The following is a 144,179-nucleotide window of genomic DNA, read 5'->3' as shown; positions in this document are numbered from 1 at the left end:
AAATGGTCAATCTCACTAAAGCAAAACATTGCCGCCACGGCATTTCCCTGAATAAAAATTCTGGTCACGTGACCATCCGTGATTTTAGACCAATGAAAACGCTTAATTTCCCCGGATTAAAGTTGTGTCTACACACACTAACACGCGAGAAGTATTTAGAAAAAGAGAGAAAAAACCAGGGGTCAAATTAAATTTTTCTCCCTCCTTGCGGCAAACGTAAAAGACTTTAAGAGGCCATTTATTTAAGAAAGGGGTGTTATATCATAAAATAAATTATATGTAAATACAAATTCTTTTGGTGTGGTGATGATACAGGTTATGGTGGTGTTGGTATCCTTCTTGAGGAAGCTCTTATCGAGAATGTTATATCAGTCGAACGTATAAACAGTAGAATCATGTATATCCGCATCATGATAGAGAAATCCATCATTCGTTTCTTCAGTGTCTATGCACCTCAAACAGGTCTTCCTGAACCTGAGAAAGACAAATTCTATAACGATCTCCTGGCTCAAACGGCTATAATTCCAGCTGAGGGATTTTTGATAATATGTGGTGATCTCAATGGTCACGTTGGCAAAGACACAGCTGGCTTTGACAATGTTCATGGCGGAAATGGTTTTGGTGATAGAAATGCTGACGGTGTTAGGCTGCTAGACTTCTGTTTGGCTGCTGATCTATCTGTCACAAACACTTTCTTTTCCAAACCAGACAGTAAATTAATCACCATTGATTACCATCTGTATCTCAAATCGATTTTATCCTTATCCCCCGTAACCATCTTAAATTAGTTTGTAATGTTACTGTTATAAATGGGAAAGAATGTACACCCCAGCACAAATTGATTATTGGTGAGGTTGATCCATAGAACCTTCCCGAGACGTAGACTTGTTTGGAAACTGAAAGATCCTGCTTTCTGCCTTTCGTGAATGTGTTGACCTTAAATTGCAAAATGTTGTCATTACAAATGATATTGATGAGTCTTGGAGAATATTGAAGTCCTCTATTCTTGAGTCATTTGATACCACCTGTGGTTGGTCTAAACCACAACAGAGGCGTAAAGAAACTTGGTGGTGGAATGAGACTGTAGATCGTGCTGTGAAAGAAAAGCACCGACTCTGGAAATGTTGGAAAAGAGGTGGTCAGAAAGAGCCCTACTTGGCTGCCAAACGTAGAGCGAAGTCTGAGGTTTTTATTGCTAAGAAAAATGCTTCTGATGAAAGATTTCGCAATCTTCATGACAAGGATAAACTGAATCATGTTTTCCAGCTTGCCAGAAAGTTAAAATCTGAAAATCAGGACATTGTTGGCGAGAAATGTATAAAAAATAAAGAAGGTAGTATTGTGTATGATGATATGTCGAAATTAGATGTTTGGAAGCAGCATTATTATGAGGGACTATTGAATTCTGAGTTTGATTGGGACGAATCTGTCCTCTCACATGCAGAGCCCCTCATAGGTCCCCCGTTAGAAATTACACAGGAAATGGTACTGTCAGCTATAAAGAAGATGAAGTCTGGTAAATCTGCGGGCCCTAGTGGCATTGTTCCGGAAATGCTCAAGATCTCCTATGAAAGTGTTGTTCCAAAACTAACATCGCTTATAAAATATGATCATTCGTGAAGGTAAAGTTCCGCTGCTGAATGGAATGAATCTTTCATCATCAGTTTATACAAAGGCAAAGGTGACTGACTCACTCACTTGAGTGTGGCAACTATCGGGGTCTTAAGTTGCTTGAAGTCTTACTTAAAGTTCTTGAGCGTATTCTTGAAACTCTTAATTATCAGAGAGCAAATCCCAATCGATGAGATGCAGTTTGGCTTCATGCCTGGTCGTGGTACGACTGATGCTATTTTTATTCTTCCCCAGCTACAAGAAAAATATCCAGGCAAAAGGAAAGATATTTTCTTCGCTTTTGTAGATCTGGAAAAGGCTTTAGATCGCATACCAAGGAAAATACTATTGTGGGCTATGCGTAGCCTTGGTGTCCCTGAATGGATTGTACAAACTCTCCAAGCGATGTATAATGGTCCAAGATCGTGTGTCAGGATCAAGGGTCAGTTTAGTGAAGAATTCAACGTAAATGTTGGTGTCCATCAAGGCTCAGTCCTAAGTCCCCTGTTGTTCATAATTGTCATGGAGGCTCTGTCCCGAGAATTTCGAACTAGCTGTCTGTGGGAATTACTGTACGCTGATGATCTTGTTATTATCGCAGAAACAAAGGATGAACTCTTGTTAAAGCTTGCTCATTTGTTATAAGGGTGTAGGAAGCAACTCTATTCTATGTAGCAGGTTTCAATGCTACATACACATACGCTGCTCCGGGATAAAAGGTCGCCTGAAGGAAGACTTAAATTATGTTTATCCAGCCTGTTTAAATCCTGTTGTTGTACCTCCACCTAGTATTTTTGCTATAGATGGTTCTAATCTTGAAGTTGTTCAGACTTTTTGTTATCTTGGTGATATGTTTGGTAACAATGGTGGCTGTTTTGATGCCATTACTTCGCGTATCAAATCAGCATGGAAGAAATTCAGGGAGTTACTTCCCATTTTAACAAATAAAAGTATTCCCATCAAGTGTCGTGGTCGTGTATTCTCATCGGCTGTGAGAGGTGTCATGTTGCATACGTGCTCAACTTTGGCTGTAACTGTGGATGATTATAACAGGCTTATTCGCAATGATAATGCTATGGTCAGGTGGATCTGTTCGACACGTTTGTCAGAAAGAATCTCTATGACTGCTCTTACCTTAGGGGTAGGCTTGGCGTTGATTCAATTGACATTTTGCTACGCCAAGGTAGGCTACGCTGGTTTGGCCATGTCCAACGTATGGATGAAGATTGTTGGCAAAAGAAAATCCTTTCCCATGTCGTGGAAGGTAAATATTTGGGCAGACCAAAAAAACGATAGATGGACAGTATAAAAGACGACCTCAAATCTGCTAATGCAACTGTCGACATGATTAATGATCGTGCAGCCTGGCGTTCAATCATTAGAGGAAGGCGTCCAACCCCAGATGCTGGGAACCACAGACGTTAAATCGTGCAGTAAGTTAGTAAGTAAGTAATTAAGAAACTTTTAGTTGGCAGACACTGACTTTAGGTTGGTTTGGAAATCGTTTTATTTTGAAATGTAATCTTCACTTTAGATGAATACTTTTATTTATTTGGATTCATGAAAGGTTCAAGGTTTGTTTTTTTCTTTCAAATTATTTTATTGATTTATTGAGCTGCAGTAGCTGATTGAAAAACAAAGATTTTTGATAGTTATCAGCGTGCGCTTGGCCGCCATTTTGAATTCCGATTTTTTTTCCCTGTACTCTGCAATTTAGAGGTTGTTCGTAATATGCGATTTGGCTTATGCGTAACACTTGTGTCTACGCTTAAATTTCAAGTTGTATTCCAAGCAGGTGCTTGAGATATGGTAGGCTACGTCATATCTTCCTTCGTTTCTCTTCGGGATATGAGTTCTGCTCTTGTTTTGAATATTGAAATTCTCTGGATAACTTGCATGTGCGCACTGAGGTTTTATTGAAACAATAGAGAGTTTCGAAACCTAAGCCAATCAGCTGTGTTTTAAAAAACATTCTTTTATTTGAAATCTCTATTGATAAACATCTTTTGTTAAAGTTGCCTATTATCTTTAAATATATTAATAAGCCATTCCCGGTGGGTGTTACTAGTGGCCGCCTATAGCAGTGCCTATAGACCAAGAGTAAGGCCTAAAAGCCTGGAGCTGTCTATTGTGTAGACTAGAGATATGGCTTTTGAAAAAACACTAACCTGATAAAACCCTTTCTACATGATACGGAAACAAAAAAATTTTAAAACGCATCCAGGGCTTTAATGCTTTGAAATTTCCTAACTAGGAAAGTTATTCTTCAGGGCGGTATATCTCAACACTCCGCCCATTAGATTTCATATTTTTTTGCACATAGATCAATTTTGACTTACTAAAACTAATGGTCATGGTTAGAACTTGTGATTATAAAGTGATTAGGAGAAAAGGTAACTTTTTTAAGCACTTAAGGGTTTCCTAATTAGGAAAGTTGGGAAAAAATAATAGTTAAAAACTTTCCTAATTAGGCAAAAACTCCTGACTGGCTAAAAACAGAATATCTTGCTGCCCTGTTTAAATTTGCTTTAATAAATCCAGTGAAATGTGTTGACCTTAAAACTGGACCTGATTTTTGGCTCTCAGGGATCCCGGCTCTAGAGTATCACGTCAGTGAATTTCAAGTTGATATTTTGAATGACGGTGGACGAAAAAAAACTCAAATGGGACTCAATGTGGGTGAAGTAAACAAAAAATTGAAGCGAATGGTGATGTAGAAAAGAGTTTAGCTTTCGAAAAAAAAAATATTCCAACATTATTGCGACTGGGCCGACTCGGGATTAATTAATGTTTTGAAGGTGAGTCGGTTGGGCGACGCGAACAGAACATATTATTGATTGTCGCCTTACAGGCTAGCTCTAGAGCTCTAAAACAGCATCTAATAACATGAAAACTAGAATATTATTCTTCAATGGGAATCAAAACTATAAAGTGTACTTACAAACATCAATATGTCAGATCTGCACAAACCCCTGTAACTATGGGAAGCATCCCATTGCTAAGATGTTGGCTTGAAATCGAAAGTGAAACCACTGAAAACGAAAGTTAAATCAATCTGCACTCAAAATCCTGTAATCTTGATATAGGAGTTTAAGCATAGACTGACCAGACAATCTCAACACCAGACAATCTCAACACGGACTTGAGTCCAGTGCATCCAGTGTGCACATTGTTTTTGAAACAAACTCTGTCCAGTGTCCAGAACAAGTTCAAAAAATTAACACCAGAAATAACACTGGACAAAAGGTTTCCGGTGTGGCTGAGGGATACTTTTTGACACCATGCAAACACACCGGACTGTCAGGTGCATTGGCAGAGTCGTACTTGCATCAGTAGAGGGAAACTTGCATAGTCATCAAATAACGAGTTACCCACTGACGGAATCGCAGGTAAATAAAACAACGTGGTTGGTTAATAAAAAAGCATGCAAGATCATGAATTTTAATGGCGAGGAAATTCAGATCTTTCTCAATGGCTGCTTGACATGTCAGCATGTCAAATTTTAATATTGATATTAAACATAATTATGCATGACATCACTTTTATGATTAGGAGATATACATTTTACAATCCCTAAATTTTGTAAATCATCATTTTAATATGACCAGACAGGTCATTAATTTGAGGGCTATGCATACTAACCTTCACTGATGCAAATTACCCGTTCTCACAGTACCATACCAATTCACACAGTATTTCAAAACTTCTGGGGGTATTTTGTCTTGACTGGGATACTTTTAGAAGCTTCCTTACGAAATTCATCTAGGATGGATTCTCTATCGTGGATATTAAGTTTGTTAAGAATTGGTTGTGGTTGGAAAATTTCATTAGGATCTGTTTCGATTTCTTCGCCTAGGAGATTATTTTAAAATGCACAAGCAATTTCTTCACCCAGACTGCCTTAGAGGCTCCTTTTATCATTCCTTGTTTAGAACTCCTTTGATTAGTTATTTTATTGATTAGCTGTCAACTTTCTTTCATTTTGTTCTGTGCGTTTGTGTAGCTCTCTTTCTTGAAGGGTTGAATAGATTTGTTGAAACTTATTTTTTCTTGCTTGAAGTATTTCATGGGATTCATTGTCATTTTTATTAACTTACTTTTCAAAGGCATCTTGAAAGTGTTTGTCTGCTTCAATCACTTCTGGGTCGTTGGCTAATCATTGATTTTTTGTTCCCTTGAACTTTGGGGATAAGTTTCTTAGCGGTTTAATCATTTTGCTTTGATAAAACAATTGTATTGTTGGTTTATGGTTTCTCCTTCGATTCATAGGGCATAAAATTTATTATGGATTGTGACGGAGTAGCGTTTTGTTTTTGTAATGACATCTAAGACAAAGCTTCACAACAACAAACATGGTGGTCGCTGCCACAGCTGCTGTAAAAGTTGGAGAGGAATTTTAGCATTTCTTGTCAACTTGTACCTTAAATCTCAATTTGGTTTCTTACAACTTCTTCAACATAATTTTTATCACCTACCCGTTGTTCTCTTAAGGTCTTCATGTTTGTTCTCACCAAGGTTGTGAACAAACGATTGTGTCATCGCTAGTAACTTTACAAATAAAATGGAACATTCTTGTAAAAAGAATAAAATGCCTTCCATAGTTTAGAAATGTTGTAGAACGTTCACAAAAGTTGCAAAATATTTCAAATCGCTTGTGATGACACAATTTACCCCTTTCATAAGAGTGTAGCATTATATTTTATTTCCAGTTTCTGTGACATAAATTGTTTATATAAAACTTTCATGGTTAAGCCTACTTTTTAGGTGTCCTCGATAAAACTACCAAGCCAACTAAGTCCCCAATGATATTTTTTTCATTTGACACTTTTTGGTTACTCATCAATTTTAATTAAAAAGCTTTTTCACATTGGATTGACACGGATGTGGAGCAAGATTGATCAGAAAGAGGAAAAGAAAAACATTTTTTGCTTATATCAGCAAATTGTAACCACTTATGTAAAAATAAAAGCTTTAATTTCTGACTTTCAGGTTTGCACAAGTGCTAATGCCTTAAAAAATTGTTTTCTTCTATACATAGTGAAAAACAACTGTCTTCGGAAAATGTCACCTAATCTAGACCAACCCCCATTCTTACAGTACCCTAGGCTTACGTCCGTCTTTCATAATTCGATCCCGCAGACTCCAAATCAGTGTATCAACAAGATTTCTCAAGGTGGTATGGGTTGTTGTCAGGCATTTTTTTCTACTGAAATGGGCTAAATGATTTAAGATTTTAACCAAGTCTGGTACTGCAATTTAAAAAAATTAAGAATAAATAAGATAATACTTTAATAGCTTAATAATGACAGTAAATTTTGCTCCACACTTTTGCAAAGAATTCTCAACATCAGTTTAAACTGGATAGAAGCTGAAAATTTTGGTCTGTCTGTCTGTCTGTCTGTCTGTCTGTCTGTCTGTCTGTCTGTCTGTCTGTCTGTCTGTCTGTCTGTCTGTCTGTGTCTGTCTGTCTGTCTGTCTGTCTGTCGTCTGTCTGTCTCTGTCTGTCTGTCTGTCTGTCTGTCTGTCTGTCTGTCTGTCTGTCTGTCTGTCTGTCTGTCTGTCTGTCTGTCTGTCTGTCTGTCTGTCTGTCTGTCTGTCTGTCTGTCTGTCTGTCTGTCTGTCTGTCTGTCTGTCTGTCTGTCTGTCTGTCTGTCTGTCTGTCTGTCTGTCTGTGGAAATTACAACAAAACGCCTGTAAATGCAGGAATTTGAGCAATTAGTTTTTTTAGCTTTAAGTTTTGGATCTGACAATAGATCTTGCAAGTATTCAAAGAAAAATTCGCATTTTAGACCAAAAAATTTCTTTAATAAAATCTTTTCACTCTGCTTTGGAATTTAATTTATAGAAGAAAACAACTATTTCATTTTATAGTACCCCGAGTCAAATTAACCCTAGCTAAGAACATGCTTAGCACACCAGTATGTCCTCCTATAGGGGTGCTACATTTATCATTTACTTTTAATTGAATCGTATTTTTTCTTCACTCTTATGATATTTCATTTTTCTTCTTTTAACTGTTAAAATGGAAAGATTAAAAAAGTGTATAAAAGATTCCACACCATAGGAAATAATTTATCCTTATAAAAACAAACACAACCTTTTTTATAAAAATGTATTATGAATGAATGATACATTTTCAAAGATATATATTATTCAAAAAGTTTTGTTTTCCCTTTTTATTTGATGATTTACTCTCAAAATATCTGCACTTTTTGGGGAATATTATTCCACGAAGACAATATCTGAAATATTTTTAACAAACATATGAATTAAGGCTAAAAAGTAAGCAATCCAGCATTTTTATTTGTTTATACTCTCTCAAACAGATTGCAAGATCTTCCATATTGGTGAACTTTTTTTTCTATAACTTTTTTTCCTTTTCCTTTTAGATATGAATCCCTGAGAAGGGGAGCTACAAAAAAACGAAAAATTTTAAAATGCTACTGGCGAATGCTAATTGCGAATAAAAAATGCGAAGCCGAATCACTTTGGTTTCCAACCCTTTTCAATCAAGATGGACAAAGATAGTAGCGTGTTCTATTATGACCATTGTTGTCCTTGTCAATCTGAATATCTTGTCATGGAGATCCAATAGTACTACAGCTGTTGAAATTGTTCAAAAAGTGAAATGTGAAAGTGCTACAAAGACGTTGGCGTTAGCCGAACTAGCTGCATATTATGAGAAGTTATTACTGGAGAAAGGGGTTAATACAAATACGATTAAAGACGCTATTGCTTCAAAATCTGGAAAAATATTTAATGTTTTCTACGACACAAAAGTAGGTGCAGACAAGAAAATGATAATTGAGACAATTCCGCCAGCACAAAATGTACCTCCTCCGTCACCCTCAACCACGCCAGATACTAGATTCAAAGGAGATACCAAAATAGTATTCAAGGAGCTGGGCTCTACCAATATTTTAAAAGGTGTCATGATGGATTGGTGGTTTGACTTTTGCATGGCGCGAGAATCTACGGAGGTTATCTGGCATCCACTGTTACCTAGAGTACCACAACTAAGCGCTATTACATTAACCTTGGCTGATAAAGATAGAACTGTTGGTTCAAACTTATACAGGCGAATGTCAGGTTATTTGTTTGTCAAAGAAAAACTGCTTCTTTTGATTTTAAAACTATTGTCGAGAGACGGTGCTGAAGTGTTAGTGTACGATACAGGGCTGACGTTATCCAAAATCAATGAAATTAATCCTAAAATGAGGTATGATTCGAAAAAAGAATTATTTCATTCAAAATTAACAAAAGCTACTATGGGATGCTCAGGATAAAGTGATTCCGTTATCTGCCATGTTCCAAATTGAAAGTCAAAATATTGAACTAAAGAAAGACCAAATTTACGCTCTTGAGATCATTCAAGGTGGTAAACATTTCACTAAATATAGTTTACAATGGAAACCATTTGGATCTACTTTTAATAGATACACAGCTATTGGTCAAGAAAATCTTTTTCATCAAGATGGGAAAATGGTACCAGGCCTTTTGAAACAAAAATATGATCCAAAACCTATATATTCACCTAATGATAGCGAGCTACGCAGATTATCTTTCTATAAATTACCAATGTTAGAAAGCAGACATTTGATCGACGAAGCTGGTCTATATTGCGAGGAACGCGAAAAGAGGTATATAAAAGTTGACCAATTATATCAAGGTTATAACGAATACACAGACAATGTTAAAAGTTATCCGCAAGAATATTTTAAGTTCGGTTTAGATAATCGATACACTTTATTGGATAAAGCAACGGCTCTTCAAATTGCAGATCGTACATTCAAGAAATTGTCAAGGGCACATCAAAGGTATGTGCTTTCAAAATCAGTTATTTTCTAATTTCTTCATTCACTCTCTTCTGAAGTATTTTGCCTTAAAACCTTTTATGTTTTTGTTCAATTTAGTATGAATGCAAGTCCCGGGGGGGGGGGGGTACTTATGCAAAATCGGTGCCGTCTACGTGCGAGCCATAAGGATCCCTTTTTCAAGGGGTACAAGAACCAATAAAAAGCAAATTGAGTCTCTGTAAGGGTGCAAAATTCACGAAAATCAAAATTTCCTCTCTCAAAAGCGTCGTGATTTTCCAAAATTTGGTCAAAAGTCGAGTGACAATCGACAAAAATTTTTAGAAAAGTCTCTCTAACTAAGGTTCCCAAAAACGCCAATTTTTCCTCTCTCGGGTCGATTTTCGAATTTTGGCTCGACATACCCGTCATCTCGCAAACCTTGGATACAAGTTAATACTCACTTGTTGATTTAAAACATCCAACTTTTTCCCGCCCTAATAATCTGTTGTATGTTTTGGACACAAAATAGGCCAATCACAGTCATTATTCAAAAAGTCATAGGAAAAAGACTTAAATCAAGGTTTAACAACATTTCTAATGTTTACTAGATCTAGAATAACCATGCAATATTCCATTTTTATAAACCCTTTTTTCCCTTTCCTTTAAATTTTAGCACCCTGGAACTTGTCAATGTTGTTTACGTAATGAGTAATTTTGGTCCACTTCACAATCAAACTATTACATCAGGTCCTAAGTACTTTTTCGTCGAACTAGACGTTCGAAATAAAAGCCATGGCTCGAAAGTATTCAGGGCGTCGCACTTTGTTGAACCGATCAATGAACCTACAAAAGATTTATGTTTTGTACGTGAATGGGCGCCAAAAGGTCATGGACAAGTTGAAATTAATTTAATGACAGCCATTAAGAATCAAAGGGCGTGGTTGAATTATTTGATCTTAATGTTGGAAGAGTTATTGACAGAAATCAAAGATACAAACGTAAGAATTAGATTCCTGTATTTTATTGTTTGTAACGAAATCACCCTGGAGATACGTACAAGCAACCTCCAAAATTACATAATTTCCAACATAGTAACATGACGTTCGATTTCAACAAAAATGATCCCTTTTAGAGGCCCTTCAACAGTTTGTGTGATGGCGTGAAAATTTGAGGTGCGATGCGTGATTTTGCTATTTTTGACTATTTTTTGCGTGATCAACAATTTTGGGCGATTTTAGTGACTAAAGTTTGCGTGATCACGTGATTAGATGGTTGGTGGGGGGGGGGGGCTTTCTTTAAAATCAGTAGAGATGTTTTAAAAAAAGATACTTCAATAATTGGTCATTTGAAGTAATAAAAAGGACGCGTTCTTTAGAAAAAATTAACAAAATTGTTTTATTATTGGTTAACGACCAACCAAATCAAACAAGAGCTTGTAAAAACTCCATCTCGTCCCTTTAAAATCGAATACTTCCTTCCTTAAAGAAGGAATTTGCAAACTTGGAATTTTTTTCCTTTTCAGGTTATTTTGAATTTGATTGATTACAACAGTACGGATGGTGATTATGAGCAGATCTTGAAAGCCAGCAAATTGAAATTTAAGTATATGAATCCAATACGGGATAGCAAATTGTCTACTAAATTTAGCAAAGTCAAAGCATTGAATTATGGGATCAAACATGTTCAAAATGAAAATAGCATTGTTTTTATACTGGATTTACATTTGCAGTTACCGTTGAATATCTTTGATCGAATCAGAAAGGTGAGTTTTAAATTCCTTCATTTTTAATATTGAGCCTGTGGCGGTTGCCTGTACACAGACCCAGTATCTACGGCTAATTTCGAAATTCATTGCCGTAGAAGGGTCTGTTGTCATTGTCCCTTCTCATTAGAGATTTTTCAAACCGACTGCTGCGATGGAGTATTGGTGAGAGAGGGGAGATGATGAGAGAAGTGTTGCTATTTATAAATCATGTTTTATTGCAGAGGTCTTCGTACGGGAATTTTTTTACCAAACAATCAATGCGCACAGAGTGTACTACGAAGCGATAAACGTGAGATACACTCTGGTACAGAGTAGTGGCTGGTAGCTCAGTCGGTAGAGCATTCGCTTTACAATCTAAGAGTTGTGGGTTCGATTCCAGGTAACCGTCAACTCAGTGAATGAGTAGCTTAGATTGGGCATTCTGATCTAGGTGTAAGTTATTGGGAGCTGAGAGTAGGTGTGGCGCTCCACCTCAGCATTCGAGCTCCCAGATCTACGACCGCTTCATTATCGTTTTGTTCATTCTATATTTTCTTTATATTACCAGTTGACCATTCAGAATCGTACAGCTTACAATCCAACCTTAATGAAGCTGGGATGTGGTGACCATGAGCAATATACACCAAAGATGAAATCAACCATTTGGTTAGATTATGGTACTGGCATGATGTCCATGTACAAAAGTGATTGGATGAAGGTTGGATGTAAGTAGAGTTCCACGCTTAATTATTTTGGCCAACAGTAAAGCTAAGGTTCAACTTATTGAATATATAAGTATATATTAAATTTTATAGGACGAAATAACTAGAAATATTTTTTTCCAGGAGCAAAATCATTTTTTTACGGGTCAAATATTTACGAGAAGGGGTTAGAGGATTTTCAGGTTGTAGCTGGAAGATTGTCAAAAATTAACAAATAACCATTTTATCTTCTACTCATTTGATTAGGTTTTAATTAGAATCTATTTAAGGTAAATAGGATATGAGATCCATCAAGATAAACCCTGCACGTTTTTTTATAAGAAGATAAGGCCTCGCTGGCCAAAATGTTAAGAACAAGTTAAGAACATTCAAAGGCTTTCTGAACTCAAAAACACCCTATTTCTTAGGATAATGGCCAAAAATATTCACATAATGGTCAAAATAGAACTAAATAGAACATTTTCAGGCTTAAAACTTAAAAAGTTAAGAACATCCGAAGGCTTCAAAAATTTTGGATGTTCTTATAAAAAAACGTGTAGTTTACTCATATTTTGATTCAAATCTGCATGCTGGATGATTGTCATAAACTAACAAATAACCATTTTATCTTATACTCATTTGATTAGGTTTTAATGAAAAGCTGTTTAAAGATAAATGGGGCGGAGAAGATTGGGAAGTAATGGATCGAATGGTTGGTAATGGGATACAGATCATTCATCAAAGGTTACCAAGGTTTTATCATATTCACCACGATCGAAAACACATGTGGAACAAAACCTGATAGGTGGTGATTTGAATAAAGTGAAAAGAATACATTCTATGTCTGTCTATGGCGCTGTATGCGGAACAATAGCTTGGTAATGTTTGATCAAAGACATACAGTAGGATCTATAATCCGTCGGAATTGGACTTGAACATATTTTGAATACCTTATCCTGCATTATCGGCCTTTTTTACGCCGGCCCTAATAACGCCACAGCCTAAAATTTTCCATCGAAAATCACTGATTTTTAAATATAATAAATATTTCACTGAAGTTTCAAATATGGAGTAAAACAATGGATAATTTTCGTCTTCGAATCATATCTAAAATCCTTTAAATTGAGAAATCATGATAAATGATTAACGCCGCTTTTAGGTTAAAATTGCAAAATCTTGGCCCTTTTTACGCCGGCCCTGATTACGCCACGAGCCCAAAAGTAACACCAATAAGAGCCGGTGTAAAAAGGGCCGATAAGGTAATATGAAAGTATAATGTTGAGTTATGGTTAATGTTGATGGCGTTAAGCTTGAAATCATGGATGGCTTATTGAACAACGATACTGTTAGAAATTTTTAAACCGAATTGAACAATGATACTGTTAGAAAGAGGAGGCGAAATGTTTAAAACAAAATTGATAATATATTATGATGGATGGATATAGTTTGTGAAAGACTGGTTGCATGCCTTTTAATTTGTAATTTCAGTGGTTTAGCGATTGCTCCATCTAGCGTTCGATCTTTTCGGAAAAGTGATGTTGACCATCAATGGATCGCCCGATACCTTATCGGGAAAAAAATGTCGGGGTTTTAATTAGTCGGGGAAAATTTCGTCAACCCCTCAAAATTATCGTCAAAATCTTTCCCTGATTAGGTATTTGGCAACTGGTTGCTCGTATACCGCTTGACTTCATGCCATCTCTATAAATTCCATCAGAAAAGGCGTTTTCTACCGAAATCTGTTTAACTCTGTGCCCTTTGAAAGGTTTTTAATCCCTATTTTATCTTAATTGATATTTTAGTATAAAATTCAATGCACCGAATTCTAAAATATATTCTTTGATTGGTATACTCTCTAAATCGATCTTCAAGAGACTAAAAATTGTTTTCGAATTACAGAGAGTAATTTAAACCACTTTTCAACTGAGGGAACCAATATTTTAGTTAGAATTACAGAAAGATTCGTAATTGAGAGAGTTGATTGAATATAGCAAAAATTTATTTGAATTTTTCTCATGTGTTCCGCTACCATTTTAAGACCCGGCTGGCTGAAACTTTGGTATATATTTGGTGAATACGTGGCTTACTGTTTTGTTAACTGTTTTTGTTTGGTTTATTTTTTAACTTTTTTAGTTTTAAGATTTTTAAATTCGAATTTTAGATTTACGCATTATAATAACACATTTTTAAACTATTATTTAAACTTTATTACATCAACATATAATTTAAAATCAACATAATACTCTAGGGGCTGAGTTAGGTCCCGTATGCGCATCGGCGTATAGTCATTTTTTCTTTTGATAATGAAAGTAAAGTCCTTGAAGAGTCAGAAAACGTGCGTGGCGTTATTTGGATCAGGCACAAATTTCCATAATGGCGGATTTTAGATTTTCAACCCTTTTTAGCCCTCTTGCTTGAAAATTTTTTTTGACTTTAAACATAGACATATTATATACCAATCGATCACAAATTTTATGCTGATTAAGAAAAAGGTCAGAATCATGGTCTGAAAATTTATTTATCTGGAGATATGAAGCACTTTCGATTTCGATTTTTTGAAATGACTACTTTTGGTTCCAGATTTGCGTGGCTGTAACATTTGATTGGCTTACTTAATTTACTTGAAATTTCGGAGGGTCATGCCTACCGTTCAAATAATAAAATCCAGGAAAAGTTTTTTTTCTACATGAATTTCGAAATCCATAATGGCGGATTCAAAATTTTCTTTCGTCGCATGGGCTCTTAGGCTCTACTAGCCTAAGAAAAAAAGCTTAAAACCCTGCATATTATATACCAATCGATCAGAAATTTTATGCTGATTAAGAAAAAGGTCAGAACCATGGTCTGAAAATTTCGTTATCAAGAGATACGAAGTACTTACGTTTTCTAAGTTTTGAAAATGAAAGTACTTCATAGCTCGAGATAGCAAAATTTTCAGACCATGGTTCTGACCTTTTTCTTAATCAGCATAGGCTAAAAAGGGTTGAAAATCTAAAATCCGTCATTATGGAAATTTGTGCCTGATCCAAATAACGCCACACACGTTTTCTGACTCTTCAAGGACTATACTTTCATGATCAAAAGAAACAATGACTATACGCCGATGTGCATACGAGACCTAACTCAGCCCCTAGAGTATAATTTAAATATAATATAATATATCTTTTTAGTATTTCTTAGTTTTAATTGCTTAGATTAGATAAACTATTTAACAGGTTCTTTTTCATAGTTTTAGATCCCTTCAAGAAAATTTGTTTAAGGTATGAATCATGAAAATCTTAGGCAACTCCACCTTTTTGTTATACTTGAAGCTGTTATAATTTATCGCTTTAAGGGACTCTTATAGAGAAAAAGGTTGCCATAGTTTTTGTCTGGAGGTAGTTTGTGGTGTTCTGGTGGTGAAAATCAAAATGAACAGGGGGGTTATCAAAAAAACAACATATCATCTGACTTCGTGTATAATTTTTCTTTGATTTGCCGATGGACGCCAGAAAACCCACAGATTTTTTGCCAGTGATGGTTCTGCATTTTCTAGTTTTGTTTTGTTTTGTTTTGTTTTTCGTTTGGTATTTTTTATAAGGCTCTCTTAAAAAGCCGATCAGTCCCTGTTGTATTTTCTCAAGGTAAAATAGAAAAATGTGGATGAAATTGCGAAGGGCTAAGGCTTAGATTTCGGTGAATGGTTTTACAGGGATACTCTCAAACCCAAAAAATTTATAGAACTCTGGAGTATCTATTGAAGCTTTTTATTCAGAAATTCTAATGATACTGGACCCCCTAACAGCGTGTGTACAGTTTTATTAGGAAGAGTTGATTGAAGATTTTTAAATTTCGACCTCTAGCTAATTTTATTATCAAATTCTCAAAAAGTACTTTTAGATTTTAGGTTGATTTTTAGCTAGAAAAATTTTATTTAGCTATATATCTTAAAAACCAAAGAAATTTTAAACGCATGTAGAGTATATAAAAAACAAAAGATAGTTTATAAATCTACTTCTTATTTTGAACTTATAAAATATCGAATTTATAGTATTAGAGCTCGAGCTAGAGGATTAAACTTATTTTGTATTACCGCTCAATTTCTATTGGTACATAAATTCTGACCTTTGCCTGTAGTTTGAGTGAAAGCAAATACATCATATTAATGAAATCCAAATACACCAAATTGTGTCACGGATTTGAGAATTCGTCCGTCACCAAAATGATAGCATACACTCATTTTTTATAAGAACCAGTAATTTATTTTTGAGGCTGGAATGTTCTAATTTTTTCTCTTTTTAGAATCTTGAATTCTTCTTAAATTCTTTGTTTTTTGGGGGAACATTGAGGCGTTTTAGGCTTTGTACCTTACCATCGCTTGCCTCGTTTCGATATTATTACCGTGGTGATTAATTCCCTGCGGATTTTATTAAAACTACTTTCTATTCATAAATAAATCATTTAATGTCTCAAGGAAAATAATCACCATGGTATGTTTGAATACGAGGCAAGTGATGTTCGTGACGTAATTTATGAAAAGGTCTAAATTTCTTGCCAAAAAACTCAGCAGCGTTCTTATTTTTCGGCATTTTTGAACTGCATTGTTCTTATTAGAAAAATAGTGTATAGTACCCTACAATATAAATTATAAATTATTTTATAAATCGTTTTGTTATGTTGGGAGGGCTTATTTTACATTTTAAAATTTGTTTTCTCTTAAATATTATATTGGAATTGAATTTATTTTCTATTATAATTATGCCAGTCTAATGTCAGCATAGTCTAGTCTAATGTTGACCTCAAAAAAGTTTGAGCAACTTTTTCTGACCCGTTACTTTGTTATTTTCACACACGATTCTAGGAAAATTGCCCCCGTGTGGGCCACATGACAATTGCCCCCCGGACCATTGCCCCCAGGACAATTGCTCTTTAATAAGAACAATGCGGTCGAAAAAGAAGAGGGGTTAATTTTCCTGGGGTGCAAATATCACGGGGGAGAATTGTCCTGTTACCTTTCACACTTATCCAGAGAAAAGTGCTCTGTCTCTCTTTTATTGCAAAAGATTTGTCTATCCTTGAAATATCTTTCCAACGAAAGTGTCTAACGTATACCTTAAGGGAGCTTATTTTGGCGGGAACTAATTTTGGCGGGAACTAATTTTGGCGGATTTGGCGAATTTAGGCAAAATTCGCCAAAATTAAATATTTTGCTCACTCGCCAAAATAAGTTCCCGCCAAAATTAATTTTTTTGTTTTCTTGCCAAAATAAACCCTGAAATTCATCAAAGTTGCTCAAAATGAGGCAAAATAGAACAGATTTACGCTGTCATTGGCCAAAATTAGTTCCCGCCAAAATAAGTTCCCTTAAGGTATTTAAATGTTTCTTTGACGAATTATGACTATGAAATCAATAATTTATTTGCTCACAATTCTATTTTCTTAGATATCAGTAAGTCAATGAAAAAAAAAAACAATATGCCAACACAGGTAAAACAGATGTCATTGCGCAGGCAAAGACAAAAGAAAAAACCTTTTCATAAAGTTTTGATGTACCGGCTGGATTCCGCTTTCAAGACCTTTGCAATCACCGAATATTATGGAATTATATGGAATTACGAGAATTATGACGGATTTCTCTGATGCAACATGGGAAGAATCTGGTCAGTGATTACCTAATGCATTGCGTACAATACCAATCAATTATATCATTGGAGGTATTATAAAACGTTTTATTACTTTCTTAGTTCTATCTACGAGACACAATTGAATACAGCTGACTCTCTCTGTAGACCCGGAGGGTAGTTTAAACCACTTTTTAGCTACTCTCGGGTACCTAATAGCCAGGGGGATTGGAATAAGCGGGGGGTTGGAAAAAATCTCAAAACTTAACAAGGGGGGGGGGGGCTGGAATAAAAATGTCCTGGGTGGAAAACTTTTGAACTTTCAAAAACATTTTCGCAAAAATTAATAAGCGATTCATAACAGAGATTCATTTTGAAAATGAAATCAGCTGGTATCTCCATACCTCCTTGTCTTTGAAGTGTCTTTGAAACAAAAAAAATTCGTTTATTTTTACTATTCGTACTATAATTAGAGGAAAATTTGACCTTTATCGTACTAAATTAGAGGAAAATCAGAAATTCGTGATCATGGACTCGTACTAATAATTAGAGTTAGATAAATTATTTCATTTTGCCAAAATAATTAATTGCAACGATACCCATGTTACTCATGCTAGTAGAATTCTCCAACAAAGAACACCTGTTAACAAAAAGTGCCGCATACGCAGACGACATCCCGGCTGCTGACAAGTTGAGGGGTCTCAAACGCTGGTGGGATAAGCTCTGTGAAATTGGTCCTAAATTTGGATACTATCCAAATGCCAGTAAAACCTGGATCATCACAAAAGATAACTTAATCCCATTAGTAAAGGAGATTTAGTAAGGGGCCAAGCCTGGGGTTCCGTGACATCTTTTCTACGACCTAACCATTTTAAGTCTATTCCAAACAACAGTATATTACAAGATATTTTTGAGAGGGAGGACGCAGATTAGGCCCGGGAAAACTTTTTATGACCAGAATAGTGACCCCATAGGTAAATCTGCAAGGGAAAATAAGGGGTAGAGAAATAGTTTATTTTCAAAAGTCAAAATAAACTAAAATGATAGAGCATGAAATTCTGAGCAAAAAATTGTATTACAACTCTCTGACTAAAACACACAAAGGAATACAGCCGCTTTAAGACCAACTAACTGTCAGCTCTACTGTGATTTGACGTCAAATCTTGTCTTGATCGTACTGACGTCAGAATGTTTTTGAACATTAATACTAGTTGATGCTGCTAACGCTTTTAATAACATTAACCGCAAAGCTCTACTTCACAACGTCCAGGTGATATGTCCAATATTCGCTCGCTATGTAAATAACTGCTATCGCTCTCCAGCTAGACTTTTCGTTATCGGTGGTGTCGAGCTTAAGTGAAATGAAGGAACCACTCAAGGAGATCCGATCGGTATGGCAGTGTACGCAATTGGAATAACACCTCTCTTGAATATAATGCTATCGATAATTGCAGATATCCCCGATAGAATGGCATCATTCGCGGACGATATAACTTCTGTTGGAAAGCTTCTCTCGTTAAAACGCTGGTGGTCACGAATTACAACCGTTGGTCCTTACTTTGGCTACTTTCCACAGCCGACTAAATCGTGGCTTATCGTTAAAGAGGAATACCTAGACGAGGCTGAAGAATTTTTCCGGGAAACGAACATCCAGGTCTCGAAAGACGGTGAAAGGCATCTTGGTGCAGTTATTGGTAGTATAAACTTCAACCACAATCAGCATACATGTGTTACACCAGCGGTTACCAGCATCGTTTTTCGTATTTTCTAAGAACAATTCCAGAAATGGGGGACAAGCTGGAGTTTTTACAAGCTGTTATCTGATTTGGTTGGTTGTTAAGATGTAACAAGAGCCACAAAGATGTGGTTAAATATTTCCTCCAATAGCTCAGAGCATTGTAGTCGCAGTCGAACCCCACAGATTATCCTAAAGCCCCAACTTAGTAACTTAGATTTATTAAAGCCTTTATATTAAGCAATATCCGATGCAAAACAAAATATAACCATATTCCTGCTAAAAATTGTCGTTATTTCATAGACATGTTCACAAATGATATAAGTCTAAAAACTTGTTAAAAAATTGCATGCAAATGATAACCATTTTAACACAAAAATAAATGTATTTTATTCAACTAATGTTGGTTTTTACCTTCATTAAAGGAATTATACGGTGTTATATACACCCGACTCGTCTGAAACTGATGTCAGCAAAATTTTAATAAAACAGTCCTTTCAAATTTGTAAATAAAAGGAAAAAAAATCTTGCTCCACATTTTTCTTTATTCATTATAAAAGATTCTATTTATTTCAATCTGCTGAATCAACATACATTATAACTATGTAAAAGTTCAATGGCTTTAAGGAAATAAAATCTTAGATTTACAAGTTGATATTATTCTAAGACTCATCTGAGTAAGAAAGTGCCAAAATATCTTGAGACTGTCTACTAAGGGACTAATATAGAAATATGGCAATATGAATTTGAGAGATATCGAAATATGTTGTACACATTAGTTTCATATGAAAAACTTGCTTGTCATCAATATTTTAAACCACCATATTATACCATTCACAAATAAAAAGTTACTTAAAAATGGATCTCCTTCTTTACAGATTTAGATTTCCAGTGCACAACATCTGTTACATTATTATTCATGTGATAATATACCAAATTGTCACATTTAGTTACAGTATTGCTAAATATTTACAACACTTTCCAGCAAACTTTTTTGTGAAATTTGTGTCTTGATAAACTAAACTCCATCCTGACGTTTGTATCATTGATCATTAAATCACATCTTGGAACAATAGAGTTCCTTGGTTCAATTATTGCAAGTTTTTATCTTTGTTCATATTCTCATTATGTGCAAACATTATAATTACATCATTGCCAGCAAGTTACATTTGATTGTCAGCTTTAGAGGTCGTCAAACTTTGTTGAATTTGTAATCCTGGCACCTGAATGTGAAAGGAAAGGAAAAAATTCAAAATTTCATAATGGGAAATAATCTCTTTACAGTAATCAATGCCAAAAGTGTGGGCATTCGCTGAAATCTCCAAAAAAAAAAAGACTTTAAAATGGTGAGACTCTGCTTGATGGTTTGAGCTATGTTTGCCATGCATATATACTGAGCCATTAAAGAAGTTTACGGGAACGTACAAAAAGGACCACAGGGTACGTACAATAAGGTACACTGGGAACATACAATAAGGTTCACGGGAAACATACAATAAGTTTCACAGGAAACATACAATAAGGTACACTGGGAACGTACAATAAGGTACACTGGGAACATACAATAAGGTAGACGGGAACATAAAATAAGGTTCACGGGGAACGTACAATAAGGTACAAGGGAAACGTACAATAAGGTGCAAGGGGAACGTACAATAAGGTACAAGGGGAACGTACAATAAGGTACAAGGGGAACGTACAAAAAGGTGCAAGGGGAACGTACAATAAGGTATATACGCGGGGAGCATACAATAAGGTACATGGGGTACGTACAATAATGTATACGGGGAACGGCACAACAATAAGATACACTGGAACGTACAATAAGGTACACGGGGAGCGTACAAAAAGGTACCCAGGAACACACAAAAAGGACCAACGGAGAGCGTACAAAAGGTACCCTGAAAGCATTCAAAAAGGACCATGGGTAGTGTACAAAAAGGACCACACAAAACGTATCAAAGGATCCCAGAGAGCACACAAAAGATACAAGGGGAGGGGAGCATACAAAAAGGTAAACAGGGAGTAAAAGCATCTATTATGATCTAGTTTTCTCTTTAGCATCTGGCATCAAGGCTAAAAATGGGGCACTGAGAAGAGTGCAAGCTTTTCCAAGTTTTGACCATTAATATCTAGACAATATATACATGATGGAAATCAGAAAAATATTTATGCTCACCTTCTTCTCAAGTCAAGATAGGAATGGATTGGATTTCCATGTGTTTCAGCTTCTTTCTCCACCCTTCTTCTTCTCCTTATGGGAAAAACAATAAATTCAGCACACACGAGAGAAACTCAGGCAGTCCTCTGAGCTTTACACACAATCATTTGTTTTATGAAAAGCTGGTAAAAACCCCTGCCATATTTTGATAGAAGGATACTATTTTTTTCCCCGCTAAATCTTCGCGACGATTTTTAGTCACGTGACTGAAGAGCCTAGTCATAATGTGCAGCACGAATAAAGAAAACATTAACATCGAAAATGGAGGAAATGGAGGAAAAAGGCCGTTTTAAGAAATATTCCCCTATAGTAGGGAAATATTTAATAAAAGAATCTTATTACTTTTTCTAAAGAACGCGTCATCTCTATCACTTTAAATGACCAATTAGTGAAGTATCTTGTAAAAACTCCAGCTCATCCCAGAAATAGAGAACTACTTAACACCCATCGAAACAATCGTCAGACACCAACTCATTCCAGCCATTACAGGGGGTAAAATTGTAAATGACTTAGAAAGAGACTTGTTATCATTACCACCTAGACCACCTTCAACCGCTTAAATAAGCGAATCATTAATCGAATTGCATAGTCGAAATTCGATTATTATTTTTGAGAAGATCCCTAATTTACTCAATTTATTGCCCTTATTGTACGTATATATGAAAGATATCAAATTACACATAAAAAAAAAATGTTTTTGAACTTCAAGCGGATGTATTTCAGGACCAAACCAGGACCATGACACCAAGGAAATCAAATGATCTTAGAACACTAAGGAAAGGAATGGATCCCACTCAACTAAAACTAAAGGAGGTGGCATGTGAAAAAGGAGCATCCAGTTGGCTCACACTCCTCCCTCTTACTGATGAAGGCTATGGCCTCAACAAAGAGCTCTTCTGGGATCTGATCAGGATTCGCTATGGCTACCAACTAAAAAGACTTCTGTCAACTTGCTCAGGTACATCATCGCACTGATGCTCAAAACGGTGTCTAAAGATGTCTTCACTGAACCACCATTGCAACCTTTGACGAAGTGAGCGCAATTGCTGGAGATGAAGCCCGCCTTGATGTTTGTGCTAGAGGCTTCTAGCAAACTGGTCAAATTGCATTCTTTGACATAAGGGTGTTTAACCCATTAGCAAAACGACATGTTAGCCAGGACCTTAGGAAATGTTTTGAGGCGAATGAACGTGAAAAGAAGAGAGCTTACAATCGACGGGTGCTTGAAATTGAACATGGTTCTTTTACCCCACTAGTTTTCTCGGCAACCGGTGGCATGGGGAGAGAATGCACCAAGTTTATTACACGCTTGGCGGATATGATGGCTAACAAACAGGGGAAGCCCTACGGAGAAGTTGTTACATGGATGAAGAGAAAGATTATGATCGGACTCTGCAGAGCAATAGGCGTCTGTCTTAGAGGAAGTAGAACTGTTTTTGGTCAACGAGACCTGAATATTAATGAGGACATTTCAATCAGCCTTTCTAATACGAGCATTGAAACATGATTTATCATCTATATCTTATTTTAGCTAGTAATTTTTTTTATCCTTTCTATTCCTTAGGCGAGACAAATTTAATTTGTTGTTCTACGGGCCCGACCGACCCTATTTTTGTTGATATTGAAAAAATAATAATATTGAATTTCCACTGCAGTTAATCTTGCACACTGGTTTTTCGAAAGATTAACAACAGTTGATAAGCTGAAAATTTCTACCACATATTTTCGCAAGCATAAAATTACAAATCCCAAGCACTTCAAATGAAAATCGCAAGCATAAAATTACAAATCCCAAGCACTTCAAATGAAAATATGAATTTCATCAAAATAAGGGTTTAAACTTTTGAACAACTGAAGAAAATGTTTTGACACTTTGCCGACCCTCAATTTCAAAAAAATATTTTTATTTTGTCGACCGACCGACCCATATTTTCCCGATAATCTGCCCGTAGAACAACAAATTAATTTGGTCTCGCCTTACAAAAGGTTTTATTTTTGTAGCATTCGCTTTAATTTTTTTTTTTTTTGAAAAAAAGAAAAATATATTTATTTTATAGACATTAGATCAATGTATATATTTGTTTTTAACTGTACATATTATCATAGTTCATTTTGCCAGTCAACAGGGGTTCTGGAAAATATATTCTCTCTACTAAATAAAAAAACTAAATTTCTTTTTTGTTTTGAAATTCTATCGATTTAAGGATTTTTGTGGTTGATTTTTCAGACTTTTTAGTCTAGAGTGGTAAAGAGATATTTTAAGTCTGTCACAAAATAATATGCAACTGAGACAAAAGAGCTGTATTTTTAGATAGGATTCAAATAAGATACACGCTTTTTTATAAAAAATAGTGTTTTCCAATTCATCATGAATTTTTTTTTGGGAATCAGCTAAGAACATTCTTACGGGCATTCGTGCAGTGGCGTTGTGGGAAAATTGTCCTGGAGGGGCCAAGGTCAATTTTTTTTAAATGGCGCCCCCCAATTTTCCAAAGTGGCACACCACTCACCAGTTTCAAAACGTTTACTAATTAATTTGCCTAGGCATAATGAGGAAGGGAATATTTAGTGGATGAGAGTAGATATACCTTTGATGAATGGGAAATGGGAAAACAGGCCCCACCATGGTTGGGGCCGACTAGAAAATTTTTAAAAATTGACTGCCAAGATACCCTAAAATCACTAAATAAAAATAGACAAATTTGACAATTGCTAGAGTGAAAAGAAACTTAAAGAAACAATGTGTAATACGAGCGAAGCGAGCGAAAAAATTGATGTTTTATAATTTCAATATTGTTGTCAGCAAATTGGTCTTGGGGTGCAGTTAGATTTTCATTTGATAATGCTATATTGTATGCAAGACGCGAGAAAAACTTGTAAATTAGCTAGATTGCAAAGAAGTTATCAAGTAAGTTTATTTTTATTGCGAGCGAAGCGAGCGAAAAAATTGCAAGCATTTTAATAGTTATTTGTCGTTCTTTTTAGATTGTCTGGAAACGTTAGATGTACAGTCTCGTATGCACACCTTTTTGTAGGCTTCTGCTCATCCTCTAGCGAAAAAAGTTTCTTATAGAAAGTATAGGTCTACGAATCAGACTAACCTTTTTGCCAATTTGGAATTGCTTAGAAATTTCATAAAACCTGTAGTAGAATTCTTTTTTATAAGAACCTTGAATCGCTGAACACAAAGAGCCAAAGTAGTAAAAATTAGAAATTTGATGTTTATTGCCAAAACATAAGCACAGCTGAAGCTTAACAAATGTTTTTTCTGGTTCCTATTAAAACAATTTTAGACAAGATTGACTGGATGTAACATGATATCAGATTGTAATTGTTTTCTGCCTGGCACCAAGCTGAAACTCTAAAGGGATGGGTGAAAACATAGCAATCTGACGAATATGCAATCTCAAAGGATCGCGCTCGCGCTAAAAGGACTGGGAATGACAACAAAGTTAGGTGATTACATTTGAAAATAGGGCACTATATCAGGAACATTTTGTTTTTTACTTTCCGGTGTACAGCAAGATTATTGTTGTAGAATTTTCCGCGGGTGGACTATTTTCCTCAGATGTTTAATTTTCAAGCGCCTTCAGAGGTTTACCGTGCGCGTAAGAAAATTATGAACAGCTGCTTTCAGGATATCTGGATGTTGATCAATGTTTGACAAGCATTTAAATTGCTTTCATTCTTAGACTTTGGACTTATCTGAATCGGTTAAGTAAACTAATTTGTAATCTTAAGGACATGATGAGGCTATTAAGAAATTTGAGAGCCCTAAGTAAACAAATCATAAAGTATAGCCCTCTTTTTGCCCATTCATCAATCTTTGACACATTTCGACACATTTTTATTGACTTTGAAAGCCAACATAGAGCAAATTTGTAAGGATTTTAACGTCCTGGTTGGTGCACTTAATGACTTTGTTGACTGATGCAGGTTTATTATGAAATTAGTGTGGTTGGTTCCTTAATCTAAGGCAAGTTTTGATTTCAACAAATATAATGATTAAATAATGTTTCAAAATTCTGTGATAATTCAATGATATTTTCTTCTACTATAAATTATTCACCCTTTATCCCCAACTGTTTAAGGTCCCCGTATGACGGCGAAAGGGCCAACTACCTGGTTTTCGAAATTGAGGAATGTTTTTGGCTGGCTATACTCAAATAACATTTCCGTCATAGTGTTCGATTAATAAATTGTTTGTCGCTAATAAAGAGCAGGAGGTAAAATCACCGATCAAAAGTTTGACATATTAAATGTCTCCTTCATTTTCTATGTGTAAAATTCTAGGTATATAAGTTTTTGCTTCTTTTCCAGGAAGGAATTTGACTGTCAAGCGTGAGAAACAGTGAGAAATTCTGCCATTGTAAACATAATGTCGTGATAAGAAAGAAGCCTTTTTGTTCAACATGCTTATTCTTGAGAGTTTTAAAGTTTGCTTAAAGGTTTTGTTATTAAAAAGAGTGCTTAAGTTTGCTTACTTTTTCACATTGATTTGACACGGAATGAAGCAAGATTGGTCAGAAAGAGAAAAAATGAATAGTTTTTGCTTATAACTGCATAATATAACAATAGGCAGACACTGTCCTGATATGAAATATGTGTCTGATATGAAACGGGGGCACTTATGTAAAAGTAAAACCTTTAACTTGTATCAAAAAGGGGAATATATAGAATGAGAACGGATAATCATAAGCAAGTTAAAACTGTTTCTGAGGTGTTGACACTTATTGGAATTCTTTCTCCGTCTGGATCGTTTTTCAAATTGTTTTTAGAGTAGAATTATAAGAGTAGAGACTGCTTTGTCACACAAAAAATATTTTTATGGAAGGGGTATAGCTTGATAAAAGATAGCGCGGTGGAAAGGCCAGAAGGGGATCGCTAAGCAAAGATTTTGGTTCATGGGTTATTTGACACACGTCTGTCTCACAGCTCCTGTAGAACTTTTTCCCACTGCAGGTACAAAATAAGGTTACACGCTCCTGGCTTTTAGACCTTATTCTTATCCCGGAAAGTAGATGTTATACGCTCGAAACGAAGGAAGATGCCGTAAATTTTCTAGAATTTAACGCGTGGCAATAGATAATTATTTTGGACGCTACGTGTGAAAAAATTGAGAAGAATTATTTACGAAATTTGGGCGTGCCAAATACGCGTTAATAATTAAAGGAACATTAGATTGGACGCGCTAAATTGGAGGTAAAAATCTTTATTAGAGTCAGGGTTGTACAATATATATTACATAGCTTCAATTTCCTTCATTCTTTCTTGGCAACCCCTTGGTGTAAATATAATGTTATAAGCTTGACCACGCGTAATATTAGAATAAAACTAACTAGGCAAAATTTCGGCTCTACGTTAAGAATTAGTAAGATTAATTACGATTTTTCGCTATAAACAGGGTACGCGTCAAATTAGAAAATTTACGGTAAGACGTAGCCTTGATAAAGAATAAGAATTTCTTTCCTATTTCCAATGGGGATGGAGCTCCAAGTTAAGAATATTCAGTACGAATGGTTTTGAAGTGCAATTCTTTACGTTCAAATTTAATTGGAAATAAGATGAAAAGATTTAAGTTGTAGGGTATCTTTCCCAACGGAACGAAATTTCTGGCAAATTTTCCATTAGGACAGGGTCCTACCAGGTCTATAAGATAAGGGGTGTTAGACCGCTTTCAATTCTTCATTTGCTAGCAGCGGTGAGGAATTATCCCTGGTCTGGTCATCTTCACATAATATTTTCGCTTTTACAGCTTTTTTGGAAATTTCCTTCATATCTTATATTCCTGTATTTTGTAGTATCATGACAAATATTTATTACGAAACCCTCTATTATGTAAATGTTAGCTATTCTAAATATGTATGCATGTGTCATACATGACATAGCATACTTTTGTGGAGTCGAACGTAAGCAAAAACATGATATAGACGTGTCTGTTATTCTATAAGAACGTTTTAATCTTTTTAGAAACCAATAGAATGTTTTTATACAATATTTTGCATAGGCGTAGCGAGAAATTTATGGATGAGAGCGGTTTTTGCGACACTGTAATTATTGTCTTTGTTTTATCAAAAGATAATGAATATGTCATAAACGTCTGCACTCCCTCATAAATCTCGCTACGCCTATGTAATTTGTATTTTTTTTTTGAGGACTTGCAGCATAAAGTTCTTATAATACCTTGCACTTATATACAGTAGGTAAGGTAAAGTATTGGTTGGTATTGTTCGCGACGAGTAACGGGTTTTCCGTAGCCTTCGTATACGCCGTGGTACTTTCTTAAAGACTAAACATGGTAGAATCGTCTTTTAAAAATCACCTTGGCTTCTTAAACAATTTTTTCTTCAGCCTTATTTAGTGCAACGCAAGTCAGCTCTCAGTACTTAACCTAGCTGTTAAATTAATGTCATAAACAAAAACATGATAGGCACGTGTTTTCCATTCATTGAGGACCAAAAGTTTCAATTTGTTTTTATCTTCTTAAGTTGCTTATATCTTCTTCAGCAAGAGAGGGCTTGACGCGGAGGAAGCATTTTACACAATGTTGAAGTTGAGATTAGAATTATTTGATCCTTAAAGTTTCACGCAACTTTTTGTTACGATCTTCAGTCAATAATTCTATATTAAAAATTCGTTTAATTTATTTTTATACTAGCCATAATTTTCATTAAAGTGCCACCGCAGAAGAACGATCAAATAAGTTGTTGAATTTGGAAAGAAATGTTACTGATAGCCGTTACTTTTGTTAGAATGGCATCTCATCTGAAGCAAAATTTAGTCTACAAATATTAGCAAGTTGTGTCCATCTCATAGATATCTTCTTATAGAGATAAGATAAAGTTATTTATCTGTTTTTTTTTGTCATCTCTTTTATTACCAAAATAATAGAATATAATGGCTTGTTTATATCATACTAAACGCTACTGTACTAAACTGCCTTTTTAATGCAATAGTCACACGACAAGTTTTTGACAGGATACAAATTTCTAATTTGCGTTGCTCAGAGCGGTTAATAACTACTTGTGGTTTAAATAGGGAATTTCCCAACAAAAAAGGAATTTCCCTTAATTCGACTCCCTGAGGTAATAAAAAAAAACATATAGAGCTTTGAAAATGGGTAATCAGATCAAAACAAATCCGGAAAAGTGTTTTTAATGATGATAAAACAATAGAAATACAGTCAAGCTAAGAATGTTACCGGTACACCATTTAACCGGAACTAAAATACTGAAAAACGCGCGCAAAATTATGAGATGTTTGCCCAACTTCCTTATGCGTGGAAGCTATGAATGCCATCCTCGGAAGCTTTAGGCTTCCTGCGGTGGCAAAAATCACTATAGGAATTTCAGAGGGCTCTCTTGGAAGTACATCTGCAATTTTTTGTACATTGTGAGGCAGATTCAAAACATGACCTTTATAAGCTCTCTGACCTCCCCTTGGGCGGGTGTATACTTGCATTACAGGAAAGGCTCTAGCTATAAGCATTTCTTCAATTTGTGTTAGACCTTTGAGTGATTCTGGGACAGGACTTGGTTTCATATTATTATCAGCACTGAATTTTTTTGGAGTCCCTTTATCTCTCTTGCAGCGAGTACAATTAAAATTACAAACTGACTTTAACGTGCTTTTGATAGGCCAAGTTTCAAAACATGTTTGACATTGAACCATAATAAACTTCATTGACTGCTGAAATTTTTTCATATTTTCACTACATATATTGTAGTTGACTTTCTTTTCTTCAGACTGTGAATTTAATTTTTGCTTGTTTAAATTGTACATTTCTTTTCGTTGTTTTGGATTGTATCTTTCTTTTCGCTCTTTTGGATTGTATCGTTCTTTTCGCTTATTAGAATCATACACTAGCTTTCGCTTTTCAGGGTTGTAATGAGCTATTCGCTTTTCATGGTCATAATTGCTTTTATTTTCACAGAATGCGAGTCGTAAAATTTTTTATTTTCTTCCTTTCGTTTCAAAATTTTAACCTTTTGGTTGATTTTCTCAAATAAATCATCAAATTTACTTTTTTTGTTGCTTGTACTGCAAAGACCTTCATAGTTTATTGGATTTCTCTTTCGATTAGGATATGTTTTTTTTGATCTCATTTTCTTCATTATTGATAGACAATTCTGTGTTAAGAGGGTTAGTAGTATCTATAACAAAGTCAATTTTTTCAGAATCAGATTTTCTATAAAAGGCAAAAAACCAACCTCCTTTGTTTTCAGAAAACATTTCATTAATGTTTTGAAAACAAATTTTTTCAGGATTTAAATCATCAATGTAAATCCATTTATTCTCAATAAATATACCACATGCAAAATGGGCACCACAATTCCTTACAATGGCATGTAATGTGTAGCTATTTTCTTTTACTATAATCTCCTCAAAAAATCTACAATTGTTTATACATACTGTTGTACAGAGTTCTATAAGAAGAAAAATAGGCAAATTGACAACTTGAATCTGTGCTGGTATGTTGACAGAGCAAGAATCACAATTAATTTCTGAGCTTGGATTAAGAGAATTTGATACACAGTTTGGCCACAAACTTGCATCAACTAAAATCTCTGGATATAAAAAATGCGAAAGAAGACTGACAATGCTACCCGTTTCTCTTTGTTCCTTCTCACTACCACAACTATTACAAGTACCCTGAATTACAAAACTTGTTTCAAAAACATGTCTCTCTTCTTCTGATAATTCTTTGAAAATATTACTTCCAAAAATCTCTTGAAACTCTGCGTCGCTATTTCTTCTCACAAAGGTACCACAATTTTCAATAATCTTAGACCATACCGGTTCCCTAATTTCATCCAGCAGTCGAAAAGCATTACTTTTCATATCGTAATCTTCAAGTGAAATTTCCATTGATCCACTTAATTGAAGCAGCTTAAAAAAATCACTTGATTTTTCATATGATACTTTAGCTTTCATTTCTGGAAGAAGCAAGCGGTAACATATTTCAAGAAAGCAATCAACAGCGCAAGAATAGGTACGACTGCCAGTTGTCCTGCTTGAATTTCGGAAATGTGCAACATTCAATGCAGTGTCTAGATTAATCGCAAAGTCTTCCTCTGCCATACTGTGAAAAATCTTCAAATTATTTTAGGAGCAAAAAGCAAAAAATGTAATTACAGTTGACACTGTCTAATTTGACGTTCTACTATTTGATAAGCCCGTTTTGGATAAAAATTTGAAGTCACTTTAAAGGTTTTGAAAAACCACTCTCTTATTTGATTTCTAGTAACAAAAAAAATGCCAGATATTTTGAAATTCAAATGTTCGATTTTGTTGCGTTCAAATTAGAAACTCAAAATTTGACTCCTCAAATATTGCAAATATCAAAGATTTCTTCCAAAAAACTTATATAAATTTTCAGCAAGATCTTCGGTTATTGTACTGATTCGACGTTCAAAAACCAATCGCAATAATCAACCTTCGCTTCGCCTTCTTCTTCCCGTGTTACTCTATAATTCAATATTTACTTTAGGGATTTGGGAGACTTTCTCAATATTCAATATGCTGTGGTATTCGATGAGAATCCCTTGAAATTTGAATTAGAGAGTGTCAACTACTGTATATATAGATTTTTGCAAAATGCAAACTTTCCTTTATGGAATTTCCCTTTTATAGGGCGCCTTGTTTTATACTTTAGTTCAGTTTCAAAAATTCTTTTAATTGTCAGCTGTGTGCTGTTCTGTATCAATAGTGTTAGAACGATGATGGAAAAAACTATATAAATAACTGTCAGACTGTTGTTTCTGTCAGTCTGTGTTCTGTTTCGCTGGAAAATATAAATCAATCTCAATGTCTAAAAAGGATTCAAATTGTTTAGTTTTCCTTTCAGCAAACTCACACTGGATTGTTGGGTTTATAGAAAAGTAGTGCGATTGGACTACTGGACTGTGCTAATAACTGGAATAAAACAGATTTAAAGAAACAGGGAGAAATTCAAGATGTCTGCCACCATCACATCAGGTCCACCAACTTTCCTTTTTTATCGCTGACATTACCTTATACCTAAAGCCAGAGCCATCGGCTGATCGTTTGAAACATAGTCAATAGAAGAAATACCAGATAATTCAATTGACATTGTTTGAAAGCTCCGACACGATAGGAAGAAACAAACGTCCGCCGCGCAAGCTAAAAAAGAGCTATCCTGTAAAACACGGCTTATCGCTCTTCATTCCGGGAAATCAAATAACCGTTAATTGATAATGTTCCGCTAAGCGGAACTAAAATACTGAAACGCGCGCGCAAAATTATGAGATGTTTTCCCAACTTTCCCTCACGAGTGAAGCTATGAATGCCATCCTCGGAAGCTTTAGGCTTCCTGCGGTGGCAAAAATTTGAAGAAGTCAGGTTACATTACAAGGAATGACTTTCGTTGGATGAAGTAAAGTACATACATTGATTAGCCTATTTCACTGGAAATTACATGAAATTCTTTGACGTAATTGCAGTAATCAATTTTTATGGTTGAACACTCTTTTACGAATTGAGATTATAAGTTTTACAAAAGCAAAAGAGTTCTTGAATTCCCAAGTCAATTGAATGATGACAGAAAATCAATTGTTTCAACGTCTTTCTGGAAGGGAAATCTGCATAGATTTGTGCATTTTCCCATTGAGTATCTAGGGCTAGAGTAGAATCTCTAACTTTTCACAGGCAAGAAAAACTGAAGCCACTTATTTCCCATCCAAAACGCGCCTACAACACGACGTAATCGTGACGATGGATTTGTTTCTAGCGGATCCTTTGTTTTTGAGGACTGCATTTTTGAAACCTAGCGATATTTTTTGATTTCAATCACAGTGTTTGTGTAAAGACCACGCGCGGACGTTCTGGATGGGAAATAAGTGGCTTCATTTCCCATTCAGGGGATTCGAGTCTAGCCCTTCGGGCTTGGAAGTTAATGCATTTCCTCTTAAATCGAATAGAAATTAGCATATGTAAGAGATGTACGAATCGGAAGAAATAGGCTAATTAGGACCATTCAGGTGACAAACGTGTCGAATACCTTTTTGACAGGGATACGCAAATAAGGCTTGACAGTTCTTATCATGTGAATCTTTGTATAATAATGCTTTGATGTTGATGGCCAAAATGCTAAGAACAAGTTAAGAACATTTTTGAAGAAAATAAGAACATTTCAAGAACATTCTTAGGTTTCAAACCCAAAGTTAAGAACATCCGAAGGCTTAAAAATTTTTGGTTGTTCTTATTAAAAAAAACTTGTAACCAATTGAGGATAATGTTCTCACCATTTTTTGCCCATTTTCTTAAGAAACCGGCTGTTTTAAAGTCGGCAAAGCCTTAAAATGTTCTTAACTTGTTCTCAACATTTCGGCCATCGAAGCCTTATGTTCTTATATAGTTTGTTGTTATAAAAAAAAACGTATAGACATTATAAATGGTATCTGATTTGCTTTATTTAAGACCCCCGAACCCTATAGTAGATAGAATAGATAAACATTTAATATGTTAATATTGTTCAGTCATTTATTTTGTAACAGTTACACGCTTTTTTTTAAAAAGAATACACTTTATAAGAATGCCCATGATGAAAATGGCTAAAAAATTAAGAATATGCTAAGAATATCACTATCATGGAATTTTGAGACGTATGTACTAAATGTTAAATCTAGTCTGAATTAGGATCCAAACCAATGAAGGGCTAGAAGTCAATCTCCTTGGTAGGATTTGAAGCCAACAAATCTTACCAAAGTTGTGCGGCCTTGAGCGGCTCGCCTGGTTTTTACACAAATGACAGATTGAAACTAAAATTTACCGCTAAATTTAGAAACAAATATCAATCGTAAACAAAGGAATTGCTAGATTCAATCTGTCGTCAAAAATGCGGCGCATTTCACTGTAAGAATATTTTAGGATGATTTTCCCAAAAAAGTTAAAATTATCGATGATGAAATGAATTTACACTATTCTTATAAAAAGAACAAAAACATGACATTTATGGTTGAAAATTATCATGTTGATATATTGAATTATCTATTGCATTACATGTTTATTTATAAGAACAAAATATTTAAGAATATTAAGCAAAACAGTTTTAAAACATTTTAAGAATTTTTTCCTGATTTTGGGTGGAAACTGAAAGTAGGCAACCTGAGGCAACTAAGAATAGCGAGATAATGTTCAAATGATAGTGTTAAAATAAGATTATTTTAGGAATATTTTTACGCTGCAAAACTAAAAAAGCTGAAAACATTTTAAAAAAACATTCAACATTTTCGCCTCCTTTTATAAGAAACATAATTGTATGGGATGGCAAATCCTGTTACCTTTATTGCAATATGAATATTATGTTGCCATAGTTACTTATTTAAGATCTTATTAAATTTTTTGTCATTTCTTGTCATATTTTTTCTCCCACTCATTTGTAATTGCTACAAATTGCTGACTGAGCATGTTTCACAATAAGGTATGAACACGATTCAAGCGAACCGCAGCAAATACTTTTCTCAACTGTATAAGTATTGGTAAATTTTATTTTTAATACCATATGTGAATGACTATGGATATTCTAACTTTTTAGTGAATTTTCTCGATGTCGCAGTATATTATATTTTGAATCTTTGGCAATCTAAGTCAGTTGATTTTGACTAAATCGAACTTTGAGTGTAGCTGTATGTTTTCTGATTAAAAAGGAACAGGTCAAAACAAGGACGAAAAATTGAATCAGCTATTGGGGAAAGAATTACTTTTTCTTTAAGATTAATTGGTTTTTTGTACAACATCATATTTCAGGGTGTGACCACTTTAGACGTAAAGGTGTAGGGTTTACGGTACACATTTTTTTATAAGAACATCCAAAATTTTTGAAGTCTTAGCTTTAGGGTGTTCTTGACTTTTTGACCTTTAAATCTAAAAATGTTCTTACAATGTTCCTAATTTCACCATTTTGTGAGCATTTTTGTTCATTTTCTTAAGAAATTGGGAAATTGGCCATTAGACTCTAAAATAGCCTTAAAATGTTCTCAACTTGTTTTTAACATTTAGACCATCGAAACCTTATGTTCTTATATAGTTTGTTCTTATAAAGAAAAAACGTGTACTTATTGACAAATTCAGTGCTGCGGCTATGAGATTTATATCAATTACAGTATTTGAATGAAATTGCTTTCTTGGTAATAGATAAAACACGCAATTAAAAATGAGAAAAACATAATTACCCCTTCAATAACCCTGCTATTTTGTCAGAACTTTTGTTTCATGTCTTATATTATTATTTTTGATTTGTTTTGTAGCAACATAACATTTTGTTCATGGTTTTGAAGTTGAGGAAGTAGGATCGATTTTGTTTTTGATACAAAAGAAGATGTGGGTTTTATTTCGATTTACACGCTTTTTTTTAAATAAGAATGGTGTAAATCCATTTCATCATGGATAATTTTAACTTTTTTGGGAAAATCACCCTAAATATTCTTAACATCATTCTTAGGTGAAGATCCTAATTCAGACTAGATTTAACATTTAGTATATACGTCTCAAGCATAAAATTGCATTTTTGTGAAAGGAGTGAGCCTTACTTGGAGGCAATTTATGGAGGTAATTGGCAATTTATATAATTGAAAATGCTGTAAAAATAGCATCCTTCGCTTCAGTAGCCAAATTCCATGATGGTGATATTCTTAGCATTATTCTTAATTTTTTGGCCATTTTCATCATGGACATTCTTATAAAGTCTATTCTTATAAAAGAAGCGTGTATTTAATACCGGTCAGTTACATCAAAATGCCTCGAAAATGTCAATATGAAAATTGCGTAATCAGAGAACGTATGTCTCGCTCATTATAAAAAGGCCGAGACAAACTTTCAATAATTGGATTGTAACATCGAGTTAAGTCTCTTTTGTTAAGTCACCAGGGGGTAAATAAAACAGACCTTGATACATTTATCGTTCGTTTCAACTTGACCATTTGTTTAAAACTCAGCCTCCTAAATATTTGGGGTAGGTAAAATATGTACAAAGAAATTCATACTTTTCCAACCCGGCCAATCTTTAAAAAAGAAGCGAACAATAAAATGTAATTACCCTTTACAAATAAACCTCTTCGGTGGCGAGCGTAGTCTACTCTGACGTAATTGTAAAATTTATGTGATGGGAGTTTGACATAGTAATGTAATGTTGTTTGGGGAATTATGAAGTTCTCTGGAATTTCGATTGCATTTATTCAGGTTGATTTTTTATGACTTCTAATGGTACTTTTTCTAACGAGTTTGATTACTCTGTTCTCACACTTATGTCTTTTTTTTTTCACGTCCTTTTCCGTGATTACTTTTATTTATATTTTTAAAGAGTGGGGGGCGTACGAGGGTTGCCAACACCGAAATACCGACAGATTTTTCTTAAATCACCGTAATACCGACAAAATTTTCCTAAAACACCGACACCGACGTCTTTTAGAGCAAACCTAAGATTTTTATTCTTAGTACGAATGCAAAATCTCATGAGCGTAGTAGTGCACTAGTTCAGTTTTTCTTGGAGAAAACTATCGCCGATTCAAGGGTTTTAAATCTTTAAAGCTCAGTTTTTCAACGACTAGTGGATAAACAAATCCAGAATTTTTAGGGAACACTTTGAAGGGTTTAAAGTGCTATTTTTACTTTAGTGCTTACTTTAGTTGACTTTGAAGAAAAACATTTAAAAAGTTTTTAAAAGATCTTTGCAAAAAACGAGGGAACAAAAGAGATATCTGAATGTATAAAGTAATGGAGGAGAAGGCGCAACCATGGTTTGCGCAAACGGAGAAAATTTTCCCATTTTTGTCCTCTTGTTTAGCTAAATGAGATCTTTTTTAACGTTATTAGAAGTAAATCTACCTTAGCCGAAAGCACCGTTAGAAAAGGGCGCCGCAAAAGAGCTCTTTTTCAGTAGCGACCTGGCTTAATTTTCTCGATGGTGCAAACTATGAAATAGGCGCCCCTGGTATTTTTTGTCCTTATTTGCGCCCTCCATCATTAAGTGACATAAACTGTAAGAGCAGTGAATGGTTGAAAGTAGCGCCCGGAATCTTTGAGTTAAGAAACTTGGAATTTTTATTTATACGAAGATGGTGGTAATGATAACTTGATATTTATTTCCTTGTAATTTGAAATGTAAAAATCTTCTGGACAAGGAGGCGCAACCATGGTTTGCGCCGACAGAAAATTTTTCAACTTTCAATCTGTCTAAAAACGCCCCATATTAAACCGATTTAGCACCAAAAATAAAAGGCGATTTGTTCTACACAACATTTTTGTTTTCTAAAATTTTCTCAGAAAAATTACCTGATAATCTTTGAGCTTTTACGCCGCTGGTCTTAGTTTTTTCTCCATCAATGGCTAAAAAGAGGCAGGAGTAGGGGGCACGGAAACAAGAAACGGGTTCTTTGAAATTTTGGCGCCGCAGGCAAAAACTTTGGTGTGAGAAAGGTCAAACCAGCTTAAAGCCACATTGACGCTTTTTAGCGAGGTCTGAATTGCTGTTTTAAAAAATGCTGACATTTTATACATATAGCACTTTTTTAAACCAATCATCAAAAGAAAAGAACGCGCGCAACGTCATTTCATTGTTCAATTAAACAATAGAATGTTCTCTTTCTAAAATTACATTTCAACGAAAGTTTGCAATGTTTTGACTTTTAAGAGATGAATAAGAATTGAAATAAAGTGTCTGTGTTTTTAATGCAGTAGCGTGAATAATGTTATGCTTTTGCAGAATAAGCAAAGAGCCTCATGTGTGTATAGAGTGGCTCTAAAAGAGCTCCTAAAAAGGAGAAAGTTAGTCAGCATAAGACCACAAAAACCACAGCGAGCATCAACAAGTTTCGATCTTTTTGGTAATCTCTCATTTGGTGATTTATTCACGGCATGACATTATAACGGAGAACCCCTCCCAATCCCAAGAAATGGGTTTTCTAATCATTCACGGGTGGAAACCCCTGAAGCCTTAGCATGTTTCTCATTACATTGTCTTTGAAACGCTTTAACCATAGACAGGGTCGCAAACCGATTGAAACAAAGCAACGCGGGTAAAAGAAGGCACAAGCATGGTTTGCGCCGACAGAAAAATATTTCAGGAAATCTCTTTTGGCTAAAAACGCTCTCTTTAGTCTTTTTATTCACAAAACTAGTCATTTTACTGCGCCATCCAGATAAATAGTTCGTTTGATTTAGGCTGAAACTAAATTGGTATTGAAAGCCTACAAAGAGAGCTCTGCAAGGGGAGGACCACAGGAAGTATTTTATATTGAAAGGCAAATGAGATATTTTTCGAGGGCCGACCATGGTTTGGCCCGAGGAGGCAAAATTTGAAATTTAAGGTGCCAGAAATGCTGAAAAACGCATCTAAATCATAAGTTAATGGATTATTCCGTAAAATGAAAGAATTTAACGATTGTTGATTTTTGACGAGTGCTGCATTCGAGACCTCGAGAAATTCTGCAAACTTGGCTTTCTTTACCTGTTGCCCACTACTATGATTTTTTTTTTAAAGTGCACATTTCCCGTAAAGAAGTGGTTAAGAAACAGCATTATGCACTCAATTTTAAAAAGAGGATGAGACAGGGTAGCTACCAAAAATAGCTATATTATAGCTACAATTCTACTCATCGTCATAGCTACAATTCTTGTATAGATAAGATATTCAATAGCTGAAATGCAGATTCAAAAACTTATGAGATCCTTTGAAATATGCAGATTCACCGCCAGTATTTCTCGAATCACCGAAATACCGACCCAAAAAATCAATTTTACCGTCACCGCAAGGCATGTCCAACACCGAAATACCGACACTTTTTACTTAAAACACCGAAACACCTACACAAAAAAGGGTCAATACCGACACACCGACAAACCCGTACGCCCCCCCCCCCTAAAGACAGGTAAGAAGGCACATTGATGTAACTGCCGGTAGCGGTAGGTGTAAAGTTAGGATACCAGTACTTTGATATTTATTATATGATCTACACGTTTTTTTTATAAGAACGTCAAAAATTTTCGAAGCCTTCGGATGTTCTTAGTTTTTTTAGATTTGATGCCTAAAAATGTTCTTAAAATGTTCTTATTTTCAGCATTTTTTGAGCATTTTGATGTACATAATTTCTTAAGAAATTGCATGTTTTTAAGTCTCCAAAGCCTTAGTATGTTCTTAGAATGTTTTGGGCCTCGAAGCCTTATGTTCTTATATAGTTTGTTCTTATAAAAAAAAAACGTGTAACAGATCAACATCTTGTATATCGCTGATGATTGTACACATGAAACTTTAAGTACTACAACAAGAAAACCTAAGTGGTAAGTGGCGTAAAGGCCCAGCAGTGTTGGCACTGTCAGCATATTTTTCCGCTGCAGAATCGCCATACAACAGGCTTATTTTTTCAATGTATAGAGCAATAAAGATTTAATTATTTTAAACTTTTTTCTACTAATTAAGAAAGAAAGATTTGACCATATAAGTTGGAGGTATTAATTAGATGTGTTTTTTTCCTACGCATGCGCACAATAGAAAGTCAGGTAGTTCGATTTTAGCCTGAAATCGTCGATTGATAATTGCGCGCATATGCCCCGACAAAGTCTAATCTTTTCGACCAGTTGTGTTTTAAAGGCCCATTGCGCTGTGCGCTGGACCAAAAAAAGAAGTTTTGAATTTTTGTTATGAATGAATGATGGATATAGGACGGTTTTGAATGTTGCGTGGATTACTAAGAAAGTGTGACAGAATAATCAAATTTGATAGCCAGTCTTTATAATAAGAAAGAATCATAGAGAGGGTCTCCATGCTATTTCCCCATGATTAACAAGGAAAATGTGACAGAATAATCAAATTTGATAGCCTGGACCATGCTATGCATTTCGCCGTCAGTCTGATAAGAAAGAATCATAGAGAGGGTCTCCAGGCTATATTTTTTCTCAGACAAAGATAAAGGGGAACTTTTGACGGAATATTTTCTCGCGTGACATAATAATCCTTTGTTTACATAATCAAATGGTTTAAAAACACAAATTGTTATTTTTTGTTTCATTCATTATCAAGAAAATACGGCTTTCACTATAACCGATGAATAATGATTTATTTATTAACAATATCCGATTGAAAAAATAAACTTTTCTCATGTTTAATTACGGAAATCTTCGATTTCTTATTTGAAATTCTGAGTGTCCTCTCACATATTATCTGATTTGTTTGTCTATGTGTTTTAAATGTTTGTCAGGGTTTTAAATAATTGATTTCGATCTGTAAGCGCTTGAAGTTTGTCAATAATTAAATTAAGGCTTGATTTTTATTTAGGTTTTAGTTTTTCTACACATTTAAAGGTTTTGTTTTTAAATAAGAGTGATATCGTTTGCTTACTCGTCAATTTTAATTTCCAAGCTTTTTCGCACTGGATTGACACGGATGTGGAGCAAGATTGGTCAAGAAGAGGAAAAGAAAAACATTTTTTGCGCTTACATCAGCATAACATAACAATAGGAAGACACTGTCCCGATATGAAATATGTTCTGATATGAAACGGGAACACTTATGTAAACACAAAACCTTTAAGAACGCATTGTTCATTTTTAAAAGACCACACGTAATTTTTGCAATGGATTTTTGTTTCATTGTTTTTTTTCTGAGAGGGGATATCCCACGGTAACTAATGAAGAGGGCTCGTCATTTGCTAGCTACACGTTTTTTATACGAACAAACTATATAAGAACATAAGGCTTCGACGGCCAAAATATTAAGAACAAGTTAAGAACATTTTAAGGCTTTGTTGACTATAAAACACTCGATTTCTTAGAAAAATGGACAAAAATGCCCCTAAAATGGTGAAAATGAAAATTTTGAAAACATTTTTTAATTATTTAAAATATCGTCCCTCTTTAAGGAGAATTTAATTCTTTGATGGGGGATAAATAACATTATAGTGTTAAAAAGCAAAGTCAAAATATCTTTCTACTTTATTTCTCGCACAAGAGAAAAAAACCTTTGATAAAATGAATTATTTATCGCAACTGAAGGCTGTACAGAGAATTTTAAGCGAAGGTACTTTTTGTGTTTAACAATTTTTTTTGGTGAATCAATGTCATTTTTTCCAAAGATTTGAGCCTAGTAGAGTAGGTGGTAAACGGTTGGTAGAATATCAACGAAATTGTTAAAATATCGCGTAACTAATAACTTTATTCTCGCATATGTAGATTTCGTAATGTTTAGGTTTATATCGATGGAAGGATAAACAAAAAAGAGGGTATAGCTCCTCCCTACCCAAGGTTTAAGAGAAAAAAGATAGAGAAAATAATGGAGTTTTTTTCTGAAGTCAATCATTTCTTTCTAAATCAGTTTCGTGTACACGTTTTTTTTTATAAGAATCAAACCTAGGCTTCGGCCCAAAATTAAGAACATTCTAAGAACATACTAAGGCTTTTAGATTAAAACATGCAATTTCTTAAGAAATTCCATAAAATGCTCAAAAATGCTGAAAATAAGACATTTTAAAATTTTAGGCTTCAATTCCAAAAAACTAAGCACATCCGAAGGCTTCGAAAATTTTTGACGTTCTTATAAAAAAAAAAACGTGTATAGTATTTTCTCTGTAAACTCCCGAAAGATAAAGAGAGGAATAGTACAGTGAAACGAATTCAGATTTTTCCTTCTTCGTTTTTACATAACATTAGGAAAATCTTTTTTTATTATTCTTTCGGAATCTCAATTATCATGTTTTGTCTGAAAATTTGCAACTGGACCACGCTAGATTGCTATACTGAAATGTGATCATTGCGTCGTGTCTTCATTCTATTTTATTAGGGTAAATTTGATATAATGGGAAGGATTTTCGGGGTAAGATGTGGTTTTAATAACATTAAATAAAGAGGCAGTTTAGGAAGGCAATGAAAGTATTTATATTTCCAATACAATGTATAGCAATTTCCGATGTATATTACATATTATGTTTCCGATACACTTTTTGGACCTACCCCGGTGGAGGTCCTATAAATTAACTTGTGTTTGTCCGTCCGTTCGTCGTCTGTTCGTTCGTCTGTACCACTTTCTCAAATTGAATCATAGGAATTTTTGATTTTGACGTACAAAGGTGCAAAAGGTGATGGCCAAAGTGACGGAGCCCGTTTCGATTGGCTAAATTTAGGCTGCAAACATCCCCTCTGAATTTTGATATAGGGGATGCGAACAGACTCAAAAAACCGTTCCGAACTTAGCAAAAAATCTGCTAACCAAAAAAAGAGTTGAATGATAGAGAACTTTGATTGACAGTTTGTCGTTCTTTTTGTATCTTGAGAGTTTTGTTTGCAATTCATTAATTTCCGATAAACAAAAAGAAAAGAGGAGAAAGAGAGATTTCTAGCCATTGTTCTTTTTAATTGAATCTTATTTGATTTCTATTTACGTCATAATAACTCAACATACAAATCGAGTTTTTTGAAAAACAAGTCGCCAAAATTTGCAAAATACATAGCTATTCGGTATTTTCTCGGGAAGCGATTAGAGCTGATTCGCATCCCCTATCAAAACTAATTGGGGATGCATGCAGCTAGCTAAATTTCAGCTAAAAAAAACGGGTTTTTTGGACTTTGTGAAAAATTGATCATAAATTTTTTCTAATTTTTTGCATGACAGTAGGGTACCATTATAGGTAAAAGATGGCTCAAGTAAATTTTTGCAAAAAAATTTTGTTGGGTCAAAAACCCGGGGGGGGCAGCTGGGCAAAAGGACCGACGGGTTGTGGGGTCCTAAGGGTACCTTTCCAATATGTTTAAATCACTGTAAGGGTCGGAAAAACTAGAGATGCACTGTAAGGGTAGAATTAGAAAATTCTTGAAAAATCTATCTTTTGACCAAAATGGTAGAATTTTGACCAATTTTTGCACGAAAGGGATCGAAAATTGGGGGAATGCACTCTAAGGTTATGATTTTCACTGATTTTGCTGCACTGTAGGGTCTTTTAAGCCAATTTTTGGCCCGCACATAACCGTCAGGTCCCCACCCAGTGCCCCCCCGGGTCAAAAAAAAACGCATGTTTATCTATAAGAATCACTATTAATAAGCATACATCAATGTTATTAGTCAAATTACTCTTTTTTTATGAGATGGATGTTTATTTTTGCTCACGAGGGCTTACTTTTGAAGAATATGTGTGTTAAGACATGAAATTTTGGTTGCTTGGCGTGCTTGTATAGAAAAATTGGCCAAATTCGATATTTTTTTATAAGCACATTATCAATTACTTATTAGCTTTTCTCGAGATTGGCTTTTCATTCTTTTCATTCTTGATTTTTTGCACAAAGATGCATAAACTTAACCGTCGAATTGACGCAGGGGTAGCCAGGATTTTTCAAGGGGTGTTGCCCAATTTCAATTTTCAAAATGGGCGGTTAGAGGGCGGTTTAATTTCATTAGGGCGGTGTTAAAATATAACGCCCAAATACTTCCTCCAAACAAACCGGGGGACGTTATGGGCTGCAGATCCCAACCTGTGAACCCCAACACAGGCCACGTTGCACGTGGGTTAACGGCAACTCACCATTAGACGAGTTTACCATTTGTTGCATGGTGGCAGACCACAATTGGATGAAAAATACAAGAGGTGAGTGTCTCGTTTCGTAATAATAGCTTGGTTTCTTAAAAGAATGATATTGCCCATTGGGAAATTCCTTTTGTCCTAGGGAAAATTCCCGGATAAATAAACTCTCCACTACAGTTTATGCGCTCCTTTTGTAAAATATAAATGAAATTCTATTGTAAAGTGCCATGGAGAGTGAAGGAAAAATTTTTCATTTTTTCAAAAGTTATGTTATGTTCGTTATATAGAAAAGTCAACAAGAAGAATTCGTTTCTTGAGTGTAATTTTGTGATTTGACTAAAGTATTTTTGTATGATTTTACAAAGCCTCATAAAAATAACTTCAACAAAATAAATAAAAATTACTTTAGACTAGCAGGCTAAAATACCGTATACAAAACAATGTAATCAATCCCCCCCAAAAAAAAAAACATTTTCTTGAGTCTTGGTCTCGTATAGCTGTCACTGAAAATAAGCACCGACAATTTTATGTTTTTCGAAAACGAAAAATGTCATTGTCTGTAAAGTCTCAAATTCATAAAACAACAAGAAACCACAACCAGTCAAAAACCAATAACTGTCTATCATCTATCCATTACAGTATAATACAATATCATGTCATGCAATCCAATCAGAATACAGAACTACAGCATAGTATCTGTACAAGTACTCTCTCTTATATATTGCCACATACGATAGTCAATGTTCAATCACAAATCTTTACTTTATTATTTGCCATTCTGGAAACAAGCAACTTTTGCTGTCTTTACGACGAATAGCATTCTTTTTTCTTCATCAGTACAATTCTTCCCAAAAACAAGAGAAGCACTATCAGGTCTTGAAAACTTTTTCTGATACAGTATTCCAAATATATCTCTCGGCTCTCTCATGGTAATAGTCTCACATCATAATATAATCGAAGAAAGATCTTGCATTCAATGAGTCCCCTCATCTGCAGCCTTTAGTCTATGCTGCAGCCTACCTCCTCTTCTACTCGTTTTCTGATAAAATAATTATAATTTACGGTCACCGACGAGACCTCTTTTGTTCTGCTAATAATTTAACAAAGAGGATAACAATAAATATTAAAGTCGGTAGCCGTGTCATTGTTTTTGTGCAGACGATGAAGGCCAAAGTGAAGAAAAATTTCTTATTTTACGGTCCCGGAGCTGTCTTCATTTCTACCGAGCTCTACTAAGCTAAGGAATCGCAATACTGAATTTTGATTCGGTGCCGTAAATTTATTAAAATCTAAATATCTCCGCCAATTTAAAACATCGCCGCCAATTGAAAACCGCCCATTGAAGGCGACGTGATTTTCTAAAAAAGCCGCACGCCGCGCGTGTCCGTACGAGCGCTAGTCGACGCGCGTCGTCCTCTTACCAGCGCTTTTTATTTTCCTTTTATTTCTTGTCTTTCAAAAACTTTAGTTTGTCAAAAAAGGGTGTCGCTGAGTCTTCAGGAGCGACACCCTAGTGACGCCACTGTGACGGAGCCCGATTTTCGAAAAAAAATGTTTTTGGGCAAATTTGGGCCAAAAAATGGCTAAAATAAAAAACGGTTTTTTTTGGACTTTGAGAAATATTGGATCATTGTTTTTTTCTGATTTTTTGCATGAAAGTAGGTAAAAGATGGCTCAAGCAGATTTTTGTAAAAAAAACAAATTTTTCAGCTCAAAAAACGCATATTTATCTATAAGAATCACTATTAATAAGCATACATCAATGTTCTTAGTCAAATTACTCAATTTTTTGATGATATAGGTGTTTTTTTGCTCACGAAGTCTTGAAAATGAAAGAATATTTCCAGATCGTGAAATTTTGGTTTCTGAACGTTTTTTTATAAGAAACAAACGACTAATTTTAATAGATCGTCACTATTTGTGTTTTGAATTATTTTTTAACGGTCATGCTCACGTAGATATCAATTATAAATGTGTTAAATGCATAACCAGGTAGGTCCATAAAAGTATCACTTGTTTGTTTTGTAAGAACAATGAGGCTCAAAGTCTCCAAAAAATAAGAACAATTTAAGAGTAATGCTGAGTCTGAAATTACTTAATTTCAAGGAATTTAGGGTCAAAGTAGTAAAAATTAGGTATAACGCCTAAAATACCTCAATAACACCCTATAAATAAGAACAGGATGAGAACAATTTGAAGCTCAAATTTCCAACAAAAAAAAACGAACAGTCGAGCCTCAGCAAAAGTTTAATGGTTCTTATAAAATAAGTGTAGATAATGTTGGTTACATTAATTAATTTTTTGAAAATAATTGAATAATTACCAAATTTAGGTCAAGAAATATACATTTAATACAAATAACGTGATATCGACATCATGATGAAGATAAATACACGTTTTTTTTATAAGGAACTCAAGGCTGAAAATGGTCCAAAATATAAGGAATTGTTAAGAAACTGCTCAGGCTGAGAATAAGAAAACCAGTTTTAAGGAATCCAATTTTTGCGAATCCAAACTTAGCAGCTATGTAAATAAGGAACTCGATATGGAACTTTGAGGCTGAAATTCTCTGTAAAACAGAGCAAAGTTAAGGTTCCTTATATAAAAAAAAAACGTGTAAATACACGTTTTTTTAATTGGAACATCTAAAATTTATGAAGCCTTCGGATGTTTTTAACTTTTTGAGTTCAAGCCTTAAAATGTTCTTAACATGTTCTTAATTTTAGCCATTTTTAAGAAATCGGTTGTTTTCGAGTCTGGAAAGCCTTAAAATGTTCTTAACTTGTTCTTAATATTTTTGCCATTGAAGCCCTATGTTTAGTCTAAGATAGACACTTCCATTAATGGCAGGCGTTGTACACGCTTTTTTCATACGAACAAGTTAGTATGAGGTGGGCTGTTCCGATTTCTCGTGGTTTTCAGGCTTAAATACTCTAAACTTTTCGTAATACGCTTACTTTAATTACTTATTGACTTAACACGTTCACTGCCAAGCCTTTTTAGAAATCGAAATTTCAGCCTCTTGAAATTTTATTGAAAGTTTGACTTTCAGAGGCTCCTGCGGCCTGAGTTTTGTAAGAGTTTCTGTACCAAAAGTTATGGTTTGAAGTACTATCGGTATTTTGGCTCCTCCATTCTGAAGCACTCAAAGGCAGTAGCGTAAACAGGAGGAGGGGCAAAAAAATTCTGTAGGAGGGCAGATTTTTATGACACTCTAATTATCTTTTTACATTATGAATAGATAATTGCAGTGTCAAAAAAATCTGCTCTCCCACACAAATTTTGTACCCCTCCTGTCTACGCTACTGCAAAGGCACGTATAAGAGATAAGATTTCTAGAATATAATCCGTTTGTTAAAAAGGGGTGGCGGCGACGAAACTGATTGTGTAAGGTGTTTAAGATAATGTTTGATTCAATGAAGTAAAAGCCCGAAGCGCTAGAAGCGAATCTCCTAGGTAGGATTTGAAGCCACTTAATTGTACCTAAGCTGCGCGGCTCTGAGTGGCCCGTGTGGCTTTTCTACAAATTCCAGATTGAAACTAACATTTTCCACTAAATTTCAAATAATATACCACTTGAAAACAAAGAAACCGCTAAATTAAATCCGTCGTCAAATAGAAGCATTCAGAAGTCGTTATTGATAATCATAAAGTAATGGAGCATGATTTGAGACAAAAAAAACAGAAAATATCAAATTGAACTGCACAAAAACAAAAAGTTTCTGGATGTAGTTTGAAGAAGATTCTCTCAACCAATCAAAGGGCGTAGTCATAGTTGTAATTATGCGATAACTGAGGCTAATTATCGAAAAATTTACCAATTTAGTTGTTCTTTTATATCGAGTACCATGATACAAATTGCTATCTACATATGGCTCGTGTGTTAAATACCATGTATGGCTCTGTTATCAGTTTGCTGTGAAGAAAAAGATTTTATTAGAACAATGTTTTTGAGCCTAAAACCATAAGAACAATTCAAGAATAAATTTTAGTCTGGAATGTTTGACTGAATTTCAAGTAAATATCAATTGTTACATTATGAAAAAGAACACAGAATAAGAATAAATTGTGGCTCAAAGTACTGAGAATATAAGAACATATGTGCCTCAAAAAACTTTACCTGTTCACATGAAAAATAGTGTGTTGTTCTTTGTTATTCATTGCATAATTAGTGTAATTTTCAATGTATAGATAATTTATTATTTAGCCATTGTCTTGGAAATTCTGCAAATTTGATTAACAGGACCTTGTGATGAAAGATTACAGTATGGGCTAATGTTAGGGATGCTTTCCTATCGTGGGTTTTTCTAAAATTGAAGCGTGGTTTTGTACTGATAACGTTGCATTGAAACAGAGAATGCATTTTTGACATTTTCATTCAACACACGTTTTTTTATAAGAACATCCACAATTTTTGAAGACTTTGTTTGGATGTTCTTAACTTTTTGAGTTTTAAGCCTAAAAACGTTCTTAACATTTCACCATTTTGTGGGTATTTTTGTGCGAAATTGGGTGTTTTAGAGCAAAGCCTTAAAATATTCTTAACTTGTTCTTAATCCCGGGGGGGGGCACTGGGTTTGCGGACTGACGGTATGTGCGGGCCAAAAATTGGCTTTTAAAATTGCACCCTTACAGTGCAGCAAAAATCAGTGAAAATCATACCCTTAGAGTGCATTTTCCCCCAAATTTTCGATCCCTTTCGTGCAAAAAATGGTCAAAATTCTAGCATTTTTGGACAAAATATCTAGATTTTTCAAGAATTTTCTGAAATTTCTACCCTTACAGTGCATCTCTAGTTTTTCTGACCCTTACAGTGCATTTGAGGTGCCTTGAAAAAGACACCCTTAGTGCCCGCACATACCCGTCGGTCCTTTTGCCCAGCTGCCCCCCCCCCCCCCGGGGTTCTTAATATGTTGGCCATCGAAGCCTTATGTTCTTAAAAAGTTTGTTCCTATAAAAACGTGTATCTGTTAATTACTTCTAGATATTAGTCATAGAGGAGTTCAAAATAGTGATGACTTAACCTTGTTTCAATTTCCTACTTCTACGACACCCTTCGAAAATTCCTTTCGGTATGTGGCCCCCAAAATGTCGATCAAATCTAAAATTTCTCTCAAATCTATCATGCAAAACTTTAACATCTCTACTTTATTTCCCGGGAAACAAGGGAAAACACTGAAGTACATATGACAAAACAATGCGAAACCAAAAAATTAGTTCGGCTTGACCCCATGTCCTTCACTAGTAGGGCTAATGTCTGGTAAAAGCAAGGGAAAACACTGGAGTATATGTGAAAACAGGGAGACTAGACAAAAATTACTCATCCTAACCCCATGGCTGATGTAATTTGTTTTGTAATACATAGTAGTATACTATACACCATGTTACAACCTATTACCCTATAATGTTTTGCGGAAATACCATCGGATTCAAACCTGACGTGTATTGAAAAGGCCGACGATTTCGCTTGCCAATACATTGCGAGCTTGCCGTTATATGCAATTTTTATCTAATTTTGGTGTTGTACAATATTTCCTTCAGATGCAAATATTTTATATTGAATCTGTCTCAAACCATCGAAAACATCCTCATTTTTAAGTATAGGCATCATTCTTTCATCAATTCTGATTTAAATCTGCTTGTCGGAATCCTTATGTTATTAACGACCTACGTTTTAGGGGCCATATACTGTATTTACACGAAAATACCCTTAAGGTTCCGAGAACAGTCAGTACTTTATATAAGCTTTATAATACAGAAACTGCTAACAATTTACACTGATTTGCTGACTAATTTGAAATCCTATCAACTTTAAAGAGATTCTTTTTTTGTATATAAAGACCTTTTGAACAGTTTTAATTTTTATCATTGCATTGTCATTTTGTGTTTCATGAGTAATTTTGCAAACAACTGAATGTCCACCTAGATATGTTTTATTAAGTTTACTCACCGATGCATTCTTAGTTACTAATTGACAATCTAATTAAATCTTAATGATGTTAGCATACTTACACTTAATAGCTTAATGTGCCTACATAATGACTTATCGTTTAATGAATTTAAGTAAAGACACAAAACTGAATTTTATTTAAAAGCTTTCTTCTTATTTGACAGGGAGTTGATATAAGAGGAAGCATTGGTGCCACGATGAGGACGAGATATTTCTTATCAAATTCAGTGACACTCTGGAAAATGGCGAAAGTTGTTTTAGGTTTTATATTGGTTATTATCGTACTCATAAACTTGAATATTTCGTTAGTCTCAAGGACGTATACACATAAGAGTTTGACCAGTATTGAAGTAACTTCGAATGAAGGTGCAGCCGCCGGCGGTGGAGGCGTTGGCGGTGGCCGTCAATCTAATCATGAACGAAAATTAGTTTTAGCTGAGTTAGCTGAATATTATGAGAAACTTTTACAGCAGAAAGGAGTTGATACGAATGCAATTAAACAAGCAATGCAACAAAACTCAGGAAAAGTATTTAACGTATTTAACGACCCACCAAAAGCCAAATTAACGAACACTGCAACTGATAAACCTTTGATTAAGGAAAGTCAACCAAAATCTGAGGTACCGAACAAAGCAAAAACAACATTCGCTAGTTATCTCCAAAAACGTATATCAACATTACCGGGCGATAACAAAATACGTTATGATGAATTAGGCGAGAAGAACGTTTACAAAGGTTTAATTGTTGATTGGTGGTTCGACATGTGCGTTATCCGAGAATCTTCGGACCCCATTTGGCACCCATTGTACCCAAGGGTACCCCAACATACCAGTATTTCCTTAAGGTTGATGGACCAAGATCGAATCCTGGATGGAAGCTCAAGGCGGGTATATGGTTACTTATTTGTGAAGGACGATCAAGCATACGATTTTAAGTTATCTTCACGCGATGGAGCTGAAGCACTTTTATATGATACAGGGGTTTCTATGAAAAAGATTCAACTTTTAAATAATGATATCAAGTATGATAAGTCCAAAGAAATGATGCATTTGAAGTTAACCAAAGATGTTATGGACGAACAGGATAAGAAAATTCAGTTGTCCGAAATGTTTCAACTCCAAGAGAAGAATGTCAATTTGAAAGGTGATCGCGTGTATATGATTGAAGTATTTCAAGGTGGAAAATATTTCACCAAATATTCTTTAAAATGGCGCAAATCTGGTGATGACTCAGTTGGCTTTACGACTCTTGATGATAAAAATCTTTTCTTTAAAGATGGCATGAAGGGTCGGTTAACACCGTCTTTGCTTAAACAGAAATATAACCCACCGAATTTACAACCGATGAGTGACGGTGAGAGTCGTCGGTTGTCGTTTTACAAATATTCGGTACTCGAGAGTAACGAGAAAGCCCGAAAAGCAGGCATGACTTGTGACGAGGTACAAAAGGATTATAAAATCATAACACATTTGTATGAAGGCTATCGACGCTACACGTATAATATCTTGAGTTACCCTGATGAATATTTCAAATATGGTTTGGTTCCCAGATGGACTTCCCTTAGCAAAGAAGAAGCTATAGCATCAGCCAATCAGCTCTTCAAGAAGCTCAACAAACTTCATAATGGGTAAGTGAGACATGATACAAGTTTTTTATGAGAAAATCCAGAATTTTTGAAGCCTTCGGATGCTCTTAACTTTTTGAGTTTTAAGCCGAAAAATGTTCTTAACATGTTCTTATAAAAAACGTGTATTCATGACGTAATGTATATACAATTGAGTCTCCATAACTCGAACAAGCATGGGGAAGCAAATTTGTTCGAGTTATAATAACTCGAACAAATTTTAAGGAAATTTGGAGTAATGGAGTAAGGTTTATAAGGCATTGTTAACTGAAGGAATAAGAAAACATTTTCGAGTTAAGGAGACATTCGAGTTATAGAGGTTCGAGTTAACCCTTTAACTGCCGTTCGTATTTTTTAAGGTTAGACCTATTTGCCACGCGTAAAAAAGAAGGTTCGACCTATTTGCCAGATGTCGGCATATGCCGACATGGGCATAAGGTAGCGATTTTGACTTCATTTTCTGAATAATATATGAAGTATCAGCCAAGGACGGGTTACGACATAAGTTGGCGCCCCAAAATGGCATACCAAAATGGCACCCAAAATGGTATACCAAATGGCACACCAAATGGCATAGCGAATTACAGGGCGTTTATTATCGGCTAGTTCGAAATAGTCAAATATTTATAGATTATAATCCTTTTGGTGCTATTTTCATCAATTCTTGCTATCATACCCAAGATGGTGCAAGGGATATAATGGGATATGATAAAGCGATTGTGCAATAGCTATTTTCTGTCAGGGGACTCTGTTTAGAGGTGAGATTAAAATATTTCTATTTAAAACACGTGTACTTTATATATATTAAAAGGATAACTAATATTACATGTGTAATATTACACCTATATCGGTGTAATATATAATACAAGCATTATACTGTAGGTCCTTGTTATACACGGCACAGAATGCGAAAGCACGTGGATATATTTTGACCTTTAAAAAGGTTCTAGATCAATGAAATACCTTAATATATAAATATGATATTTTTGACAATAACAAGTGTTTTTCAAACATTTTCTTTCGTATTTTACAGTAATTAGAGTTGACCTGTGTTATGACCGTTTTGATCTAGCTGCTAATAAACGCCCTGTAATTCGCTATGCCATTCGGTGTGCCATTTGGTATACCATTTGGGGTGCCATTTTGGTATGCCATTTTGGGGCGCCAACTTATGTCGTAACCCGCCAAGGACTATAATTTTGAGTTGAACATTGTTGAATAGTTATTTTTGAACATAGAAAAGCTTTTAACTATTATCTTTTTTTCATTTCAAACCATCTAATACAAAATCTTTGTAGAAGTGTTAAATTTTGCGGCAAAGAAATGGAAAGTGCCCATGTCGGCATATACAAAATAGCCTGGAAGTTTGCTACTACTTTTATTGTTTGAATCCCAGATTATTGGCAAACGCCCGGTCTTTTTTGTTCATCAAGATAAAACATTACATCATTACATAAATTATTATTATGAATATTTTCGATGACTTAAAAGGTTGCTAGACAAGGAACCTGTGAAATTCTTACTGAACTTGAAGTATGCTTGTTTCATTGGAAAGTTTGCCTACAAATGATTTAAGAAAATATGATCGTTCTGGATTTCTGATCCAATTTTCATCATTATTTTTCAAATTCAAATATTTCACAGTTTGATTTGATTATATTTTTAAGATTCAGATTTCTTTTTCTCCCAAACTATCAAGTCTTGAAATTTTCTTGTAATCTGAACATCCAAAGAGAAGGCATTTTTCTATTGCTCAAAACAACACATAATTTAGGTTTTGAATTCTATTTTTGTTGCAGCGATCTGGAGTTGGTCAGTCTAGCCCATGTTCAGCGTAACGCAGGACCACAGGCTCAACGTTTCCATGAAAACGATAAAACACATTACTTTATCGAATTAGATGTTCGAAAGAAATCCGATTCATCAAAAAAGATTTACAGAGCGTCTCATTTTATGCAACCGACTGACGAGGGTGATTTATGTTTTATGAAGGAATGGAATACAGGAAAAAAGGATGTCGAAGTGAACTTGTTGACACCGATCAAGAATCAGAAATCATGGTTGAATTATATGATTCTTATGTTGGAAGAAATCATGGAACAAACTAAAGAAACTAATGTGAGTTTTTTATTTTCTGTCTGGACCTACTTTTGCTGCTTCGTTCAGTGAATATTTTTTAACTCGTTTAACTCGAGAAATTTTCATCTTTTTTTCGGACCAGTAGCTTGAAGACTTTTCTCAATAGGTTTCTTAGTTTTACAATTTGAAGTTCTTTTCCAGGAGAATTAGCAAAGTTTTGGAGCCCGAAGAAAATACTCAATAGCCTTTTCTCTTTTTTTTTAATGGCCTTTACCGGTTCTTGGAAAAAACTTGTCTGTTGCAGGATCATAAGTTTGACGTTTTTCCATCATTCCACCCCTCCTATTTTATTACAGGTCATTTTGAACTTGATCGACTACAACAGTACAGATGGAAATTACGAACAAATCTTGAAATCAAGTAAACTAAAATACAAATACTTGAACCCTGTCCGCGATACCGATAAATTGGACAAAGAACCTGTGAAATTCAACAAAGTCAAAGCATTGAATTATGGGATAAAACATGTGGAAAATGAAAATAGCATTATTTTTATTTTGGATTTACATTTGCAGTTACCGTTGAATATCTTTGATCGAATAAAGAAGGTATTTTTTCTTTACTTTTTTTGGCCCTTGTCTTCACCACACAGTCTCGATTTCAAATACGGCGTTGAAGCTCAAGATATTCTGATGATTCCGACTTTTTAATTAATCTTTCCTTTCGTCTTGTTTTTTCATTTGTAGACAGAGAATAAGTCTCCATTCATTGTACCCCCTCTATGTTCTTAACACTACTCAACAGGCTCTTCCAGAGGGATCTAACTCCAGTAAGAAGGGGTCCTGGTGGGTCTGTGAGAGGAGGTGTATTTTTCCCACCAGAAAGAAAAGTCACCAGGGTGCTGAGACAGGGGTGTTTTAACGTTTATCAGTTCAAGGATTACTTCTGATGGACAACTTTATTTGTTATCGTTTAGAGATAACGAATTTGGTCAACCTCGCTCCCTGCGTATTATCAGATAATATTTTCTGGCGTCTATTAGCCCTAGTTCAGACGGCCCATTCTTTGCCTGTCTATTCTAATTGTGAATTAAAGTGGACAGAAAGTTGGCTGTCTAAAGTCAAAGCATTGTCCATTTTTGACGTCAATGCAAATGACTTATATTTTCCAAGTAAAGATTTTTTCTGCCAACTTTTTGCCCACTTGTTTCATATCACAATTAAAATTGACAAAAAGTCGACCGTCTAAACTAGACCTTAGTAACGCAAATAAAGCCTTGAATACACAGTGACGAGGTTGAAATTTGGTTTGATTTCTCTTTCATTCTCTACCTATTCTTCTTACAGATGACAGTACAGGGACGAACATCATACAATCCAACGTTACTGAAACTTGCTTGTGGTGAACATGAAGAATACACAAAGCTGGAGAAAAGTGAATGGTTAGATTATGGAACGGGTATGATGGCGATGTATAAAAATGACTGGGAAGAAATTGGATGTAAGTTTTAAGATTTTTCCACAGCAAAACATTCTCAAATTTGAAACCAATATCACTCTTTTGTGCTACCTTTAAGGTGCTAATTTTAGCGATTCTAGCATTTTTTTGCCAAAATTAAAAAATTGCGTCAATACCAAATTAATTTTTCACCAATTTTTTTTAAGAATTTTTACTGTTTGCCAAAATTAGTTGTTGTGAAAATTATTTCCCTTAAAATACTATCCACTTACACTATTTAGACCCCCTGGAAATTCTTCTTGGATTACCCCCTGGAAATGTTCGTCCACCCCTCCCCTTGTATGGTCATAAAATGGAATGGCCCAGTTATAAAGGAGAAGGTGTAAACATTCCCTACTTAGCTAAGTTAAGTAATTATATGTTACGTATTCTTTGTCTTAGGTTACAACGAGAAATTATTCGGTACAAAATGGGGCGGAGAAGATTGGGAAGTAATGGACCGTATGGTTGCCAAGGGTTACTATATTGTACACCAACGGTTGCCAAGGTTTTACCATTTGCATCACGGGAGAGCTGGAATGTGGATTTGAATCTTAATGCATGATGGTTCTGATTCCCGGGGAGCAGGAAGAAGAGAGTTTATGCCTTCTTGGTAATTTTGCTGTGTAAGAAGGACTGCTACTTTCAACTGTTGCCAAGCGACGATATATTCTCTTCAACTCGAATACCATGATTATACATACAGTTGGGTTTTGTGTATAAAATTGCTTTTAAATGGCAGACCGATTAACGTATTGAAAACGCTAATAAAAACTGTAAAAACATTGACGTTGTATCAATAACCGGAATGACTTTCTAATGATGGCTCTACAAGTTCCTAAAGCTAAATGCCTTTTTCGGCTACAGTCAACTATTTGTTGTATGGTTTCAACAAAGATTACTAAATTAATTAAATATTTTCGATAACTGAACATCTTAAGAAATTGAATTATGGCTACTACTGGTTGGTTCCAGAAAGGAATTTTCGTAATCACGCTGTTAATATAGAATTTCATTGTGTTGTTTTGAAAGATAAAACGGTACACCCTATGCCAAAGGCCCGGTGGGTCCCTAAATTTGGCTGAAATTTCGTCTCCGGTGGAAAAATAGCATCATACAACTTTGGGCACACTGGAAAATTGACATTGTTTCTATTCCCATTTGAATTTCAATGGTAGATATTGCAATCCATCTCTTGATATTTTAACCTGGGTCTGGGAATAATGGAGATAGAGATTCTATCTCCATTGGGTTTTTGATAGAAATTTCCATCTCCACTGTGGGAAGAAGTTTCAGCGGGGCTGTGAGACGGGGGTTCATTGATATTTTTTATTTGTTTACCTTTTTGATGGTCAATTTTTTTTATTAAGATTTTTTTATTTTTTTATTTTTCAATACCATACTAGTATATTCTATTTTAACTTTCATTTCTGAAGATGAAATTGAATAAGGATTTTTCACATTTAACCCTTGATTTTGGCTTTCATAAAAAAAATCTGTTTTCCAATGTTTAATTTTGAAACGGGGGAGGGAGGTCAAAGTTTGGTCAAATTTCTTTTTCACACTTTTTTGAATTTAAATCTTGAACTGAAGGAAATTTCAGTGAGATTCGAGTGCAAGGGGTCTATTCTATGCAGTCACTGGAAATTTAAGATCATCATGTTTATAACATAAACAGAAACAGATAAATTTGTGATTTTTTTACCATTCTATGTTTGTACTGACGATGGCGTAGGCGAAAAGCTTTTACTTTAAAATAAATTTTAATTTTTTAATAAAACGAATGACGAATAGATTTAACAGATAAAAATCAAATCGTAACTCTTATAGAGTACAAAAATCTTAGATATTTTCTAGATTATCTCGCAAAAATAAATTTGCACGCAGGTCAGCTATTATGTTATAATTTCCATATGGTCAAAAAAGGGGCCAGCAAATTTTTTTGATAAAATCTTAAAAGGATATTTATTCAATTCTGAGCTGATAAAAATCGGAAGCCAAGAATACTATCAAAAATACAGAAAAAAAGAATCTAAGATAAATAATTCAATGTTCTTTTGTGTTCAAATGAACTCGCACAATATTATTGGTCAGTCAGTATTTTATTCGACCCTTTGCCCCCAAAAAAAGGTGCTAATAATACTAATATCTCAAAATTTCCCCAAATATCCTCCATTTTGTTTGTTTTTTGCGAATAACGGGAAATATTTCATGATAAGGTTGTTTTATATGAAATAGACAAATAGGGCAAAAAGATAATAGTGATTATTGCTCAGGTCCCCCTACATTTATTTTCATTTACATCAAAATATTAGTACTATTATTTCTATTTATTTATATTTTGCCTCAGACTTAGAGAAAGGAGGAGATTCACAAAGCTGTGTTTCTAGCACAAGGTGTATTATCTTTCAACCATAATATAATGGGTTTTTGATGGTACGAAATCGTTTTTATTTTGAATGCTCTTCTAGTAGACGCCTTTGCATGAAAAGTTCTCATCTCTATCAATGATCAAGGACCACCAGTAGAATAGGAATAGTTCGTGTTTGTGTTGAGGTAAGTTACTTTAGCAGGATTAAATTTCGCGAGATTAAATTTCGCGAGCTAAAAAAATCGCGAAATTTTCTGCATTTAATTTCGCGAGTCAGAGTTTTGAAAAATTTCGCGTGGATTTAATTTCGCAAATAAGCCAGAAAACAGCTGAAAAATAGCCATTTTTGCTATAAATGGAGACTTGGAACTAGTTTCTCCGTCGAAAATACGATTTTAAAAGTTTTGTGGTGGACTTAATTTCGCGAGTCAGGAATCTCACGCGTTTTCGCGAGTTTTAATTGTGCGAAAATGGCAAAAATCTTTAACTTTTTTAAGCAAAAAAAAAAATGAAGCCTTGAGGCTTGCGTTGGAATGATATAGATTGAATTTAGAGCTTTTTGTTTGTTTTTACTCGGTATAGTTTTAGAAATCTCGAGACAGATTTTACTTTTAATCTGGTGTTTGTGTGGAAACGATTCTCAATGGTTCCAACTAAAGAATACACACCCCTGTGTATCAGACGGAGTGAAGATTTCATTATCTTTTGATGAACTGTCTCATCCACAGAATAGCTCATTTATCACAATACACGTTTTCTTTTTTATAAGGAACGCGTTTATAAGTAGCCTGTACCAGACGACCACGGCTTTTTCCTCGACATCAACAGAGTGATCAAAAAATCGCGTGTTGGGATAGAGATAGGCTAGTTTATAAGGAACTCGAGGCTGAAAATGGTCCGAAAAATAAGGAGTTGTTAAGGAACTGCTCAGGCTGAGAATAAGTGGTTTTGAAAATAATGTACCTTATTGGGACTAATTTGACCAAATTTTGATCTTTCAAGGGGCAAAAAGTTCAAAATTTCCTATGTAGTAAGGAACTCGATAAGGAACTTTGAGGCTGAAATTCTCTGTAAAAATAATGAACTCCAGGCTCAGAGCAAAGTTAAGGTTCCTTATAAAAAAAAAAAACGTGTAGGTTTTTCACGCTCATCGGTTCAAAGACTTCTGACTTGCTAACTATGCTATAGTATAACATAAGATACACATTGATGTATTTTTTGTTTTAGAGTCGTGGATCATCATGCACACCATATCAATGCAACGTCGTAAAATCGTTCTTCTTTGTATTTGTATTGTTGTCATGGCGTTGCTAGCAGCAGCAACAGGTGGTAACCAATGGATACTAACGCATGGACACCATATTGGGTTATGGAATGAATGCACAAGATATGATGGATTTTGTTATATACCGCATCGCTACAGATCAATCGATGCCTTAAAGGTCATTAAGGCTCTCATGATCTTAGCTTGCTTATCGGCAATAGCTGCTTTTCTCTTTAATGTTTATATCGTATGCGTCGGAGAAAATGCCGCTAAATATATATCTATTTGTTTATTAGCATCCGCCATTTTTACAATGATTGCTTTAATTATTTTTATGACGAATGGGAGTAAATTTCTACGATTCACAAACAATAATCCCTATAGTTATGGTTGGTGCTTTGTATTAGGGTGGTTGGCGGTTGGATTCTCGATTTTGGGCGCCATTGGCGGGCTAAAGATTGGTGTAACGTACCAGATGCATAAAGCAGTGATGGTTTGACTTCGAGATGACTGTTTTCTTTGGGTGAAGGCTTCAAGCTTTCCATTTAATCCTTATTATGGGACAGGACATCGGAGAATATGCTAACACTTTGAACTTTTTGTCAATTTCTACATCTGCGTCTTCGTTCCTAGTGAAAATATCCTATAAATTCAGCCAACATGAGGAACTTCACACTGACTTTTCATCTCCATTTGAAATTTGATGGAAAAAATTCATACTACTTAACTGTATTTTTTTTGAGCTGGGAACAATTTCTATCCCTATCGGAACTTCGTTAGAAATCCTCATCCCTCTCTGTAGGAAAATTTACATCAGGGCTGTGAAACAGGGGCGCATTTCATTAAACATAAAGAGCATGAAATTCTTCATAGCGGATCTGACGACAAACTAGTCGGCAATGAACAATTCATCATAAAATTTATGAGATGTAATTTATAGTAGCTATTTATTTGAAAGAAATATTTTTTTATTTTTTTTCTGGATCCTTATTACCAGGGCTTTAATTTTTTCATTGAAGTTACGTCTTTACATTTGATTTTAAAAGCCTTCGATAACCATCTCCTTGTACTGTACGCGTAATTCAATATCCTTATTGAGAAACTTGCATCAAAATATACTTCATTTTCCCAGAAAATCTATTCCTTAAGAAATACACAATGAAATACATGATGATAATTTTTAAGAAATACGTAATGAATATATAGTTCATTTTCCCTAAGAAATACACAATACATTGGAAAACGAGCTTTTAAATGGAATTAACGGTAAAAATTAGCCTGGATATCCAAGCTCAAAATTTTAGAAAAAACAAAAATTACCTCAACATACAAAGTTCTAAAATTATAGAGCTTTGTCTCCCTAGAGAAAGAAAGTGCAAACCCATGTTTCCTAGTCAGCCCAGGGCAGCAAAACAGAAATTAATAAAAAGCAGTCTTACAAGATCTAAAACTATTCAAAACATCCAAAGATTACACCAAAGTCCATGAACAAGTTTGCATGCATTATCGTGACCAACCATGTTTTCTTGGAAAATGAACTTGCCTCTGTTTTCTTCTTTTTCATGTTTTCATGTAACAGAAAGCCCTATCTTCACTAGCAACTGGAGGACTATCCTATTTTTGCTTTAGAATTGCTCCGCGCTGTGTAGATTGGCCCTTACGGCTTTAACGAAGTGAGCGCAAGCAAGCGGACTGCATTCTCTTAAAGAGAATGCAAATCACTCTAGGGAGACCAGGCTGTAAACCAGAACATAAAAATATCAAAAACTAGACTGTAAAATAGTTTACAGCCTGGATATCCAGGCTAGGTAAAAATAAGCTGCAATCTATTGTAACACGCTAGCTTCTAAATTATATCAAAAGAGTACAAAGTCTATGCTTTATTTCACACAAAAAGTTATACAGGGTGTATTGAGTCGAAACACGACTATGAGTAGAAAGTTATATGTGTGTGTTCACAAAATTGTATTTTAAGCTTTCCCTCTTTTTTCTTTGTCATTACGATTAATTTATACGTTGTAACTACCTTTTGTAATAAGCCTGTGTGATGGAGAACGTTCTTATATTTTAGCGATAACACACACAAACTTTTCTACTCAATCGCATGTTCAAACTCGATACTTTAATTAGGGACACCCTGTACCAGTCCCTATACAGAATGGGCAAAAAAATGTTTCTATACTTGCAAAGCAATTAGTGCCATAGAAATTCTGAAACTCTGTGATAACTTTCTCTTTGTCTTTTTACGACATTTCAGCATGTTCCTGAAGACATTCTATCAACTGTTTTAAATGTTATTTAGAAGAAAATGGGCGCGTTCACAATGGAAAGTTTGCCTAATTAAATCTATCAAAGTTAAACAAAGAGATTTATGATGGATGAATACACTGGTTTATTACAGTTCTTTTTAGCTTCACGAGATCTATTATAACACGGTAATTGATTTTGCTTCTCATTGGTTGATTTTTTATTGAGAGTTTCGATTTCACCTGTGATTGGTTGATATTGGTATCCATACATCACTTGAAATCCGCAAACATATTTGTTCTAATGGTTTTACTCATTAACTGCATTCATCTTACACATCAACAACACCATTTGCACTATTTCTAATTTTTTCCTCAGTTCATTCGTTTTTGAAATCGTAAAACTTTTTGTTCACTGCACACATACTTTGTTTATGCTTCTTTAATAAAATCTTTTGTTTTAAGGGAAGCCTCTACCCTACCCTTAAGACAATAGAGCTTACGACTCTTAATTAAGGAAGATCGATTAAAAATTACAATACTACGCGTTCGACTCTTTGTTAAATGCACGTTCTGTATTGTAGTCAACAAAAGGTTCTCCTAACTACATTTTTATTAAGGAAGGTCTGTAGTGTGAACACGACCAATGACGTTTTCTTTTATCAAGTAAAGTATCTGAAGGATTTTATAGATACAGTAATGAATAAAATGTCTCAAACAAAACAATGCGAAAAACTAACGACAGACGAATTTTTGTGGAATGCGTTGGAATGTATCTCATATGAGAAAAATGTCTACTGGGAGCACTTATGACAAGGTTTCCAGCGCAACCAACAAAAAAGAAATAGAATTTCTGTGACACTAATTGCTCTGCAAGAGGCCCCCCCAGTGGTTTGCGTGATGGCGTGATTGGGACTATTTTCTTGCGTGATGGCGTGATCAGAGATTTTTTTTGGCGTGATGGCGTGATCAAGATTTTGGCGTGATGCGTGATTTGGGCTATTTTTCGCTATTTTTTGCGTGATGACAAATTTAAGCGATTTTCGTGATGCGTGATGGAGAAAATTTTTTTGCGTGATGGCGTGATTAGGGGTGCCGCTGGGGGGGGGGGGCTCCTGCAAGTAGCACAATTTTTTGTCTGACCATATTTTTCTTGCCCACCAGTCATCCTTAATATGGTCTTGAAGTATAGTTACACATTTTCAACTTCGAGGCTAAATCTTGTCTTCCAGAGTCTATTAAAAATAAAGTGAAGCTTTCCTCTGTTATGTTTACTAATGTTTTGGAAGCTAATATCAACGGGAAAATTGCGTTCATTGCAAGAACGAAACAATATAATTTCCATTTAACAGTCCACAACTTAATAATGGCGAAATTCGATTTCTTGATGACCCAAAATACAGCCAGGGTAGACGAAATTGTTTCCACACAAATTGTAAAAATGATTCGATACATCAAATCTCGAATAACTGGTCCCTGAGTGTATTCCTTTTCGATTTTTGGATTCAAAGGTATCGAATGTTGAACAGCATATAACGTATATGTGAAACATGTGATCATAACTCCCCATAACTCATATACCAAATTCAAAATCAAAATATCTGCTGACTCACGCATTTCTCTTGGGTTTCGTTTTACTCTATATACTCGAAAACAAAACTTTCTGCATACAAATGATAAAGCTGATCGTTGGTAAAGAACTGATATTTTATCGATGAAACCAACCACAGAATGAGCCAATCCGAGAGCAATAAAAGCCCACGTTGATTGGACACTGGCTTGTAAGATCCGATATAAAGTCACTGTTAATGCATGCAGCCCTGCTGAAAGAATATACAACCGTCCTGGGTGTAGTATATGCTTTATGTGTTGAAGACAAACACGACATAAAATTCGTGCACCGTATCCGACAATCGGTATAAAGAATGCCATCGCCAGGCGAATGTAGATTGACGCTTTGATGAATGTCGGCAAGATGACGTAGAAATGGACCAGATAAAAAACGAAAGCTATGATAATTTGGTTGTTGACGTTCAGCGTCACGATGAGACGTCTCCAAAAACCAGTTGTTATTCTTTCTATAACAACAATTTTTACGAATAAAAGCAATTATTTATTTGGTAACCAGAATTGCACTGTTACCCAGGGAAAGGCTATACTTGGTTTACAAAGCGTCAGGTGTGTACGAGCCAAAAATCTAAAATTGAACCTTTGCAAGAGAGAAATGTTTGATATCTTTTAGACCCTTTGAGAGATTTTACACAAATTTTGATTAATTTTCAATAACTTTTGGTCAGAATGCTTGAGATTGTAACACTTTGAAAGGGAATTTTTCGATTTAGTATTTTAGAGCCCTTTGAGAGACTAACCTATGATTTTGCACTTCTTTGAGAGACTTTTGAGGTATGAAAAAGGGTGCCCTTATGGATAACACATACCCGTCACCTGTTTTTCCTAAGTGCCTGCACCCCCCAGACTGTTAGCGTGATTTCTTAACTCTAAATGTTCTCGGTTTCGTTTGAGATATAGGTGCTAACCGACATCCGGGGGGGTCAAGTTTGCAAGATGACGGGTAAATTCGAGCAAAAGTTTTAAAACCGACCCCTAGAGGAGACTGAATTTTGAAAATTTCCTCCATTTTAGAGAGACTTATTTCCCCCAAATTTCAGTCAAAAATTTTCATTTTAGTGCGAAATTTCAAGAATTTATGACCCTTTGAAGGAGCCGATTCTTTTTATTTTTGCAATTTTGGAACCCTTACAGAGACTCAATTTGCTTTTAAATGTTTTTTGTTTCCTTCGACCCTTATGACTCATACATACCCAGCATCTTTGCCCAAGTACCCTCCCGGGCGATATCCCTGTACTTCTGAAAAAAATAGTAAAAAAAGGTAAAACTTCTACATCAAGGTAAACTGACAAGAACTGACCGATTTCCACCAATGCTGTTACTGTGTTTTTGACAAATCGGTACTTTTTAGTCTTTTAGTGAAAGTGGCGAATATGGGTAGATACTTTAATCGGATTAATTTTCGCGAGATTAAATTTCGCGATTTCGCGAATTTTTTCCATTTTCGCAAAATTAAAACTCGCGAACACGCGTGAGATTCCTGATTCGCGAAATTAAATCCACCACAAAACTTTTAAAATTGTATTTTTGGCGGAGAAACTAGTTCCAAGTCTCCATTTATGGCAAAAAATGGCTATTTTCAGTCAGAAATATTTCAAAACTCTGACTCGCGAAATTAAATCCAGAAAATTTCGCGATTTTTTTAGCTCGCGAAATTTAATCTCGCGAAATTTAATCCAGTTAAAGTTAGACTGGAGTCGTTTATAATGCATGTAATACTAATAATAAACACAAAAAATGATACGGGATTTAGTTTGTATAAACGACTGGAAGAATCCGGTGTTCCAGCCTTATAGATACCGGGGCTAGCTACGCAGAAACTTGCGTAGCGAGAAAACAATTTATCAAGCAACAACAAGCTCTCAAAATAAAATCAACTCAAATGAAAAACTTTTAACACACAAATCCACACACATTTTAATTTCAAGAATTTTTTTTGAGCGGGAAAAAATTTTAATTGCGATATTGACACTTTTTTGTGTTTGGAGTTAGTGCACAAAGGTTTCTAGACGACTAAAATTTACTTTTTTGGTTTATTTCTAATATGTCTGAATTAGTCGTCTAGCTTGCTAGACTAAGTTAAAGTATGAAGGCTTTAGAATGCAAACATTACCTTTTAAGACAACGCTTGTTGTATATATGCTCATTACGATGAAAATCAAGAACTGCGGCGCTCCTAGAAGTGACGATTTCCCATACAAATCTGTGGCAACAGTTGATAGTCTCCATATAGTGCATACACAACCAGCCAATAAGTTTGCCAGTATCAAGACTTGTCTTTGAATTTTCGACACTTCAAAAACGAGCAAAAGGTTTATGACATACCAAAATAGATAGATTTGATCAGAAGCAGCTTTACTGTACAAGTGTGCAATTTTGATGTTATGTGGTAAATTTATCCATTTCGTAGAGTCACAAAGGTTACTGAAATTCAGGTCGAAATAGACGCATAATATTGATAGCAGACCAACACCAAATGCACCAAAAAAGTTCAATAAAAAAACTGTTTTCATACATTTCCATTTAAAATGAGGATCTGTCGCTACATTTGGGTCGTTTTCGAACTCCTTATAAACAATATCTTCGGGATCATGGTTTATGAAACTTTCTAAATCTGCGTTCGTTACACTGGTAACTAAATTTTCTTCACTTTCTTGTAAGTTTTCCGCCATTCTCAGTAACAAAAATATCCAAGCCACACTATGATACGACAGAGTGAAAGATGACTAAGCTAGTACATTTATACTAAAAGGCAATAATCATTTCTGTTATACTATCATAATGTTTTTTTTCTAAACAGAAAGACAAAGCACAGTTTGTTTGGATATTTTGTTTTCAACGAATTCAGAGAATTTAATAATAAATCTAAATTAATTACATCATGACAAAAGCAAAGGGGGGACTAAAATGTCAAATGAATGACAACTCTTTCATTATAAAGAGAAATGTTTTGAATTTTTGAATCAGTAGCGGAATTCTTATCTTGACAGACTTGAGGAAAACAAGCTTCCACATCTTTTAATTCCATTACAACATAACAATTTTCAACCAGCTCTACACGTTTTCTTTATAAGAACATCCAAAAATTTTTTTAAGCGTTCGGATGTTCTTAACATGTTCTTAATTTCACTATTTTGTGAGTATTTTGGTCCATTTTCCTCAGAAATTCGGTGTTTTAGAGTCCGCAAAGCCTTAAAAATAATGTTTAACTTATAAAAAACGTGTACATTAACGATAGTTCTATCAGCCATAAATATACGATATCGGCTTAACATGAAAACTCAGATTTGATCCCTGAGAATTCCCCACAATGCTTTGCACGGAAAATATTTCACCGCTAACTTTTTTCCGCGCAAAGCATTGTAGGTAATTCTCGGGGATCAAATCTGAGTTTTCATGTTAAGCCGATATCGTCTATTGCATTTAGTCAGGGACTTTTCAAAAGATGTCTGTTCAGGTGTGGTCCTTTAAGAAAGGGTTGTCAATTTTTTATGGGTTGGGTTTTAGTCGAAGGAAATAAGGTGACCAATTCAAATTTTGGATATCTTTCGATGTATGTACAGTATAAGTATCATATAAACAAAATCGAAGATAAAATATAAGAAAGTCAATAGCATTAAAGCAGTTATAGAAAGATTAGAAGATCTAAGAATTGAGGATTTCTAATATACCCCTGTGTCACAGACCCGAGGGGCCGTAGTCCCGCTGGAAAGTTTCGTTAGAATTTCGTCCCCGTTGGGAAAAATACCCTACAATTTTAGCTCAACTGGGAAATTGGCTTTGATTTTATCCTCCTCATTCCAACTTCAATGTAAAAAATTGTTCTCCAAAACACCATCTCCACTTGATTTTTTAGGCTTGGAGCAATTTCTATAACATACCCATTTGATTTCAATAAAATGTTTTATCGCTGCTGTGGGACAAAGTTCCACCGGGGCGAGACAGGGGTGTTATTATTAAGTAAAAAGTATGAACAAATAAGCTAAACGGTTTTATAGGCTACGGTGACCAAAATCTTAAACATTTATCAATCAACGTAAAAAGGATTGGGTACGACACACTATACAGTAGTATCCGATTGCACGTTTTGTAGAACTTCGATTTTAGTATCATCTTTAGGACTTTCAATGTTTTGTCGTTCGTTTTGATCAGTCTTTTCAATTGTCTCTTTCTTTCCAGAAATGTCGTTAAGATTTTCCCCATTATCGGTTTTAGCTTCGGCTTCCGGTGTTTTCGAGGAATCAGGATCCGTGTTTTTATGCACTGGTTGAGCAGAGGGCTCATTGGTTTCCGAAGGTTTGTTATTTTTTACCCCCTGACTTTCAGGTTTTTGATTTTGTACAGTTTCCAAAGGTTTTAAGGAAACGTTCTCCTCCGGTTTTGGTTTTGTTACAGAGGCATTTTCATAGTTATTTAACGGCTTGTCGATGTTTTGTTTGTCTGACTTAGAATCTTGTTTTTCCTGTAAAGGCTCGTCAATTAATAAATCTTTTTCATTTGAATTAGGAGTCTCCGCTATAATGTCATTGTCCTCATCTATTTTCGATTTCTCATTTTGTATGTCTTCGCTTTTAGCTCGATCTTTTATGATTTCTTGGGAGGGATCATGATCATTCTTTTGTGAGTGATTAGGTTCTTCCTCTGGCTCAGGAACCTCACGGATGGACATCAAACATCCATTCTCATCTTCAAAATTGATCTGAGGTATTTGTTCTTCCGGCGTTTTAGCTTTCTTTTCCTTCGACGGTAGATTAGTGTTCTCGTCACTTTCAAGATTGATAAATAATGTATCACCTTTAGAGCTAGGTTTATTGTCTGCGCTATCGACTCCTTCCTCAGCCACAATAAGGTTTATTGTTTCGGTATTTTCAGTTGTCGCGCGGCCATTTGATTTCACTGCAGCATACTTGATAGCTTCTGACTCTAGAAGATGAAAGAAAAAGTGTAAAAATATGTAGATTATTCAAAATTCAAAAGCCTGTATTTTTTTAGATCAATTATTTTTCGAAGAAGGGCTGGGTTCAAGATAACAGTCAAAAGCCTGATTCCCTTTTTTCGCCTCGAACAATATTATTTTTTGCTAACGTATAGATTTTTAACACGAATCCCTAGTGATAATAAGACAAGAAGGCATGAGGAAATAATGATAATTCGCGATAGGATAGGAACCTGGTATATAGTGATTGTAATGAAACGTATTTTAGTTTCACTCATTGCAATTACGCAATCTCAACAATGGCTAGAAAATTTGAACATTGAAAACAGCATGATCAAAACCCACACGAATGAACTTACTTTTCGTGACAAGGATACAGTGTGATATGATGCAGAAGATGAGAACGACCGTCACTACACTGCCAACGCCCGCTAGAACGCTATACCATGCGTCAGGGGCGCTTGGTGGATCATCTTGTCCGCATGGTTCTCGACCTGTGTAACAAGTGAAAGTGATTTTTGAGAGGCTTAGTTTAAGGCCGGTCTCCACTTGCGCGCGCTGCGATTGCACTTTTTCGATAAAAGCTTCCACGCTATCTGACGTAACGGTTGAAAAAAGTTGAAATATATTCAAATTTGTTTTTTCGAGCTCGCGCTACATTTTTATGACATACAGGAGAAACTTTTGGTATGTATGTAGTTTTGCTAATCCTCCCACTTTTCCCATCACAAAGTCAAAGTCTTTGGTCTAAAAAAGTTGTAAAAACCATAAAAGTTGTAAAATATCTTACTATTTTTCCCACCTCAAAAGAGGTTCCTTGAAAGTTGTGAAGATGTGAAAAATAGGACTTTTCCAAACTTTCCCTGCCAACAACAGCAATCATTTGAATTTGCAAAGTTTTGGTATTTTGGTGGGAAAATTGGATCTATGATGTCATAATCATTCCAGACTCGGCTGAAAACTATGCGTATCATCCTCCAAAAGCAATTCAATAAAGAACTTTAACTTTCGATTTCATAAAAGAATAAATTATAGCGATTATTACGATTTTCCAAGGTCACTTCTACTTGAAAAAAATTATGCAAATATTTTCTATTTCGTGCTTTCGTGTTGCAACCATGGAAAATCCCCCATTTTTACAAACATTTACAAAGTTTTGGTTAGGAAAGTTGTAAAAGTGTGAAAGATTGTAAAAGTGGTAAGTTTTTTTTCCCAAAACTTTCTCCTGATAATCTCTTTTCCAAGCAAAAACGATTGAAGCCAAAATGTGCGATTGCAGCGCGCGCAAGTGGAGACCGGCCTTTAAAGATTCATTATATTCATGGCGTAGTGTTTAACACGGAAGCACTAAAAATAGCCCGCGGCGTTTGTTGCTAGTTTATTGTTTAAATTGAAAATGAGTGGCAAACACACGGTCTTTTTTGATCTTTAAAGGGACCAAAAGTTTTCTTCAAATTAGAGAAAGATTCAAATTACAGAGAATGATTTAGACCACTTTCAGCTGAGTAGATCACAATATGTTTGCATTGTAGAAAGATTCGAATAATAGAGGTTCGAATTAGAGAGAGAGTTGTAGAAAACACTTACTGTATTTGATAAACTTGTACCATTTGCTATAAAGACCGTCATCAAAAACACCACGAATTTTGCCTTCCACTACTCGGTCATAATTCCAAACCCATCCTATTGGTTTATCTGAGCATTGCTCGAAATATGATTGGTCCGTCGGTAAATTTAAAATGGCGGATCCATTGAGTGGTGATATGATTTGTAAGGATTGGTAAGTACAGTTGGAGACGGAATGTTCCCATTTCAAAGAAAAACATGTGATGTTTGTTGTTAAATTGAGATTGTATATTTCAAAATCATCTAAAATAGAGATAAAAAATATTGTATTCAAGCCTAAAGAGAAAAATTAAAACGTATATTTTGAACGAGACTGAAGCAAAACCTGAGGTACTAGAGTTGGAGAATGTCGGGTATGTACGAACCAGATCTCCGAAAGACCGATCCTTAGAGTGACTAAAAATTTGCGAAAAAGCGAAACCACTTTCGAAATTATCCACAACCCTTAGAGAGACTTACTTCTTTTTTTTCAGTCCGGACTCAAACCTAGCAAGTACTTATGCATAGGTAAAACCCCCGCCGAACCAATCGTACTTTAATATAGTTTCAATTTGGTTTCAATTGATTCTATTGTTGATTCCGTTCGATTGATAATACAAGAGTAAGAGATAAATAACTTACTTGGAAAGTCAATGATTTTGACCATTTCGGATCGATGAATTGTAGCATTAATTTTTATTTTCCTTCCACAAGGATAAGGTGCCGTATAATCTGTTGTGTACACGTGTCGGTCGTCAAGGTTACTAGTGTAAACAAACTGTTTTTGTTCGGTAGGGCTAATTTGAGTGATTTGAACATTCGGTTGCAGATCCGTTTGAATTTCAGCAATGAATTTGTTGTCGTCCGTGAATTGGTATGAGAGTAGCGCAGGAGGCACTGGAATCAAGCAATATACCCTTTTTTATGAACTACCATTTTTTTGGCGAAATTTAAGAACAGAATCAAGGTTTAAGATGTTTTCCAAATGACATAAAATCTTTTATGCTTTATTCTTAGAAAATCGTCTTAAATCATTAGGTTAAGGCCAAAATCTAGCCTACTTTAAATTCCAAAAAAACAATCGCCGGAATTTATTCAAACAAGAAATAAGTGTAGAGTAAATAAAATCGATAACACTTACAGTAACCAATCAGGCGATAGTCTATACCAAATATACTTCCTCCGATTGAGATCTTGGCATCCAGATATTCGCCTGGTTGAACATCACGAAGAGAGATTTCAAACGTTGAATTATCAGCTGTTGAACTTGTAAAAAGTCGTTCTGTGATGTTCGGTCTCGTTGAAGACGTATCGAATTGTCCCGAACTTTGATTACGACGATATTCGATTTTATTCAAAAGTGGTTCCGATTGGTTCAATCTGTAGTTGAATTCGACCATATCGAAAGGTTGATCGTGTATCCATGATAATATTGCGGTGTTTCCCGATGGGATATAGTTTAAGCCGTTTGTAAGCCTTATTGAACTCGCTCTTGATATTCCAACTTAGGAAAATAAGAATTATGGTCTTAGGACTTAGGGACCCTTCATATGGAGACTGGGCCGGCTACGTGAGGTGGGATAGATTTTCGAACGTCATGTGATCTAATTGTAGCCATTTGATTCGTCAGAAGCTGCGACGCAACGTTCGAAAATCCATCCCACTTTACCTAGCCGGGCCAGCCCGCCACCATATTAACAGCGCGCTATGGATCAGAGATTTTCATAAATTACGTCACAAGCAACGCTGTTATGTTATCAATTCCCGGAGTTCATATTGTAAGAAGTTTTCTCTATTTACAAGGTAACATTTGAAGGCTCAATGAATTCAATTTTCTTAGTAATGGATCCAAGACAAGGCAGTCACTGCACTTAAGATAATTTTCATGAAAAAGCCTATAATTTTAGAGTATGCTTCCATGGGTCCATCATTAAAGAACTCTGAAAATCCGATAGGACCTACCAAAAACACTCAAAGATGGTACAGTATTCACGGATCAACGATAGAATAAAATGTCAGCCGTTCTTTTAAACGAAGTTAAATTAATAGTAAAATATCAAATAAATTTATTTCCCGTGAGTATTATAGTTACAGGAGACTGGTATGTAAGGCTCTGTTAACTGAAAGGGCCAGAAATCCCGCTCAAGTTATAAAGGGTCGAGATATTGAGGCTCCACTGTAAATAAACTGGTCAGCTGGCACACGACGTTGCTACAACGTTTATCTAACGTTCACAACGTCCATATATCGTTAGATGAACGTTAAAACAACGTTGTGTGCCAGCTGGGTGGCTAGTACATGAGCTAGTAATGGATAAATCAGATGGGAAATTCCTTACCGGATATTGAGAAGCAAACAAATAACTTCAGAAAAACCATTTTCCAAGGTATTTGACCCATTCTCCTAAAACAACAACAAGTCTCCGATATCAAAGTTCTTCAATTTGATTTCCAAAAGCAAATTGTGTTACTGCACAGTGTCCTATCGGTTAGCTCGCTGTCAGTTTTTTTTTCCAATGGGTCAATCTTTTCATTTGTCATCTATAGTTTGTCTTTCCGCGCATGCGTCAACTAAATTTAAAAGGTCTCTGTCAGAATAAGATTAAAACAATGGAGGAAAAAAGGAACATGAAAAAGAATTTCTCAACAAGCTAATATAATGAGATATAACTTTGTAAGAACATCAGGACTTTCTTTATTACAGAAGTTTATAAGTCAAATTTTGGAATTAATAAAACATTTGACTCAGAATTCTTATAACTAAGAAAAAAGTCAATAATTTTTCTTTTGACAAAGGAAAATTGAAAACTAGATAAAGTAAGCGCGCGTAGGAGAAAAGAATTTCAAAACAAGATTTTGTTTTTTTGTAAAAAGAAGATGAAATAAAACGTCATTTTCGTGACTTTTTTTTCCTTTTTCTATTTTCCATCAAAATTATTCTGTTTAAGTTGGTTTTAGGGTCTACAGTAGGATAAATCCCTAAAAAGAAAATTAAAGCCAGTTTCTATGCCCTTATTTTTCTGTTTTCTTTAGAAAGATAAGCTATTTTTATTAATCTCGGTTGTTTTGACTATTCATTTTGAAAAGTCATTTATTTTAAAGGTCAATTCTTGAATATGTCACGACTAGGCTGCACATATCCCCTCTGACCTAAAATTTGATATAAGGGATGCTAATCGTGTATAAAATTCCCGTCCGAAAGTTACCCCAAATTTGAGGTAATTTGTTTCAATTTTCTTAAAAAGGTTTAAAATCAAATGATTGTTTTAACCTCTATCCATTCAAATTTCAAATACAAATTAATGAAATTTAAATATTTCTCAAAAAAAACTTACTAATCAAGTCAATCAAATTTCAAAAACTCAACCCAGCTGGCACACAACGTTGTTTCAACGTTCATCTAACGTTATATGGACGTTGTGAACGTTAGAAAAACGTCGAAACAACGTTGTGTGCCAGCTGGGAAAAACCCATCTTTGTGATTTTGAGTTTCATTAGAACTCTCGGACGGGAATTTTATACACGAAGAGCATCCACTATATCAAAACATATGGTATGGAGGTATGGGTACAGCCTAGTCACGCACTAGTGTTCTTTCATTGACGAAAACGCCCCCTATATCAATTTCCGCAGCTAACTTTGATCCGCGAACAGGTCATTATTGTCATTATTCCAAGTCGGAAAATAATCATCGCAACTCATATTTAACGTGTACTTAAATGGTAAACTGTAATTAAGTACCAGAGGTAGTCATACAAATTGACCGACGGGTGTGTGCGTCAGTTAAGGGTACGTTTTTCAAAATATCAGAAATGCACTGTAAGGGTGAAAATTTCAGCAAGTCTATGAAAAATTGCAAATTTTAGTAAGTAAACCTACCCCCCGGAGGAGGACACCCCCAAAAATCTAACACTATCTAAAACCTACAATTTTTCAAATAAGAACCAGTAAAGTTATATTTAAGATAAAATTTGAGGTATTTAAGGCTATCAACTTTATTTCTACACCTTTGACTATTCACAGGAATAGTGTGAGGTTTTTGTGACCCGGTGGATGTTCGTGTAAAGTTTTTCTTATAAAAAATTGTAGTTGGTGATCAGGTCACACGATCGAGCTGCGAGTTCCGTAATTAGAAAGGTGAGAGGCAAAAAAGGACAGAAGTTAATTAAGGTCATGCATGAAATAAATTTATTGGAGTTTATCATTTCGAAGACTTCTACATAAAAAAATGAGCAAAGACTTCTATGTCAATAACCCTTTGAGAGAAAACAACTTGAACAATCTTTTAATAAACATAGAAAGGTTGAGGTCCGATTAAAATTTAATTTAAAGTTTAAAAATCTATAATTCATTGTTAAACAACATCGATTTTCGCTTTTGGATTTTTTTTTTGAGAAGTCAAGATTTTGCTTAGTAATCCTAATATCCCTCTGTGAGCTGATAATTTATTTAAGACATTAGTCTTTAAAACCTCATCCTGTGGAGATTTTATTGGAGCTACATTAAATTAAAGTTTTCTTGCAAAAATGGTTTGTTTTGTCTTTTAAAGATTTAAAATACACAGAAATCTTTCCCCTTGAAAATACAAAACATTTTTGCTAAGAGATACACAGAAAATACACAGTAGTATTTCTTAAAATAAAAATGCACATATTATTTTTAAAAACACATAAGACAGTCATTTTTTCCTTTAAAAATACACATAGGAACGCCTACAGATAATTACGTTTCTCATATAATATTTTCAAAACTCTTTGCTTCAAAAAATACAACAAAATTCAATTGATACCGAAGCTAGCAATGCTATAGTGTTCCCATTCAAACTTCAAACTACGACATAGATCATTCAAAATTAAGTAATTAATTAGGGGTCAATGCACTCTAAAGTAAATATTACAATACAAACAATTTGTTTTGATAAGAATTAAGCACCGTTAAAAACCCAAATGATATATAATATTTTCTTTCGAAAGTGAACAAAGTTGTTTTTTCTATTTGCACAAGCATCGATTTACACAGTTCACTTAATGCCATGAGATTTTTTTTTGAACCATTCATTTTTTAGAAGAGTTAATATATTTGATTAAAATTCTTTATATCAGAAAAATTGAAGATAAGATCTGACCACAGCATTGTACAAGTAAATTTCATGTAACTTATTGGTTTGTGCAAGATTAAAAAAAACAGATTCTCCGTATAGAAAATGTCCATAATGATTAATTTCGAGACCCCTTTCCTTTTTCAACATAAAAAATTTTCCCGGAGGGGAGGGTGTGGTTAAGGGCAAAACACTGATGACGGGGACATTCCGCTGGAGTTTGAAAAGCGGACCCAGTCTGATACAAATTTTCAAAAGAAATTCACATTTTCATGCTGAAAAGTGGCAAAAATGAGTTGACAAAATTTTTTTATTATTCCCACCCTATCAGATACAGATCTTGAAACTTAGTAATTTTGGGACCCTATATCAGATATCTTCAAAATCTAAAAAAGGGACCCTGACCAGCGAAATGTCATCGTACTCAATTTTGCCTATGTGATCCCCCCCCGGGAAACCTTTTAACCCGCCTTTTCAATAATCAATGGTTACTTTTCCATCGCAGCATGTCAAAATATCGAAAAGAATGAAAATATTTTCCAAGAAGGAATACAGCCAATGTAAAAGAAATTTGATTAGCAAAATCATTCTATCCCAACAATCTTAGAAGACAGACCCATCAAAACAAACGATTTAGAAGTACTACTTATATGGACTCTAGAATCTTCAGACCGCCCACCAATCAATGAGACAATTTGGCTTTTGAGTGGAAGGTATTTTTGTCGTTATTATTGGTTATTTACACACGATCATTGGTATAAGTTCTGTTAAAGCGTGTTTGATGTTTGTTTTCGCCGGGAGGGGGCTACTACCACTGGAATTTATACCTTTATATGAAGCCCGCGAGGACTATAACTCAATTCCGGCCAATCAAAATTTTATATCAGAGTTTATCACAGGTAGTAGACTTTAATAGCAGAATTACTTAATATTGTTGCTACCTGAATGTGACAGAAAATTTATTCCCAGTAGATGGCGGATATAAGTTAGTCCGATGTTTTAAGATTGTATACACAAATATTATGAAGATTTACCAGAAAATAGTGAAAATTGGGAAGGAAAAATTTCCTGAAGTTTCATTTAGGATACTGGTTTAGTCAACAGCATTAAATTTTCCTAAAAAAATGTGAGAAAAGAGCCTTTCTAAACAATTTTTGTAAAGATTTCTGTATATATATATAAACGATAATCTTTATACGAATTTAATTTTTATTGATGATATAGGGTGTTTGGAACAAGATTTTTTCTTGGCGGAACTTTCGCAAGCGGATAACCGAAATTCTTTCCGCTAAGACAAATTTGATTGATTAGTTGAAAGTTGATTCTCCCCATCTTCCTGGGGGGGATGATCCCCTGGTTTATATTTCCAAGAAAACCATATATGTGATACTCACGATGTCTTGAATGTAATTGGCGCAGTTCACAAACTTCCCAAACTTGAATATAAATCTCACATTAAAAAAAAGACTCCACTCCAGCGTAAAGAAAAAATTGGCCTTCTTTCAAAGGACGAATGACATTAGAGAAACTTCAAAATGTAACCAAGTTAGATAATCCAAAAATCAATAAAAGGAGCGTGAATGTCTCCTGTTTTTGTTTGAGAAACAAACTAACTAACACAAACATGCATGATCCGAATCTTTAAAAGTTCTCTGTTTTAGTTTACAATCTCTACAGCCTACAATGACTGATTTTATGGTAATCAAAGGGTTAAAGGTTGGAAAATTTACACGTTTTTTTGTAAGAACATCCAAACTTTTTCAAGCCTTTGAGTGTTCTAAACATTTTGAGTTTTAAAGCCTAAAAATGTTCTTAGCATGTTCTTATTTTCACTATTTTGCGAGTATTCTTGTCCATTTTCCTAAGAAAATAGGTGTTTTAGGGTCCATAAAGCCTTAAAATGTTCTTAACTTGTTCTTGATATTTTGACCATCGAAGTCTTATGTCCTTATATAGTTTGTTCTTATAAAAAACGTGTAGCAAATACCTAAAGCGAAAAGAGGTATTAAATTCCTTTTCTAGATCCATTTTCAACACAGAGAACCATCTCCTACAATCTTGGTCGAAATATATTGAGATATTTAGTTTTTTAGTTTTTCAGAATTTTGAGTTCGGGCGAGAATTGTGTGATCTTAGTACACGTTTTTTTTTTATAAGAACGTCAAAAATTTTCGAAACCTTCGGATGTTCTTAGTTTTTTGGATTTGAAGCCTAAAAATGTTCTTATTTTCAGCGTTTTTTGAGCATTTTGATGTAATTTCTTAAGAAAATGCATGTTTTTAAGTCTCCAAAGCCTTAGAATGTTCTTAGAATGTTCTTAAATTTTTGGGCCTCGAAGCCTTATGCTCTTATATAGTTTGTTCTTATAAAAAAAAAAACGTGTACTTCAACTTTATTTCATTGAATATTTCGATTTTGGGGTTTAATTAGCTATATTTCCAGCCTTATTGGAACAATATTTAGCTTTTAAATCCTGATATTCTAAGGTCGTAAGTGTTAAGTCTCATGTTAAAACAGCTCTACTTTACAACCGTACTTTAACGCGCTCAAAAAAATCATCATTGCGGTGTTCAAAATTTCGTAGGGAAATCCTACACACACACTTTTGGTGGAAATCCCCTTTGTCTCAAACATTGGGCTTTTCCAGAAAAAAACCGTATACCCCCTGTTGAGGAGGTCTATCATTTTGTGGCTGGAAATGCTGCAACCCCCTGGAATTCCAGGCAATTTCAGGTTTAAAACCCTCTGGAATTCTGAATTTTAGTAGGATTTAAAAGGCTACCCCTATGGAATTCCAGTTATTTTTGACAGATTTTTTTATCTGTAAGAAACTTTCACCCGAATCAAATCAAGCATCGTTTTCGTTTTTTTTTATGATATACAAAACAGGCACACCACCTCTTGTACGGTAGAGTAGGTGGACCAGTTGGCGGTCTAAATGTAAACTTTAAAGAAACATCCTTGCTTCTTTTTTAAACCCTTATTTCATCATCTGTGAAAATATTGCATTTAAGTGACTTGTCAAACTTGAAACATACACATTTTTGTAGAGGTTTGAAAAAACGTCAATTTTACGTTAAAAGAGATTTTCTGAAAAAAAATGTAAAGACAAAGCTATTCGACTGCAGAAATTTCGAACCTAATTTCACAAAACACAACATCCAAATAACATCCAAATAACATCCAAGAGCCCTTTTGAATGAACATTACAACAAGTAAAAATATATCAACAAATAAATTCATCTGCGGTTGCCTGGAGCCTAGAGCCAATAGAACCAGTCCTACAAACCTTTCACGATAACAGTGTTAAGAACGTCTTAAAACCATCATATCCAGATATAATCGCCATACTTCCTCGCACTAAATACCAACTGTGAAGTTAAGTCTTTTTATCACCGCAATATTTTAACTTTTAAGGAATAGAGGTATTTGTCAATCATCACTGAAAGGTATTGCAAATCCTGTCAAGGATCTCTTGAAAAACGAGACTGAATGATCATCTCGTCGTATTAAGAAGCACTCACGCGATAAAAAATAAACATTTTCAATGTCTACTACATAACAGTTGACACTCTCTAATTCGATTTCTGTAGGGAATTGGATTTCATCGAATAAGGGAGCGTATCAAATGGTAGAATGTCGTTTATGAGAGTTTCTTGTTGACGGTGACTTTCAATATCATCGAATAATGCAGTGTATCGAATAGTAGAACGTCGAATTAGAGAGCCTTAACTGTATTCAAATATACAAGAGTGAGACTCCGTCCACAAAAAATGTGATACAGAATCACATTCTCTATTTTTCGAATCTTTCTGTTATTCGAACATTATTCGTACTCTTTGTTATTTATATTATTCTCTAATTCGAAGAAGAATCCTGGTCCCTTGGTCATCGAATTAGAGAGAGTCAACTGCGTGAAAAAACCAACCAATAACTTTTGAGGCAAAAGGTTAAGATCGCTGCGCGCATTCGTAAAAATCGATTTTGTTAGAAGGGATGGGAATCGCTTCTACTTAGCAAATTATTGCATTTTCCGCATTCCTTCTATCTAGTTACTGATAACTAGTCAGAGGGATGCTGGCAGCCTAAGGCAAAGTGGGCAAACTCACAAATATCTTGCATATTACTTAACAGTACGTAACAGTCACTATTTACACCGAAACATATCCTTACTCAATCTGTGGAAATATTCCTAAAAAGGTATCGAAGTATCTATAAAAAGAGTTCATTCAAAAAGTACAAATTAAATCACAAATTAGTCAGCTCTGGGAGTATGAAATTGTATTACCTTAGATTTTATCATGGACACACTCTTGTCAATGCATCCTTACGAAAGTAAAATATTTTCAAAATTTATATGATACCACACATGAAAAGGCAACAAGCACTGCAACGTCAAACACCGTCTATCAAGCAACCTAGTTCGAGTTAAGAAATGAGTTAAGTTAATTTCTTACACAAAGTTTCATGCCATACAGGATGGCAATTTTCAGTGAAATAATCAAGTGACCAACAAATTCAAACCACCGTTTGAATCGTATTGTAGCTATGGAAACAAAAAAACTCTGATCAAAGATTTTGCTTGGCCAGGATTGAGGAACTGCTTCTAGGGTATATAAAGTTCAGTGGTTATACCCCGTGTTATACCTCCTGTTAGATCAACTTTTATTCACTTTTATTATATACACGTAACACTTGTGAAGAATACGCTGTATTTACGCATATTATCAGAGGTTAGCATTTTGTCATTTTATAGCTTCGAGGGTGTATATAACGCGATACCGCGATAAGGTATGGGCATCAAAGTAATACATAAAAAGAAAAGATAACTGACATGAAATAAATATCAAATATATTTTGTTAACATGATCTTAATAAATGATATTCCTGATTGAATCTTTGATATGAGAACACCCAACATATTTTTGAATTTTGAAACGCCCTGCTGCCTTTCCTAGGGCTCAGTAAAACTTATGATCTTATTACAATTACTAGCACATGAGTTAACGAGTTACAACATTTCATGGAGGCTGGGTTCGAATATTCGAATTCAGTTTGGTCGAATGACGTCAAATATATGTATCTGTGAGTGTATTTGTGATTTCGGACATTTGACGTCATTCAACCCTGGTAAACTCGAACCAAGTCACCTTTAATGTTGATTGTAGCTCAAGGTTTGAATATCAATCAAATACGTCACCCTGCTGGTCAGAAAACGCAAGCAAAAAGGTCTCATTTTATTTTGGACACGTGATCGATATTGATCAGTTGCTTAGCTGCGTAACGTCGCATTTCAACGACTTCCCAAATCTTAGTGACAACTCTTTGATTTAGAATTTGATCATGTGATTAAATCATCGATGGATGGGTAAAAAATACCAGTCACAAAATCCAAAACAACCTGACTTCCAGATACAATAAATGTACTAAACATGTCAGTTGGGACACAAAACGTCACAACAACGTCCATAAAGCAACGTCTATATAACGTTAGAATTGCGCTAAAAGAATGTTTGTGTCAGGTTGGGTTATAAAGTTTTCAGACCGCGCTCATACGCTACGGTTCCGTTTCGCTCCGAATAGAAATAAAGCCATTGTATTGGTTAAGTTCAATTTTTACGTCACTTTCAACCAATAGAATGTCTTCATTAAGATTGGGAGCAAAACGGAATCGTTACCTGCTCGAACATTGTTTCAGAAAATAAAAGTTTCCAAGAGAAGACCTCCAGAAAGACTATGGTCAAAAAGTTGACATCTCCCGGTTGTGAAATAAGTTGAAACAAGAAAGCCTCTTCAACCAGAAGTAACATTCATACTACATTCAAATGACAGCCAGACTTTGTCCTATTTGATTCGGAAAAGAGGATGAAAAAGCCAACAGATCAACCACAAAGTTTCACGTCTCGTACTTTTTTACGAATTTTTTTTAAAAAGGTCTTTTACATAATCTTGCCACAAACGGGAAAGAAATTCGTAACCTTTAAAAGAATTTTCATCTTTTTGTTTAAAACGTTTTTTTGAAATTTGAAGACTGAAAGCTTAGTTACCCCCCTAGTTACAAGGAAATTATTCATTTTTTTGTAGACTGTATTTCTAATGTACAGTTTTAAGAAATTGTTTCTAAAATAACATAAAGTTATCACTTTTTAAAATCTAGTTAATTTTCCTTTTTTTTCGTTTTCTTGAAAAATGATAAGAAAGCCATAACTTCAGAGAATAAAAAAAGGATGATTTCGTACGTGAATAGACCCTATCGGAATTTTTGATTTTTCTAAAAAGGCGATGCATTGTGGGATTGTTTCGAGTGTATTACAATAGAATTCCCTTGAGGAATTCCTAAGAGATTTCTATTGTAATACACTCGAAACAATCCCACAATGCATCGATTTTTTAGAAAAATCAAAAACTCCGATAAGGTCTATTAGAGGATTTTCATTTCAAAAGAGATTTTTCGTTCCTTCAAACTCAAAATAACACACTTTCTCCTTTGGGGCAAGATTGTAAAAGACGGGGCCGATTCATATACCTTTTTTACCTCCCACCAGTCCCAGTTACAGTCATTTGAATACAAAATCCGTCCCCCAACGGGTTTCTTCCTTGGGAAATTTAGCCACATTTTTGCAATAAATGACAGTAATTGGCATCTGGACATTTAAACATTATCTTTATAGGAAAAAGATATCATCAAAACCAAGACTTCGTTGAAAAGATAATTTAGGTTGGATTGAAGTCTAAGATGATTTTATAAAAGTTTAGAAATAAAAATAATTAGTGAAAACATGAAAACTTTTTCTACTCTACCAAAAATCGTTGATTTCAAATACTAAATCAGATTTTTCTAATCATAGCCGACGAAAAAAGGTCCAAATCGTCGATCCCAAGCACATTATTGCCCGTTTGAATCTCTTAGTAGGAAGTGCTATTACTTTTGATCTAACGACAGGAAAATCTGAATGTAAACTTGAATTACGATGTTCAAAAACTCAAAAAAGTGCAAAATGAAAGTTTTTGGCCAAAGTAGAAAAACTCTTATAGTGGGGTCGTTTAGCATAATTTATGGGAAACAATATGATCTAGCTGAAACTTTCTCCAGACCTTCTCTATAGGATGGTTATGCCTCAGGAAAAATTCCCCTAAAATCCACCTGGTGGAACATCCCTTTTTTGGGACATTTCTTTTTTCCCCAGGCAAAACCCAAAGGGTGAAATTTTTTGAAAATTTCAAACTCATTTTCAGACATTATCAAGTATACCATTCGAAAGCTCTCGAAAAACTATATAGAAGACTTTTAAACGGGTATAGCCGATTTCATTACCTAACTCAAGATAATTCACGCAAAAGATGCTATTTATGGTCAATTTTGACCAAAGTGTGGCGAAAAGTTGAACTTGCGCATGAAATATCTCGAGTTAGGTAAGGAAATCAGCTATAAACGTTTAAAAGTCTTCTATATAGTTTTTCGAGAGCTTTCGAATGGTATACATGATATTGTCTGGAAATAAGTTTGAAATTTTCAAAAAATTTCGCCCTTAGGATTTTGCCTGGGGAAAATAGAAATGTCCCAAAAAAGGGATGTTTCACCAGTGGGATTTTAGGGGAATTTTTCCTGAGGTATAAGCATCCTATAGAGAAGGTCTGGAGAAAGTTTCAGCTACTGTAGATCTTATTTTTTTCCTACAAACAGCCTGTATTTTTGTAACACGACCACACATTACTGGCTTCTCTTTTACAGAGGATATATAATCCCCGTCTATGCGATGGTTTTTGTGATACTGTCACTTATTTTTAGATTCATGGCGTAGAACCAATAACGAGTAAGGCCAGCGTGCATCTCATCCACAGTGTATTATTATCGGTGACTGTGCAGATCATCATTGCCTAGCAGAGTCACCGAAAGGTTTCTTGAGTTTCTGTCTAGCTAATTCCCTCACAAGACATGGGTGTGCCCTGGAGACAGGGCAGGAGGTCCGTACTAAAATCTCAGACATAAATGAATACCTAAAGGGTATTCTTGCATACCATCACCCCATTTCCCGAGAAGTGGTATTTTAGTACACAAGTACTAAAACTTTTGGGAATAATTTGACACAGAGACGACCCATATTTATAGCGAGGGGCAATTTCTTATGACCCGTAACAACAATTTGCGAAGTGGAATTTTTTTGGAATTAAAAAAGTCTCCACTCAAAAAAGCCATATGCTTATCCTTTGGTATGGAAAATTCCACACCAGAATTTGTTGTCACCGCTCCTAAAAGGAGACCCTATCCTATTTGTTCACACCCGAGGAATAAACAATGATTCGTGCGCTTTAGTGTTGGCGCAAACAGAGGATAAAAGTTAAAAAATGAGCTTTTTTCTATCTCGTACCCATCCAAACAAACAAATGTTTTTATTATTATCAAGCAAGTGTTGTACAAAATAGTAAGTTTACAACCGCAGTCGAGGGCGATCCGAAGGCTCCATTTTCTCTAGCTGTCTACCCACAGGTAGGGGAGGGCGCCACTCTTTCTCCCTGCATTGCTCCACTTACTCTTGGTCCGTCTCCTTAGTTGACCGAGCATCAAGCATAGAGGCATTAAATACTATTTTGGGAATCTTTGGTATGACCCGGCTGGGGGTCGAACCTGCAAACTTGCGCACCGTAGCCGGATGCCCTACCTTCATACTACAGTCACTTTGTAGTCGCTTCCAGCTACAGTGCGCAACCTTGCGGGTCAACCTCGACTGCGGTCGCAAATTTACTTGGTTAACAAAATATATATCAATTGACGATTGATCAAAGTATATAATCGATTCGACCAATCGTATCGATCAACTTCGACTGACTTCGAGCGAGTGATTCACCAAACTAATTCTTCACGCCCTAGTTTATATGACCTAAATACATCGAACTAATACTGGAGAAGATTTTTTCCTCTGAAATTGAAGAAGCAGCGAGTGTATAAAAATGTGTCATTTTACATTTTCTTTAAAACTCGTTTAAAAATGTTGGGAATAAAATAGTAAATATGATCTCCTTTACATTTAAAGAGCTGTTATGTTTTCATGTTTTTATTTTAATCATGTTTCCTTTAGCTGTAATCTGTTCAATTTTGACGAAAATATCTTATAATCTTTCAAACAGTGTTAAATTTTCAACAGTACAGAAATTTTTGGTCCGTACAATCTGCTACCTTATCAGATTCCAACTAAAAAATTAACTCCTCAATCAATCAATACTTATCATCACACAGGTCAAACGAAAACTCCATGGAGGAGGTATTCAGTCAGTTCTCTAACCCTTTCAATAGCAACCCACTCATAGAATGGATATAAAGCTACTAGTAGTAGTAGGGGGCCAATCTTTATGGATCCGTAACATCTTTCGTGGGAGGCAACCGCATGAGATAGGTTTGAGAGGGGCCCCGCGAATTAGGCCTGGCAAAAGATTTTAAGGCCAAAAAAGTGACGATGTAAGCAAAACTTCTAACCCCAAAAATGAAAATTAACAAAAAGTAAAAAAAACGAAAGCAACAAAATGTCTCACTGCGCTGTTGGAACCCTGTATCTCTTCTTGCCTATAAGCTGCTTCACACCTACCCCCCCCTGGGCCACTTATTGCTTTTTGATAGACTGGATGGCGTTAACAATTGGTCTGGTATAATTATATTGTGGCAGGCTAAATTTTTGGTTTTACAAGCAAATACATACCACTAGATCCAGTCTCTTTTTGAATAAAAGTAGATGGAAAACTATGACCTATGGACGTATTTTTATGTTTTTATTATAGTTTTATAGACTTTAGTGGGATTTTAGAATATATTTTATTGATTTGGTGATTTGGTGTAATCTTTTTTAAATAACAGTGAAAACTTCTAAGATTGTGCAGTACCCTCTTCTAGTCTACTTCACTAGACTCAGCGTCATCAAAATCATCAGAAAGCAAAGAAAAATACCCTGAAAGAGCACCTCATTGTTCCAGTGGATTTCTCAAAATAACCGAATGAGTTTTGAGTATTTAACCGAGGCTTGGGAAAGAAAATTGGGAAAGTTTAAATCACATAAACAAACAAACTAAAAAAACCCGTTCTATACCTTTTCATACCTTAAATTATGCTTTTATAAGAATACAAAAATTCAAAAAGTGGCTCGGAAATGCCTAGATCAAGAGATTGACAAGGCTGAAAATTGCTTGAAAGATGCTTTTATTTAATTTTATGGAAATTCTAAAAATTCATAAAATCCCAGAAAAAAAAACACAGCCAAAATCAGTAAATGTGGGTTCAGGTAACGCTTAGCATATGCTTAAATTTTTGTCATAGCTAAGTCTAGATATACTTATAAGTGCAAATGTAACAACACTAAGTATTTTGACCGTAATGGTTAGTCATCATGATTTTAAGGGTAATTAATATTTTAAGAGTTTAAGAGTAACTTAAGGGGGTTTGTATTTTTTGCTTTGTTGGGTATTTTTTTAGCGTACAGGGCTTTCAACAAAGTTGATCTGAGAAGGACATCGAGACGAGAAGATCAACTCTCTCAGCGATGTCGTTTCAACTCTTATTTGTTGAAATTGCAAACTCGTACAAAATCAAATATTTAAGCGGCAACGACACACTCTGAAAAACCGTTGTAGTCCTTGGTGACCATAAGAGTTTATAAATGAGCACATTTTCTTCTTCTTTTCCTTTTGAAACGTTTAACAAGAATTTCGAAATATCAGAATCATTGAAATTAGAGTTTGGAACAAATTGTGGTAGAAAATCTTAGGAGTTTTATGGTTAAAATTATAATATTTTGAACTGTATGTACGTAATAGTTTATTTCATGTTGACGAAAAGGTAGCTAAGAAGGCTAATAAATAAGTCAACGCTACTTTACAATCTAATAAAAAGCTAATGTTTTGTTGGCAGCTCATCGTTTTTGTTTGTTTCTATCAAGCGAAGGTTATCTGTTCTGGGACTTCTTTTCACACACGTCAAATTAAATCACCATCACATTCGGAGTTCCATTACTGAACTTTTTCGCACATCTCTTTGATTTTTCGTCTTTCATTGATGGTGAAATCATTGCTGATGCTTAGATGATATCCAAGCCACTTCAACTTTTTTAGGTTGCTCATGATTCTTTCTTTTTCTTCTTCACTTTATAAAGTCACCTTACGGCCCATTTTCATGTTCGAACCCAATACGATGCTGGTGTGTTGGTTTGATGTCGCGGATGCCAATATCTTTGAGCAGATCCTCAATCTCCTTCTTGTCCTCTTCTTTATCTTCTTCTTTCGTTTCTTCAATTTGTTCAGGGAGTCGAAATTTAACCGATTAAGTGAAAGTTAACCGATCTGTCGAGATCTGTTTTATTGAAATAATTGTGTTTTTGGTTCTGGGATTATCACCCTTTCACGCAACAACGCATCCAGCCTGCACGCATCCAGCCTGCACGCATCCCCTCTCTCGGACGGGAATTTTATACACAATATAGCATCACCTACATCAACACATATCAGAGAGGATGCGTCCAGCCTAGATGCATCATTTGCAAATTTATTTACAGGTGCAGGCAGGCAAGGCAGAAAAACAAGAAGAAGAAGGCTTAAATTTTCAAATTACACTATGGAACGACAAAACAGTTCCATACCCCTAATAAATAGTTGCTGTAGGCTTCAATTTTATGAAATGTTTCTGTGCATTGTTTCCCATGTAATGGCCTTTAATTGGGACATAAAAAGGGTTTTTTCGATGGTATAGTTATGATATGTTTGTTTCAGAATAAACTGTTTCAGGCTACCAAAAAGGATTGGGTCTGATTTTGATTTAGAATAAAGAATAATGGATAGAAAGATTGGGAGTAAAAAGGCAAAAGACTGGCACCTGCTGAGCTACGGAAAAATAGTCTTCTACTCTCACATAAAAATCTATTCTTGAAGAAGAAAATAAAGAGGAAGAATATACTAAAATAGGATTTTGAAAAAAAAATAACGAAGAGAGAATTCCTGAACAAAAAATTAAGCTGGATAATATTGAGTGATGGTGTGAGTGTGTTTAGAAGTGTTTTCTAGTTTTGGGATGAACTTGAAAATTCGTTTTTGTGTTACGTATTTACTTAGCCTTGACTATGCCTTGATTGAAGTGTTTTGAAATCATGACTGATACAGGCTGCATCCATATCAAAAGAAAGAGTGGTCGTGTCCCAGGATTATGTTGAGTTTAACCAGGTTTAACTCCGTTGGAAAATGTCATAAGTAGTATATTTGGTTGGAAAACAATAGACGATATCGGTTTTAGATAAATGCATTGCATTCGGGTTTCTAGGGACTCTCAAAGGAATTATAATCTATTATAATTCCTTTGAGAGTCCCTAGAAACCAGAATGCATTGCATTTATCTAAATCCGATATCGTCTATTATAAAAGATTCATAACGCACTTACAGTTGCCTCTCTATGATTCGATCTCAAACCGACCAAGACTTTCCATCGAGTTATAGAAATATTCGAATTATAGATGGTATTTTACACTACTTTCGAGCTGTTGTGGAACAAATGTTTTCGTTCGAATTAAAGAGAGATTCGAATTATAGAGGTTCAATTAATAAAGTGAGTTGACTGTATTATCCCAGCTGGCACACAACGTTGTTTCGACGTTTTTCTAACGTTCACAACGTCCATATAACGTTAGAAAAACGTTGAAACAACGTTGTGTGTCAGCTGGGATATATCATTCTTCGTTTAACATTTTACGGCGATTAAGTTTAAACAGTTATTATGTGAATTGAAAAAAGAATATTTCGGTAATAGAAAAATCCTGAAGTATAAAATTTTCTTACCTGAATATACCATTCATTATTTGACGCAAACTGTACGATGTTCATCAGCATAATGAGTGCCATAGCTTGAAAATGGAGTGTCTTTTTTCAATATCAAGGAGATGCGCGTAGGCATTTTGCGTGGGATGTGCCTCTAAAGAGTAAACGTGTCTTTATCAGGTCTCCCATCTTTGACTTTTTCCATAAATAAGAAAACATGATAATATTTTCAAGAAAGGAGAAAAATATATTTTTAAAAATAGAGAAGTGGAAGTGTGGCAGAATAAATGCCATAAAATATACATTAAGACAAATATTTCTCAACAAACCTATTTGTAGTTAGGGCAAAAGGGTGCGGCTATTTTCTGGAAAAGAAACTCATTTCGCCCACGTAGACAGTATTATTTAAGAACTTTCATGTTTTTTTACTCCAAAACAACAATATAAAGAAGGTCTAGAAGAATAACTTTTTATTTTGCTGAAATATTTTTTTTTTTTATTCCAATGAGGGGATACTTAGATCATTGAATCTTCTATTTAGGGTTAAAACCACTTATTTCTTCCATAAGTTGCACGCCCACGTGGCTACCATACAAATGCTGGATTAGAAGTAACATTTACAATCACAATTTGATTAATGTAAAACGCGAAAGCAAAGAAAGTGCTAGATTTAATCCGCCATCCAAAATACGTATCAAATTTTCAGGCTTCGCTTTGGAGTAGTTGGGAGAGGTCTACATTCCATTTAAGAAAACTCAATGTGCCAGGTCTGATTAATCTGCACCATTCTTCGTAAAAAGAGACATAGCACAGGACATTTCCAAAAGAAAAACTAAAATCGTCTGTCGGCAGTCAAGGTCGGAGACGGTAAGCAGTTTTGATACTTTTAAAAGTCTCTGTAAAGCTTACAAAAACAAGAAAAAGTAGTAAGTAGTTTTACCCCTTAGTTTCTTAAGGGTAAAATTTTTACAGTTTCTAAGACATAAAAAATATCGTACCTTTAAATACGTTTTTCAATAACTTCTCAATTTTTTCTTATTCCATATTCTCCAAATCTATAGCCATCATTCCATTCAGAGAAACAAGCATCCATTCAAGCATCCTTCTCCATTATTCGACGAAATGTCATTTTGATATTTATTTTTACCATTTTTCATCAATTCTAATTTTCCTGAAAAAATGAAAAAGAATGTGGCATTATTACTCTCACGTTCCAAATAAACGTCTCCCCCGGTTTTTAATTTTCGGAAATTTTTGGGACCACTCCGCCCCCCGTTTATTTATTTTAGAAAATATTTTTTTGATATCCGAAGCTGAATTGCTCTGAATAGCCTGGCTTAATCTATAATACCTTATTTTGGTTTTTTTAGAGGTACGACTTCCAACTCCCCCGGCAGTTAGGTCCTCCCGTTTATTAAATTTTGAAAAAAAAACATCAACCCCCTTTTATTCGGACTCACTCAACTATTCGGGAGCAGGCCATTAAAACTCAAATTGCAGAAACGTATAATTCGAACGAAATTTCAAGTGAAGGGAAAGGGAACATTATATACTCCAAAAACTACAAATCTGAGTAAAACTTGATGGCCTAAAATCTACAATCCTTCAAGAAATATTTGAGACAAATGGGAAATTCCCCGGGAAGTTTTGAAACCACAATCGATTTGTAAGTGCTCTAAAGTAGGTTTGAAGGGTAGAGTTTTAACTCTGAGTTTTAACACTAGACTTAAGACTTACGACCTTAGGATCTGAGGATTCAAAAGTTCAAAAATGGTCCAGTAAGGCTCCGAATATAGCCTTGAAGTCTGCCTACCCGTCTCAAATTGAAATATTCGATTAAATTAAAGAGATAGCCCAAAATCGGCTTTTTCGCCCGAACTTTAAATCTCGAAAAACGTCAAAATAACCCGAATTCTCAATATATTTCTTGAAAGATTGTAGGGAGCTTTTAGAGAAAGACACTCGACACCATCTAAATCCGACAAAACAAAAAAAACAAAACAAACAAAACAAAACAAACAGAATCAAATAAATCAAACAATAAAAAACAAAAGATTTGACCTCTATACAGAAAATGAGTCAAATTAATTTTAAAAAATCGAAAACTAATTGAGAGCCGTTTCAAGTTTTTTTCGTCTGTTGAGAGAAAAAGTCAACATGTCGGACAAAGAAGAACTTGTTATAAAGACTTCATCTTCTGATAATAATTCTTCATTTCATGGTAATTGTTTAGATAAAGAATGCCCAATAAAGAACAATATACAGAGATGCAAAAAGATCAATTTAACTCCTGACCAGGAGAAGAAGCAGTGGTTATTAAGACTTTCTGGTAGAGAGAATACCAAAGACAAAAACAGTGCAGTGAATGGAAATACAAGTACAAAACCAAGCAGAATTGATACCGATGAGACGCATTTAATAGACTCAAATCTTGAGATTATTGACAATCCATCATTTCTTAAAGAATCGCCAGGAGATACTCAAAGGACGACCACAACTGGAGAACTTTCCAATCGACTGGTTGGTGAACGGAAATCAAAACCAAGCAAAGGCAGCCTAGAGTTTACTGACACTAGTAATACAATACAGAGTCCATCAAAGAAAAACTTGAGCCAAAGACTGAAAGCAATGAGAGAAAGCTTAAATCTAAGTTTTGAAAATGGTGGCTCATCGACGAACCAACGAAATCGGAGTATACTAAATTCGTCAACTTTTTCGTCTACAAATACATCATTTTCAACGAGTTTTGATTCCAGTCTTTACATCGACCAATCGACGAACAGTGCAAGCTCTCCTGATTCTATCTTCGAACAATTTTATAAAACGTTTCGTGATGACGTCATCCGAAAGGAATTAAAATTGCTGAGTCAGCACCACCAAGATGGTGTGTATGTTATGCCGTCTATGAATTCTTTACAAGTATGGTTCGGTGTGATTTTTATACGGCATGGCCCATACGAAAACGGGATATTTCACTTCACAGTCTTCTTTAAAGATGATTTCCCCGAATCAATCCCGATAATCCGATTCCGGAGTCGGGTATTTCATCCACAAATTGAAATACGGAAAGGTACATTCAATGTGAGGCTAGAAACGGACGCACATAAAAATCGTATCCATGTGTGGGAGTTATTGAAACATTTACGAAGCTCCTTTTACCAGCTGGATGTAAACGATTGTATGAATAAACATGCAGCAGATATGTTTAGAACTAACCGAACCGGATTCGTGACAGAATGTCGGAATTGCGTTCAAAGATCCATTGATTCTTACCACCGTCAAGGCGCCGAAGAAGAATTTAGCAACATTATAGAAAATCCATTAAAAAGTCGTTTGGTAGAGGATGATTTTTTCAAAGGATTTATCAAATTCTTGGTAGCAAATGCACGGAACAACCAATATGGTAGCTCGCTAACGAATGCTATTGGTTGGGCTAAGAACCAATTAGGACGTGTTTTAAATAATTTAAATACATCATATAGCATGATGGGTAATGATGAATAAACATTTGACGTGACTGTTTGGAAATAAACCGGAGTATTTTTTGCAGGGTAACTCTATGACTGAACCATGCTATGAGATCATAGACATTGTACATGATCGGATCAGCAGTTATGAAAAAAGCTAGTTAGGTATGAAAGGCACTCAAGGATTTTTTCGTTATCTCCCCGCATTTAACCTTAATACACGTTTTTTTATGAGAACATAAGCCTTGGGATGTTCTTAACTTTTTGAGTTTTAAGCCTAAAAATATTCTTAGCATGTTCTTATTTTAACTATTTTTTGAGTATTATTGTCCATTTTCCTATGCAATTCGATGTTCTAAAGTCCGCAAAGTCCTTAAAATGTTCTTAACTTGTTCTTACCATTTTTGCCATCGAAGCCTTATGTTCTTATATACCGTAGTTTGTTCTTATATTTGATCTAAAGTTAAAAGCAGGATAGAAACAGCTTGAAGCTCAAAGTGTCAAAAAATAAGAGCAACCACAGAAAAAACTTTCCTGGTTATTCTACTCCAGATAAAAAGTCAACAAAATGAGGGTGGGTCATAATTAAGTGCTATTGACCTGATTTTTCTATAAATCCCTAGGAAAAGAAATGAAGGTTTTTGGCCAATTTTGGCACTTCGTAGTATAAAGGTTATAAGGGGGGGGTCATGATAAAGTGATATGGGGGTGGCTTGTTTCCAAAAATTGCAAAGTTAAAAATTACACTAAAATAAATTAGCTTAATTCCCACAATAATGGAGTATGTGAGGTTCGAACTGAAATATAAAATCATATTCTATGTGAGAAACGCTAAAAGCTGAAATTGTCATCTTTAACAACAATGGTAAAAAATAATTTCGTTTTTACCTTTATCTTTTTTAACCATATCATCTGCAGCCAGCATGATCAAATTGATTGATTGATTGATTGATTGATTGATTGATTGATTGATTGATTGATTGATTGATTGATTGATTGATTGATTGATTGATTGATTTATTGATTGCATTTTAATGTTTCATTCAACATTTTCTCATTTTCATTTTCTAAAAAAAAATTGCCAAAGAAATAAAAGTAAATCTTAAGGCGAGGCGAATTTAATTTATTAATTTACGGACCAAGGTACCCAAAAAAGAGGGCCGGTCGGTCGGTGAAAAAATAAAAATAAAAGTAGAATTTCATCTATAATTAATCTCCTAAAAAGGCAGCAAAAACTACTACATCTTGACAAAAATGCGAAAAAGAAAATGAACAGAAACAGAAAGCTCGAATTTATTCATTCTAGCGCTTCCTATTTTTCAATCAGCGAATGCACTTGCCAATCTGAAGTACAGTTTCAATCATCAGTCAAAAGTTGAAAAGGGTAAATTTAGTAAACAGATTCATTACATGGCATAGATGCAATGACTAAAGAAGGTTACTTTAGGAAAATTTTAAATACAAAAAAGATAAGGCGTTCTTAATTCAATAACTCGTCAAGATCGACAATTTTCTTATCGGTCATTTTAAAAGGTTTTATTTTTACATAAGTGTCCCCGTCTCATATCAGACACATGTTTCATATATCAGTTTTATTGTGCTGATATAAGCAAAAAGTGTTTTTCTTTTCCTCTTTCTGACCAATCTTGCTCCACATCCGTGTCAATCTAATGTGAAAAAGCTTGTGAATTAAAATTGGTGAGTAAGCAAACTATATCACTCTCATTTAAAAACAAAACCTTTAAAGGAAGACCTCGAAAAGACACTACGATTCTATGTCATTAATAAAACAAAAGTATAAATTTCGTTTACAAAACTATGTGTGATGAAAATATGCATTATAAAATGTTTGAGAGGGCGTTGAACAATTTACCATCCACCTGGGACATCTCGTTCTTTGATCTCCGCCCATGAATGCTTCAAAGCGCCCGCCGCCATTGAGATTTGCTCACCATCAACCAGCTGCTCAATACTGGTCATATCTTCTTGGGAAATTTCAAAATCATATAAATCGCAGTTTTCCTGTATTCTGGACGCATTTGCTGACTTTGGTATTGTGATGAAGCGCTTTTGCAAAGCCCAGCGTAGAAATATTTGAGCTTCTGTTTTCTTCAGTTTTGCAGAGAGCTCCCCGAAGACTGGATATTTCCCGAACAAACGAGCACGAGCTAAAGGGCAGTAACCCATTACTGCAATATTTTGTGATCTGCAATAATCGACAGTTTCATTCTGTGGAAAGATAGAGAAACCAGTTAATTTTGTGATAACAAACTATGTAAGAACATAAGGCACTGATGGCCAAATTATCAAGAATTATAAGAACATTATACTAGGCCGTGGCCAGTGGATGGTTAAATGTTCAAAAATAAAGAAAAAATTCAAAATGTCTGTGACCAAGCTTTGGCAATTGATTTTGGTCAATTTGAGGGTGCTGAACCCAAATTTGAATGTTACCAAGCGTGAAAACCCGCAGTTTTTGCGTAAATTGCGACTTTTTGCGTCTCCAGGCAAAATTGCAAGGCTTTAATTATCATGATTTTTGGGGGGTCTTAAAATTAAAACAAGACCTATACAACGTGATAGAGCTCTTCAGACCGAGCAAAAAAATGTATTACATCAAAGTCTCAACTCTCTAGATCAAAAGTTATGGGCGTTTTTGTGGTCAAAAACTGATGGAAAACAGGGAATTTCCCCAACAATCTGCATAATTTATGCAAAATTAAACATCTTTTTTGACCTTTTTTGCCTGGAAAAGCTTGGTAACATTCAAATTTGGATTCAGCACCCTCAAATTGACCAAAATCAATTTTAAAAGCTTGGTCACGGACATTTTGAAAAAAAGTGAAACGTTTTGGTGGCACTGGCCATGGCCTATACGGCTTTTTTAAGCATTTAAAACACTCAATTTTTTAGGAAATGGCACAAAATACCCACAAAATAGTGAAAATAAGGATACTTCAACAAAATTTTTTTAGGGCTTCAAACTAAAAAAAATCAAGAACATCCGAAGACTTTAAAATGAGACATTTGTTAAAAAACATATATATATTATTAAAGGATTCTCATCCAGGTTTATTCTGGTTTATTATATATGGAAACATAAAACACGTTTCAAAAATTTTGAAGCCTTTGGATGTTCTTAACTTTTTGAGTTTTAAGCCTGAAAATGTTTTTAAATTCGTTCTTAATTTCGCCATTTTGTGAGTATTTTTGTATGTTGTAGCGCCCATGATGCCTTAAAATGTTCTTAATTTGCTCTTAACATTTTGACCATCGAAGCCTTATGTTCTTATATAGTTTTTTCTTATAAAAAAACGTGAACAACAGGACAGTAGATTTTAATATCTTATTCTCGTAAATATCGCAAAACATTTAAAAAGAAAACATTATACGAAAACACACATAAGAAAGCTAAATAGTTAACAAATAATGATGAAAACTGAGTAATAAAATAACCTGTCTATTTGTGGGATGAATTTCGAATTGATTGACAGCAGGTTTCTCAAGTCCAGCATCCAAGAGTGCTTGAATATGTTCTCCATTGAAATTGGAAACTCCAATACTTTTTGCTTTTCCCTCTTTCTTTATTTCCATCATAGCTTTCCATGTTTCCAAGACTTTTCCAGACATCGGAGTATGAATCAAAAACAAGTCAACATATTCCAAACCCAGTTTATCAAGACTTTCTTTCAAGCTTTGTTTGACTCCTTCAGCTCCATGCTGATGCGGATCCAACTTTGTGACAAGAAAAAAATCATTTCTGGAAAGTCCAGAATCTTTAATCGCCTTGCCAACCGATTGCTCATTTTTATAACAGTGTGCGGTATCGATTAATTTGTAACCTTTATTCAAGGCTGTTAGGACAGCATTGTAGGTTGGTTCTTCATCCATGGCCCAACATCCTAAGCCAAAAAGTGGCATAGTGTTTCCATCGTGTAGTGCTATTCGTTCAGTGAGTGAGGCCATGTTTCTTATTAACTTTCTGTTTTCTACCCTGTAAAAATGAAATTAAACTTAGCAAAATCAATTGAATTTAAAGAAATCTGATTTGATCGTAATTGTACATTAATCTTGTACATTTCAGCATAAACGAAGACAAACGAAGCATACTTTAAGCAAGATTTAATAGTCACAAGAAATAATTAATCGACTGACACTGACACTACGTGATGAGATTTCAATCAAAAAGGAAACTAGAGCTTTAAAACCCAGATAATCGCAAGCTTAACGTTAAATTGTCAAAACATTTTTCTCTCTCACTTTTCTGTATTTGAACGATTTAAAGGGCGTGTATGTATAACCTAAATGTGCTATCGATAAAAAATGTCTGAAAAATAATCCGTCTACAAAAGAGAATACAATGATTTGAAAATATTTCCTCTTTATAAAAAATCTACAACATTTTTGAAGGTTGTGAATTATAACTGCACATTCTCGCATCTTCCAGGGCTACACTCGCATCATCCAGAGCCACATTTACATTTCCCATTGGCCAGGCTTATCATTACCTTTGATTTCATTCCAAGTATGCTTCATAGCTTCACAAGCTACCGAAATTTGCATGTCAGTTTTCAGATTCTCAAATCTGGACATCTCTTCATCAGAAAGAACAAAATCATATAATTGACAATTCTCACGGATATGTACAGCGCTTGTTGACTTTGGGATTGTGATATAACGTTTTTGAAGGGCCCACCGTAAGCAAACCTGAGAAACAGTTTTGTTAACTTTGTTAGATATCTCTTCGGCTAATGGACATGTTCCAGGTTTAAGGATTTGTCCACGTGCTAAGGGACAGTAACCCATGACGGTAATATCATTGTCACGGCAATATTTGACAACTTCATCCTGTAAGAAAAGAACCAGAACCGGATATAGCCCTTGTCTGTACACAGACCCATTAGTGAGGTTAATTATACCGACATAATCGCGACGACGGACGAAAAATGTAACAGGCTAGTGAAAATACGAAAATTGATTGGTTGAAACTCACTAGCCTGTTATATTTCGTCATGATTATATCGATTTACTTAACCTCACTAGTATCTACGGCCAATTTCAAAATTCATTGCCGTAGAGGGTCTGTTGTCATTGTCTTTTCTCTTTTGAAATTTTTCAAACCGACCCTTGCAATGGGATGTTGGTGAGAGAGGGGAGACGACGAGATAGAGGAGTGTTGTTATTTATAAATCATACTTCATCGCAGAGGTTTCCGTACGGGAATCTTTTTAGCAAACAGACAATGCGCACAGAGTGTACTTCCAAGCGATAAACGTGAGATACATTCTGGTACAGAGTAATAGCCCAAGCCCATAGCAACTGATGACGGCATTATAGCGAAAAGCTTTTTTTACATTTTCAAAAAATGCCGTTCTCTTTTTTCATTGAAAGAAGCGATTGGATCGATTTTAGAATACAGATCTTACATTTTGAAGAAGTTTGGAAGACATCTTTTATTCGTGTACATCTTTAGGGGAAAAAAGTACCGGGTTCGCTACAAAAAAGCTTGTCTCTGTTTAAACTTAATTTTTTTGAACTATTTGAACAGTAAACTTTTGATGGCTCAATTTTCAAACTTTTTTCATTAAAACATACCCTCCTATGCATAGGATGAATTTCGAATTGATTAACAGCAGGTTTCTCAAGTCCCGCATCTAAGAGTGCTTGAATATGTTCTCCATTGAAATTGGAAACTCCAATACTTTTTGCTTTTCCCTCTTTCTTTAGTTCCATCATAGCTTTCCATGAATCCAAGACTTTTCCAGGCATCGGAGTATGAATCAAAAATAAGTCAACATAATCCAAGCCCAGTTTATCAAGACTTTCTTTCAAGCTTTCTTTAGCTGTCTCATAACCGTGTTTATGAAGATCCAGTTTAGTCACAACAAATAGGTCTTCACGTTTGATGGAACTAGCTTTTAAAGCTCTGCCGACAGACTCTTCATTTCCATACAAAGCAGCTGTGTCAATAAGTCGATAGCCTTCCTTAAGAGCAGCAGTAACAGAATTGTAAGCAACGTCACCTTCGTTGTCTAGGTCCCAACATCCAAAACCAAACAGAGGCATTGAATTTCCGTCACACAAATCAACTTTTTCTCCAATCGAAGCCATTTTAATCACTGAAATTTTTTCCCTGCTATTATTTGTTTTTTTTTCCTAAAAAGATAAAAATTGATATCATAACAGGAAAATTTGCATCAAACCTCATAGGGAACATGCACCAAAAAAGATACAAATTTACAAATTTCATTCATCGTTAATTTGACACACCAGTAAACAAGGTATCCATCTATCAAGAAATTCCTAATCAGGCTCTTCCAGAAAATGTCCGTACATGGGGGGGGGGGGGGTGAAGGATATAGTGTCCGGGTGGTAGTGAAAAATCTACAAAATTTGCCTTGACTGGGGAGTACACTTGCTCTGTTTGAGGGTAATTTTGCACTGTTTGAGGGTAATTTTGATTACCCATGGGGTTAACTAATGCTTGTCCGGGGGGTTAGACCTGTTGTCCAGGGGGCATCCTCCACCCCCCATTATCAATTTTTTTTTCTGGAAAAGCCTACTCCCACTCTGACCCAGCATGTTCTAGCGTTGATAATGTGGTATATAAATAATGCTAAAAACCTAATAAGATTGGTCGTAAGTAAAAGTGTACTGAAAAATCATGATATTGCAACGTTGCTTATAAAGTTTAATATTTTGTCGGATCTTACTATACTAATAAATATAACCTCTATCAAAAAGAAAATCATTCACAAATCCATGCTACAATAATGAGGCTCACTAGGGAATAAAAAACGTAGATCCCTACTAGATGACAGTTTGCTCCAAAGTCACTCCGTTAAATTCGTTTCTAGCAGGGTTTTTAACTTTTCTTTATAATCAAGGGGACTGTTAATCAAAAACCTAAATTATTCCCTCAAGTTAAAAATGCAAAAATTCTACATTAACCTGAATCCTTCTCTGGTTTCTAAATAAAAAACTCTCTTCCTTGGATAACGAATTTAAGGGAGTTAACCCATTGTAATTTGAAACAGAGATTCTATGAATTCAAACGCTATCAAAGCCTATCAAATAAAAATGCAAAATAATATAATTTAAAAAATCATGCAAATTTCCCGATCAAGGAAAAAATAATAAAACAAATTGTAAAATCAAAATCACAGCCGTAAATAATACTTACACACTTATAAATGCATCCTTTTTAATATAATAATTTTAATAAAAAACAATGAAAAATTGCTCTTATTTGTACTGTTTTTTAAAGAATTAATCAACATGTTATAGTCTCTTTTTCAATTTTTTTAAAAGATTTTTTACAAAAAAAATCTAAAAAAATACTTATTTTTGTCTTCGAAACAAGCTATTTTATTACTATGCCTAATAAAATCACCAAAAAACAATTCAAAGTGAAAATTATGAAAATATTTGAAAAGGTGTTTTAAAAGCAATTAAAAATTGAAGAAAAACCTTTGGTGAATCAAAATTATAGAATTACTTTTTTTAAGTATGAAAAATGCCAAAAAATACCGAAAAGATTTCCTAATTCTATAAAAATATTCTTACTGTAGAACAGCCACCCCGATGAAATAACAAGCTTTTATTTGACAAATAAATCACGAAAGGGTAACATTTTATGACGACTGAAGACCAGAATCTTACCATTAACTTTTCTTCCCTTTTACAATCATTTTCTCAATGATGTTCAACACTAGTCACATCATTCTTCCAGCTAGAAAAAGAAGTCACATTACATTACTTAGTCAATGCGAGTGATGAAAATTATTTTCACAATCAATAATCACATCATTAAATGGTCGGTGGAATAATTCATATCAAAACTAGTTAAACAAGCTGGATGCTGCTGATTGGACCTACTTGATAATGAAAGTTAGCCAAATGAGAGAACATTAGACATTAATGGAAAAGATCCTGAAAAACGAACGAACGAACGAACGAACGAACGAACGAACGAACGAACGAACGAACGAACGAACGAACGAACGAACGAACGAACGAACGAACGAACGAACGAACGAACGAACGAACGAACGAACGAACGAACGAACGAACGAACGAACGAACGAACGAACGAACGAACGAACGAACGAACGAACGAACGAACGAACGAACGAACGAACGAACGAACGAACGAACGAACGAACGAACGAACGAACGAACGAACGAACGAACGAACGAACGAACGAACGACGGTTATTTATAGGACCTCCAGGTAGATCCAAAAATCAAATCTTTGAATCTACAACGACATCTACATCACCAACCATCACAAACCGTGCAAGTTAAAAAAGTTTGTAAAAAGTCTTTCCTTTTGTGTCATTGGTAAATACACCATTACTAAGTAAAAAACTTTGAACAATAATGATGTATAAAAATATTACTTTCTCATTTTTCAGTATCACTAAGCCCATCAAGATTATTATAGGTTTCAATGCTTCCATTTGGAATATCACTTTGATCCTCATCGTCACTACTGATGTGTCCATCATAAGATGTCCCCTCTCCACCCATAGGTGACCGCGGTGGTGAAATAGCTTCTCGGATTCTTCTGCTGGTTACTGATAGCCTGTTCTTCCCTCGTTCCCATAAACCAGTCTGTAAAAAAAGAAACAAAATCTTATAATTAGTGAAAGAAAATCAACAGTTCTACGACCTATCTAAATAAAAAAAATTCCTAATTTTTGTTGATATATGTATCTGGGGCTCCATTATTTGTTACCTAGGGGATTCATAACCACACAGTATAGTTTGGTACTACTACAAATATGAAATATTATTTTCAAGAAGCGACCAATAAAGCAAAAAAGCCCTCAATCAAAGATTGAAATAAGAACAAAGAAATTTTCATACCATCATACTATCAGGTCCAAACATTTCAATGAAACCCATGATAGCTTCTCTTGATTTATCTTCCCAATTTGTGATCAACTCTTGAGAACGATCTTTGATTTTCTTATATTTCTCCTTGACAACGATTTCTTTTTCCTAAGGTTATAAATAAAATTAAAAAAAGAAAGTTTTTTTTCTATAAAAGTACAGAACTTTAAAGTTTCGTGCTGCTACACTTGTTCAAAATGTACAAGAAAAAAGAGATTTGTTATGTACTGTCATGTACTTTTAATAAGGTTAAATAGAGCAGATAAGTTGTTTAAAAAAGAAATTTGGATACTTTAGTGATGGAAAATATTTATTCTTCCTTAAGCAGTAAATATCAAGCACTTTGTCAGATTATCATTAACCGTTTCTCTAAAGTACAAACACAGCCTACAATGGTAGGTTCTATAATATATGTTGGGGAGCTTTGGTAGAGCTAGAAAAGTATAATACCTTAATAAATCCAACATTCAAATCTTGTCTTGAATAGCCACGTTGAAGATTTCTTTGAACATACATATCGTAATCACGTACAATTCTTGTGATGATATCTGACGTTGAAATACCAGGTGTCCTCTCAGTAGCTGCAAATTGACCAGCTTCTTTAACAAATTTGTAGATGTCTTCTTGACCAGCAGAATTATATGGCAAATCATCATGTGCCACAAAGTCAATCTAAAAAATTTCCATAAGTTATTCAATAAGGATGATACATAGAAATTTCTAATAACAAATTTATAACTGGTGACCGCAGGGGCACATCTGAAAATATTGTGGTCTGTAAAAAAAGTGCGAATTAAAATTTGTTAGTTATCATTTCAAGGGTATTTCATGCCTGTTCCTGCCACAAAATTTCGACTGACAGGCAAATCAGACCTTGTGTTTATCTAAGAACTCTTGTGTAATAGTCCATGGTGCATCAGTAATGAGTTCGTCCACATATCTACAGTGACGGATCATCTCATAACGTTCCTCATCTGTCATCACTGTGAAACCTTTCAATTTGTGAGTCATTTGGTCACTGCAGGCTAAAAAAATAAGAACCAAGAGGGATATAGTGTCAGGTTTCACAATTATTTCAAGAAACTTACAGTAATTGCCAAATTGCTCCAAGAAAAACTCACATAAAAACATTGAATAAAATGCTTTCAAAGCCTCTTGGTTGATAATATGGAAAGCTTTTGATCGTATGTTCGAAATTTCAAAGTAAAGGAAATAAAAGTCTACATACACCCTACAACAAGATAAGTATTTGGAAAAAGACTTTTGGCTTGACGTAATGAATTCGCGTGACCAGCATGAAACATGTCATATATTCCATCAGCATAAACACGAACAGGCACTAAAAAATAAAAGGTTTCAGCGAGAAATTTTAAGCAGCTGAAAATAAATTATCATGAAGAACCGACTTTCTATATTGAGATAAGATTGGATTGACAAAAGGTACTTTATTCAAAAAGAAAATTTTGTGAATTTGTCTTCCCCATCTGCCAAATAGAATTTCCACCAATCCTAATTTTACCAGACATACTGATGCCTACGCAATCCCCTTAAAGCTCTTTTGGTTATCTAGCCATTGAAATTCTTTCCTTTTATGAGGCACTCATATTAAGAGTTTAGCAATATGCAGGTTGACATCATAGTTAATTCCTGCAAATTAAATCTTTAAGAAGATTTTACCATCAGTTCCAAGCTTTGCTTCTTCTAATGTGATTGTCTTTTCTCGTGTTGGCCAAAAATCAGCTGTAGGATTACTTGGATCATGAAGAATTGCCATATCCGATGCAGACAATTTAAAATCTTTCTATAAACAGAGGTAGAAATCAGAAAACACCTTCAGGGATCGAATTAGCGTATCACATTTCGCAATTCACTATGTGTTTTTTGATAATTTACAAGCTAAACATTGAAAATTTGTCCATTTCAAGATGCAAGAACCACGCTTACTGAAGAAGTGTGATGTGCTTCCGACCCCTTATTTTGACGCGGAATTCCCAAGTTTATATTATATATATAAATTAATTATCTTTAATTCGAAAATTTATGAATCAGCAGAATTATCAACCTAGAATTCTCTAAAGGAGTCCTAGTCAAGAAAAACTGTTATATGATTTGTTTGCAGACTGACATTGTTTACTGTCATACATCAAATCAATTCACAATTGGGATCTAGATATTCAAGAAACGCATTATTAATATTAGGGTTAGGTTTTATAGTGGTTGGAGTTTTCTAAATAAAATGTGGGTTTGAGTTTTTAGAGGCAATGCAAAATAAACAAGCAACATGCTGAATGGACCTACCTAATGATTAACATTAGATGAAAATAAGAAAAAAGTGACAATAATTGTACAAAAATTCAGAATGGAAAAATAAAGCTTGTGTGTTGAATAATGTAAAATGGTAAAAAGGAATTTCCCCAAATACGAAAATCACTTGAACCATTCAGGCCCAAAAAACCTTTTAAGCTTTTTTTTGCCCAAATTTGCCCAAAATAATTTTCCTTAAAAATCTGGCTTCGTCACATTTTGGGCATTGCCATTTTGCATCATTGTGCAAAAAATCAGAAAAAAATTATAAGTCAACATTGAGAAAAGCTATATTTTCTTATTTGGTTAAAGGGAATTTCCCCAAAATACGAAAATCCGTCTTTTAAGGCGAATAAGAATTTCCCGGGAAAAACCACTTCAGTCATTCTTTAGAGAATCTTGCCATCCATCTTTGTACAAAAAATCAGAAAAAAGTAATAACAGGATTTTGCACAAAGTCCAAAAAACCCTATTTTAGGCAGTTTTTGGTCCAAATTTGCCCAAATATATTTTTTTTCGAAAATCTGGCTCCGTCACATTTTAGGCATTACCATTTTGCATCATTGTGCAAAAAATCAGAAAAAAATAATGAGTCAACTTTGAGAAAAGCTATATTTTCTTATTTGGTTAAAGGGAATTTCCCCAAAATACGAAAATCCGTTTTTTAAGGCGAAAAAGGATTTTCCGGGAAAAACCACTTCAGCCATTCTTTAGAGAATCTTGCCCTCCATCATTGTACAAAAAATCAGAAAAAAGTAATGACAGGATTTTGTACAAAGTCCAAAAAACCCTATATTTAGGCAGTTTTTGGCCCAAATTTGCCCAAATATATTTTTTTTCGAAAATCGGGCTCCGACACATTTTAGGCATTGCCATTTTGCATCATTATGCAAAAAATCAGAAAAAAATAATGAGTCAACATTGTTAAAAGCTATATTTTCTTATTTGGTTAAAGGGAATTTCCCCAAAATACGAAAATCCGTTTTTTAAGGCGAAAAAGGATTTTCCGGGAAAAACCACTTCAGCCATTCTTTAGAGAATCTTGCCCTCCATCATTGTACAAAAAATCAGAAAAAAGTAATGACAGGATTTTGTACAAAGTCCAAAAAACCCTATATTTAGGCAGTTTTTGGCCCAAATTTGCCCAAATATATTTTTTTTCGAAAATCGGGCTCCGACACATTTTAGGCATTGCCATTTTGCATAATTGTGCAAAAAATCAGAAAAAAATAATGAGTCAACATTGTTAAAAGCTATATTTTCTTATTTGGTTAAAGGGAATTTCCCCAAAATACGAAAATCCGTTTTTTAAGGCGAAAAAGGATTTTCCGGGAAAAACCACTTCAGCCATTCTTTAGAGAATCTTGCCCTCCATCATTGTACAAAAAATCAGAAAAAAGTAATGACAGGATTTTGTACAAAGTCCAAAAAACCCTATATTTAGGCAGTTTTTGGCCCAAATTTGCCCAAATATATTTTTTTTCGAAAATCGGGCTCCGACACATTTTAGGCATTGCCATTTTGCATAATTGTGCAAAAAATCAGAAAAAAATAATGAGTCAACATTGTTAAAAGCTATATTTTCTTATTTGGTTAAAGGGAATTTCCCCAAAATACGAAAATCCGTTTTTTAAGGCGAAAAAGAATTTTCCGGGAAAAACCACTTCAGCCATTCTTTAGAGAATCTTGCCCTCCATCTTTGTACAAAAAATCAGGAAAAAGTAATGACAGGATTTTGCACAAAGTCCAAAAAACCCTATTTTTAGGTAGTTTTTGGCCCAAATTTGCCCAAATAAATTTTTTCTCAAAAATCGGGCTCCGTCACGTTCTGGGCATTGCCATTTTGCATCATTGTGCAAAAAATCAGAAAAAACTAATGAGCCAATCCTGAGAAAAGCTGGTAACAGACGGACGGACGGACGAACGAACGGACGAACGAACGGACATGGGTTAATTTATAGGACCTCCACCGGGGCACCCGGAGGTAGGTCCAAAAAGAGTTCAAATGCACTTTTGGTCCTAGAATATTTAACAAGTTAAGAAATGGCTATGTATTTAAGTGGGATAAAATATAGTTGGGCGAGAGTTTGAAACCCTCTGCGCATTTTTATGGTGAATTTTATGTTCAGTAGATCAAGAAAAAACTTACCCAAGATTGCTTTGGTTTTTTACTGGCTGGTTCAGCATTATTAACTTCTGATTTTCTTTTCTTTATACTTGCCATATTATATTTTGAATTCATTATCTAGAATCTTAAAGATATATTGAGTATATAAAACTATCCATTTAAAACTTCTTTGTAGGATGATATATTCCACTGCCCGAAAAGTTGCTTCCCCCTAACAGTTTGTATATTCAATTTTTTTTTCAAGCAGTGGTTTTAATTTATGACTTTCACAGATTTGTGCCCAGACCCACATAAGATGTGACAAGGGAAAAAATTCAAGGTATAAAAAAATCAAAAACAAAACATGGCCATTGAATGTGGAATGCAAGTCTCTGGCATTTCATATTATCTTAAATACCTTACCTAAAGATTTTTGTTGCCTTTTTAAAAAAGCGACAAATTTAAAGTGAATTTGAATCTGGAATGCAAGGGGGTGACAAAAAGTGCTATTGACCTTGAAATTTCAATCAGCGGTAGATAGTGATAATTGAAGATGAGTTGCAAAATTGTGGTTCAGCCACATGTCTGGTTAGTATTTTACAGACCAGAATGTAAACTTGACCAAAACCATGTATATATTGACTGATTGATTTGATTTGCCTGAAATTTGTTCCTGAAGGCTGATTTGTCAAATAAAACAGGTTAGTAACAGAAAAACATTTTTACCGTGAGATTTGGTACTTTGCAGACCAGTCTGTAAAATACATGCTGACCACCTGCTACTAGAGCTTAGAAACTACTGGAGCTTTTGATATTTTCACCAGTGATAGATATTGTCCATCCAAGACAGTGTGCAAAATCTTTGGTTTGTATTTTACAGACCACATTCTTTGAAGGAAGAACATTAGAAAACACCCATAGACCAAAAGATGTATTTTGTGGTTAAGAATAGAGTCCTGTAGAGTCCTGTGAATACGAAAAAATTTAGGCAGGAAAAACTCTAATTTCAGGTAAAGCGGTTGCAGGATTTGGGTTAACGAGGCAAAAATTGTTAAAAAGCTTGTAAAATGGTAATCCTGCAAAATTGAGGTCCACTTACACTGTCCTAAGGGTGATTTAGGCAAAATGGGCAACTTTAGGTGGGCTCTGTAAAATACACAATACCAACTCAGCAGTTAGGGAAGCCATCCAGGATCCGGCCATTCTTACAGCTAGCAAAAACTAAATGACACTTGTAAACCTAAGTTTCTTACCATTTTCCATAGAAAACAACGGAAAACATTATTACTTCCCAAAGCCGCAGACCAACACAAATTAAATCTATTCAACTTTGAGTGCTTCATGTAGATGAAGAAGGAGAACGATAAAAAATGTGCTGGTTAATTTTGTTTAATAGGTTCATCATTGTTGAAAGTTGGAGAAATTTCTACCCTTGTTGAAATTTTTCAAAGCCAATTAAAGGCCCAGTCTGCTTATACTTACAGCCAATTCGATTGACTTCCAAATTTGTCATACTCACCAACTTTGCCAAATCGCTATGCCGCCATTATGATTTCCGTTTTGTGATGCTTTGTCAGCAGTTTTATTTATTTATTTATTAAAGGATTGAGGTTCAAGGCACGCTGTGGCCCTCTAAGAACCTGTCTTTTTACAATCGGTTGTTGTTACAATTTTCTTTAGGTAATGTTTTGTTCTGGGGCTTCCCCTGACTTTAAAAATTGAATGTTTTTGTCTTTCATTTGAGCATTGAGCTCATGTGCTCTCTTGCACAATTCTTTGATTGCCAATCGTTCAATAATTGTGAGGTCTTCTGTTGCTCGATAGGATGAAGGAGGGCCTTTGTATGTCGTGATGGCTCTCAAGACTTTTTTCTTGTCTTCTTCATTTTCGAAAACTACCTTGATTGGTCGATACCTCCCTTCCTTCTCTCTCTCTTCCGTGAATACTCCAATCCTCTGTGTGTTTATAATTTTTATGTCCTTGATACCCAGTTGTAATCCAAGGATTCTGTACTTGATAAATTTCTCGTCGTAGATTTTCGTTGTATTCTCGGGATCCTCCAGATGTTCTTTGATTCCATGGAAAATTAGGTTACATGCCGTGGATCGTTGTTTGCCGACTGTTTCACATCGAGTTATTTTCTCCACCTTATTTGATTTTTGATTCATCTGTTTGGATACAGCTTCAGCATAACTAACATCTTTCGCCTCTTGCTTCTTTTCGATTAAGATGTTCTCGATCTTTGTTTCTATCTTTTTCTCATGTATGCTCATCTTTGTTTCCAGGCTTTCTTTGATTTCTTTTGTAAGAAAGTTCACATCATTTGATTTCAGTTGGGAAATTTCTTTATTTTGTACTTTCATGATGTTTTCACATGCTTTAATTTCCTTTTGAAGTCCTTCGATTTTGATGTTTTTGCATGTTTCAACTCGTTCAATCAGCTCTGGCGAGATCTTAACGCAACTTTGGCATTGAAAACTTCGAGATTTAAACGTTAAGCAAATCTGTATTTGGTAGATTGGTAGCTCAGAACAATCATAATGAACATCTCGGTGGCACTTCCTACAGGTCAGAGTGTCTTTTGGTGTTGTTCCTTCTCTAATAATGCATTTTTTCATCTATTTTTTCCTCCATTTTCCTTGTGAGATTCGCCAGCTTAAAAAAAGACGTTTTGATGCGAAAAAGTATTTGACGTAATCAAAAGTTTTCTGTCGGCGTTTGTAAAGCGAACGATTTTTTAACCAATCAAATTGCTGATTGGCATTGTTTTGCTTTAGCATTGGAAGGTCTTCTATTTTTCAAAATCTTTGGCAAAAGTGGCAAAATTGGAGCGAAAAGAACACAGGTCTCGTGGGAACAGTGTTTTGTATGGAGACGTATGGAGGTAAGTTCCAAAAATGCCAAGAATGCCATATTCAGCACATCTTTTTTATTTGGCATTTATGGCACTCAAATTTTGCCACATTTGCCAAATATTTGTCAATCGAATGCAAAATAATTGGCAATCAGGGCAAAAATGGCATATTTTTAAGTCAATCGAATTGGCTGTTACTATGTAGTGCTATTAGTAGGGGGAAATTTGTAAAATCGCTCGATTTTTTTAGTCAAAGCACTTGTTATACATTTTTGGAAAGCTAAGGGGTAGGGGAATCAAAATAACTTGGGTGCCAATTTTGTTTCGGACACTTTGGTGTGATTTTCGGACAAATACGACGGTCTCGGGCAAAAATCATAGGGCGAAAAATTAATGAAAATTTCAGCTTGAGAAAACGGAGACCTGTTGTATATTTTTGGATAGCTCTCAAAAAATTAAGATTAGTGATATATTGCGAGTATAGGTGATTTCTTTACCTAACTCGAGATATTAATCCTTAAAAACAGTGTTTTTCAGTGTTTTTCAGCCAGAAAACAGCTGTTTTGTCTAGTTTTTGCGCTTTCGGAAGCTCAATATCCCGAGTTAGGTACTGAAATCACCTATACTCGCAATATATCACTAATCTTAATTTTTTGAGAGCTTTCCAAAAATATACAACAGGTCTCCGTTTTCTCAAGCTGAAATTTTCATTACTTTTCCACCCTATGATTTTTGCCCGAGACCGTCGTATTTGTCCGAAAATCACACCAAAGTGTCCGAAACAAAATTGGCACCCAAGTTATTTTGATTCCCCTACCCCTTAGCTTTCCAAAAATGTATAACAAGTGCTTTGACTAAAAAAATCGAGCGACCTCAAAAAAACGAACAAATTTCCCCCTACTATATATCGTCTAGGCAAAAAACGGTAAAAAAAGATGTAATGTAATATTTTTATGAGTTCGGTTATGATTTTTTTATTGCTGTTACATACAGGAACTCGCCAAATGTTCCTAACTGAGCAGGGGGTGGCAAAAAATGATCCTATGCCCCCGCATAATATCATAAGAACTCTTTAACAAGCTCTAATTAAACTTTCAAAACTACTAAAAAACCACATTTAAATCATCAGCCATGTGTATTTCAAACTTTTTACTTTTTGTTTATAAATTTTCATTTGTTTTCCTTTTTTCTGCCACATTAGCATTTTCCGTAATTTATGCACGTACGCCCTCATTGAAATTAACAAAATGCGCAAAAGTTCTGGTTAGTGATACGTCCAAACCCGGCCAATTGGACTGAACCTGCATTTCAGGAAAAATCTATTTGCAGGTGAGTTACCTGCACCAGGCATTAAACAAGAAACAAAACTATAAAAAAACTAGACTGTAAACTAAGTTTAGTAATGCAGAGAAAGGGAGCCATCCAAATGTTGATTGGACATTTTATTTCGTCCCTCACATGACTAAAGGTTCAATCTCAAAATCAGTGTCTTAGAAAATTGGAAATCTTGCAATATTTCAATTGCAATACACATTTCCCGTAATTCATAAAACTAATGCGCGCGCATTATTTTGATGCTCTCCACCGTTTGGGCTCTGGAGGACAAACAAACCCGTTTCTGCCTGCGTTTCCTTAGAGAAAGTTTGTTTTTTGAGCTTTTCTTAAGTTCTGTCGAAGAAAATCCCCTCAAATTTTAGTATGTTCAATCTATTCATGATATTATACCCACCCTGAAAATCTTCTGCTAAAAGAAGATCGCTATCAAAAGTTATAAGCTGAAAACCCACTTTCCCTAACCCCTCGTAGGCAAAAAACACGCTCGTTTACCTCCCAAACAATTTTATACACAACAGTGGAGCGCACATTTTCCCGGGCCATTTCTGAGAAGTTTGTATCAAATGTTGTTATTCTTTCACTGGTAGGGTGTGCACTCGTAGGGATTTTTTGCGCGGAACGAGGAAGAATTTACAAAAATGAACTTCAATGCATTAGTACTTACCTTTAAATCATCCAAATCTGTTCATTTTTTTTTAAATCAATCAGGAATTATCAGGGAAACAAGTAAAAAAAACTGCATCCAGGTATCTATTTTCTTTCCAAAGATATTCATGTTTTTCGACGTCAAGGTGAAAACGCAATTTAGCGCTGACCACGGCACCGGAAAATTCTCGACCCACATTGAAACAAATGGCTGTCCCTCTTGAGCTGGTTCACCTTTTCAATCGTGGTTTTCTTAGTAAACCCAGGGTAAGATTAGGCTACAATCTATCACAAAGTGCTTTATTTGAAAATCTACAGGCCGTCTGGAATTTCGAATAATAAGAAGAAATTGCGATTTTTTAACAAGATTGCAGATTTTTTCATTTAAGCACCATACACCATCTGAAAGCTGAGGATTTGAGCTTTCTAGTGGTGAAATTTGTTTTTAGCTATCATTTCCAGCTCATTAGCGATAAGCTAAAGTTTAACAGTCATCAGGCCGATTTTCAGACCGCACCGGCAAAACTCCCAACACCCTGCCACACGGAAAAATAGATTTCATCCGCCATTTTTGGCGCGATTTTGGTACTTCCGAAAATTATTTCTTGCTGGTGTGGTGTAAGGAGGCGATTGTTTGAAAAGGTGACCAATTCTAATAAATGACCCCTCATTTTTCTCACAAAGGTAAGGACTTACAAATAAAATTAGTTTGGTTTCTAAAAATTTAGGGGAAAATCTTGGCCTGTCCACCCTATCACTACCGTGCAAAAGGGTAACTTGCATCATTGGAGGCTAACATGCATAGCCCTCAAATGAAAGACCCAGCTGGTCATTAAAATACAAAAATAAATCAAAACAAAAATGGTAGAGTAGAGCTGCGAGCGGAGCTGCGTAGTTGTCTTTTAATGACCAGCCAGGTCATTCATTTGCGGGCTATGCATGTTAGCCTCCACTGATGCAAGTTACCCTTTTTCACGGTACTGGTCACACTTTCTTAGAGAAAAGTTCCGAAACTTAGTTTTTCCCATTTTGGTAAGTGATGTGAGGACAGCCCTATATTCGAATTTCCCACTGTAAATTTTTTGCCTCACCACATGTGGTCATACCTATCCTGCATACATTAGATTATAAAAATACAGGACGGTCCTCCTGTGCTGTCTAGCTAAAAACTGACATAGGCTGTATATTGTGTCAAAGACAAATCAATTAGGTATATGGTGTTATCATTAAAAATTTACGTTGAAGCAATTACTTATTCACGAGACTGGCTGTGTTAAGCACTGACAACTATAATCCAGACCTCCGCGCTCGATAGGATCGATCATCGGAACGGCTCGATGACGGATCGATATGTGATCGATGGATTACTTAACGATCCGGATAGGAGATCGATAGAGGATCGATACTCAAGATTTTTCTAAGCTTATGATTAGTTATCGATTATTTATCGATCTATCATCGATCTTTTATCGATCTTATCGACCCTATCTACTCATACTCGGTTTACGTTTGATAACAAATCGATTAACAATCGATGACAGGACCCTGCCGACGCACCGGACTGTTTGGTGTATTTGTCAGGTGGCAAAAAGTATCCTTTCGCTACACCGGATGCAATAAGTCCGGTGTTGCATACAGGGAATTTTGGACGCCGGACATTTATGACACAAAAAATTAAGAAACACCGGACGCACCAGACTGGTCATGTCCGGTGTTTTGATTGTCCGGTGGGAAAAAATATCCTTCTCCGACACCGGACATCCGACTTCCTTAAGTCCGGTGTAGAAATTGTCCGGTGGTAAAAAAAATTCTCATTTTACACCGGACTTTTGCGTGTCCGGTGTTCGTTAAGTACGGTGCGTCGGCAGGGTCCTTCGATGACAAATCGATTAATTAACGATCGATGACGAATCGATTAACGATCGATGACGAATCGGTATACTCGATTGAAATACTAGCTCGATAATGGATCAACGAAGGATCAATACTCAAGACTTTTTAATGGCTGAATCTTCCATCGATCTCCCATCCGGATCGTTAAGTAATCCATCGATCACATATACGACCCACGGCATGGCCCGAACATGTTCGGGCCTCTTGATTAATACTTTTTAAAAATGGCCCGCGCGTGGCCCGCGCAGTTTCAGACTATGTTCGGGCCAGATTTTCGAAAACTTGCTACGATCGCGCGTGTAATTTCAGGACCCAATATTTATATTTTAAATTCCTTATTTTAGGGGTTACTCACATATCGATTCTTCCCACGACTAACGTCAAATTGACGCTAATTTGAAAACCCCCCCCACCCCCACCTCTTAACGTCAAAATTCAAAAATTATCAAAAATCGATGCAAATTTTCTCCTTCACTTTCATCGTTGTTTCGTCAGCCATCTTTAATTTCGCTACGGCTTGCTCAGGCAGTTTACATTTAAAAAATAATGGAGATAATTTCTAAACTTTTTTCAGAAAGTTGCCGGAATTAATTATATCCATAATCAAAATCAACAGAAAAGCCGCATTTCACAAAAAAAAGGCCGACCGTCGGCGAAATTCAAGGGCTGTGCGGACCGTCTGAACAAAATCAAAAGGAACTCGAGACGTAAACATTGGGACGTTTGTTTTGGTTAAAATTTCTGTAAAATAGCAAAGCGAACGAATATTTAGGTAGTTAAAAGGAGGAAAAGAAATATGGAAAGTAACATTTGTCACGGAATAAACGTATTAAAAATCGATATTTCTGGTGAAATTTCTTAGCGTCAAAGACTCTAACCCACCCACCCCTTTGCGTCAATTTGACGTTAGTCGTGGGAAGAATCGTTATGTGAGTGACCCCTTAGCAAACAAATTTAAAAATCTTCATCTTTATTCAAATATATTGTTCAAATATAAAAGTTAATCATCTATTTTCCAATTAAGTTAGGAAAATTATTAAAAAGAATGATTTGAATCTTACATAATATGGTCTTCTTTTTATTCTTTATCCCATGTGGTCTTCTCCTATTCGAAGCAGAATTTTTCTGGATCGTTTTTTGTACTGTTATACCGTAAGTTGGTCTAATGTCGACATCCGTCTTCTAATTTCGACATCCTTCTTTATAGATAGGAATAATAAGAAGGTCAAAATCACTGATAGACTATATCTCATCGCGCTAATCAAAGTCAATCAGCGATTCCGACCTTCCTCAGTTTCTATTGTTCCTATCTCTAAAGAAGGGTGTCGAAATTAGAAGACGGATGTCGACATTAGACCAACTTACGGTACAACTTTGTGAATCAAACTGGTATTTGGAACTTTGAATTTGTCTAATGAAAATATTTAACAATGGATGATGATAAACCAGGAAAGGTAAATAGAATCCGTATCAATTGTAAATACATGGCCCGAACATGGTCCGAACAAAATGTTCGGGCCGATTCAATAATACTTTTTTGTGGCCCGAGCATGGTCCGAACAGGCCCGAACATGTTCGGGCCATGCCGTGCGAGGACCCTGCCGACGCACCGGACTTAACGAACACCGGACATGCGAAAGCCCGGTGTAAAATGAGAATTTTTTTACCACCGGACAATTTCTACACCGGACTTAGGGAAGTCGGATGTCCGGTGTCAAAGAAGGATATTTTTTTCCACCAGACAATCAAAACACCGGACATGACCAGTCCGATGCGTCCATTGTTTCTTAAAATTTTTTGTTTCATAAATGTCCGGCGTCCAAAATTCCCTGTATACAACACCGGACTGACACTGGACTTATTGCGTCCGGTGTAGCGAAAGGATACTTTTTGCCACCGGACAAATACACCAGACAGTCCGGTGCGTCGGCAGGGTCCTGCCGTGGGTCGTTCGTTCACATATCGATCCGTCATCATCGAGCCGTTTCGATAATTGATCCTATCGAGCGCGGACGTCTGGTATAATAAACATAAACAACGACTATTTATTACCGTAAGTTGGTCTAATGTCGACATCCGTCTTCTAATTTCGACACCCTTCTTTAGAGATAGGAACAATAGAAACTGAAGAAGGTCGGAATCGCTGATTTTCTTTGACTAGCGCGATTGAGCGCGATAAGAGGAAAAATCTTTATTCTATTCCTATCTATAAAGAAGGATGTCGAAATTAAAAGACGGGTGTCGACATTAGACCAACTTAACTTACGGTATTCCATGCCGCCATATTGAATGAAAAATCTACGAGCAGAAACTATAACTACAGACAGTATACAGGAAAATTACCACATAATTTCGCAAGCAATTGGTTCCACTTGCACTTTGTACAGCGTACAGACTGACACAGTGAGTGTGAGTGATGTGATGATAGGCTTCAAATGATCTTTGATCCTAAACTAAGGAAAATCCAAAACTGAAAAGTCCTGAGTCTGGACTTATCCCCATCGTGTAGCACACAGAAACTAGTCGTCTATAACTGGAATAACTAAGAGATTCGTAACGCGATTTAAATGAAATACAATTACAATATTCAATCTATATTAATTTCAAGCTAAACCCGACTGATATATGCATGCTAGCCTGAGACAGATGATGGTTATTGTTTATGAGCGCGCTACGCGGTAATATCGGGGAGATCCTGCTTATCGACATTCGCCACATCACAGACCCACAGACAGAGGGGGTACCAGGCGACCCTACCGTGTACCTAGGACTCAAAAAAGGTACCCTGCATTAAACATGAATGTTCAGTATTTCACTATTAAACATGAATTTTCAATCTCCCTCCTCGCCGCGTGCCTGAAAACAAAACTTGGACCAATTTTTGAGTAACTACTAAGCAAAAGGTAAGCTAACAAAGGTAAGCTTTTGTGACGGAACCGGGAGTGGTACAATTTTACAATTGTATGTTTCTACGCTTAGATAGGACGATAAGGATAAAACATTCTGCGAAAAATCCATTCGTGTCAATCGCAAGTTTAAGTCAATCGCAAGTTTAAGCTTTCATCCAGGGAGGCAGGGGGTACTTGTACTAAAATTAGGTACTGGGTAAGCGTGTAAAGGGGCGCTTACTCTTGTCTCCCGAATAGACAGGGGGTCCGAATAATCAGGGGGGTAGGAAAATTTTCTAAATTCTAATAAGCAAGGGGGGATGGAATAATAGGGGGGGGGGGGTAATTTGAAGACAGAACTTTTTGTAACTGGTATCAATTTCAACAACTTTAACGTTAAAGAAACTTTAACGAATGAACACGTAAAATAAGAATCAATACTAACAAAAAGGAAAATTTATATAACATAAAGTTTAAGGTCTATCTACACTTTAATAAAATATTTTATAGCCCTGCAATACAACTGTCAATCATTTTTAAGAAAACTGATTGGATGATTAATGTCACGTGGCCGGTCAATATTTCCCCATAGTGACCAGTTATGAAATTGACATCATTAAAATGTCAATTTTTATGATGTAAAACAATAGAATACACTTGTTACTTTTATTACTTTATTTTTGTAGGGCTATAAATGGATTATTCGAATTCAATTAGCGGGGGGGGGGTCTTAATAAGACCGGGGGGATGGATATTTTTGTCTCTTAACAATTAGCGGGGGGGCGTCTATTCGGGAGACAAGAGTATAACTGTAAGTTTTTAAACTCCCCCCAAGTCTCTCAAAGGGTTACAAACACAACAAAAAATAAAATTTTTCTCCTTATTACTAGGATCTTTGGGATCTCCTCTTTTTGGGTCTCCTCTTAAAGGGGTACGCTACGAGAAATCAATGAAAAGTTAAAAAATGGAAAATACCCCGCTTTAAATCCTTCGATGTAATCGCTTCTGTTGTCGTATTAAATATATACGAATATGTGATCAATTTGAAATCTTGTACACTATCATTTTATATGAAAGATTTTTAATGTTTCCTATAAACTTCTTAAAAAATTGTTCAATTTCTTAATGAATTGTGCTATTTTATGAACGCACTGATTAAATCATCAAAATTAATAAACTATCACCGCGTGATACATAACTTATTTCATTTCTTTTAGAAAATCATAGGGAAAAATGCTAATTTACTGTACAATAAAAATTTCGAGTGCATAGATAGCCAAACTGTTTCAAAATGCTGAACGAAGAGGCTTTGACAAATTTTACTCGAAATTCAACGATATATAGGTCACAACAAAAATAAAAATTATAATTTACAACAATAACGAGCCCACATAACAAAAATATTCTTTAAAAAAAGTCTTTGATAAAAATGTTCCTTAAAAAATCTAAAATACGTCAATATTATATATACATAGCACCCCTGCCTCATAGCCCCGGTTGAAATTTTTCAAATTTTCCAGTAGGCAGGGGTCCCAACGGGTCTGTGACACAAGGGTGTTCTGTAGTAGAAATAAAAACTTGATTGAGCTGTTCCATTAAATTTCCACACTTTTTTTAAAAGGCAAATAAAGATCCTTAGAAATATACTGTATGTATACCAGAAGAACTATTGGAAAGTTCTTTACATACCTTAAAAGTAAAGAAGGATGAACTAAAATCAGTCTTTTACCCCCCTAGAAATTTTAGAATAAAATAAAAAATACTGCGTCATACCCCCCGGAAATTCTTCTTCGATTACCCCCTCAAAGTGTTCGTCCACCCCCTGTATGGATATAAAATGGAATGGCCGCTATTTATGCCGGGTAACATCCGATGGTGAACGGCACCTCGGGGCGGTGATTGGTACGGATGAAAACAAAAGTCAGTACATCAACCAAAAGATCGATGAATGGACCCAGGAGATTAATCTTCTTGCTGAAATCGCAACAACCTATCCACAAGCAGCCTACTCAGCCTACGTCAGCAGCTACCAACATAAGCTGACGTACTTCCTACGCACCATCCCAACGATCAATGACGAGCTGAAAAGAGTCGACGAAGCTGTGCGGCACCGACTGATTCCATCACTAACTGGTGGACGCATCATCAACGACCAGGAAAGAATAATGCTTTCCTTACCTCCACGTCTCGGCGGAATGGGACTGAAAAATCACGCCGAAGAATCGAGCCACGATCACAGAGACTCGATGAGTGCAACCGTGGCACTGCAAAATCAAATCCTTCAAACAAATGACGGTGCAACCCGAAGCGAAATCTAAGTCTCTCTCTTCACAACGAACGGCAGCAACGTCACCAGGAAAAGCTAAGAGCTTTCTTGGAGACAGCCGACATCAATACCAAACGAAACGATGGAGACGGCTCAATCAAAAAGGTGTTTTCAAATTGGCTGACATCCATCCCTTTGAATGAACAAGGTTTCGAGCTGACCAAGCAAGAGTTTTTGGGATGCCATCAGAATTCGATACAACTGGCCTCTCGACCGACTACCATCAACTTGCGCGTGCGGATCATCGTTCGATCTAGCACACGCGCTCTTGTGCAAGAAGGGAGGATTCGTGTCTTTGAGACACAATGAAATTAGAGACATTACGTCCAAATTGCTAAGAGAAGTGTGCGTAGATGTAAGAACTGAACCCCTATTAAATGAACTTAATAACGAAGATCTACCAAGACATGCAAATGTCTCACGCGAGGCGAGACTGGATATAAGCGCTCTCAGTTTTTGGACTGCTGGCCAAAGAGCATTTTTTGATGTGAGGGTTTTCAACCCGTTTGCTCGAAGGTACACCAATCGAAAAATTGAGAACTGCTTATCATCCAATGAACGCGAAAAAGAAGAGACAATATGTGAACGTATTTTGCAGCCGAAAATGGGGACTTTTTCTCCGCTTGTTTTTGCGGCAAATGCGGGGCGATGGGACGTGAATGTACGTTATTTTACAAGCGTCTAGCTGAAATGATAGCAGACAAAAGACATGAAACTTTCTCAAAAGTTACTAACAGCATTAGAACTATCATATGCTTCTCGCTCGTTAGATCTACAGTGAGATGCATCCGTGGATCGAGAGGTAGAGTACGACTCCCTCAAGATGAAGTTTAATTTTTTTTTTCCTTTCTTATACATAATCCATAATTCTAGTAGAATTTTCTTTAAATCCAAAAGATCCATGCCGGGACAGGCTCCGGTATATAGTATATTTTATATTTTTCAATACCGACTTGTATTTAATTTCTCTAGTATATTACGTTTCTAGCGCCAAAAAAAAAAAAAAAAAAAAAAAAAGTTTATGCCGGATAAACGTAACAAGGATCGGTAAAATCATCGAGAGTGTAACCTTGAGGACCATTCTCTTCAGTAGTATAATAGTGGTCTCTAACGTTTCCAGTCTTCAGATGATAGCGGTGTAAAGGAAGAGTATCTGATTTTTGCGATGTAAAACAATATCCAGCAATACTTCGCCGTCTGTAACTTCTGAATTCAGCACCTACAAAAGTCGAAGCAAGGAATATTAAGTTTTACTAGAATATCAAAATAAAGACGAAGATCGTTCTCTTGAAAAAAGAACAAAACCATTTCACAAAACAACTTCAGAAAGATTCCGAGTAGGATCTAGAAAAATTATTGAAGATATCGAATCTTGGTTCGTTTGTGTAGAATTTCAAGATGCTTGTCTTTAAAAATGCTCTGATTTTCGACCAATCAGATTAATATTTAGAAATGTATGCCAGGATTAATATCGCGACTTATCTTCAATGTATCGTATTCTAGTAAAACACAGCCTCTTTGTTAAATTTTCCCCACGTCAGGACGCAGAAATCAACACAATAAAACCGAGTAGCTCCGAAATATTACACGTGACGACAGAGTTAATGTTTTACTTTAAGCTACGGTGCTAAATATAAATTTCTTTATAGCCTTATAGAATCTGTAACATTCTTTACGTTATATCTGTGTGTGAAAAGTGAGCCCAGAGCACCGTAGCCGAATGCTCTAGCTTTGCACTACGGTCGCTTAAAGGTTTTGTTTTTAAATAAGAGTGATATCGTTTGCTTACTCGTCAATTTCAATTCACAACCTTTTTGATATTGAATTGACACGGATGTGGAGCAAGATTGGTCAAAAAGAGGAACAGAAAAACTATTTTTTACTTATACCAGCATAATATAACAGACACAGTCCTGATATGAAATATGTGTCTGATATGAAACGGGAACAATGTAAAAATCCATTTTTATATCTTTAAGCGATTTGAAGATAAAAACCAAAAAATATATGTTGCGTTTTTTGGCCCACCCGGTATAACCACCCGTTTCATATCAGACACATATTTCATATCAGGACTGTGTCTGTATAACTTTTAAATATGTCGTAAAAATACAATCATTCACTTACTCCGCGTTTCTGCCTCAATAGTAGTCATGAAATGATCATTCAAAGTTCTGCTCCTTCTTCTATGACTTCCATCAAAATATCTATACAATGGTCTTGTTCCTTCTGGTAAGCCCCTTCTTAAGATCCTACAGACAACATTGTTATTTCTCTTCAATCTGTATCTTCGGGTAGCTTCTCTTTGATTGTATGTGTGAAAGTGATCTCTATTTCTTTGACTGAAGAATTGGAAAAGTGGAACAACATCTAAAACAAAGGAAATGAAAAGCTGGTTAGTATAGAGGAAGCTGGAATTTTCTAAAGCAGTTTTTGTGACGGCTGTAAGTTAGGGCGAATTTTGAAGTCTAAGTGCTCAAATAAGAATCTTTTCATTTTCGTCTCTTTTTCTACTAATGGGCTCTTCCAGAAAAAAACCATTCATGGGGGGTGGAGGATATATTGTCCAGGGGTATTGAAAAAAACCTGAAAAACTGCCATGTACATGGGGGTGAATCAGCGATGTCCAGGGGTAAATATTTGTGTCCAGGGGGTCAATTTGATGCTTGTCCAGGGGTAAAACACGTGTCCAGGGGGTGAAAAATCGAAATGTCCAGGGGTAGATCAAAGACAAAATAATATATCCTCCACCCCCCCCCCCCATGAGCGAATTTTTTCTGGAAGAGTCCAATTTCTTTCATTTCCCTAGAGGTTTTGGCAAAAGATATAAAGTTTTTGGCAAAATTCCTGGCTATAAAATTTCACGATCATTAAATTTCGGGATTTTTCCGAAAAACTATATAATCCTCGCGTAAATTGATTCACTTGATTTCAATTGATTCAAGGTAGTCTTGCAGTGTTGAATGTCTTAAAAACTTTATCAATGTTATGCATCAAAGATAGTTGCTATAAAGTTGATGTATAATGTTAATGAAAAAGTAAGTTTCCGTATATACGTAATTTTGACGTTTAGGTAAAGGTTGAGAGATACCTTCAGCTGTGTCAATCGTTTCAGATGGTTCAGTAACTTCAGGTGTTTCAATTATAACTTCTTGGTCAGCACTTACAATCTCATCAATCCATCCACGAAGATTAGCCACATTTGTGTATACTCCTGGGAAATCTGGCCGAGCACATCCTCTTCCCCAACTTATGATACCGGCCAAATAAAACTGATCGATACCATTTGCATCTCTTTGATTTAAAACCATTGGACCTCCACTGTCACCCTGAAAATAATATTCAATATATTTCAAAGGACGATATAATGGATAAATTTTCGCGTGAACTTTTTTTCGCGAATTGAGAATCCAAAAGTTTCGCGTGGATAAAAAGTGTCCGCACTTTTTCACCCAAATTCGTTCAATTTCATAGGGGTTTTGGCCAAAATCCTGATTTTGAATATTTCGCGAGGACTAATTTTCGCGAAAAGGGCCAAAACTCGCGAAAGTCGTGAAAATTAATCCACGTGAAATTTAATTCACTTAAAAGTCGGGGATATAGTTGTTGAGATCTATTAAAAGAACCTTCAATGGCAACCTTTCCCTATATAATGCAACAAATAATATGTTTCTTCGAAAATGATTTATTATCAAAATATTACCATTCAAAAGAAATAGTTGAGTGTTAGGAGTAGTTTATTTACATATCTCCGTCAATTGTAAAAAAGATAGATGTACCTGACAAGCATCAGTTCCACTTGCAGCAGCGCACATCATGTTTTGTGTAATTATGGCATCCTCAAAGCTGGCTTGACATCTTTCTCGGGAAACTATATTAACCTATGGAAAAAAGGGGAAATTGTCACCAAGAATGAGCACAGACTCGACTCACTCCACTCCACTTCACTTTTACTCCACTTTTACTCCACCACTTCACTTTTTCACTCACTTAGACTAGACTTTTACCAAATAAATTATCGCTCTAATTGCTCAATTTTCTGAATTTACGTCAAGAAATGGATTATTGAAAATCGTTAAAACAGATATTTTCGATCAAAAATTCCGGAAAAAACTGTGAAAAAGCATTTTGATACTCAAATACACCAGCATTGGATAAAACAGCACCTTTGTATCTTTTAAGATAGCAGATTGAGGTCCTCCAGCACTTATCGTTCCCCAGCCTGAGATCACAACTTCAGAACCAGCAGGTGGAGCTACATCAACCAGGCAAGCTGGACGTATATTGCTGGTATATTGAACTGGTCGATTCATTGGTATTAATGCTATGTCGTTGTGGAATGTGGCCGGGTTATAATCAGGGTGGACTTTGATATCATTGAATACAATATTACGTTCTTCTCTTGTTGCTGCGCAATGAAGAATTAGAGAATGTAGTGTAATGCCAAATATAAATCCAAAGTTATTGGAAATAATCTAACACTTTCTAATGTTGAGACGAACCGATTTTATGATAAAATGCTGGAGAAGGAGTAACTAAAACAGCTATATATCTATGATTTGTTTCAAAATTTTGAAGACCAAAATAAACTTCATATCATTGCAGCTTCCACCTTACTCGATGGGTGAAGAACCTTTTTAAACCTAGCCAAGTGTAAATCACTTGTTCCAAGGCAAGCTTCGAATATGAATATCACTGGGCGATGATAAAAAAGTTTATATTTAGGCCTTACCCTCATTAACATTAAAACCAAAGGCGTGTGCACCAAGAACGACACCCTCTAGAGTACTCAAATCTCGTAGACAATGTGCTGCCGTTATGATCCATTTATCACTGATCAACGTCCCTCCACATATCGGTAAAGTCCTTCCACGTCTCATCAGCGCTACTTGCCATGGAAATTCACCCTGTCTTGCGGTGGATCCACCAACGATTCGATTCATAGCAAGTCTTGATTTACCACATACGTTGAGATCGTTGAAAGATGCTTGAGCGTTTAGAGATGAAATGAAGACCACCATGGGAATAAGGAGGAAACATATTTGCTTCATTTTTGAACACCTGAAAGAAAATAAATAGCAATAAATTTTACCTTGTGAATGTATACCCTCGATTACTACACCTACGATATGTAATGCCAACAGAACTTACACCCCTGTCTCAAAGCCCCGGTGGAACTTTTTTCCTCAGTGGGAATAAAAATTGCTATTGAAATCTTAACGGGGATAGAAATTCTCTTGTCCCAAGGTTAAAAAACCCAGTGGGGATGGTTTTGGAGTGCAATTTGTTTTTAAACATGGAATTTCGAGTGGGGATGAAATCAAAGTCAATTTTCCAGTGGAGCTAAAAATCAAGGGTACTTTCCCACCGGGGACAAAATTTTTGCTTAATTTTCCAGTGGGGTCTGGGGTGTGACACAGGGATGGGAGCTTCGAGATTTGAAGTCGAAACATGAAACGTGAATAAAAATTATGGAACATATTTCGGGAGCGCCCTTAATATTTTTAGTTTGCAAAAGTCTATCGCCCACGACACAATCATTCTCTGATGAAAATATCTAAAAGGGAAAAATAAACCGGGAAGAATTGACTAAATTTTTAAGCAAATTACGGCAGGGAACAACAAGACAAAGAATCTCAAAAAGTTACTTTTTTCCTCGACTTAAAAAGTTTTATCCTAGAGTTGTCCCTCAAAATTAGGTTGTCATAAAGCACACCAATAAGATGGCACGACTTTCCACGAAAACACCCCGACTTTTTGCCAAAAATTATAACAATCTATTAAACAATTTTTTGCTAGCTTTATTTTGCCTACTGGCAAGCCCGAGGACACGTCAAGAATATCATGAATGCGAAAGTTTAAATAAAGTCGAATTCTTACCCTTTTGTGCGTTTTTGGATATTTCTTTGAATGATCTGGAGCGTTTTCTAAAGTTTCGACTGAAATTTATATTTCAAAATCATCTTTTTTTATACAGTATACAAAGTTAAGCTTTTCAATTAAAGCATCTATTGTTTGAACTTTGGCCATGTCCTGCAGATTAGGTCTTTATCTTTCTTCAAAACGGAGATAAGGTCATTACAGGGCATTATAAGTGACATGTCGTTTCAATTGAAAGTTAATAGACCTCTTGTAATCTTCCGGCTGGTCACCCTGGTTTTCTGTTTGTTTGGATATAACACCTTGTTTTTTATCTTGATTAGAAAATGAGAAGGAGAGCTTATTAACGTCGAATTCAGTGACCCAGTGAAAGTTTTCTTTAGGTAAATTGTTCTATTATAAGAACAAACTATATAAACAACATCAGGTTTCGATTGCCAAAATATTAGAAACAGGTTTAGAACCTTTTTTTAAGGCTTTGTGGGCTTTAAAACACCCGATTTCTCAGGAAAATGGACAAATACTTAAAAAATGGCGAACATAAGAACATGTTAAGAACATTTTTAGGCTTAAAACTGAAAAGTTAAGAACATCCCAAGACTTCAAAGTTTTTGGATGTTCTTATAAAAAAAGTGAAGAAGCTCAATGCAAATGGATATGGGCTCTTGAGATTTTTTTTCACAAGCTCTAAAACCCAATAGGGTTTCCAAAAACTTTGCTGTTTTTCCTATTAGGATGAAAGTTAAGGATAATATTTCAGTGTATTCTTCTCATCGGGGCTTTGCTGATCCATTAGGAATTCCCATTGTGTAATGTGATTCATTAAATTTTTAGTATATTTAAAAAAGCAAAAATATTTTATAGTTCAATTTTCAGTGTCTTTTTGTCCCCAGCGTCCTTTGTTTTCCCAGTGCTTTCTTTTTCAGCGTCTTTTCTCTCTTGTGCATTCTCGTGTTTCATGCGTCATTTGTTTTGTTCTATGTTTTAAAGTCATTTATCTATGTTATCAATTATTTCAAACACTTTGTCAGTTATTATCATTTTGTCATTTAGTCATTATCTAGTAATTAATTATTTCACACGCATTTTATTTAATTATCATTTGATTTCTCAAGAGTGTTATATATTCATTGTTTTTATATCTTGTCAAACTAGTTTTTTTGTATCAAATCTATTATAAAAAGGCCAACTTTTTCTCACTCGCTACTCAGTCACAAGTTGACTATGAGAGAGTCAACATCAATATGACTTTAAATGACAAATGACAATAATCAGAATTTACTTCAATTTCAACTTTGTATTTTCACTGGCTCACATTTCCAGCACACATTCTTGGCCAGCTGGTAGGTTTTCTTGTTTCTTCTTGCACTTTTTCTGTTTTCTTTGTTTCTTTTTGCATAGTGACTGTTCAGGCCTTAGGTTAAGTTAAGTTAGGCTCTACTTGTCAAATACATTTATAATTCAAGGCTCAATTTATTTTGTTAATTAGAAACTTAGGAATTTTCATTCATTTTATTTCTTAGTTTGAACTTGAACCTCAATATCAATCAACGTTACAAATTCTTGTCTGTGTGTGTGCGTGGACCTACATTCAAACAGATCCCATCTCAACATCCGCTGATCGTACAGCAAATCGTTTCAATCAATTCAATTCATTCAACCTATTTCAACTGAATCAGTCAAATCTCTCAACTTATTATCAACTTGTTCACGTTACTCAATTTACGTAAATGTCAAGACGTAATCTTCGTCGGATCGATTACAAAATACTCAACTCTACTGGGCAGCTAGTCGAGAAAGTTGCCGAGTCTTCAACTGAATTTCAAATCTACTCAACAAAATCAACATTCAACGAGATGCCATCTCAATCTGCAATCAACATCAAAGTCCTTATCCAGGAGGTAGCTGACACTATTGACGAAAATCCTGTCGAACCTGGAGCTGACTACAAAGACGTCATCGAGAGGTTAATCGAGTTACGTAAATCCATTCGTTCCAATGAACAAACTCTCGTTACTGAAACCCCCGATCCAATCTTGACAACAACCATCCTAGAGACACTCAACGTGATGAAGGATTACATCAAGGATGCTACCAAATCCAAACGTCATTTTCAAATGGTACAAGCAAAGCAGGAAAGTGATGCTGTTGACCGTAAGGAAAAATCACTTCTATTCTCAATAAAAGATTCTAAAAATTCTATCGAGGAGCTTATTACTCAGTTCTCACGCCAACCAAAAGACTGTTCCAACGAGGAGTTAATGGACATGAAATCAAATCTATCATCACATATAAACTTAGTCAATGAAACTTCAAAACGTCTTGAATCCATCTCTTCAGCTGAAACCAACAATGAAACTACTACAGAAGCAATCCAACGTCTATTGGAACGGTATGATCATTTGACTTTATTAAAATCTGTGTACATCAGAGATCTCAACAAAGAAATCGATGACCGTCAAGTCTATAAACAAAAGTTGTTTTCTGAATCGAACCTGAACATTAAACTTGAGAAATTTTCTGGATATTCAGATAGTATCGATATTTATACCTTCAAGTCAAAATTTGAAAGACTACATCTCAAAACTACTCCGAAACATCTACTTGCTGATTTACTCAAGAATAACTATCTGAAGGAACCAGCCCTGAGTTGTGTCAAAACTCAAGATGACATAGACGAAATTTGGGATCGACTGAATCAAGCCTATGGCAACGTCATGCTCATCCTCCAAAGAAAAATCAACCAACTGACGTCATCAAGTTCCATTCAACGCTCCAAAGACACTGGATCAATCATTGAATCAATGACCAATATTGTCAACCTCATCAAGGACCTTACATCTTTGGCAAGGGAACATCACGTCGAGAATTATCTGTATTACGGTGGTGCAATCAACAAAGTCTATAACCTGCTTGGTGATGCCAGGCTATCAAGATGGTTAACACAGATATCAAACGTCACCCTTACACCTGAGGAGACTTGGTCAAAACTGTGCACCCTTCCTCGAAGATGAGCTGAAAATCCAACACCAGAAGCTGACAGTGAAATCAAGCATTCAAGACAACAAGATCGATAACAAACGTCCAAACAATCAAGATTCATCCAAACGAACTGGATCAAATCAAGACTCATCAAAGAACAACGGGACTCAGAGGTATGGATTTTCTTCTTTTCCTTCCATACCTCAATCTGAGCCCATTTGCTTTATCTGTGGTGCAAAAGACGGAACTGATGAACATGTATCCACTCTTGGTCCTGGAGGCACCAGGATTCTTCAGTACTACACCTGCAAGAAGTTTGTAGAATTAAGTCCAGCTGATAGACTCTCATTACTAAGAAGCAAAAGATACTGCTTTCAGTGTCTTTTTCCAGGTGCTGATGCTTCATCACCTAAGCACAAAGAAGGGAGATGTCAACGTGATTACACCTGCCCAAATCCTATCCACCAGAAGTATCCAACCAAAAAACACGTCCTTGTTTGCAACGACCACAAGGAGGATCAAGTCAACAAAGATTTGTTATCAACTTACAAACAACGCTGTGTCCGAAGCTCCAATCTGCCAGAATTTTCCAAAAACATCAGTTTATCATTTCATGCACATGAATCGTTCAAGACGACTCCAACATCTGGTGATAAAGAATCAACTGACCAGCGTGGTATCTACATGCTACAAACAATCTCAATTGACAACACCCCATACACTATCTTCTATGACACAGGGTGTAGTGACTTTATCGTCAAACGTTCAGCCATTCAATCACTTGGTTCAAGAGCTACAAAAATGTCATCCCAAGTTACGTCCATCGGCGGAGTTGGTCAAACATCATTGCAGTCATTTGGAACCTTCAACGTCAAAATCCCAATGCACGATGGCAATTTAGCATCATTCAATGGCATATCACTTGATACGATAACCGCTACCTTTCCACAGTATCCACTCACTGATGTTTACACGGAGATTGCTCAAAGCTACCACTCATCCGATCATTGTTCAACTCGACTTCCATCTGTACCTTCAAGTATCGGAGGAGATGTCCACTTCATGGTTGGTATTAGCTATTTACGATATCACCCAAAAGTCGTATATCAACTTGCGTCAGGACTGACGATCTATGAATCAGTTTTCAACAACCAAGATGGTGGTCGTGGGGTTATTGGAGGACCTCATGAGATTTTCACGAAAATTCATCAAACATTCTTCAATCAAACCAACTTCCTTGGATTTTTGAGTGATCAATTATCATTGTACCGAACTGGAATTCAAGTGAATCCAGATGTCAACAAGTTATTTTCTTACTCATCGTATCCCATCAAGCAATTCGAAGAGATAGAATCAACTGGTTCAACCATATCTTATCGGTGCATCAAGTGCAGAGAATGCAACGATTGTAAGAATTCAAACATCCCAGAGGAAATCAGCATCAAAGAAGAATATGAGCAGAACATCATTGATTCATCTGTTAAAATCGACCCTGATACGAAAACTGTCACTGCAACTCTACCCTTTGTTGCAGACCCTCTCACCAAGTTGGCACCAAACAAGAGCATCGCCCTGAAGATATATCACCAACAGCTTCGAAAACTCAACAACTCTCCATCAGATAAAGTCGAAATCATTTCATCTGAAGCAAAACTTCAAGATCTTGGTTTTGTGGACTACATTGAAAATCTTAATGTTCAACAACAATCAATGCTCAAGGACACATCGATCCACAACTTCATACCTTGGAGAGTCGTATGGAAGGCTTCATCTGTCACAACTCCTTGTAGAATCGTTTTCGATGGATCACACCCAACATCAACTGGCTTTAGCATCAACGATTTACTGGCTAAAGGTCACAACAGTCTCAATAAACTCCAGGAAATACTCATCCGTTGGACAATCCATCCCATCGGCTTTCATACTGACATTAGAAAAATGTACAACATCATTAGACTCCACGAATCCCATTGGTGTTACCAACGTTACCTCTGGGAAGAATCACTTGACTCAACCAAAGCTCCAAAAGAAAAGATCATAAAGACTTTGATCTATGGCATTCGTCCAAGTGGCAATCAAGCCGAATACGCCCTTCGTTCGATCTCGACATCCTTCAAAGATCAATATCCCAAAGTTGACGAAATCCTTCAACACGACGTCTATGTTGATGATTGTATAACAGGTGCATCAACTATTCCAGATGCACACCAAAGAGCTGATGAGATTGAATTCGTCCTGAGTCATGGTAATTTCAAGCTAAAAGGAATCACGTTTTCCGGATCTGATCCACCAGAACAGCTAACGGATGATGGTGTCACAATTGGCGTCGGAGGCATGATATGGCACCCCAAAACCGATGAGCTCTCAATCAATATATCCGAATTGAATTTCTCAAAGAAACGCAAAGGGAAGAAATCAACTGAAACCATCAATATCATCCCAGAACGATTGACAAGACGTCACTGTGCTTCTAAAGTCGGAGAAATCTTCGACCTTACCGGACGAATCGCACCAATTGTTGCTACTCTCAAGCTCAATCTCCACGAACTTTCAACTCGACAACTCGACTGGGATGATAAGATTCCAGACGAACTTCGCCCAATCTGGCTAGATCATTTCGAGATGATGCAAGAGATTCCAAATATCAAATTCAAACGTGCTGTTATTCCCTCAGATGCAACTTCATTAAAAGTCAATACCGTAGATTTTGGGGATGCATCTCAATCACTCATCTGCACTGCAATTTACGCTCGTTTTCCTCGACCTCATGGGGAATTTTCATCAAAACTCATTTTCGCCAGAACTAAAGTCGTACCAAAAGATTACACTCTACCTCGGGCAGAATTATTTGCTGCTCTTGTAAACACTCACACAAGCGAAATCGTCAAACGATCATTGAAAAGTCTTCATGATTCATCTATCAAGCTGACCGATAGCCAAATTGCAATGTACTGGATAAGCAATGACGACAAACCTTTGAAAAAGTGGGTTCGAAGTCGCGTCTTAGAAATCCTTCGTTTCTCGGACAAGAAAGATTGGTACTACGTTCCAACAGATCAAAACCTTGCAGACCTTCACAGGAAAAAATTTTCGATTTCCAAGGTTGGAAATTTCAAGTTTTCTTAGTTGGAAAAAAGATAAAATCCAATGGAAAATCCAACCTGAAAATGTGGGACATTCTCCAAGGTTGAAAATTTTGCATTTTCCATGGCTCGGAATTTTCGTAAATCCAGGTTGAAAAAAGCCAAAATCCAAATTTAACAAGGTTGGAATTTTTTTAAATTCAGGTTGAAAAAAGCCAAAATCCAAATTTATAACAAGGTCAAAATCCAAATTTAATAAGGTTGGAATTTTTTAAAATTCAGTTGGAAAAAAGCCAAAATCCAAGCTTAAACAAGGTTGGAATTTTCGAAAATCGAGGTTGAAAAAGCCAAAATCCAAATTTAACAAGGTTGGAATTTTTTAAAATTCTCGTTGAAAAAAGCCAAAATCCAAATTTAACAAGGTTGGAATTTTTTAAAATTCACGTTGAAAAAAGCCAAGATCCAAAAAGTGATGGCAGAGATGTGGAAAAGAGATCTTAAACAAGGTTTTTGTTTTTGTGAACAGTCACTCGCTAGCCTAGGCTCGATGGCTCCCGGTCAATCTCTCGTTATTGTTCGCACAGATACGTGGTTGATCTTAGATCACTCACACAGCTCAGCAGGGCGCTATTTGAAACTATGACACAAGTACCCTATGTGCTTCACTGTGCGAACTCACTGCGATTGACCGAGGCCGCTCCGAAGAGACGCCTCACCTGACGGAAACTTACAGCTTGACTGCTCACATTATAACCTAATATCTAGGTTGGCTATATATCAAAACAGTTTTGAGCGAAAAATCGCTTGTGGTTTTCCCAAGGACATGCGCAGAAAATGGTTAGAAAAACGTAATTTCCACATGGATTTTTAACGTTTTCCAAACTGTTTGGAAAAACACAAATTTCCAACCCAAAAAGTCTAGTTTTCCAATCAAAAGAGTTTCAATTTCACAAAAATGTATTTTCCACATGGATTTTTAACGTTTTCCAAACTGTTTGGAGAAACACAAGTTTCCAACCCAAAAATTCTAGTTTTCCAATCGAAAGAGTTTCAATTTCACAAAAATGTAATTTCCACATGGATTTTTAACGTTTTCCAAACTGTTTGGAGAAACACAAATTTCCAACCCAAAAAGTCTAGTTTTCCAAGAAAGGGTCTCAATCTTAGAAAAATGTAATTTCCACATGGACTTTTAACGTTTTCCAAACTGTTTGGGAGAAACACAAATTTCCGACCCAAAAAGTCTAGTTTTTCAACTTGAGGTATCAAATTTACTAAAATATGTATTTTCACATCGATTTTTGACCTTTTTTTCAATTCCCAAACTGTTTGGAAAATAAAAATTTCCCACCCAAAAAGTCATGTTTTCCAACCAGCCTTGGAAAATTGTCATTTCTACATGGGTTTTTTTCACTTGATTTTTCAAGGGCATTGATTTATTCTACAAAACCTATGGGTAATTTACGTTTTCCAAATCAGCTTAAGGTAATCGCTCAAATTTTCAACCTTCAATTATAAAACCAAAATTTCCAACCCAAAAATATTGAATTTCCAACCTTGGAAATCGAAAATTTTTTCCTGTGCTTGGCACCAGAAGAGGAGCCACATTCCAGGATATCGACCAATCATCTAATTGGATCAATGGACATCAGTGGATGAAGCAATCACAGTCATCATTTCCCATCCAATCAGCATCTGAAGTTACGATCACCAACAAACAGATGGCTGAAATCAACAAGGAACATACTATCGTTCAAAGTTATCACATTTTATCATTCAAAGAAACATCTGAAAGGTATAAATTCTCTCAATACCTTCTGAACCCAAATCAACACAAGTTTTCTACAGTTATTCGTATCATGGCAATCGTCTTCAAGTATGTTTACACTCTACTCAAACGTACAAAAGATAAATCTCGTTCCCAACTCACCATGATGAAACATTCAACCATTCTCATTAACGATGACGAGATCAAAGCTGCCGAGACGTATTTCTACAGGAAAGCATCACAAGAGATAATTCAATTCCTTCCAAAATCAAAATATGAAAATATCACCAGACTCAACGACAATGGAATCTTGGTGTACACTGGTCGAATCCTCGCCGATGATCAAGTATCCATAGTTGGACGTTTCACCAAATCAATGAAAGATTTATCTTCGACATCCTTCTGTGTACCAGTTATAGACAGAAGATCACCAATTGCATATAGTATTATCCTCGACACACATTGGAATCATCCAGAAGTCAGTCATGCTGGGATAGAGTCCACACTTCGCTATGTCCTCAAGAAAGTTTACATCCTTGAAGGTCGAATTCTTATCAAATCAATCAAAAGTTCGTGTCAACGTTGCAAGTTTTTGGCCAAACGAACCATCGACATGGCTATGGGTCCAATCTCCAGATGTAATATCACCATAGCTCCAGCATTCTTCTACACCCAAGTCGACCTATCTGGACCGTTTCAATGCTACACACCACATCACAAACGAAAGACAGTTAAAATATGGTTGGCTGTCTTCTGCTGTTGCTCTACATCAGCTGTCAAAATCAAGGTTTTGGACGATTATGGAACGACATCATTCATCCTTGCTTTCAATCGCTTCTCCTGTGACCACGGTTACCCGAAACGACTTCTTTGTGACGAAGGAAGTCAACTCATCAAAGCCTGCAAAGAAATGCGACTTGATTTCATTGATATCAAATCCAAACTGATGAAACAAGCACGTGTTGAGTTCGAATTATGTCCAGTTCAAGGCCACTCAATGCATGGAAAAGTAGAACGAAAAATTCGTGAAATCAACAGTTCGATCGAAAAATCTGTTCACAACCAACGTCTTTCAATCCTTCAGTGGGAAACGTTATCATCATCTATTGGCAATCAAATTAACAACTTGCCCTTGGCTGTTGGTAACATTGTGGGAGACTTCGAATGTCTCGACTTGATAACGCCGAATCGTTTACTATTGGGACGAAACAATAATCGTTGCCCCACTGGCATTCTATCATCTACCAACCCATCAAATATCATCAAGGAGAACCAATTCATCTACAATGCCTGGTTTGAAGTTTGGCTTCCGTCCATGTGCCAAAACTCATGCACCAGCAAAAATGGTTTACATCAGACAAAATCAACGTTGGCGATATCATCTTGTTCACCAAAAACGAATCAGTTCTGTCAAACTCGTACACATATGGAATCGTCAAGAGTCTCGAATTCGGTCGTGATGGGGTGGCACGTAAGGCCATCATTCGATATCGTAACGAAAATGAAAACGTATTTCGAGAAACAAAGCGAGCTGTTCGATCATTGGTCGTTATTCATCACGTGGACGATTGTGATATGATGAAAGAGTTGGGTGAAATGGCTTTATATGTTGATTTGATTCGTAAATGAATTCGTAAATTATGGTAAATGTTTGCTTTTTTGGTGGGAGTGTAATGTGATTCATTAAATTTTTAGTATATTTAAAAAAGCAAAAATATTTTATAGTTCAATTTTCAGTGTCTTTTTGTCCCCAGCGTCCTTTGTTTTCCCAGTGCTTTCTTTTTCAGCGTCTTTTCTCTCTTGTGCATTCTCGTGTTTCATGCGTCATTTGTTTTGTTCTATGTTTTAAAGTCATTTATCTATGTTATCAATTATTTCAAACACTTTGTCAGTTATTATCATTTTGTCATTTAGTCATTATCTAGTAATTAATTATTTCACACGCATTTTATTTAATTATCATTTGATTTCTCAAGAGTGTTATATATTCATTGTTTTTATATCTTGTCAAACTAGTTTTTTTGTATCAAATCTATTATAAAAAGGCCAACTTTTTCTCACTCGATACTCAGTCACAAGTTGACTATGAGAGAGTCAACATCAATATGACTTTAAATGACAAATGACAATAATCAGAATTTACTTCAATTTCAACTTTGTATTTTCACTGGCTCACATTTCCAGCACACATTCTTGGCCAGCTGGTAGGTTTTCTTGTTTCTTGTTTGCACTTTTTCTGTTTTCTTTGTTTCTTTTTGCATAGTGACTTTTCAGGCCTTAGGTTAAGTTAAGTTAGGCTCTACTTGTCAAATACATTTATAATTCAAGGCTCAATTTATTTTGTTAATTAGAAACTTAGGAATTTTCATTCATTTTATTTCTTAGTTTGAACTTGAACCTCAATATCAATCAACGTTACAAATTCTTGTCTGTGTGTGTGCGTGGACCTACACATTGGGTTTGTGATACAAGGGACTATCATTACAAATAGTTTTTTGTGTGTGTTATTGTTGCTAGGGCTTGAAAAAATCAGAAACAATCGTTGCTCTAATGGCATTGAAGACATTGAGTTTGTATCATATTTTTGTCTTTTCTTTTTATAGATGTGAACTTGAAAACTTGTTTCGCACAATCTAAAAGTTTTAAAGCCTCTTTTCTTTTGAATTTTTGAAACGCAATATTGCTAATGAGACAGTTATCAAATTAAGTCTTGTCGACCTCAATCTTTAATTATAGAACATTAACTAAATGACCACGACTATTAAGCTCAGGTAATCAAATAAAGTTGCAAGGGCAACCTAGACGATGTTATCGTCCGTTACAATGATAGTAAAGGCGGGAAAATATGGCGGTATGATGGCGTTATGGCGGTATACGGAAAAAAAAATCGGCGGTAGAGTTTCGAAGAAAGACTGGCAACTCTACCGACTGTAAACTCTTTTCGGCAAAAAAAACCCGTCTGCGAATTTTCTTCGGCTTTCGGCTTTTTTCTTAGATAGTGATTCGTCTTAGACTATAACATAGTCTAGGGCAACCCAACTCTGTCGCAAAGTTATTTCAAAATTTCCTGGGAGGGGGGGGGGTACTTAGGTAAGTGAAGAGTACAGGTATGTGTCACCCTTAAGGGTGCTATTTTGAAACCTTAAAATCACTGTAAAGGTTGGAAAAAAATGAAAATTAAATTTCAGTCCCACTAAGGGTCGGAAAAATAGGAAGATTTCTACTTTTTGTTCCTTGAAAGATCGAAATTTGGTCAAAGTAGTCCTAAGAAGGGTCGTAAAAATCGCAAAATTTTCCTATTTTTTCTCCTTTTTAGTCCCACTAGGAGTCCGAGGGTCGAAAGTAGGGCGGCACATACCCGTCAGCTCGCAACCCTAGTAACCCCCGGGGCTTAATTTGTGGTCCCAAATAAAGCTGAAACCATAGTCCTCAAACGGTTAAGAAGAATCTTAAGCAACTCTGAAAACTGTGTTTCAGCGCTTGGTCTAAAAATCTAAGAACCATTTGCTTGAAGGTCGAAATAGAGGGAAGATTCCGTCCAGGTTTATTCCATACAATCATGCGAAAGGGGAAAAAGAGGCAAGAACTTCAAAAGGAGGTTTTATCCTCCACCATACCCTACACCCCCCTCCACTCTCTGGGGAGGAAAAATATTCGAAAGATAAGCAGGTGCAAAGCCATTGGTTATTTTATAGAAATTCGACTACTGTCCGTCAGAATTTCAAGACCTAGCTCAAGAAAAAAAAAATGATTTAAAATCGCATAGCAAACTTACAACTTATAATATTATACAAATAAACAACATCCTTTTGATTGCTACAGTATTTCATATTTTGAATGTCTAGTGTTCTTGAAAATAAATTTATGTGTTTGTGTTACAATGTATAGCAATGTGCCCTCCCGGTTATTATTATTGTGTTTGTGTTATGAATATGAAGTTTAAAATATACAATATTTTTAAATAGTGCAAAATTTTTCCTGTTAAACTACTTTACCAGCGTTTACCTTTTCTATTGTTCATCAATTTCTCTGAACACTTTTAGTTACAATACAACGTAGAAACCACACTCAGGAGAACCAGTACGGTACGCCAGGCATGGTTTCCACAGGAAAATAATGCACACTTTTTCGTGAACAGACTTTAGAATGAACCACCAGAGATCTTCGGTCGAACCAGTAGCCTCATATTTCGTAATTTCCATCGCCAGATCCAGAATAGCCAGAAGATTCATCGGTTGGTTCTGGTGCTGGTGCTGTAGTTGGACTGGGTTTGACAGGGGTGACAGGCGCCCCCGTGACGGGCGGTTTAATACCACCAGATGCGGGATGAACTATAATAAACAAACATGTTTTTTTATGGCTAACAATAACTATACCAAATACCATCGTGAGGGGTAAGATATTTCTGAGCTCTTTTAAAGCCATAGGCTTAGACCATTGAGTTTAAAGCCCGAAGGGCTAGATTAGTATCTCTAACCTTTCTCAGGCAAGAAAAAGTGAAGCCTTAAAAAATGCGAGGGCTCTGACCATAGTCAGAAAATTGATTTTAGTATCTGAACATAAAAGTTATGTTTTAGATTCTTTGACACTTTTAACAAAGAATTGCCTTTATAAATTGCTTTTTAATCAAACCCCTTAAGAGTAATTAAGAATTTAATTGCAAAAATGACGTTATGAACTTTAAAACGACGTTAATAATATGTTGCATCAGCTTCTTTTATAAAAAGTGCTAAGTTTTAAAGGGTAATTAACTTTTTTGTTTCGAAATTTTTTCAAACTGTCCGCAAAGAATTGAACTATTTTAATTTTGCGGAAAATTTTTCTAAAAAGATGTGTCAAAAGTTATGACTGTTTTTTCAAGCAAAATCCAGATGTAAAATTGATGAAAAACCACTATTTTCAAGATTTCGAGACAAAGAAGAATTTACAAAAATTTTCCGCAAAAATTTTTATTGTTCGGTAAAAGATACACCATCTACTGCGAAAAATTTTTCAAAATGTTTTTTCTTCGCTGAAACTAAGCTCTTCAAAGTTGAAATACTCTTCCTCGCAAAAGTCTTCATTTTCTTCTTCATCAAAAATTTTTTCAATGCAATTTTTGAATTTTCAGATTCAAGAATAGTTTGTCTAATAGAAAATGTATAACATGCCATAGTTTTGTTGGTTACATCAGTCAGAAAACACATTTTAAACATGGCAATTATGAAAAATTCACTATGGTCAGAGCCCTTAATCTAGCAATTCCTTTGTTTACAATTCTTATTTTTTTTCGAAATTTAGCGGTAAATTTTAGTTTCAATCTGTCATTTATGTAAAAACCAGGCGAGCCGCTCAAGGCCGCGCAACTTTGGAAGGATTTGTTGGCTTCAAATCCTACCAAGGAGATTCAATTCTAGCCCTTCGTGCTTATACTTCATTGGCCTCGACAGCCGTAAGAAAATCATGGGATATAAGGACTGCTAAGGCTCTAATAACAAATGTCCTTTTTTTACCTTGCAATTTACCTACTTAATATATTATATTTGTATTTAACAGCTATTTCCAAAGCTTTTGACCTCAAAGTACAGTTGAGTCTTAGTACGGGGAACAAAAATTTGTTCGAGTTAAGGAGATTTCGAGTTATGGAGTAAGGTTTTATCAGGTATTGTTAAGGAAACATTCGATTTATAGATGCTCGAGTTAAAGAGATCCAATTGGAACACTTTCGAAATAATTACGTACCATTTTCTGACTTCAGTTTGCCTTGGATCCAATTGCGCAAGTTTGCTACATCCGCATAAACTCCAGGATAATTTTCATTGGCACATCCGAGACCCCAGCTCACCACACCAGCCAAATAAAATTGATCACGGCCATTGTTTTTCTTATCAATAACAAGTGGGCCACCACTGTCGCCCTGAAATAATTATACCATTATATTGTTTAGAAAATACATTTTAAATGAATTTACTTAAGTAAAGTAAGTAAGTAAGTTTGCGACCGAAGTCGAGGGCGACCCAAAGGCTCCCTTTTCTCTACCTGTTTACCCGGAGGCAGGGGAGGGCGCCATCCTTTCCCTGGATTTCTCCATTTAGCTTTCTCCACAGATCCGTCTCTTTAGTTGCTGAACATCAAGCAGAGAGGTATTAAGTACTATTTTGAGAATATTTGGTATGACCCGGCTGGGAATCGAACCCACAACCTTGCACACCGTAGCTGAATGCTCTACCTTCATGCTACGAACTTACTAGCTGCACCCGTTGTTATGGAAGCCAATTCTGATCGTAATTTTCAGTGAAGAAAAGAAGATAGTAAACGATCAAAACAGGGAGGATTTAATCACACCAAATTGTATCTAGACTAGAAGCCCAATTTATGAAAATATTGATCAGAAAACTTTACAGGGATTAAACTTATGCGTTAATTTTAGTTTTGTGATAATTTTTGAAAAACTGATTCGCGATAGTTTATTCTCGTTTAATTTGGGATATACCATTTAGGAAAGCAGAAAAGTCTTACCTGACAAGAGTCTTTACCGGGATAAGCAGCGCAAAACATTTTGTCTGTAATCTTGTAACGTCCGTACAAATCATCACATTTTCCATGGTTGACTATTTTAACCTATGGTATAATGATATCACATTGAATAAAAAAAATCAAATTAAATGATAAGATATTTTTTTCATCAGAAGGATGATGAGAAAAGTCTCCAGTGAAACTTTCTCGTTTTTCCTCGATTCACTTTTGTGACATTTGTGGTTTTTCTCGATAAAATAGCATGATTGAAAAGGACCTTTAAAACACAGATAGTCGATTGAAATTTGGAAAAGTCGTGGATTCGAAAGGAAACCTTGGCTCCAGGGGGGGGGGGTGTAGTCTCTAAAAGGGTTGCAAAAACGTCGAAGTTCTGTCTTTAAAAGGGTCGATTTCAAACTTCGGTTAGGACTTGCACAGCTTATCAATTTAATTTGATTTATAAATAAGAAAATAAATCGTTTTGAGAGAATCACGACCCTTTATTGTTATCACCTCAGCTTCTTGTAAAACTTTCGGCTGGCTTCCACCAGATTTAGTCGTTCCCCAGCCAGAGATAACAACTTCTGCATCGTCAGCAAGTTTTTCTCTATCTTCAACAATACAAGCTGGTCGTATATATTTTGTGTATTTGATTTTAGCGCTCAATTTGACCAAAGCAATATCGTTGTTGTAAGTTTCGTCATCGTAATTTTCATGATTAATTACTTTAGCGACAGTACGTTTAACACGGTGGCCTAAAACATCGAAGAATTAATCATTAATAATTGGGTATACTGGCACACCAGTTGGTCCACGCCAGCCGGGCCACGCCAGTCGGGCCACGCCAGTCGGGCCACGCCAGTCGGGCTGGAACGGTATCATGCAGAAAAAGTGAGCTTAGGAGTTAGGTAAGCGTGAGAAAGAACATTTTTTCGGCAGCAAGGGCTGAAAGCCCTCAATCAGCAGCCTCTCACCAACTTTTTCTTGTTCTCCTACGCAGCTCCTATTCTAGCAAACGCCCGCCTCTTTTTTATTCCCGCCCTCTCTGACATGATTAATTAACAGACTAGCAAGCAAGTCTAATGATTGGGATGCATTTAAACACCCATGGCATTTGGATTGCAAGGGAAGAAAGCACCTTTTTCAGATTATTCTGAGAATATTTTTGAGCTAGAAATTTTGATCTATTCTGATGAGTAAATCAATCAGCTAGAAATGATGATGTGTTCTAATGAGACAGGGGTATGATGAAGGTCATCTAATATGCAGAACAAATCTTTTAAGGAGACACAGGGGTATAATCAATCTTGTTGCCTAGTAACCCTAGAAATGTTCCGAAAACATCACACAAGTATATCTCGGTAAAAAGTTAGATTTCAGAAAACATCTAACTATTAACTAATAACACGCTTAGGAAAACAAATAGTGCAATAAAGGTTTCTTAGAAATCAGAACACATCAGATTTCGTGTACAGAAATCTGCAGAAATTCCGTGCTATGTATTCTCCACAAATTTGAAGGTGAAGCTTTTCATTCTTAATTTATTCGTTTCGGAATTATTGATTTACTTACTTTCATTTTCATTTCCTCCATTTCCGAAATCATATGCACCAAGAATAACTTGAGAACCTGCCTTCACTTTACAATGCGCTGCTGTTATCAACCATTGTTTACTGATAAGTGTGGCACCACAATAAGGTTTTGACCATCACCATATCTTAAACCCAATTGCCATGGTAACTCGCCTCGCTTAGACGGAACACCACCAACAATCCTTTGGATGTTTTCCATAAAATGTGTGTCACCATTGGTTCCACAAACACCTTTGTCATTGAAATAATCAGCAGCACCCACTGTGAACAAAAATTATGATATTACAGTCAAACCTCTCTAATTCGAACCTCCATGATTAGAATCTTTCTGTAATTCGAACTTAAGTCTTGGTTTCCTCAAGTAGTGTAAAATACTCTCTTTAATTCGGATATTTTTCCAATTTGAATAATTATCATAGATCCCACGAAAATCGAAAAATAGAGGGACAACTGCAATTAAAGTCTATTTACGATAAGTGTGCACTCTTTTTTCTTTTACCTATAACTTTTGAAGAAATTCTTTAACCTTTATAAATTTGGTATCATTGGAAAGATATTAGTGAGTGGAACAATTTGAAATAAAAAAATCTTTAAAAAAGTTCTAAAAATGAAGATGAAAATGAAGAAGAAAAAATTGAAGATCTTGTAGAAAAGTGCTATAACTATCATTTTCACTGAAGTGAATCTTTAATCATCGAACGTCATCACTGTGAAAAAATTTCTCAAAAATAATCATTCAGTCAAAAGATATCAAACTAAGTTATAAGCTGATTGACGTCTAAAGCGCCGTTTTCTGCTGTTTTCTGCTGTTTTTTGGGGTCAATCACTTATTAACTTTGTATCATAACTTTACTGTATATTGAATAAATATTTTTGAGAAATTTCTTCACATTGATGACCTCCTAAGATCAAAGAATCTCTCCAGTAAATATGAAAGTTATAGCAATTTTCTACAATATCTTCATTTCTTTCTTCTTCATTTTCATCTTCATTTTTAGAACTTTTTTAAAGATTTTTTTACTTCAAATTGTTCCACTCACTAATATCTTTCCAATGATACCAAATTTATAAAGATTGAAGAATTCCTTCAAAAGTTATAGGTAAAAGAAAAAAGAGTGCACACTTATCGTGAACAGACTTTAGCTTTACTTGGTATATAACAGTGGCGGATCTGAGGTGGGTTTCAAAATCTCTGACAGAGAGTGTTTCTTTTATCAATATTCGCTTTAAGGAAATGATAGCTCTCCACCATAAAGATTACACTCCGCTCAGATCCACCGCTGTATAGTGGCCAATTTTTGGATTTTCTTATGGTAATCTCAAGGAAAAAAATGCTTGACATTTGTCCTTGTTTGGTGTAGTATTTATTTTTATTATGTCCTTAAGGTCACGCTTATGAACTATAGAATATTCTAAAAACAAGTTTTTCAATATAACCGATATAAAAGGATCGACGAATTTTACCTGGTGGCGGAGATGGTTTATCTGTTGGTGGCGGAGATGGTTTATCCGTTGGTGTTGGTCCTCCACATGTGTGTTCAGCTGTTGATGGTTTAACTGTAATGAAGATTTAAAATATCGTTAAATTAAATTGGAAAGAAATTTGCAATATTAGTGAGGTTAAGCATATATCTATCTACGAGGTGATATTAGATTACGGCAAAACCGATTCAACACAATCCCATGACCTTGAAAACTTTTAAGTTCCTAATCGAATTTTTACAATTCCACGTCATGGTTTTTGCACCTTTTAGTCAGTAACTACAATGTTAAATGCTCAACCTAGCTTTTAAAAACTAAAAGACTAGTAAACCACGTTTATATATTTCGCTGCAGCTTACGCAACGCTCAACGCTCGCTGGACACAAGGGCTTTCCAAGTCACTCTACCGCGACAATTTTTCTTCATTATAACTCGTTAAGCACTATTCCTGCGTTTCTGTGGTTCATGAAAGGTAGACGCTGGGATAATCCATTTGAAGGCCATCATTACTACAATCATGGTCAAAATTTGGCTTATTTCCTCGTTTTTCGAAATTTGGAGTTCGAGCGAGAAAGTCGTTTTTGGGCTAATTAATAAATTTATTCGAGTATTTCAATTCGGGAGGGGTTTATAGACTTCCAGGCTATATTCTGAGCCCTATTGGACCATTCTTGAACAAATCGTTTGTGGTGATAAGATTTCGTAGGAATTTCCCTTTTTTCTCAAATATCACGACCATGATTGTAGTTGCACTTTACCCAGCAGGTATTGGCCCCATCGGACTAGTAGATCATGTATGTGAAATCTAAAGGATAAAAAGAAGTTCTCTTGTTCTTACCATTGCCTTTGGAGGCCAGTTTATCATCGATCCAATCTCTCAATGCTGCAACATCAGCATAAACTCCTGGATAGTCAGGGTGTGCACAACCACTACCAAAACTGACAACACCAGCCAAAAAGTATTGGTCATTACCACATTTATCTCCTTCGACAACCAGTGGACCACCACTGTCACCCTAGAGATAAAGAATTACAGTAGTAAGTTTTGGATCGAGGAACGTATTCAAACAGATGAATAGATCAAAGTTGGTGAGACAAATGTACATAAAAGTTTAAAAAACCTCATTTTAGTCAGATTCAATTCTGACACTTTGAAAAGATCCACTTACCTGACAGGAGTCTTTTCCTGGAGCGGCTGCACATAACATGACTTTGGTTATACCACTCGAATACTTTGAATTACACGTATCTCTCGAGACAATGTTGACCTAAAATTACAAATTTACAAATTCTATGCAAAATTAAAATTTGATAGTTAGCTGACTCCAAAAAAACTCAGTTTTGGATATTTTTACTTTGCAGTGGAATATAATGCATCTACAGAATATAAATTTGCGAAATATTTGTTTTTTGAAGGAATGAAATGTTTGAAATCAGGAAGGGTCAAAGTTCTAGTTCTTCGTCATCCTGTGACTTATAAAATTACAAATTTATCAGACTTTTTTACTGAATTGCTGAACTTCTTTTGTTATTTTTACCCCGCCGTGGAAGAACATGTAGCTTTAATTGCAAGGTATTGTTTATTGAAGGAATGAAATGTTTGAAATCTCAGATAGGGTCAAAAAGGTTAAAATAATAAGAAACTATGTAAAATACCAGAGGTCATTTCTTACAACTTATAGAAAATAGAACCGTACCTCGGCTTTTTGAAGAATTTCTGGCTGGTCTCCTCCAGATTCAAGTGTACCCCATCCTGAGACAACAGCTGTTGTTCCTTGGACCAGATGTTTACTTTTATCAACAATACAAGCAGGTGCAATGAAATCGTTGAATGTAACTTCATTATTCAATTCGAGCAAGACAATATCATTTTCCATGGTATCTGAGTCGTAATTTTCATGGGGAAAAGCTCTCAAGACTGTTCGTTTCTTGAACACTAAAATTGAAAAAGAAGTGAACCATAATCATCAATATTCTGGCAGGTTGTTTAGACAATAAAAATAATTGATGTCAATTACAATCTAACCGATAGTTTATCAGATATATAATCGTGTGTTAAAAAGTAAAGGACTTGTAGAAAATATTTTACAGCATGCCATGAAATTCTTGCGCACTGGCAAAGAATTTCTCAAACCTCTATCAAAAATGCTAATACAGGGAATTTGGCCGTTAAATACCGTAATTCCGATCATAAAAGAACTATGGGCTTCTCAAAAAAAATTATAAAAGGATATATTCTTAGCTGTCTATCCAAAATATGAGAGAGGCGCCTCTTCTTCCCCTGGGATATCTGCGCTTTCACTTTTGTTTACATACATCAAGCAGGGATGCGTCAAGCAAAGATTCTCTTTGGGTCTTTCGGCTGGGGCTGCACCACAGAGTTTAGATGTTTCAGCCGGTAGGACTTTTTATATTTCTTACCTTCCTTTTGAGAATTAAGATCACTTGCACCAATGATGAGTTCATTTCCGGGCTTAATTTCACAATGTGCAGCTGAAATAGCCCATTTCTTGCTGATTAAGGTTGCTCCACAAAAAACTTGACCATCATTACTACGCCTATTTGCCAAGGGAGTTCGCCCTGGTTTGCATTCTCGCCGCCCAAATACGTTGCAGTTTTCCTCCAGTGCTTGTTTTCCCACAAACTTTAAAGTTGTTGAATTCGTCAGCTAGGGCAATGTGGCAACCAGCTGCAATTACTAGTATAAAAGCAGTTGCACAGGAAACCTTCATATTGATGTTCCTATAAAAAAAAATAAAAGTGATAGAACTGTTTTCATTCTTGAATTCATGGCGAAATCTTTCTTACGTAGATACGTAGAGCAACGGGGTATTCTTAACTGCATATGAATTACCTAACCCAGTTGGCACACAACGTTATTTCAACGTTCACCTAACGTTATATGGACTTGTGAACGTTAGATAAACGTCGAAAAAACGTTGTGTGACAGCTGGGAAAGATCGACTTTTGATGGACCCAGGAAAACCTCGAAAAATGACAACTGGAGTTACTATCACGGTATTTTTTTTTCAGCTCTAGCTCACAAAATCTTCTTGTTCTCAATCTATGAAAGTTAGATTTCAAGACTTACATGTTTTTTATATAAGCAAACAAAAATTTTGAAAAAAGGCTCGGAGATGCTTAGGTTGAGGGCTGAAAATGCTTTTAAGGATGCTTATATCCAAAGCAAAATTGTATCAAAATTCCAAAAATCCGTAAAATCTTAAAAAAACAAGCGCAATTTCAGAAAAATACATTTTTTCTGAGCCTAGATATGCCTTTAAGTAAAACACTTATAAAAAACATGTATTCGTACTTTAGAACTTTAGATTATTACTTCACAAAGTGTACCTAGTCAGAATATTCAGTCTTCTGTATGAAGCATGAAGTAATTGACAGTACCTGCTTGAATAAAAATATTGATGATTCTGAATGACTCACCTTTTAGTTGCGTCTCCCCAACACAAACTCTATCTCGAACTACTTGTGAACCTTGCGATGGGTTGATTTTTTTTAAAAAACAAATAGGATTTAATGGATTAAGACCATCCGCGCACGTACTAAGATTTTGAGAGGTACACACGTTCTTTTTAAGAACATAATAAGGCTTCGGTGGCTGAAGTCTTAAGAACAAGTTAAGAACATTTCAAGGCTTCGTGAACTCTAAAACACCTGTTTTCTCAGGAAAATGGACAAAAGTACACAAAAAATGCTGAAAATAAGACCATGTTAAGAACATTCTTAGGCTTGAAACCGGAATAGTTAAGAACATCTGAAGGCTTCAAAAATTTTGGATGTTCTTATAAAAAAAAGTGTGGTAAAACTCATTTTAGTGAGTGAGTATATATCAATTAACAGCCGCCTACTGCTAAGCTTGTGAATGAAAAATCATCAATGCTATAAAACGTTTTGCTGTGATTTTTAATCAAGCATAATAGATATTGTTTAATCCTTAATGCGACATTGCCTCGACCGTCTTTGATGATTAATTAAAGAAAGGTATTAGCTTTCTGATCTATTTTCCTCTTTGATTTATAACCATCTGCACAAGTTTTATAGTAGCTAAATCCTTGCTTTTAATTTTTTTTTTTGATCTTAAAGTTTAAAACATCTGGCATGTTCACTCTTTACTTATATATTTTGGCAAGGTGATTAAAAAATTAAGGATGAACGATCTTTTTCTCGGTTACTCGTCAAAGCTCTCCTGGTTCTTATAAAAAAGATTGTAGAATAGAAGCCGGATAGAAAGAGGATATCTGTAGTTTGATGCCAAGAGAATCTTTTATAATGCGAATACTTGCTGCATACAACCCCTTCTCACAGACGCACTGGAAAAATTGTCCAAAATATCGTCCCCGGTGGAAAATTATCCTCCGATTTTTATCCCCACTGAAAATTATCAAGTACACCAATCCTCACTAAAAGATATTCAGTATTTTTCCATAAACAATATGGGAATATCAGTCCCCAATGAGTTTCAGCCTGTTAATTTTATCCCCACTGGCTGAAAAAATCCTACCGGGTCTGTGAGAAGGAGTGTGAAAAAGTATCTCTCTGAATTTTAAATAAAGCCTTCGAAGGTATAGTGTACTTTGTATTTAGGGTTGAGACCTAGAAACATGGCTTAAAACATTAACACACCTCAAGTCGCATAAGTGTAAAATAATTTCTCGATTTGGCTTGCTCATCATAGTTATCTGAAATGAAAAAGTTCTACAGGAATACACAGGTTGCAAAATTATATCAATGCAGTCAAAACATGTGATTACTCGAAAAGTTCACGTGATTTTATTCCCATGTTACTTGCTTTACAACTTGCAGTTGATAACTTTATTAGTATCAATAAATTCGAACCAATCAGAAATAAATGTCATGTAACAAGCACATAAAAATTTCGAGTAAAAGCGTGATTTGTCTAAATTATGCAACCTGTGTATTCAGTTAACCGAGGTCAACTGGATTTCATTGACAGGCTTCCGCGCTGGGCGGGTCGACCTTAATTCATTTTGTAATACCTTCAGTCTTAACCTGGCAAGAAAATAACACCAATAAGAGGCATATTCTAAAGATAGACTTTTAAGAAAAAGTTATTGAGATTCTAAACGGACTGTAAAGTGTTTTAGTTTTATAGTCGATGCATGATAAAGGATTTAGAATTTTGGTTTGTAAAGACATTTCTACATATTCACTCTTTATGATTTCAAAAAACATATTAGTTTGTGAAAAGATGTATGATTACAGAATTTTCATAACAATTTAAAATGCGGACGAAATGATTCCTACTTTGATTAGAAAATACCAAATAGCGCACCCCGCTGAATCTAAAAATATATTTTATTTTTGACATAATCATTACTCTCGATGTGTTTGTATGAGTTCCATTTGACAAAAGATATATAACAACTTTCACGTATCTTTAATTGAGCCGCATTGAATTGTGGGATTGCAACTCGTACAAATATAAAAAAAAGTGATAAGTAATAATTATGACGTATGCGTTGCAGAGCGCTATTAGGTTTCAATCGTGGTAATCAAATTGAAACAGGTAACATGCTAAATGGACCTACCTGATAAAGATAATCGAAAACATGTTGAATGACGAAGAAAATGTTCAAACGAAAAAAGAAAGATAACACAAAGATGCGTAAGCTTGAAACAAAAAGAAACTTGTTTTACTACACTGGATTTCAAATGTTCAGGTATGGGGGCCCCACATACAAAAAACAAATTTTGGAAATCAAACAATGCTAAGTTTCGGTCATAATCCCAAACAATTATATCTATCCTGTAAAGATAACACTATGAAATTTATTGAAACGATTTAAAAAAAAGTCTGAAATTTGGCGCAAATTTAACTGAAAATTTATTTTTGAAAAGCTGAAATTCATATTTTGTGGATTTCAATATCGGCAATGAGACGATTGTTCACCAATACAAAAAATTCTTTTTTAGGTAATTGTTGGCACAAAATTTGCTAAAAAATTTCTTTTTGGAAAATAGGATTTTAAACATTACTTTTTTATATCATTTTGCAAAAAAAAACTAAGCCAATCGCGAGAAATGCTCATAGTACAAAATTCAATTTTTACGGCCAAAAATAAACTTCTGCCAATTTTTAGAGAACCTTGCTCTGCGTCTCCATGCAAAAATGATCCGAAAAAAAACAAC

The 144,179-nt window shown here is 35.4% G+C and overlaps 11 protein-coding genes across 12 annotated transcripts; 3 read left to right on the top strand and 8 right to left on the bottom strand.

Annotated features, from left to right (window-relative positions):
- Positions 1–8,082: 8,082 nt before the first annotated feature.
- LOC136817098 (uncharacterized) lies at positions 8,083–13,781 on the top strand. The gene is made up of 6 exons (XM_067073437.1): positions 8,083–8,670; positions 8,876–9,429; positions 10,082–10,406; positions 10,931–11,170; positions 11,721–11,877; positions 12,501–13,781. Exons 1-6 carry the CDS (start codon positions 8,083–8,085, stop codon positions 12,653–12,655), a joined length of 2,019 nt encoding a protein of 672 aa, XP_066929538.1. The 3' UTR covers positions 12,656–13,781.
- A 21,142-nt stretch (positions 13,782–34,923) lies between these two features.
- LOC136817083 (uncharacterized) lies at positions 34,924–55,547 on the top strand. Its single transcript, XM_067073425.1, has 6 exons — positions 34,924–34,978; positions 49,045–50,507; positions 52,304–52,622; positions 52,940–53,191; positions 53,930–54,083; positions 54,483–55,547. The coding sequence occupies exons 1-6, from the start codon at positions 34,973–34,975 to the stop codon at positions 54,629–54,631; spliced, it is 2,343 nt and encodes a 780-aa protein (XP_066929526.1). The 5' UTR covers positions 34,924–34,972; the 3' UTR covers positions 54,632–55,547.
- A 5,310-nt stretch (positions 55,548–60,857) lies between these two features.
- On the bottom strand, positions 60,858–64,329 carry LOC136817082 (uncharacterized). Its single transcript, XM_067073423.1, has 2 exons — positions 63,704–64,329; positions 60,858–62,039 (listed from the first exon to the last, which is right to left on the bottom strand). Exons 1-2 carry the CDS (start codon positions 64,260–64,262, stop codon positions 61,132–61,134), a joined length of 1,467 nt encoding a protein of 488 aa, XP_066929524.1. The 5' UTR covers positions 64,263–64,329; the 3' UTR covers positions 60,858–61,131.
- A 790-nt stretch (positions 64,330–65,119) lies between these two features.
- Positions 65,120–87,173, bottom strand: LOC136817081 (uncharacterized). Of its 2 annotated transcripts, XM_067073421.1 has the most exons (8): positions 87,011–87,173; positions 86,034–86,166; positions 70,470–70,701; positions 69,273–69,635; positions 68,774–69,028; positions 68,114–68,395; positions 66,886–67,020; positions 65,120–66,513 (listed from the first exon to the last, which is right to left on the bottom strand). In XM_067073421.1, exons 3-8 carry the CDS (start codon positions 70,528–70,530, stop codon positions 65,651–65,653), a joined length of 1,959 nt encoding a protein of 652 aa, XP_066929522.1. In that variant the 5' UTR covers positions 70,531–70,701; positions 86,034–86,166; positions 87,011–87,173; the 3' UTR covers positions 65,120–65,650. The 2 variants fall into 2 exon arrangements, with proteins under 2 accessions (XP_066929522.1, XP_066929523.1); XM_067073422.1 differs by lacking the exons at positions 86,034–86,166; positions 87,011–87,173 and adding an exon at positions 74,623–74,843.
- A 4,080-nt stretch (positions 87,174–91,253) lies between these two features.
- On the bottom strand, positions 91,254–93,461 carry LOC136817079 (glyoxal reductase-like). Its single transcript, XM_067073420.1, has 2 exons — positions 92,936–93,461; positions 91,254–91,708 (listed from the first exon to the last, which is right to left on the bottom strand). The coding sequence occupies exons 1-2, from the start codon at positions 93,443–93,445 to the stop codon at positions 91,349–91,351; spliced, it is 870 nt and encodes a 289-aa protein (XP_066929521.1). The 5' UTR covers positions 93,446–93,461; the 3' UTR covers positions 91,254–91,348.
- A 264-nt stretch (positions 93,462–93,725) lies between these two features.
- Positions 93,726–95,631, bottom strand: LOC136817078 (glyoxal reductase-like). Its single transcript, XM_067073419.1, has 2 exons — positions 95,075–95,631; positions 93,726–94,327 (listed from the first exon to the last, which is right to left on the bottom strand). Exons 1-2 carry the CDS (start codon positions 95,588–95,590, stop codon positions 93,956–93,958), a joined length of 888 nt encoding a protein of 295 aa, XP_066929520.1. The 5' UTR covers positions 95,591–95,631; the 3' UTR covers positions 93,726–93,955.
- Positions 95,632–96,926: 1,295 nt separating this feature from the next.
- On the bottom strand, positions 96,927–102,957 carry LOC136817077 (choline-phosphate cytidylyltransferase B-like). The gene is made up of 8 exons (XM_067073418.1): positions 102,831–102,957; positions 100,055–100,178; positions 99,606–99,716; positions 99,251–99,402; positions 98,828–99,049; positions 98,351–98,485; positions 97,882–98,095; positions 96,927–97,211 (listed from the first exon to the last, which is right to left on the bottom strand). The coding sequence occupies exons 1-7, from the start codon at positions 102,921–102,923 to the stop codon at positions 97,886–97,888; spliced, it is 1,047 nt and encodes a 348-aa protein (XP_066929519.1). The 5' UTR covers positions 102,924–102,957; the 3' UTR covers positions 96,927–97,211; positions 97,882–97,885.
- Positions 102,958–117,715: 14,758 nt separating this feature from the next.
- Positions 117,716–119,780, bottom strand: LOC136817097 (trypsin delta-like). The gene is made up of 5 exons (XM_067073436.1): positions 119,462–119,780; positions 118,896–119,137; positions 118,509–118,610; positions 117,821–118,058; positions 117,716–117,735 (listed from the first exon to the last, which is right to left on the bottom strand). Exons 1-5 carry the CDS (start codon positions 119,778–119,780, stop codon positions 117,716–117,718), a joined length of 921 nt encoding a protein of 306 aa, XP_066929537.1.
- An 8,615-nt stretch (positions 119,781–128,395) lies between these two features.
- Positions 128,396–130,071, top strand: LOC136817096 (uncharacterized). The gene is made up of 2 exons (XM_067073435.1): positions 128,396–129,584; positions 129,800–130,071. Exons 1-2 carry the CDS (start codon positions 128,396–128,398, stop codon positions 130,069–130,071), a joined length of 1,461 nt encoding a protein of 486 aa, XP_066929536.1.
- Positions 130,072–132,252: 2,181 nt separating this feature from the next.
- On the bottom strand, positions 132,253–136,639 carry LOC136817095 (trypsin-1-like; the record flags this gene model as incomplete). Its single annotated transcript, XM_067073434.1, has 5 exons — positions 132,253–132,773; positions 134,164–134,338; positions 134,941–135,042; positions 135,451–135,692; positions 136,510–136,639. Coding segments are annotated over 5 exons (798 nt in total), but the record flags the coding sequence as incomplete, so codon positions are not given.
- A 1,283-nt stretch (positions 136,640–137,922) lies between these two features.
- LOC136817094 (trypsin-1-like) lies at positions 137,923–140,571 on the bottom strand (the record flags this gene model as incomplete). The annotated part of the gene is made up of 5 exons (XM_067073432.1): positions 137,923–138,086; positions 138,850–139,027; positions 139,181–139,279; positions 139,709–139,947; positions 140,433–140,571. Coding segments are annotated over 5 exons (819 nt in total), but the record flags the coding sequence as incomplete, so codon positions are not given.
- Between the last annotated feature and the right edge of the window lie 3,608 nt (positions 140,572–144,179).

The sequence above is a fragment of the Clytia hemisphaerica genome, unplaced genomic scaffold (genome assembly GCF_902728285.1).
Source record: "Clytia hemisphaerica strain Z4C2 unplaced genomic scaffold, Clytia hemisphaerica genome assembly, whole genome shotgun sequence".
NCBI classification, from domain to species: Eukaryota; Metazoa; Cnidaria; class Hydrozoa; order Leptothecata; family Clytiidae; genus Clytia; species Clytia hemisphaerica.
Note: the sequence above shows the minus strand (reverse complement) of the source record. Positions and strands in the feature narration are given on the sequence as shown.

Excerpts from the sequence above, each read along its gene's own strand:
- LOC136817098 (XM_067073437.1), top strand. The coding sequence starts at position 8,083 with ATGCGAAGCCGAATCACTTTGGTTTCCAACCCTTTTCAATCAAGATGG. Across the intron at positions 8,671-8,875 it reads TGGCTGATAAAGATAGAACT|CTACTATGGGATGCTCAGGA; the intron begins GTTGGTTCAAAC and ends AATTAACAAAAG. Across the intron at positions 9,430-10,081 it reads TTGTCAAGGGCACATCAAAG|CACCCTGGAACTTGTCAATG; the intron begins GTATGTGCTTTC and ends TTTAAATTTTAG.
- LOC136817083 (XM_067073425.1), top strand. Across the intron at positions 52,623-52,939 it reads AACAAACTAAAGAAACTAAT|GTCATTTTGAACTTGATCGA; the intron begins GTGAGTTTTTTA and ends ATTTTATTACAG. Across the intron at positions 53,192-53,929 it reads TCTTTGATCGAATAAAGAAG|ATGACAGTACAGGGACGAAC; the intron begins GTATTTTTTCTT and ends TTCTTCTTACAG.
- LOC136817082 (XM_067073423.1), bottom strand. The coding sequence starts at position 64,262 with ATGGCGGAAAACTTACAAGAAAGTGAAGAAAATTTAGTTACCAGTGTA. Across the intron at positions 62,040-63,703 it reads AACAAGCGTTGTCTTAAAAG|AAAGAATAACAACTGGTTTT; the intron begins GTAATGTTTGCA and ends TTGTTGTTATAG.
- LOC136817081 (XM_067073421.1), bottom strand. The coding sequence starts at position 70,530 with ATGGGTCAAATACCTTGGAAAATGGTTTTTCTGAAGTTATTTGTTTGC. Across the intron at positions 69,029-69,272 it reads CTATCGCCTGATTGGTTACT|TGCCTCCTGCGCTACTCTCA; the intron begins GTAAGTGTTATC and ends GCTTGATTCCAG. Across the intron at positions 66,514-66,885 it reads CTGTATCCTTGTCACGAAAA|AGTCAGAAGCTATCAAGTAT; the intron begins GTAAGTTCATTC and ends TTCATCTTCTAG.
- LOC136817079 (XM_067073420.1), bottom strand. The coding sequence starts at position 93,445 with ATGGCCTCACTCACTGAACGAATAGCACTACACGATGGAAACACTATG. Across the intron at positions 91,709-92,935 it reads TTCATCCCACAAATAGACAG|AATGAAACTGTCGATTATTG; the intron begins GTTATTTTATTA and ends ATCTTTCCACAG.
- LOC136817078 (XM_067073419.1), bottom strand. The coding sequence starts at position 95,590 with ATGGCTTCGATTGGAGAAAAAGTTGATTTGTGTGACGGAAATTCAATG. Across the intron at positions 94,328-95,074 it reads TTCATCCTATGCATAGGAGG|GATGAAGTTGTCAAATATTG; the intron begins GTATGTTTTAAT and ends CTTTTCTTACAG.
- LOC136817077 (XM_067073418.1), bottom strand. The coding sequence starts at position 102,923 with ATGAATTCAAAATATAATATGGCAAGTATAAAGAAAAGAAAATCAGAA. Across the intron at positions 99,050-99,250 it reads AGTTCTTAGATAAACACAAG|ATTGACTTTGTGGCACATGA; the intron begins GTCTGATTTGCC and ends GAAATTTTTTAG. Across the intron at positions 98,096-98,350 it reads TTGGACCTGATAGTATGATG|ACTGGTTTATGGGAACGAGG; the intron begins GTATGAAAATTT and ends CTTTTTTTACAG.
- LOC136817097 (XM_067073436.1), bottom strand. The coding sequence starts at position 119,780 with ATGAAGCAAATATGTTTCCTCCTTATTCCCATGGTGGTCTTCATTTCA. Across the intron at positions 118,611-118,895 it reads CTATCTTAAAAGATACAAAG|GTTAATATAGTTTCCCGAGA; the intron begins GTGCTGTTTTAT and ends TTTTTTCCATAG. Across the intron at positions 117,736-117,820 it reads AACGATTGACACAGCTGAAG|CAACTATCTTTGATGCATAA; the intron begins GTATCTCTCAAC and ends TCAACTTTATAG.
- LOC136817096 (XM_067073435.1), top strand. The coding sequence starts at position 128,396 with ATGGCTGAAATCAACAAGGAACATACTATCGTTCAAAGTTATCACATT. Across the intron at positions 129,585-129,799 it reads CAACTTGCCCTTGGCTGTTG|ACAAAATCAACGTTGGCGAT; the intron begins GTAACATTGTGG and ends GGTTTACATCAG.